Source organism: Macrotis lagotis, chromosome 4 (genome assembly GCF_037893015.1).
Source record: "Macrotis lagotis isolate mMagLag1 chromosome 4, bilby.v1.9.chrom.fasta, whole genome shotgun sequence".
Lineage (NCBI taxonomy): Eukaryota > Metazoa > Chordata > Mammalia > Peramelemorphia > Peramelidae > Macrotis > Macrotis lagotis.
The window spans coordinates 82,508,690-82,641,909 of NC_133661.1; the positions used below are offsets into that span (position 1 = coordinate 82,508,690).

Sequence of the window (133,220 nt, forward strand, 5' to 3'; positions counted from 1 at the left end):
TGGCCCAAGAGTCTCAGAGGTCTTGACTGACTGTAGGACAATTCCTACATATTAAAATTGTTCTAGAATCTCCAGGGTATGTGGGCCTCACCTGAGAGTGATTGTAAACTTCTGAAATGCTTTTTTTACTGACCTGATGTACTTGGCATGGGGTAAACTAGGTGTCAAAGTGATAAGAGTACTAGCCCTGGAATCAGGAAGACATCATTTTTAATTCCAAATTTGACCTCAGACACTTACTAGTGGTGTGACCTTGGACAAGTCACTTAACCCTATTTGCCTCTGATGACTCATCTATAAATTAAACTAGAGAAGAAATGACTCTGCCAAGAAAATTCCAAATGGGATCATGAAAAATCCTCCAAGACTAAAAATGATTCAACAATTTGGCATCCTTTGGATCAGATGAGCTGGAGCGGTTTATATATAATTACTTGTTTAAAATATTTTATATAAATTACTTTCCAAAATGGCCTCACTTGTATTAACCAGTATTACCTCCAAACAGACTGCTGAATGAGAGGTCTGTTTGCTGCCTCCTTCAGTTATCTTTTATACTCTACTCCTCATTTGTTTAGGCTCCAGGACAGAGTGCTTCAAGTGTGAAGGAACACTGTAGCTGGCAACTAATTAATCATGAGTCTGTTAGTGCTAATTCTGGACCCCATTCCATTATGAAATGAGACATTATCACTGCTGTTTTTAAAAAACCTAAAAATATTTTCCAAATGAAGAAACAAATACTGGCATTCCTAGATAGTAATTTTACTGATTCTAGTTATAAATTACCTAGACCTTAAAAAAAAACCCAACAAGACAAAAAATCTGGAGGCAGACATCTTTGAACTCCAGTTTCCTTATCTGTTAAAATGGTAAAAGGGGGTGGCTAAGTGGTGCAGTGGATAGAGCATTGACCCTGGAGTCAGGAGTACCTGAGTTCAAATCCAGCTCAGACACTTAATTATTATCTAGCTGTGTGGCCTTGGGCAAGCACTTAACCCCATTGCCTTGCAAAAATTAAAAAAAAAAAAAACCTAAAATGGTAAAAGGAAGGTACATTCAAGTTGGTGGTGTTGTAGGAAGGGATATAATCTAACATCTACCAAACTTACTTCATAGAAGTATATATAAAATTCTGATAGGGATATCCCCCCAAAGAAGTCATAGAAGTCTTTTTACCCCCAGCCCAGATAGATGTAGGGAAACAAAGAAATCCACAGATTCTGGGGACTGCCTGGCCAGGAGCTCAACATGCAGAGAGCATGCCAATATCTTGAACACTGAGTTGGAAGCAAGGTCAGGAAGCATTGGGTAAGGAAGAGATCCTAGGACATCTCTGAACTAGCATAGGGTTCAGGAGCAGGTGCCCCCAGCAGTTCTGTCACTCACTCCCCAGCTCCAAGTTACAGTTCCCAAAGAGGAGAGGGGCAGGTCCCAGAAACAAAACTGTTCTTGTGTGACTCAGGAGTCCAGGGGACCAATCAGAGACTCATTTCTAGCTTCCAGGTCACCTGTGACAGAATAATCAGGACCTACTAAAGGGCAGCTTGCAATCAATGACTTTGAACTGCAGAACCTCCTAGCAGGGCTAATCATGGTTGAGTCCTTTCATAGCCTTTGAAACTCAGTCACAAGTAAGTCACAAAGGCCACATCACTAGGAATCTTACCATTTGGAGGGGATTGAAAGTTTTTCAGGCCATTTCCCCTCTACACTCTACACAAGCCATGAAGGCAGCAGAAGGATATAAGAGATTAGAAGTTAAGATCAAACATTCCCCTCAAAAATTGTGTGGAGCCCAATACTGACAGAGGACTTAGAATAGAGGAGGATGGAAGACTGAACAAATAAAAAAAATAATCCCCCCATAAAGAGCTCTTCTGGCTCAAGACACAAATCCAAAGAGGGAATGATTTGCTGGTCTTTCTCTGAATGGGTGACTTAGGCTTTTTAAACTTGGAGATTCCTGGTTTAGTGGGGTAGGAGGCTGCTAATGGCCTGTAATGACTGGGAGAAGACCACCAGCATATACTTTTGTTTCTTTCCACCTAAAAGAATTCCCATTGAAATTTAAATTTTTTGTGAATAACAAAGAAGAAAAGAATCTGTCAGTCCTGGGAATAGAACCTGTAATCAACTGGTATTTTAAAGAGACCTTTCTCTGTCTCATTTTCTTACCTAACCTTGATCAGTGAATGGGTGTTGCCTCAGTCCAATTGCATCCTAGGAAAGACATTTAAAAAAAGCTAAGATCTCCCAGTGCATCTGGGCCATCTCCAGTAGTCCTGATCTATATCTCACCAGATGACTCTGAAGAGAAAGTAAGGCTGGTGACTTCACAACTTCACAAGCTCTCCCTCACTTGAATCCATATATCTCAGCATCACCCTCCCCCATGTCATGGCCCTCTTCGAGAAGCAAGGACAAATAGCAGCAGCTGCATTTTAAAGCACCTACTAAGCATTGGGTAGTGTAGCTAGGTGGTGAAGTGGATAGAGTACAGGCCTGGAATCATTAGGACTTATCATCCTGAATTCAAATTTGACCTCAGACACTTACTAGCTGTGATCCCTTGGGGAAGTCACTTAACCTTGTTTGCCTCAGTTTCCTCATCTATAAAATAAGTTGCTGAAGGAACTGAGGAACCACTTCAGTATATCTGCCAAGAAAACCTCAGATGGGATCCCAAAGAGTCAAACATGATTCAAAGTATTGAACAAAAGGGTAGTGGACTTTGGGGGTGGGGAGGGGAAAAGAATGAAAAGACCAGAAATGGAACAGCCCTTACCCTGGAGGAACTTACATTCTTTTGAGGGGTTTGAAGATAAGTAAACACAAATATATCTACAAAACAAACACAAAATAAAGGAAAGGTTGATCAGCACCTGAAGAATTTTAAAATGTCTGTCCAACAAGGTGCAAGGTAAACCGAGACTTGAAGGAACTAACATTCAAATAGACTGGCTATGAAGAAGGGAAGCATTTTAGGAATGGAGGAAAGTCTGGACAATAGGGGAAGATGCAATGTATGGGAAATAGCAAATAAGCTAGTTTAACTAAAACAGAACAAATGAGGGCGGATAATTAATGTATAACCAGCCTGGAAAGCTAGGTAGGTGCTAAATCACAAGGGTTTTAAATGTCAAATGGAGGGGTTTTATTTTGTATTAAAGGCAATAAGGAGCCACTGACACTTCTTGCATAATAGTAATTAGCTAACACTTTTATGGCTGAAGATAGATAAAGGACAGTATATGTGTAAGTTCACCAGATTCTTGACTCTTCCCCACAATGCTGTAAGATATGTGCTATTATTATCATTCCCATTTTGATAAAGAAGCTAAGACTGAGAGAGCTTTTGTAGTGTAACACAGCTAACCAGAACAAATCTGCTAAGTTGCAGGAATATGTGATATATGTTTACTCTGTAACAGGGACATGACTAGAAAATTTTATGTAGAAAAAATTTCATTGACTTTATTCCCCTTGGCAGAAATCTAAATTGTTTTGTTTGGTTGTTTTCAGTTATATCTGTTTCTTTGTGACCCATTTTGGGTTTTTCTTGGCCCTAGAGTGGTTCGTCATTTCCTTTTCCAACTCATATTACAGAAGAGAAAATTGAAGTGCACAGGGTTAAGTGACTTACCCAAGGTCACACAGCTAGTAAGTATGTGATATCAAATTTGAACTTAGGTCTTCCTGTCTCCTGGCTTGGCATTTCATACTTATGTAAACTATCATACCCCTTTATTTTCTCACTAAGCTTCATCACTGACTTTGCACACTTGGGCTTAAGTGCCTATAGGACTTGCACTAAGCTTTGGGGGAATAATTGCAACAGGCAAACTACAAAAATATTCCAGGAATGCATGGGGAGGTCTTTACTAAGGTAGGGTGAACAAGACTAGAAAACTGCTCTATAAACTTGCACATATCACACCTCTCATTTTTTTTTTCTCTACTGCCTATAGCCCTGTATGTCCGTGTTGTCAATGCAAAAGTAAAAACGAGGTTACTGATAAAATCAGGAATGTTTGAAGTCACAGGAGTTGAACACTCAGATATTGAGAATTGGCTGTATATAACTTTAAAGTGTGTGAAAGCACTTTAGACATGTTAAGTCTTTTTTTTTTTAGGTTTTTGCAAGGGACAATGGGGTTAAATGACTTGCCCAAGGCCACATAGCTAGGTAATTATTAAGTGTTTAGGTCAGATTTGAACTCAGGTCCTCCTGACTCCAGGGCCAGTGCTCCATCCACTGAGCTACCATAGCTGCCCCTATGTTAAGTCTTTTGATTCCCACAATAAGCCTAGGAGATGGATGCTATTATTATTCTCATTTTACAGATGAGGAAATGGAGAAATTGCTATGCAGCAATGCCTAGAGTCACATGATAAGTGTCTGGGGGCAGGATTTGAACTCAGTTATCCCAGATTTCCAGGTTCTACATTTTATTCATTGTGCCACCTAGAGTGTTGATGTAATTCCAGGGGAAGGTTGGTGCTGTGGATAGGGTGGACACTGGACACAGAGGTAGAGACAGAGATGTGGACCCAAACCTTAGCTCAAGTCTGGGCTCTAGCATTTCCTAGCTATATGACCCTAAGTGAGTCCACAGTCCTCTCTGAAGCTCAGGCAGCTTCTAAGACTTACCAGCTAAGTTGTAGAATAAATAGGAGTTCTAACATTGTTGGGTCACATATTAATATAATGCACAGTAACAAGGGGAAGGAGGTGAAGAGCGATGGGTGAAAAAGTGGAATAACCATTTATATAGCATCTCTCACATGCCAGGCATTATTAAATGTTTTATAAATATTTTTCTCATTTGATCTTCATAACAATCCTGAGAGGTAGGTGCTAATATTTCATCCTTTTACAGTTGAGGAAACTGAGGCACATAGCAGGTAAGTGACTTACCCAATATCACATAGCTAAGTAATTGTCTGAGATTGGATTTGAATCCTGGTCTTCCTGACTCCAGGACCAATAAACTGCATGTCCAATCTTCTTTACAACCCTAAGGTCTCCCTAGCAGAAGACTGGTTTAGATTTCTGAGCGATAAGATGAAGGACTGGATATTTTTTTCTAATTCCTATGAACTCTCAAATCTCTCCAAAGCAGAAATTATGTGCTGAAGATAAAGCAACTTCAGTTCTCAATGGTCTAAGATATCCCAGAATCCAAAGGTTTAAAAAAAACCCAAACCCAATGAATTGATATTCACTGACCTTGAGCCTACTCAATACCCCCTCCCCTCCTTTCCATGCTACCTGCTTAATTAACAGAACCAAAGACATAACACGGGTTTACAGCAAAACTCACTTCTGCACCCCAGTTCCTTTTCCCTTTTTCCAATACCTCAAAGGACCTTGGCTCCAAACTGTGGAAATTTGTCCTGGCTGTGATACACAGCCATAGGAGTAGAAACTTGTCCCCAGACTCAACTTTTAGCACTGGTCATGCAAAACTCTGACTTGTTTGTGCTGGGGGAAAAAGAAAGAAAGGAAGGAAGGAAGGAAGAAAGAAAGAAAGAAAGAAAGAAAAGAAAGAAAGAAAGAAAGAAAGAAGAAGAAAGAAAGAGAGAGAGAGGAAAGAAAGAAAAAGAAAGAAAGGAAAGAAAGAAAGAAAGAAAGAAAAGAAAAAGAAAGAAAGAAAGAAAGAAAGGAAGGAAGGAAGAAAGGAAGGAAGGAAGGAAGGAAGAGAGAAAGAGAGAGAGAGAAAGAAAAAAGAAATAAAAAGAGAGGAGGGAGGGAAAAAGGAAGGAGGGAAGGAAAGAAGGAAGGAAGGAAGGAAGGAAGGAAGGAAGGAAGGAAGGAAGGAAGGAAGGAAGGAAGGAAGGAAGGAAGGGAGGGAGGGAGGGAGGGAGGGAGGGAGGGAGGAAGGAAGGGAGGGAGGGAGGGAGGGAGGAGCAGAATAGGAAACTAGGACAAAACACTGTGTGAATTAAGAGATGCAACACTCCATCAAGACTGAGGTAAAGAGGTGGGTGCAGTTATGACCATCCCTAAATAACTTGGGGCAGAAATCTAAGTTAGAAGCAAGACTTTCTCAGTGTGGGAAGAAACTAAGAACTTTTGCAGTCTATAACCAAAGTTAACCACAATCAGAGTGAGGGAGTCAGAAAATGAGTAATAAGAAAAATAAGGGTGAAGGAGGGAGAAGAAGAAAACTCTAAGACTTTGAACATAAGCAGATAAACCAACAGGAAAAAAAGTTACAGAAGAAAATATGGCCTTCAGATCTAATAAATTAGTTCAAGCATCTATGAATAAATATTGTAAACAAAGAAAACATATCTACCATTTGATGAAACAGAGGTCCCTGTAAAATTTGAGAAAATAGAACCACAATACAATGCTTCTGAATGATTCAAATGAAAAAAATGAGAATAATGAGAGCAGGATTTATGTCTGCACAACAAAAATAATTAATATAAAAAACTAGAATCTGCCATGGCAAGTCTTCACCAAAGAAACAAAAGATTGAGAATGAAAATAAACAAAAGTGAAGGGCGCTCCTAGAAGTAAAGCAAAAAAATAACATTAAGGAAAATATGTTCATCATGCAAATTAAACATATTGATCTTGGATATGAATAGGTAGAGATAACCTAAGGATCATGTCTTCCAGAAAAACAATTAAATGTCATAATAAAAGAAATCATAGAAATGAACTACCCAGAACTTAGGAATATAAATATGAAATTCCAATTAACAACAACCCCTAAACAAGCAAATTCCAACTCAGAAACAAGTTTTTTAAAGCAATTGGGGAAGAAAGATCTTCAAATATAAAAAATAGACTTTCAAATAATTCAAGACTAATCCACTAGAAAACATAGGATGTAATATAGAAAAATGACTGCTTATTTTTCTTTTCTTAATGTTATTTTATTTTTTCCAATTATGTACAAAGATAGTTTTGTGTTTCACATTTTTCTGCTGTATTCTCTTACTCCCTCCCCCCCTCCATGGTTAGTGAATAATCTGATATAGATCTGATGTACCATCAGAATCAGAACTAAAGGGGGGGATTATTAGAAAGAAATTTTAAAAAGTATGCTTTGCTCTACATTCAGACTTTTTTTCTCTGCATGTTGATGGCATTTTCCATCACCTGTCTTTTAGAATTGTCTTTGATTATTGTGCTGCTGAAATGAACAAGTTCATCATAGTTGATCATCATCCCATGTTGCTGTTAGTGTGTATGTTCTTCTGCTCACATCACTCAGCAGTAGTTCATGCTAGTCTTTCTAGCTACGCTGAAGTTTGACCTCTTATGATTTCTTACAGGACAATAATACTCCATCACATTCATATATTATAATTTGTTCAGTTATTCCCCAATTGATAGACATTCCCTCAATCTCTAATTCTTTGCCACTACAAAAAGAACTGCTATAAATATTTTTGTACATGTGGGTCTTTTCCCTTTTTTATGATCTCTTTGGGATACAAACCCAGTAGTGTTATTACTGGATCAAAGGTATTGCTCTTTGGGCATAGTTGCAAATTGCCCTCCAGAATGACTGATCAATTAACAATTCCACCAGTTTTCCCACATCCTCTCAAACATTAATCATTTTTTCTTTTTTGTCATTTTAGCCATTCTGATATGTGTAAGGTGGTACCTCAGAGTTGTTTTATATTTCTCTAATCAATGATTTGGAGCATTTTTTTTCAAATGACTATAGATAGCTTTAATTTATTCATTTGAAAACTGACTGTTCAATGGGGTATGACTTGTATTTTTATAAATCTTATAAATTCAGTTTTCTATATATTTTAGAAATGAGTCCTTTATCAACAACACTAGTTGTAAAAATTGTTCACCAGTTTTCTGGTTTCCTTCTAATCTTGGTTGCATTGGTTTTACTTGTGCAAAACCTTTTTAGTTTAATGTAATCAAAATTACCCATTATGTTCTCTATCTCTTCTTTGGTCATAAACTCTTTTCACTTTCCATAGATCTGACTGATAAACTATTCCTTATTCTCTTGATTGGCTTATGCCATCACCTTTTAATTCTAAATCACCTGTGCCCATTTTGACTTTATCTTGGTATAGAGTGTGAGAACTAACAGCAACATGAGATCTTTTCATTGTGCCTCAATTTCTTTGGACTCCATAGACTTTCCAGCTCTAAGTGTACGGCTACAACAGATTTCTTGAATTGTCAACAGCCCAGGGTGGGGGAATCATCTCTTAATGACCCAATATTGTGGTAAATGAGTGTCTCCAAATTTACCTAGGCTGCCTCCTCAGATGACAGAAGGCTTTTCATCTCGGGAGAGTATGTGCTCCACTGTCATAGTTATCAAAGGCACCTTGGAGCACCTCCTGACCAAAATGAAACCAGGGGTATAATATGTATACATGTAATAAAGTTTCAGCTAAAACTGACTATAAACTTTGAAAATTATTTTATTTAACACAAGAAATATACATTTTGTAAACACATTTTGAACTTTGATAAGTCCAATAAGACAAGTTTATAGTCATAAAGGCAAGATAAACTTGAATAACATATCATAAAAAAAGTGAAACATAGTTTAAAAAATAGCCCAGGTTGAAAAAGGCTAATCACCATTAGCAAGATGTTTTTCCTGCTCCTGAAATTAATATGATAACAAGGGGCAGCTGCTTCAGTAGAAAAGGTAAATGAGTGATTCTGAAGAACATAAGGAGATCAGGTAATTGACTAGTGAAGCTAAAAATTTTACCTTCAATTAAATAATCAACAGCTCCATGCATCACCATAATCCTCTCGCTCCCTCTACCTACCTACTATCAAATCAGTAAGTGGCTGGCAGTTGTCTAAGGAAACCATTTCCTCTGTCCCTTTAAAACTAGCACTCAGCATCCATTTTTTAAACATTTATTCAATTAGTCCAGTATAATTTGCAAATAATGGCAAGTCTGTAGTAATGCAGATTCCGTAGGCAGCTAGGGAAAAATAAGACCTTCAGTCACTGTGTTAAATAAACACAATTTAGCCTCCTGTTGGGAAGATCCTCTTTCCCATCAGTTTGATTCTTCTCCCCTAATGAAAAACTTCAACAAATGTTTTAAAGCATTTAGTTTTCAGCTTTCCATTTGCCAGAGTGGATGAATGATAGAGTAATAATAATATTACCAATCTTAAAGTTATTAAATGTTTAGAGGTATTATGGGCAGATGCTGGCCTGAAAAGTCAGGATGATGGCTGTTCTGGCACTAATTAGACAAGTCTTTTAGCCTCTTTGAGACTCAGTTTCTTCAACCTTGTAAAATGGGGATGATAGCTGTGGTACTGACCTTGAATGTCATTATGAGGTTTACATGAGAGAAGATGCATATAAGATAACTTTAAAATGTTATGGTTCCATGTAAAGATCAGTTATTATTATTTCCTTAGCAGGGTTGTCTCTAACTTTACCTATGGATGAAGAATACCAATGCATTCAAGTCATGCAGATTTAAAAAAAAAAAAAAAACAGAAAGGGACTTGGGCTAGTTCATAGATTTTGCAGATAAGGAGCCTGAGATTTTGAGAAATGAAACATCATTTATAAGCTTACACAGCTAACTAGAGACAGAACTAAAATTAGTTCTCTGGTTTCCTGCCTCCTGATGTCTGCCACTCACTGTCCACTAAATGATGCTGCTTTCTGAGTCTTTGCTCCCTGGTGATCCTTGTCCCCAATGTGCCCTCCACATCTTGGTTAGTTGACAGCTTGCCCATCCTTTGGGGGAAGGAAACAAGTAAATCTTATTAAACATCTAATATTGGGGCAGCTAGGTGGCACAATGGATAGAGCACTGGCCTTGGAGTCTGGGGTACCTGAGTTCAAATCCGGCCTCAGACACTTAATAATGACCTGGCCTTGGGCAAGCCACTTAACCCCATTGTCTTGCAAAAACTAAAACAAAACAAAGCATCTAATATGGGCCAGACACTTTACAAATATTTTATTTGATATTTATGACAAGCCTGGAAGGAAGGTACTGTTATTATTCCTATTTTACAGTTGAGGAAACAGAGGCAGACAGAGTGTTTTGTCCAGGGTCAGACAGCTCAAAAATGTTTTTGGCTGGATTTGAACTTGGTCTTCTTAAATCCAGGTCCACTCTTTTTCTATCTACACCTAGCTAATTCAAGAATTGACTCAAATATTATACTCAAATGCCATACATTTCCTGATTGTTCCAGCTAGAAGTGATTTGTTCTTCATGTGATTCTTTTACCCCTTTATATAATTCTTAAAATTTCATTATATTGCACTGGGTATATCTTGGCATACATATCTTATCCCCTTTAGTAATTTTAAGGTCCTTTAGAAAAAGAACTATGGTTTACTTATATTTCTTTTGAAGCCCAGCTTAGAGCATTGTACCCAGGAGGCATTTAATATAAATATATGTTTAATCCTCCCTGTCTGGCAAGTAATGATCAGAGACTTTGAAGAGAGTCATCATAAGTGCACAGAAAAACATGACTTATATTTAAGCTGGGGGATGAATTTCTTCCTTGCTTTCTGAAAATTCTAATCATTTTAATTTTTATTCTTTGATATTTCATGTTTCCCAGAGATAGGATTTTTGCTGTCAATGCTTTTAAACAGCAGAAAAATCACTGTATTCTACATTTTTAATGTGTTTGGGCCAAGGACTGTATACCAAATACCACCAAGGAATGCTATCAGCGATGACTCACAACAAACTCATCCCCTGTTGGAACCAGAAGTTCCAGGGGAGATGGATGGAAGGGTGTACAAATTGGAAGGATACTTTCTTTTCTTTTCTTTTCTCACATTCCCAGTTTCTCATTCCCATTGTGAGCACCTGAAAGTTCCAGATTCTCTTTATTAATGAACCAAACAATGTCATCATTGTTTTTGGCTAATATTCCAGCGATGAGGAGAATCCAGTACTCACTGGACTCAACTTTTGATTCTAGTTGTGTCCTTTCAGCCTAGTTACCTACTAAACCTTAAAGAAGTTAATTCCCCTTCAGTATTTTTGTCTACCAAATAATGAGGCTGGACCAGATTGGGAGTATTTAAATTTAAACTTCAATCCAAGTGATCCCTGAGACCCTTTCAAGGGATCTGTAAAATCAAAACTTTTCATGACAATACTAAGATGTTTTGATTTTTGGTAAATATTATTGCTATTCAGTTGTTTTCAGATGTGTCCGATGCTTCATGACCCCATTTTGGGTTTTCTTGGCAAAGGTACTACAATGGCTTGCCAAATACAACTCACTTTACAGATGAGAAAACTGAGGCAGATGGGGAAAAGTGACTTGCCTAGGGTGATGTGACTTTCCCAGTTAGTAAATGTCAGAGACCAGATTTGAACTCAAGAAGAGTCTTCCTGGGGCGGCTAGGTGGCACAGTGAATAGAGCACCAGCTCTGGAGTCAGGAGTACCTGAGTTCAAATCTGGCCTCAGATACTTACTAATTACCTAGTTGTGCAGCCTTGGGCAAGCCACTTAACCCCAATTTGCCTTGCAAAAACCTTTAAAAAAAAAAAAAAAGAAGAAGTTTTCCTGTGTCTAGGTCTGGCACTCTATCCACTACACTTCCTAGATAACTAGTCACCTCTATTTGTTAGATATAGAAAAAATATTAATAGATTTAATTGACGGATATAATTATAGATAGAATATAAACAAAATGTAGGGAGAGGCCTTCATAATTTTTTAAAATGTAAAAAGTTTTCTAAGGTTAAAAAGTTTAAGAATTATTGTACTAAATCATCTCTAATTCATGAAATTCTAAGTCTATGGTATCTCACATTGTCCTCCAGGCAGGTTTTTGGATCTTGTTATTATTATTGTTTTAAAATATATTCTACAGACAAACCTTTTTTCCAGAACAGAAAAATTTTCCAATATTCATTTCCCTAATATATTTTACCCTATCAGTTCATCAGCTTCAAAGTCTAACAAAATGAGATGCTGTATGTTAACTGGGGGAGTGAGAAGGAAGGTCATTCAGATTAGGAATTTTATAGGTTGAAGGGATTTCTAGAGTAAGAATCATGTAGATCAGTCTTTGTTTGTTTTCTTGCAAGCCAATGGGATTAAGTGACTTGCCCAAGGTCACACTGCTAGATAATTATTAAGTGTCTAGGGTGGGATGTGAACTCAGGTCCTCCTACTCAACCTAACTGCTCCACAGATCAGTCTTTCAAGGGACAAGATTTGAGTTCAAGTCTTCCTGACCAAAGCCTCTTTCCCATCCTCCACACTATGATGTTTCTCACTGATATTTCATTTCACTTGTTTCCTAGTTACCTATTACCCTAGCAATGGAATTTTTTTTAAAAGGTTCAGTACTAAAGTCCCTTTATATTTATATTTCATTTCACTATTTCAAGGTTCTATGATTGAGTTTGGAGTATATTCCCTTTACTGGTACTTATTACAATCTCTGTGACCTAATAGTCTTCAATAGTTGCTGTGAACAGAACAAATTCATTACCCCTTAGCCGACAAGGTGATGTCCCTTTGTGAAATTAGTTTGTGCTATTGCTTGAGTGATGATGCATTCTGTTGCCAGGGTCATACCTGAAACTTTTCCTGCTTGTTAGGACCTTCTATTCAGCTGACATCAACTTCATAAGTCTTGATCAGGGCCCCAGAGAAGAGGTAAGAAATATATCTTTCATTGGAAAGGTGGAGAACTACAGGTTTGGAATGCTACATATCCTATCAGTGATCAAATGTAGTTGTAATGTTTTTACCAAATGTTTTATTGAAGTGTTTTTCCTTTGTTCCAAGAAGTTCCTCAAGAAGAGAGGAAAAAGGAGGGAGAATATCTGGAAATGGCTTTGATATAAAAACATTAAAAATGAATGTTTAAAAAACCCTTTCTGACACATACCAAACAAGTAAGTGCTCATCCAGCTTCTGCTTGAAGACCACTAATGAGGAGAGCCAACTATCTGCTGAGCCAAAAACCTTCTACTTTTAAAACACTGATCCTTTAGGTATCTTTTTCTGACATCAGATTAAATCTGCATTTCTGCAAATTCCACCCACTGCTTTTCATTCTGTGTTCTAGAATGAACCCCAATAGATATAATTCTTCTTGAACATGATAACCCTTGAAGATAACAACCATATCCCCACACCTACTCCTGGTTTTCTCTTCTTCAGGTCAAACACCCTCAGTTCTTTCAATTGATAGTCACAAGGCTCTTAATTATCCAGTTGAGCCTATTCAAAATGCTCTCCAACTTATCAAAAGTGAACATACTCACTATTTTGGATGTTTTCTGATCAAGGAAAAATTCAGTGGGATTATCACCTACACAGTTCTGAGCATTGCACTTATATTGATGCAAACTAATGTTATATTAAGGGTTTTTTGGATACCAAAAGAAAGTGATGATGAGGAACAACTGAAAGATTTGTGGTGGAAAGAAATAATATTTTTCTCATGTTCAAGAGGTGGAGGTTAGGGAAAGTCTTCTGGGAGAGAGATATCCTTGATGTCATATTAAAAATGTATTGTTCAGCATATTTTTAAAATCCATGGAAATAAATATGAATCTGTACCACATTGGAAAAATATGCATATCCTTTCATCTGACCTACCTATTTCTTTGTTAGATAAAAAGCATCTATCTGTAACAAAATATTCCTTGTAAAATTGTTTGTAACAGCAAAATCCTGAAAATAAATTAGATATCCCTCAGTTGGAGGATGGCAAAGGATGTATCATATTATATATGAACATAATGAAGTATTATTACATTTCCAAACATATGCAAAGTGATGCAAACAAAAGAAAACAAGACTAAAGGAATAATACATAAAAAAAAAAACAGCAACATAATAAAAGACAATAACAGCAACAAAGAATTAATGTTATACACTTGGTTAAGAAAGGTAGACAGGATCAGGGAAATAACATCTTAGGCACTGCTCTGTTCATAAAAATAGCATTGGTATTGGAGTTAATGAGGAAATAATGAAAATTCAAGAACTACAAAATTATTTAAAATATTGGTTTATTTCAACTGATTTTTTTAATATTCTTATTTGGGGGGGGGGGTGAGGCAATGGGATTAAGTGACTTACCCAAAGTCATACAGTTAGTAAGTATCAAGTGTCTGAGACTGGATTTGAATTTGGATCCTTCCTATTCCAGGACCAGTGTTCTATTCATTGTGCCACCTAGCTGCCACTCACTCCCTTATATTCTTATTCTTATGTTGAGAGGTAGCATCACCAGTGGATAAAACAGCTCCCTTTGAATCACAACGGACACTTTCTGGGTGAGCATTCAACTACAGATCACTTGGGTCTCAATAGCTCAGAAAACTTGTCTTTTAAATTTCAAGTAAGTTGCTAATCTGTATTTGTGGAGAGAATGTCCACCTCAGATTCCCTATACTAATGACATCACAGGTCCAGCACCACTCCCTTATGATATATAGCTATATATATAAATGTGAATTCAAATATGAATATTTGAATATCAATATTTGTGGAAAGAAGTAAAGATAAAATTTATATTAAAGGATTACAAAAATAATTAAAGCATGAATGGATTTTTAAAAATTGAAATATCTGAATTGCATGATTCCATGACTTCAAGAGACAAAATGTGATCTGAGGTGATGTATTAATATCTAAAATTAGTCATTTTCTATCCTTAAAACAAAAGTACAGAATAAAGAATGTTGTGGCAAAAAGAAAAAGAGAGTATGAGAAAGGAAAAGGACGAATAAGGGAAAAATGGAAGGCAAGAAGAAGGAAGGATGGAAGCAAGGAAGTAAAGAAGGAAAAAGAAGCAAGAAATTTCACTTAGAGAATAATTGAAAGGAGAGAGACAGAGAGAGAGAGAGACAGAGGCAGAGATAGCAACAGAGAAAGACAAGAGAGACAAAGACAGAATCAGAGACAGAAAGATACATAAAGAAATAGATCTATAGAAATACATCTTTTTTACTATATAAAGAAGTAAGGAGAAAAACTGAGGAAGAGAGGAGAAAGGGAAGAAAGAATGGTATTATGTAACCCTTAGATTTAAAATTTTTTTAAATGTTAAATAATGGCTAGCATTTATATAGAGCTTACTATGTAGCAGGCACTGTTCTAAGATGTTTCCAAATGACACTTGAGCGCCAAGCTGTCTGAGTTCTGAATAGAGCTCAGGTAAGGGTTTTAAACTTAACTGAGATCAGGGTTCTTAAAACTTTAGATTTCCTCTTGTCCCCTCTCACCCCACCCCCATCATTCTCTAACTCATTTCTGGGTTATAAATCTATGTGTGGAGATAGAGTGGTAAGAATTTGTGCAAGAAAAAATCACTGACAAATTGGAGCTTCTAGTCTTCGAATTGGCAAAAATTTTTCTTGTCTCCAGCCCACCCCACAAAGGAAAGAAAAGAAATAGATTCAAAGGAAAGTGCTAAGGTCATTTAGCAGTGGAAATATGTCTCTGTCAATGTCTGGAATTGAATTAAATTAAATTTTTGAAAGCACCTACAACCAGATTTGTTTCCAAACAAAATTTGTTTTGCTTTTGTGTAGACCTTTCAATTAGATTAGATTTCCCAATTCCCACCCAGTCTTCAGAGGTCTTTACAGACATTAAAACTCAATCATTTAAGAAAACAACTCAGTCAAAGGAACAAGCAGTAGTAATAGGGGCCTCATTTAAATAGTGCTTTTAAATTCATTAGGTCTTTGGTTCCTCATCTCCAACTTGCGCTTGGGAGCAGAACACGAAGTATGTAACTGGCCAATTTGACTGCTCTGGTAAATTCTTCTGTCATAAACTCATTCCTGGGCCTTTTTTCCCTGGTATCAGCTTTTCATAAGAAGTAGCAGCTTCTTGGACCCAAATCTGCTAAATGTTTTGAATTTGTTTTTCTTTGGACTGGGATCTTTGATCTCATTGATTTGGGGCAACCCCTTCCTTCAAAGTAGATCAAAGCCTGCCTATTATTTATTATCTTAAAGAACTGTCTATTTCACTAAGATATTAATAATCAATTAAGTGACATGTTCATGGTAGTGTGTGTTGGAGTCAGATTCTAAGACCAGAACTCTATGATATGCCATATTACCTCTTTGTGTGTGTGTGTTTGTGTGTGTGTGAGGGAGAGAGAGAGACAGAGAGACAGAGACAGAGAGAGGCAGAGGGACAGAGAGAGAGAGAGAGACAGACAGACAGACAGACAGACAGAGCCAGGACACAAAGAGATGACTATAGAAATTGATCTTTTTTACTTTATAAATGTTATATAAGATGTCTCTATAAATATCTTTTACATTTTCATATACATCTATGTCTTTAAGTTTGCAAACCCCTTCATACACATCATTTGAGCCTCTCAACAATACTATGAAGTTATTTTCACTCCCATTTTATAGAAGAGGAACTAGAAGAGGTTAAGTCACTTCCCAGGTCAGAGACAGGATTTGCTCCTCATTTTTTCTGACTTCATTGGAGCATTCTAAGAAAAGCAAGCCAACAATGTCTTTCCCAGATGGCTTCCTATTCAAAGTTCACATCATTAAAGTTGATTTATAATTTACATCCATTCAAGTTATATCTTTAGAAGTGGACACCTATATCCAATCATTTCCCAAATCTTGCAGAGTCTACCTTTACAGCTTCATTTATATCTGGTCCCATCTCTCCACTAAAACTCTCCAGGGGCTGCCAATTTCCTACAGAATAAAGGAAAAATTTCTCTGATATTTAAAATTCTTTTCAATATGACTTTAGGCTATCTTGCTAGGTTCGTTGAACATTATTCTCCTTCCCATATGCTAGGGTGCAGACAGACTTGCCATATTTGACTTTCCCTCTTCTGCTTCCTTGTCTTTTAACAGTTTGTCCTCCCCATGCCAGGAAATCATTATATGCTTACTTCTGACTCTTATAATTTCCAGCTTCCTTCAAAGTCACCAAAGTCCTCTTCCCAAACTTCTGTTTATTTCACACAAGACAGTATTAATCCCCCCCCCCTTTTTGTCTTTGCACAGGGTGTGTCACAAACACTAAATGCTTGTGGGCTGAATGAATGAATGAAGGGATACACTTAAAGTACTTCAGAAATGAACGCGTTATAAGAAAGGGGATGGGGAGGGAAAGCAAAAAGAAAAATCTTCGAATAGAAGGAGGGGAAGTTATGGCTTCACAACAACAAACTTGGAAGAAAACTTGGTCAAACATTTATAAGATTCCAAGCATTTTGACAACTATCAGTTCATTTTCCCCACTTTTCCATCCAATTTCATTCCAATTGGATCCATTGTATCTGTGCATTGTATTTGAAGTCTCACTGGTGGGAGATTTTGTAGGAAAGGTTCATTCTTGACATATTGACATATGACAGCTCAATTGAAAACTGCACCTGGCTGAAGGGTTCTTATCCCCAGGAAAGAGAAACAGCTTGATGTAGACTAGGAAAGAAAAGGATTGACCTTCGACCAAGATCTCTGTTCTATTTCTGACTTTGCAAATTCAAGCAAGTTAGCTCTCCTCCCTAAGACTCAGTGTCCCCATCTGCAAAATGAGGAACATTAGGCCTCTCTCATCTCAGGGGTCCTTCAGACTCTAAAGATTGCTGCCGAATCTGAGTTGCATTTCCTCAAATCTAAATCCATTTCCTTGAATACAACCTCCACTTTCACCAGATTAATTGAAATGAATATTCACAGCTGTGAAGTCAGGAAAGAGCCGGGTGGTGGGCTTCAAAGTGAATAGATCCTTTTGGACTCATTCTATAAATAACCTCATCTATCAGAAATGATTTCCTCTTTTTCCCACCAGAAATGGTACCTTATCACCTTCCCTAAGATGGAGAGATCATAAAAACTAAGCAAAAGAGGTCTTAGGCAATTATTCTTCATCAAAAATCCTCCCCACAGAGCTGGCAGTCCCTGAAAGTGAGGCTGTTTATAGAGTCAAAGTACATTGTGCACTGAAATCAATATCCTATTAAGTGAGCGAGGGCTTTGAATATCAAAGACTGATGGACTGGATCATTTGGGCTATAAGAACATGACCCAGAGGATTAATCACACACTGTCATGAAGAAATTGGGGCAATTCTCCCAATCATTAACGTGCTGCTTACAGAAATGTGCTCTGCTGTTTGTCTTTCTGCTAAATGATAACCGTTTTCAAGTTGGATCTCCTGATAAAAGAGTTAAAAACAAGACCAGAACTGTGTTGTAAAGGTCATACATGCTGATTCAACATTAAATAGCCAGGAGGCAAACAAATAAAAAATGCTTGGATTGTGGGCAGGAATCATACATTATTAATAATGCAGCAGAAATGTGGAGAAGGAAATGGATGATTGTCAGTATCTTCCCCACCCAAGTTGGGAAAACCCAACCAGTTCTGGGTCCTCCATTTATGTTTCACACAAAGGTTTATGGACCTGATGGAAAACTAAATGCGATGCCAGGAGTTTCCCCATGCCTGGTCTGAAGTTCCATATAATTTGTGTTCCAGAATTCAGTTCTATAGTAACCTTGAACTAGTGGCTATCCTTCAATTGACCTCCTTTTTCTCACTTCTAAAAATTGTCATAAAGATCATAAATGAATAAGGTCTCCTAGTACTAGAAAGGTAATAAGTACCAGGAAAGGGACTGTGACCTGTAAAGACCACGGGACTACTCTTATGCCACATCATACCCACTCCTTTCCCCCTGCCCTGCATTAAGACTCAGCAATCTTCAAACTCTCATCTGACTCAGAGTAGCCAACATTTATTAAATGTCTACCATATTCTAAAACCTAACTGGGCAGAGCACTGGTAATATAGAGACTAAATTAAAAATAGTCCCTGCCCTCAAGGAGCTTACATTTTACTTCTCTGTACATCTTGCCTGGTTTTGGATATGCTGAAATTGGGAAATGTCCTTGTGTGATAGAATAGGCTTCATTAAAACCCAGTTTTCACTCTGTTGAGTTTCTATTGACAATTGAAAGTCCCACAGCCTCTCTCTCTCTCTCTCTCTCTCTCTCTCTCTCTCTCTCTCTCTTCCCTCCCCAATTCTCATACTGAAGCTATTTGTGAACAATAAACATTAACCAGAGGTTATCTCCAGGAGCAACACAAACACACTGATTTCAGAATTGCTTTAATTCAGTAATCAGCCCACAAGCTTCTTGTTCCCTAAAATCACATACAGATTTTATTTTCAGCCTAAAACTAATTATGACCTTTGAAATCAGTGATACCACCCCCTCAACTTATCTGGGAGACAGGAGCTGGGTAAATATCCCTAGTGGTCCTGATGGGTTCTGATGGAGAGTCAGGGAGACGGTGAACTGGAGCATAATCAGGAAATTTGGAAGGACATTTGAAGCACCTTGGGGGGGGGGGGGGGGTGAGGGATCCTGGACTATTGGTTGAGAAATCTTAACTCTGCCATTAAGCATTGTATCAAATCAAATCATTACATTTCCCTAACCCTTTGTTTCCTAATCTCTCAAATGGAGTTGAACTCTAAAGTAATTTCCAGCCCTAAAAATTCTCTGTGCTGAACTTGATTCCTGTTTTAGGGTTTAAGACCTGACCCCCCCCTGAGGAAACCTAAAGAGATAAGATTGAATAATTCTGAGCAGATGCATCACCATAATCCAGGTTGCTCACTCTGGAGGCATCAGAACCATTTATCCCCAGTAAGAATCTCAGTAGACTCAAAGGGATTTTAATGTTCCCTCTCCTTGGTTCTCTTCAGTCTATGCTACCCTAACTCTAGTTTGCAGAGTCAGAGCTACATTTTAAGAGAAACAGACCCAGAGGATTTCAATGCTGAGATGCACCAGGAGACAGAAGGAAGGGAGAATTTCTCCCACCTCATCTCTTGCAGTGCACTCTCCCAGTCAGTGATTGAAGGGAATAAATTGGACTTTTCCTAACTTAGAATTAGGTTACTGCTCTTAGTCATGACACTGGTTCCTTTTTCACTAACTATCCATCAACACAGGCCTCCTCCTCTTAATCACTTTAAACCCTCATCAACATACTGAATTCAACTCAGATTCAACTGTGCTCAGATATCTCACCTTTTCCTCCCTTTCAATCTATATGTGCTTTTATCCATTCATCTTCTTCTTTTCATAATTGATCAACTACAAAACATAACTGCTCATTTTAACTGAAAGTTTTCATTACCAAGATCCTTATTTCTACCCCCCTGGGCTGGTATTCAAAGAACCCTATCTCACACCCAGACTCAGAGGAAAGAGTAAAGAATCATGCATTTCTTAATACTAGCATCTACTGTAAGTCAGACTTGTTTACAGGTGTCTATTTTGTTCGCAATATTTGTTTGTAGTCTCCTCAATTCAATTTTGAGCTATTTGAGGGCAGGGATCCTCACAACAACCCTGGGAGAAGATAAGATATTAAATCATTTTTACAGTTGAGGAAACTGAGGCAAAGGTTAAGCTATTTGTCCAGGGTCCCATAGCTGAGGTTAGATTTGAATTTAGGTCTTCCTAACTCCAGGCTGCATCCCCCCACCCACTGTGTAAATACTCCTGGCTGCTGAGTTTCTCAGGCTTTGTCCAGTGCCCAGAGGGGCAGAAGGGAAACTATGTAGTGGTCAGAAAAATAGCTGTGATGTGGACTGAATTCACAGAAGAAGAGCTTCCAGGAATGAGGGGTTGGCAGTCCTAGGCACTCTGACCTGATCAAACCAGAGTTGGAGGATTCTGCTTAGAGTGAGCACCATAAACTAGGGAGTTCCACTAGGCAGGACAACGAGGATGGTGAAGGAACTTTAGTTCTCATTATATGAAGACTAGTTGAAGAAACCAGACAAGTTTAGATTGGAGAAGGCAAGGATAGGAGGCATGAAGACTGACTTCAAGTATCTAAAGCATCTTTATGGGGAAGAGAGATTGGTTGTTCTGTTGGGACAATGGAAGTTACAAAGAGGCAGATTTCTTGACTTCAGGGAGAATTTCTTAACAATAACAAGTGTCTAAAAGTAGAATGTACTTCCCCTTAATTGGACTAGAGGTTAGATGACTTTTTTGCAGTGGAGTTCCTTTCAGGTTGGACTATATGGTGGCTAAGGTCTCTAGCAACTCTCATTTTGTGAACTGAGGCTACTGTCCCTCCTAAAGTTCCCTCTGTTTGTTCACCTACTCACACAGAAACCAGGTGAACTGGCCTGCCGGAGTTCATTTTTCTCTAACTAGATCTCAGGTAATTCGTCTGAGATACATGAAATGTAGAGATCACTAGTTAGAGAAATAATAGGGTTTATTCACTAGCTGGGTTCCCTCATCCTACTGAGGAAGAACTTGGGATCTAGAGAGGTGCAATGACTTGGCCAGGATTATTCAGCCAGTTCCTGGCTAACCTTTCTTCCTCAATAGTCTTTTCTTCTGTTTTACAGAAGCCTGTTTCCAAAAGCCTCTAAATGAAAATTGTGGTGGGGGAGGAAAGGGGGGGCACTGTTGACTCAACAGGTCAAGGTTGACCAGAGACCTGCCAAAGGCTCCTACTGCAAATCAATCAATACAACCTAGGTAGCTGCTGGGGAAAAGGGTGGGGGTGGGGGACACCTAAGGGCAGGCCTACTCACTTTCAGTTCTGTTCTTGCCTTTCTCTTTCTAAACATACTGGCCACTTACTAATCAGATAGTTCCCAGAACTGAAGCTCTCCTTTTCCCCCAGCCCACTTTCTCAATAATAGTTATTAGCCTTGCCCAAGTAAAGTCTCCCCCAATACTAATTAACATTGTCCTGGAAAGGTGTTAGGCTAAACCCATTCTCACATATTTACATAAAGTGACAGGAAGGATTGGGATTGGCCAAATACAAATAAAAAAAAATCCCCCCAACACTGGTAAAAATTCAATTCTTAGCCAGAAGCTCAGTTCAGCCTGGACAAATAGAGAATTCTGCAGATTTTGTAAGTAATGACAAAATGAAAACAGAACACTGTGGAAGCTTCCATTTGATTGATCATCAATGAATTTGTTTGTTTTAAAGACCCATTTCTCTCTTAAAAAAAAAGACACTGGCTTATCAGATTGTCGTGTTTTTGACAGACAAGTATGTACATGATATAAACAATGAACAATATAAAACCACAAAAAATTATCTACAATCTACATATATATATATATATATATAATTCAACCTGCTACTGGGAGTATATTTGAGATTAGTTTTGATAACTGATTGTGTCAGTTTCTCCTCAATGGCCTGTTAAGCTTTATCACAGTTTCTTGTCAAATAGTTACTGGAAGATAACAGTGCAGAAGGCAGTATCTTACCCAGAATATTTATTTTACTAACAAAAGAGCAGAATTAACAGGCAAATCTCTGAAATGATTCCAAGTTTAACCAGGTTTAAGACAGGTGCTTCGAGACTTTTAGATAAAAAATTTTTTAAATTCACTTTTTAAAAAGTGACATCCAGTTTCAGGACCTGGTCCACCTGGGAGATCTCACAAACAAGCAATCTCCCATGATGTTAAATAGATTATAGATCTGGAATAGGAAAAGCATCAATATAGAAAGTCTAATTAAATCTTTAAAGCTACTGGTAAGCCAGTTGTGACAATTTACTTGGGGAAGTATGCTTAATCTTTGCAAAATCAATTTTAGCATAACAACTTAAAATCAAAACTTATTTTCTTAGTAAAAAAAAATCAAAGTTAACATGGATATCTGTTAACTAGCCAAAGCACCAAATTGCTCAGTTTTCTGATAAGAAAGAAAGTGAATTCCCTTTGGTTCATTTTTTTTTCTCAGCTCTTCCATAGAGATCTTCCAATTAAAAGAAAATAAAAGATTATTCTCAAGTCCAGTCTCGCTCAAGTTTCAGTCATCCTGCCTGGTAATAACCTTTATCCCCCTCAATGTCCACTTCCTGATCAGAATCCTCTGAAATCTCCGAGTCCAGGTCTTCTTGGGAAGCAGGGGAGGGAGAACACTGTGAGCTATCCAGAGAAAGGTCTTTTGTCTGGTCGCTGGGTAAACAGTTATCTTGTCTCTGATCACAGTGATGATCTGGATTTTCCAATTCTTCTTTTTTGTTTTGAGGGTTCTCCTATATAAAAGGAATAAAAATTGGGGTAGGATATGGAGTGATGAAAACTGGACTCTTTGTAATTTTGACTTTAGAACTCCCATCTGGCCTTTAATACTACCAGACCTTGTTAAGTGTTCAGCAGTTTTTGGTTGCTTACTTAGGCAAATTGTCAAAAGCTTAAAGTCTCAATTTGGCGATGGAAAGGTTGTATTTAACACATTCATTTCTCCCTAATAACTCTTGTCCTCCTCGTGGCACTTTTTCTGTATCTACTCATCTATTTACATTTTTTCGTTCCCCTCCCAATAGAAAATAAAGTTCTCGAATGCTGAGACTGTTCTTCACCTGAGGGTGAATACATAGCTGCTTAATTAGTGTTTCTCGAAGGAATGAAAGAAGAAATGAATGAATTTGGAAGAAGAAATCATTCTGCTAACACCAAATCGAGATTAAACTCCCTCAAAGACAAAAGAAGCCAGGACTATACCTCCAAAGTGGATTTAGGCTAATTCAGTATACACACCTTCAGACCAATTCGGTGGTTTCAAGATTGTCTAAAGAAATTATTTCTTAACAGTTCAGAGCGCTGTGGGGTCCCCGTTTTGCATTCACTAGATATATTAAGATTTTCTAGACTTTAAAAAAATATACCAGATTTGTAAAAAAGAATCAAAGAACTTTCAAAATGATAAGAGAGAATCCAATTTACGATCTCTTCTACGGAGTGCAGTTTAAACTAGCCGGAGGATTAAGCAGAGAAGTAATGGACACCGGGAGAGGGAGAAGGAAAGAGAGACCAGCCTCGCAGTTCTGCTAGCAGTCTCAGAGAAAGGCCTTCCACATTACTCTAATGTGAATCAGTTATTAAAGTAAATAGTCTTGGGTACTTGAATCTGAGGAGAAAGTAATCCCTGTTTATTTAAAATCCAAAGAAGAAAAAAAACAAAACCCCTCCAGGGAGTGGGGAGGAGAACCAGTCCAACTCACTTAAGACACTTACTAATATAAGCAAAAAATCAAAACAAACCTAGAGTAAAAATTGGGATCAAGATTTTCCTCCACTTGAAACTCAATTTTAAGTGGATTCATTTTGCCATCATGGATGAAAGAAAAATAACTTTAGTATTTTATTATGAAAACTTTCCATTGTTTTCTAAGACGGGAGGCCCCGTAGACACAACAATGTAAACCGGAGAGCTGAGCAATTAATCAGGTAACTTTGATCGGTAGAGACTGCCACAAATCGAACCCCGGATTCTTAACTCCGGGAAAGCTCTAACCAACTTCGTCATCGAATTAGAGGGATAATTGCCTTTTAGCTCACTTCAACAATTCCGTTCCATTCAACAAACATTAATTAAGCACCAACTATAAGTCAAGCATGATCTGGGCTGGAGACACCAAGAGACCAACTCCAGTCCTCCGGCCCCACCCCTACCCCCCACCCCACTTTGGACCCGAACTTTATTTTCTCCGGTAAAAGCTTCGACTGCATTTGCAAACTGGGTAGGAAATGTTCTCGGATTTCAAAACCTCTTCTTCCTTTCTAGTCTGGCCTTATACCGGGGCTAAGGGGCAGAAGTTAAAAATAGTTGATATTTTCATTGTATGAGCAGTCGATCAAATAGACTCTAAGATGTTTGTTTCCTTCTATTTACCTACCAGTCCTGCCTGGTTTTATTATAATTGTGTCAATAGAAGAAACAATATTCTCCCCCCAAGATAACTGCTTAAGTCATTTACTGGCAATTACTTTATCTTTCCTGCGTTAATTAGATAAACAACATATGGGTTTATAAAACAATTAGCGTGGTCCTTTAATAGTCTGTGTGTGAAACCCCCGCCGTAATGGCCATCGGAACTGAGCGCATTAGGCGCTTTTAGCGTTAGTGCCGCCTGGCCGAGTCCTCCAGGATTCCCAAAAGACTATTTGCCTTTTTAATCAAGGTGAAGAGGCTAAATAGCCCCGGGGATGACTTTTGCATACAAGCTCGAATAGGGATCCCGTTAGAAGATAAGATCATTAAAAGAGTTATTGCTATAGTAACACGCGCCTCGTACCTGCTTTAGCCTTCTCCACTTGGCTCGCCGATTCTGAAACCAGGTTTTGACCTAGAGAGATGGAAAGAAAGGGAACCATGGCCACATGTTCGGGATGTAGACCTACGGGAAGGCCCTTTAAGGGGGTGGGGAGGGTATTTGGAAGGGGCAGCGGAAGGGTATTTGGCTTCCAGGGCACAGCTCGTGGCAGGTCTCACAAAAGCTGGCGCCAGCATTATTAGCTTCATTTTGCAGATGAAAAATGAAGCTTAGGAAATTTATTAGAGAGCTTCAGATAAGTTAAATGAATGAAAAGGTACAAGCTGGACCCAGGTGGTGTTTTTCTTTTTTTTCCCCTCTGCATCTGTCAATTATTTCATGGTTTATATGTAGGAAGTGAAGTTAACTAATTAATAAGTCACCTAAAGAAACGATTATTGCACAAAGAAAACGAAGCTTCAGTGACTTGTCGTTTAAGACAGTAAGAGTTAAAGTCATAGGTGGTCGGTCCCTCAGATCTTGCACTGTACTATAATGCCTCTCTAGTCACCTAAGGTATCTTGAAAGTATCAAAATAAAGATTCGGGGGAAATCGGGCCTAAGAATTTTAGATCAGGTGATCCAAGCATGGACCATCTCTTCTTGCTCCCTCTCCTTCCCCACTCAGACCCACTGCTCTCCCAGTTCCTTCTTTCCAGCTCAGAACTTAGCCCCAATTTCTTCTTCCCCACTCAGATCCACTGTTTTCCCAGATCCTTCCTCACTCCGAATTTTTTTCTCCAGCTTCCTCTTTTCCTCATTTAGAATTCCCCCCCCCGATTTCTTCTTCTTCCCCACGCAGAGCCACTGTTTTCCCCAATTCCCTCTTCTTCCCCATTTAGAACTGTTTTCCTAACAGTTCCAAGGAATCATGTTTCCCAGCTCACCTGCCTCTCACTGAGCTGCAGCATCTTAGCAAGACGCTTTCTCTCAGGTGGGGAAAGGTATTTCTGGGTCTCAAACTTCTTTTCCAATTCGATGGTTTGGTCATTGGAGAATCTTACTTGTCCTCCCTTTCTTTTGTGTAGTGGCCTCTGCATGAAAGGGCCCCAGAGAAGGGGTTTGCCTGTCGGTAGAGGAGGGGGGGGGAAAATGGAATCAGAGTGACCCAAAGCACCAAGACTCCAGGCATTCATATATTTAAATTGAAGTGGTGGATTCCGCAGTGGTCCATTTCTGCAGTAGTCATAGGTAACAAGTAATAACGACAACTCATCTATACAGTACTTTGATTTGAACCAAATGATTTCCTCTTGCCAATCTCATGAAGTACATCATTCATTTAACTAATATTATCATTATATTAAGGAAAAATCTAAGTTTCAGAAAATTAGAGCAACTTGCCTATTGTCACACCGTTAAGTGTGGAGAGAGAGAGATTGCAGTCTGAGTCTACTGGTTCCAGATCAGGACTCTTATAGGTGACAAGCAACATATATACAGACATTGTTCTCTTTATTAAAGCAAAATCTGGGGATTGAGTGACAAGTTATTAAGAACTTTAATTTACTCTCATTCTTGACTCTACACAAATATGATTAATCATGGTTCATATTTATGTAGCAATTCTACAGCCCTTATTTAATTTGAGTCTTGAAGTCAAAAAAAATTGGATTGGAGTCCTAACAATGTCACTCACTAATGTTACCAAATAACCTGGTTTCTCTTAAAATCCTGCCTAATATCCCATCTTCTGCAGGAAGTTTCCCCTACAGCTTTTAATTCTATTGTCCTCTTTCTTTTAATTATTTCCTATGGATCCTGCCTATTTTATTTACAATATTTGTTTGTAGTCTCCCCAATTCAGTTGTGAGCTATTTGAGGACAGGGACCATCTTTTGCTTCTTTTTGTTTCCTCGGGGATTAGCCTGACACACAGTAGGTTGTCAGTGAATGTTTATTGACTGCCTGGCAGTATAATCCTTGTTTGGCAATTTGGCAAAAAAAAAAAAAGCATTGCCTTTCTCTCCGCCTCAGTTTCCTCAGTTGTAAAGAGGGAATATGAGTCTTGTGTCACCTAGGTCCAACGATATTCGATGTTTTTAGGAACGCAATTATATACGTATGAGAGGTTATTCTTACTCCTCCCCAGGCCCACACCATCATTCATCTGCCAAAGACCCCCAGACTGAGGAAGAGTTCAAATCCACCGGTGGGCTTAAACCTCATAGCCCCCAAACCACAGAAGTGGATCCTTATACTCTTTCCCTATTAGCCTAACGAAAGTTTGCGGGGAGAAGAAAAAAAACTTTCCCCATCCCTGTCCCTCTGCGACTCAGATTTGACTCGGCCACGTTCGAGAGAACACCAAGAATTTTCAATCTTCTCTAAGTGTGATTCTTCTGGCTCCTCTGATTTCACACCAGGCTCTCTGAGGAGGCCAGTTAAAGCCACCCCTAGGGCTATGGCAACATTTCCGTCAATGTGTTTCCTGTTGGTCTATCTCGAAAAACCCCATGCTTCCTTCTGCTCTTTCACAGTCGTAACCCAAGGAAACTCACTGCATTCTCTGTACAAACGTCCTAGCCGAATGCCAGTCCCTGAGACCCGAGGAAGTCACTGTCAGCCAGGCTGGAAGCCCTCCGCCAGCTAAACTAACCTAAACTACTCCAGCTCCGAAGCTCTTCCCCTGGAGCCACAGAGATGGGGAAGGGGTGGTGAGAGGGAGCACTTTATGGATCCACTCCTTTCATCTTTCATTAACGGGGAAGGGCTTCACCATCACCGCTCACTCCGTGAGGGGAAAAATGAGTCTGTTTCCCCCTGCGACCTGATTCTGAGTTTGAACAAGGCATCCACGAAAATTATCCACCGAGATAAGTTTCCCCAGACTAGAGCCTCAGTGGTAATCACTGCCCAACAGCTGGCCTGCAAAGGGCACAGGCCAACAAGCAGGCCGAAGGGAATGGAGCGCGCTTGGGCGTGCAGGCTCCTGGGCGCCAGCCCCGCTCGGGTCCGGGGATTCCTGCGCTCTTTAGTCTGTCCGTCCCGTCGGTCTGCGCCTGAAACCTTTGAAAATCTAGCATTGTTTTTCGAGATTTTGCTTGCGTCAGCCTACAGACTGGTGCAAAACAGCCTCAAAAAAAAAAAATAGGAAGCAACTGGTTATTTTAGCTGCCATAAAGTCACATCCCACACAGAGGAAATGAACAATATCAGAAAAACGGATCCCGGCTATCAGAAGTCGAGTGTTTCCTGAATTTGTCTGTATTGAGGATGTCGATAAAATAATCAGCAGTGTGCACGACTCCCGGGGAAGGGGCTGCTCCATGCAGCCAGGAAAACACTTAACAGCTTCTGAAACCAGATTTACTCCTATCGAGAACTCAAGATTTCCTGTATGAACGGAAAGGGTCAGGCTCTTTTCGCTGCACAAACTTGTTGAACCAAGTCCAGCCTAGTAAGCCCCAGGCTGCCTGAGTCAATGGGCTCCACAGGGGGATCGGGGCTCCCCTGAACCCCCCTTCTTTCCGTGCACCCCCTTTCCGTTCTCCCTGAGCCCTCACAAACCGATCCCTCTCCCTCCCTAAATGCTCCTCCACCCCTCTCCCCAGGGAGAACAATTCTAGAGCGAATGTAAAGAAAGCACGCCGCGATGCCCAAATCCAGCGGCTCCCTCGAGGGGTCCCCTGTGGGCACCCGGTTGGCTCTGACCGCACACTGACACGCGGCTTTTTATCGTGGGGTCGGTGAGCGAGGTGCGGGAAAAGCAATCTGAGTCACGCGTGTGGTTCCAGTCCCGACTGAGGACTAGCAAGACAAGAGGGAGGGCAGTCGGCCCCCGGGCCAGCCCCAGCTCCCTTCCCGGGGCCGCGCACCCAGAGGGGGCCGAGGCCGGCGTTTTCTATGGCTTTTTCTACAACTTTCAATTGCTCGTTCCTGCCCGCCCACGCCCTCGCCAGGAGTCAGCGCCAACGCCCCAGCGCTGCCACCGGCGGGTGACACGCTCCCCCCACGCCGCCCCGGGCCGCCTTACCCAGGGGGTCGTGCCGGAGCAGGGGGTGCGGGTAGTCGTTCATGGTCCGGGGGAAGGGGTAGAGAGGGCCCGCGAAGGTGCCCGCCCCGTAGGTGGCGGCCAGCGCGGCCGGGTGGGAGAAGGCGGGGTGGATCGGCGTGGGCTCGTAGATGGGGGTCCGGTAGGAGGTCACGAGGCTGGTGAAGGAGGAGTTGGGGGAAGGCAGGGTAGGAGTCGGAGTTGGGGCGGGAGCGGCGGGCGGCAGCGGGGCCCCGGGCCCCCTCCCCAGGATGTCTTCGATGTAGAAGGGCGTCGGGTGCACGGGCTGCAGCAGCGGGGTGGGCGCGTACAGGGGGACCCCCACGGCCGCCCCGGGCCCCGGGTGCGGGTACTGCATGGCTGCGGCTCGGCCGGCTGGCAGCCCCTCTGTGCGCAGCCCTCCCGCCTCCCGGCGCTACATTTATCCGGGCTCCGCGCTCCCGGCGATAGGCTGGTCCGGCTTCGGGGTGGGGCCGCCTCGTCCCTGTCCCCTTCCTGCTGCAGGGCCCGGTGGCCAATGGGGCCGGGCCCCGAGAGCCGCCTCCCGCCCCTGCCCCTGGACCGCCCCCCCCCACTACGCCCTCCCGCGGCTCTCCGCCCCCCCCCCCCCGGGACCCGAGGGGCGCCCGGGGGCTCGGTCTCCCCCGCTCTTGGCCGCCAGGTGCCGGGCCGCGTCCTGCCTTCGTCGGGAGCCCAAGAAGAGGAGAGCCCAGGCTCTCCCGGGCCGCATCCCGAGCCCGTGCGGTGCCCGGAGGCCAGAGCCCGGCAGGGCGAGCGGTAAAGGGAGGGGCCGAGCAGGGGGTGGGGGGGCTCCCAGCCCCGCGGCTCGGGCGGAGCCAGGCACCTTGGGGCCCGGGGTGGTGGACCTCGACTCTTTCAGGGCCGGGACCTGAGCAGTCACCTCTGGAGCCTCGGGGCCGGAGGCAGGCGGGGAGTGGGGAGAAGATGCTTCCCAAACCACCCGGGCCCCTTGGGTCCACGCGAGGAGACCTCCGCCTGGAGGGCCACAAGGCACCCTCCCCGGCTGAAGCTTCCGCAGCCTGCACCCTCGGTGCTGGGCCCGGGGGCGGGCCAGGGCTTCGACCACCAGTCCAGGGCGGGCGGGAGTGGGGTGGAAGGAGGCAGGAAGAGCGGGCGGTTCAAGTGAGAGACGCCGAGACTGAACCACAAACGCCTTGAACGTCTTTCGGGTCCAAAGCGCCTGCTGTTACCCTGCCTTTGGGAGGCCAGTCTCGGGCCTCGGTGACTTCATCGCGTCTTCGGGGGGAAGCCGCCCTGGCCGGCTGAAAACACTCAGCTCTCCCGGAGGAGAGTTAGATTCTAAAATTTCCTGAAAAACATGCTTTTTAAAAAAGGTAAACTGTTATCTGGACGAGGCAGGGCGGTGTAATGTATGGCTAGAGAGCTAGACTGCGGACCTTCTGCTCCAGCCTCTGATTCGGAACTAACCGTGGGGCTCTGGCCAAGGTCCCACACTCGTTCAAACCCCAATTTCCTCATCCATAAAATGGGGATAATGGTAACACCCGATGCAACAGCAGCAACTCAGAGCGGCTGTGATCTAATTACACGGCAACACAAGCAAAGGATTCTCCGAACCGAAAGCGCCCTACAAATGTTAGCTATTGTTATTAATGATAACAACGATACCCCCCCCCCCGAAAAAAGGAAAACGCTCATAAGATTTAGAGTTGGAAAAGGACTTAAAGACCACCTAATCCAGCTAGTCCCTAACCCGTTGGGGTCTGGGGACGCCTTCGGACTCCTCAGAAGTCATAATGGAAGGAACTAGAAGTTAGAAGGAAATCAGAAGTTGGTGAAAACAAAGCTGTGATTCCCGCTCCTCCTCCCCCAAGTTCCTGGACTCTCTGAAATCTCTTCATCGATCCAAGACTCCAGGTCCAGGTTCTCCCTTCTTCATCTGCGCAAAAACGTGAGAGGAAGAGACTTCCCTAGAATAACAGAAATTCTGGCCTTCACATAATTTTAAACACGATCCAGTCCCACTCCCAGTAACTTAATCCAAGATCATACAACACCCATTTATTGGACCTGAGTCTGTAGACTTCAAATTCAGGGTTCTTTACCTCTCTTCAGCCTTCTTTGCAGAACCCACTTTCCAACCTTTTTTTTTTAAAATCCCACACAGTTCTCCGGAACTCGGTCCTCTCCCTTTCCAGATGTTTTTTATTGAAATCCCTTCCACGGAAATGCTTGGAAGGGGGGGGGCGGTTTGGAAAAAAAGACTCAGGGTCCCCCTCGCCTTTAGAACAAGGAGGCGCTTTCCTGACCAACGCCCCTCTACTGGGACTTGACAGGTCCTTGGCAGCATTCCCAGGAGGGCCCTGGTGGCTATTCATTGGCCTTGAGACAACGCTACCCCATTTATCCATCCTGGGCTGCTTGGATTCAAAACTCCCCCATCTGCAAAACTGACTCATTGAGTTTCCTTTACCTGTGGCAAGAAAAGACAGTGGGCCATCCTTCTGAGATCCTCACTCGAGGAATGGAGATAGGATACCCAACACATAAACATACATACATACATACATACATATATGTGTTCATGGCCAAGCGCTTTTTAAAATGATGAACCTAAAGTAGAAATACACCTTACACTGAAGAATGAAGGTTTTGGAAAGTAAGTGAATTAAACAAAAAATTCTGTTTATTTGTTCCTCTGATAGTTATATCAGATTTTAATTCCAACCCTGGAGAAAATCCCTTCCTCCCTTGAGTTTCTTTCTCTTTCTTTCTTTCTTTCTTTCTTTCTTTCTTTCTTTCTTTCTTTCCTTCCTTCCTTCCTTCCTTCCTTGGTTTTTGCAAGGCAATGGGGTTAAGTGACTTGCCCAAGGTCACACAAACTAAGTCATTATCAAGTATCTGATGTCGGATTTGAACTCAGGTCCTCCTGACTCCAGGGCTGGTTCTCTATCCACTATTTCAATGCTTAGTATGATTTTGCAGAGTTGCTTTTTTTTTAACATGAAAGGAAGGCTGAACACAGACTTTAATCTTACCTGTGCTACTTAAGAGTGGTTCTTTTGGGAGGGGGAATAGTGGTTGTTATTTATGTAGGACTTTAGGATTGTAGGATTGGTGGGATTAATAAACTGATTTATAAATATTTTCTCATTTATTCCTCAGCTGATTTGTGAGATAACTGTCACAGATGTCATCCCCATTTATAGATGAGACACACCATTTCAGGTCAGTCATTTCACCTCAGTTTCCTCATCTATTAAATAAAGTGTTTGGATCAAAAAATCTCTAAGATAGTTGCCAGATCTCAAACCTATGTAACTCACTTTACCAATACTTAATGACAGTGACATTATCTGTAAAATGGGGTGATGTTTTTGTTACCCACTCCTTCAGGGAATTTGGAGGGAAAGTATTTTGTAAACTGTGAAGCATTAGAAGACAGGCTGGAAGACTGGAACAAAGGTTAGAATCAGAAGAGATCTTAGGCTCAAATTCTGCCTCTCATTCCAGCTAGTTACATGACCACAGGTAAGTCCTCCATCCTCAATTTCCTCCTATGTGAAATGGGACAATATTAATGCCTGTAATCACACCCTACCAAGGTGTTTGTACAAAAGTTTTTTTCCCTCCTCTTCAAGATTCACCTAGATGACTCCTTTTTCCATTCTCTATTGATCCCCCAGCACCCCCCCAGTGGTGTCCTCTCAAATTTTTCATAAGACCTTTTGTCTAAATCTCTCTCTCTCTCTCTCTCTCTCTCTCTCTCTCTCTCTCTCTCCTGCCCCCCATCCCACCACTCTACCTAATATAATTTATGCCTCTATATATCACTTAGGTTAGGAACTAGTTGTCTTCTTTCATACTGGTATCTCTCTTGACTAGCCCAATATTGTATACATGGGAGGGACTTAATGGTTATTAAAATGAATTGTGGGCATTCTTCTGAGGATCTGAGGAAATAACATACTTCAAAAAATATTTCAAAGTACCCAAACCACACACATATGTGCATATGTATCTATGTTTATAAACACACATACACACAATAATATAAACATATGTGTATATATCATCCCTTATTAGCTTGTCTACAGTAACTTAATGACCACCCCCTTTGCTCCCCTACATAAGAATTGTGTAAACACTGTAGTCAATAAATTGTCCAATGAATAGAATTTATGATGTGAACCCACTCTTACTCTGCCCCCCCAACACATGCACACACACACACTTTTGACTCTAAAAGTTGTTGGAAATTGTTTGGAATGAAATAAGTATTCAGAAAATATATGGATTGAAACATTGGAGAAATAGAGGCCAACACAGAGGAGAGAAAATTTTTCTTGCCTTTTATTTAAGTAATTGATTCTAGTTTAAGTGAGAGGCTTAAGTGGCCCAGTTTTGGCATTCCAATACAACTGCATAATCTTGACAGGGACATTGAAACACTTAATACTCCTAAGTTATATAACACCACTTCTTTCAAATTCAATTGTTAGACCTGGGTCCACTTTGCTAAAGCTTGAACACTATTACACTCACATTCATGAATGTCACATTTATTGAACAACATAATTTTTTAATATCACTAGTGTAGGTTTTATAGTTTATTTTATTGTTTTAAAAGTCATTCGGGGCTTTAAAAAAAACTGGGTTTTTTTCAACAGGATCCTTATGATTTTTTTCACACAGTCAGAACTAATAAAAACAGAACTGTTGTGGCTATTTAATACAAAAGGTCTTGGAGTTTCAATATTTCTTCTCTGCTGGATACTAAAACCAATAAAAACTACATGAGATTTTAATTATATTCTGAATTAAACAAGACGCTTTTCCAAAATTTTGGCAGCATTTATTTTCATCACTCCTGTTGTGTAAAAGGCTAAGCTGTATAGTAAGGTAGTTCTTACCTATGATTTCTTCCACTGGGAATGAAGATAAATTTGGCAATTTGGTTTATTTCTGATGATGAAAAATGCATGCATGTGGGATTCAGATTAACAGTTGCCTGAAAATAATAATAGCCATAAAAATGGGGATAATCATGGCACCTACTTCCCAGAGTTGTTGGAGGATCAAATAAGATAATATTTGTAAAGTGTTTAGCACATAGATGTTTAATGAATGCCTATTTCATTCTGTTCCCGATGACTATGAAATTACATGTCCACTTCCTGTCCACTAACTTCATTATTTTATAACAGCTAGCTACCAGTAAACTTCAAAAGGAGAACTAAGGAGAGCTAAAAAGAGCTTTCCCCTTGGGATGTCTACAAATTGGATTGAAATAGTATTCTTCACTCTCTGCTTCTCCCAGATTCATTCCTTTTCCATGGATCCTTGGATTCATAGAATTATGAATTTAGAGGGATCACAGAGTCCAAAGATTTAGAGCTGGAAGGGATCTAAGGAGTGATCTCCAACCAGATAAAGAAGCTCCTAGGACTTAAGTTACTTGCCTAAGGTCACACAGTTTATAAGCAGATGATTCCAAATATGAAAACAAGTCTTCTGACTTCAAATTCAATCTTCTTTCCACAAGATTTTAAAAAATCAATTTCTTACATTATGCTTTCCAGTGCAATCCCCACCCCAACTCCCAGAAAGTCATCCTTTATAAAGAGAAAAAAAGAAAGGTAATTCAGTGAAATCCACCACATCAAAAAGATTGGACTTCTAGTGATCCAAAGCTATAGGCTTCCTACTTTTGCAGAGAAAGGGAGGTACCATCTCATATCTCTTCTTTGGAGCTAAACCCAGTCATTTTAACAGCAGAGTTTTTAGTTTCACTGCTGTACTGTTTTTCTTTCTCTCATTTACATGTCTGCCATCATTGTTCTTCAGATTTTGCTTAATTCAGTTTTCACTCATTCATAAATATTTTCCCATGCTTTTCTGAATTCATCTTTTTGAAAAATAATATTTTATTCCTTCTCCCAAGTACATGTGAAAAGTTTTAAATATTTTTTCAAGTTTTGAGTTTCTAGATTTTTCAAACTATTTCTCATACTACATTAATAATCCTATTCTATTCTATTCTATTCTATTCTATTCTATTCTATTCTATTCTATTCTATTCTATTCTATTCTATTCTATTCTATTTACAAAAACTTTACAAAAATTTGTTTTAGGTATTCCCCAACCAATAACCATCTACTTTATTTCCAGGTCTTTCTTTTTACAAATAGGACTGCTAAAAAGATCTTGAGTGTCCATGAGATTTTTCTTTCTTAATGGGGTCTATCCTTTAGACAAGTGGTGTCAAATTCAATCAAAAATGGGGGTCAGTAAACCATACAGAAGGATACCTGATAGTTGAGGATAGATTTGAAAATCGTGTATTAATATTATTTGAATTACATTTTGATTTGGTTTTGGTGGTATTTGACACTTTTGTTTTTGAGTATCTATCATGTTCTGAAGCAACCCTATATTATGTTTTCAAAGAGACCCAGAATGGGATCTTTTTAATCATTCAACAAGCAGATGAAGAGATATATTTTTTTAATCACAAGGATGCCAAAAATTTGGACAAAAATGAAAAAAAAATTCAGTTGATTACTCAGACTCTTGAAAGGATTGGAAAGAGGGATACAAGAATTTATTAAATACCTCCTCTTTTTCCAAGTTAGGCTGGGTTCTGTGCTGTGATGATACAAAATTATCTCATTTGAGCCTCATGACAGCCTTGGAAGGCAAGTGTTATTTCTTATTACCATTTTACAGTTGAGGGAATCAAAGCAGATAGAAATTTAGCAACTTGTTCAGAGTCACTCAGTCAGGAAGTGACTAAGGCACAGGTCTTTCTGACTTACTGGATAAGACTCTGGTTTGGGGAAAGATTGAAGACAAAAAGAAAAGAGAATGACAGGGGATGAGATGGATAGATAATTTCTTGTAAACTAAGAACATGAATCTGGACAGAGGAGAGTGTAGAGGATAGAAATGGTTAGCTATGGTCCTTGGGGTCATGAAGAGTCAGAGCTTCCTCAAGAACTTTCTCACCTCAGGCCCAGGGCTCTTATCTACTGCACCACTTAGCTGTCTCTAAGGGACTAAATCTATTCATTTTCATACTAATGTTTGTCCTTTTGTAGACAGAATCAGAACCTCTGACTATACCTTCTCAATTCTAGTTGGTCAAATAAGGCACTTGCTCTGGAGAAGAAGTAGGAAACAGAAACCAGACTATAAAGTAGAAATATAAAGAAATAGAAATATAATAGGAATAAATAGAAATAGAAAGTTTACATCAGGGCTGTTTGTGTGATTAAGGGAGCTGTCCTTCCAGGAAAAAAAATAGAATTCCAAGCTCTCATAGAAACAACTAGAACCATTTCCAACTAAGTTGGTTAGGCAATCACTCATCGGGGAAACTGCAAAGTTGCTGAGATCCTGCTCATTCTTCCAGGCCTGGTTTCTAGTTTGTTAACTGCTTTTGCTTAAAGTAACTTTCTAAAAGTATTTCTTAATCTAACTTTTAAACAACTTAAAAAAAATAATCCAGCCTGTGTGACATCTTTCTGCCTACCTGTAAAGTGAGAATACTAAATATCCTCAATTTTTCTGTTGATCAGTCATGTCCAACTCTTCATGACCTCATCTGGCATTTTCTTGGCAAAGACATTGGAAGGGTTGTTTAGGCAAGAACCAATCTTTTAAAATTTCTTTAATATTTCATTTGTTTTAGGGCAGCTAGGTGGCATAGTGAATAAAGCATTGGCCCTGGAGTCAGGAGTACCTGGGTTCAAATCCAGTCTAAGACACTTAATAATTACTTAGCTGTGTGGCCTTGGGCAAGCCACTTAACCCCATTTGCCTTGCAAAAACCTAAAAAAAATTTCATTTGTTTTCCAATTATATACAATAGTAGGTTCCACCTATCATTTTTTTTGTAAGGTTTTGAATTTTACACTCCCCCCACCAGAAGGCAGTCTGATAATCTTTACATTGTTTCCATTGATGGAAATTGAATGTGTTGAGAGAGAAATTATATTCATGAGGAGAAAATGAAATATTAGAGATAGCAAAATTATGTAGTACATAAGACACTTTTAAAAAAAAATTGAAGGTAATAGACTTTGGTCTTTCTTTAAACTCCACAATTCTTTCTCTGGATACAGATGGTATTCTCCATCACAGATAGAAACTGTCCCTGATTGTTGCACTGATAGAATGAGCAAGTCCATCAAGGTTGATCATCTCCTCCCTGTTGCTGTTAGGGTGTACAATACTCTCCTGATTCTGCTCCTCTCACCCAACCTCAGTTCATGCAAGTCTTTCCAGCTCCTCTGAAATCCCATCCCTCTTGATTTCTAATAGAACAATAGTATTCCATGACATACATATACCATAATTTGTTCAGCCATTCCCCAATTGATGGCCATCCACTCGACTTTGCTACCACAAACAGGGCTGCTATGAATATTTTTGTACAAGTGATGTTTTTACCCTTTTTCATTATCTCTTCAGGGTATAGATCCAGTGGTGGTATTGTTGGATCAAAGGGTATCACATTTTTATTGCCCTTTGGGCATAGTTCCAGATTAGAGAGGACCAATCTTTAAGGAGGAAAGAGTAGAGTATTAATCTTGCCATACTACTAATTTGAGAGGGCAAAAGACTGCCTGAAATTAGAATCGAACTCTAGAGAATATCCTCATTCTTTTTTTTGGAAGAAAAAACACTAGTCTTTATGATTGATTGAATACACTTGGTCACTAGTTTGAAAAACTGTTTGCTTCCACAGGTTTGGGTTTATTTTATACAGGTAAGATCCTATTGAAACTGATTCTAATTTATGTTCTGGGCACTGTGATAAGCATTGAGAGATGAAAGAAAACAGTCCCCTGCCCTCAAGGAGCTCCTTGTCTAAAGGTAATATGAATAACTCGAACAAACAAGAGATAAAACAAATTGGAGATAATCTCTTAGGGAAGGGGGATTAGGAAAGATTTCTTCTGGAAGGTGAGATTTAAGTTGAGACTTGTAGGAAGCCAGGAAAGGAAGCCCAGGAGGCAGAGGAGATGAGGAAGAATATTTCAGGTGGGGCAGGGGAGGGAAAGGGACAGTTGGTGGAAATGGCTTGAATTCATTAATCTTGTTCAAGGAGGCCAGAATCTCTATCGTTCAGTAATTGGAGGGGACTGGGGTATAAAAAGATTGGAAAGGTGGAAGGGAGTGAAGTTATAAATAGCTTTGAAAGTCAAACTGAGGGTGTTATATTAATCCTGGAAGTAAAAGGTAGCCACTGGAGTTTGTTGAATGGGGGGGGGGGAGTGGGGGGGGAACATTGTCTGATTTATGTTTTAGGAAGATTGATTAGACAAATGAGGGGAGGATAGAGTTGATTGGAGAAGAGATTTGAGACAAGCAGACTGCTACAATAGTTCAGGGGTGGAGTGATAAGAACCTGCACCAATGTTGGAGAGTGTCAGAAAAGGTAACAGCTAATATTTATATAGTACCCTTCATGTGCCAGGGTAGCTGAATGATGAAGTGGATAGAATGCCTGGTCTCGAGTCAGGAAGACTCATCTTTTGGAATTCAAACCTGGCCTCAGAGACTCACCAGCTGTGTGACTCTGGGCAAAGTCAGCTAACCTTGCTTGCCTCAGTTTCCTCATCTGTAAAATGAACTGGAGAAAATGGCAAACCACTTCAATATCTTTACCCAAAAAAATCTACAAGTGGGGTCATAAAGCATAGGAAATGACTGAAAACAATCAAACATGTGCTAAACAGTTTACAATTATTTTATTTGATCCTTACAACTATTCTGGAAGGTAAAGTGCTATGATTATTCCTATTTTACAGATGAGGGAATTGAAGCAAACAGAGGTTTAGGGACTTGCCTAGGGTTACACTGCTAGTTAATGTGTAAGAAAGGATTTGAACCAAGGTCTGTCTTCTGGACCCTAGACCCAGTGATCCAACCACTGAGTCACTTAGTCTTGTTAACTGTAGAATCAGTAGCACTTGACATTGATTGATATAGTGAGTTGTTGAAAATGACTCTTCTATTTATTAGCCTAATAAAACAAATTCTACAAGATGTCTGGTGTTTTATAACAGACTTTACTTATTAGGGCATTCCCAGGAATCTCATTTCAGATAAGAGCTAGAGATGAAATGAAACTGATATTCAGCTAGTGAATTAGCAAGTGTAAAGAACTGCTGTGTGTCCAGGAAGGAAAAGTAGAAGTACTTTTTAATCCAGAGGTGTTTTTGCCATCCCTTGATTCCTTTCTTTCTTTATTCCTTTTGTATCTTTTATTATATGCTTTGCTAAGATTTGTGAATATTTGAGGCAGGGAGGGATGAAGGGAACTGAGGGTTGAGATATTCTTTTTGCCATGACTGCAGAAAACTTTTTTTTTTTCTGAGAATAGCTTAGCTCTGCCCTCCTTTCACTGTCCCCTACTTCAAGGCATCGCCAACCCTGACACCAGCTGTAGGAAGTTGAGCAAGTCTCTTAACCCCTTGGGATTTCATTTCCTCTTCTGTAAAAGGAAGGAATCAGACCAGATGAATTTTTAAAAGGCCCATTTTGGACCTAAAACCTATGATCCTGCAATATTGTACTTATATTTGGTTTCTATTCCTCGAATCTCTCCCTTCTCCGATCTCTCTTTCACATAGCCATCAAAGTGATATTCTAAAGCATGGGGGTGATCATATGACTTCCCTGCACCCAAACTTGTGGTTCCCTATTGCATCTAAAACCAAATACAGACTCCTCAATTTGGCCTTCACAGCCCTACTCTAACCTGGTGGTTCTCAAAGTGTGGTCTAGAATCTCGAAAGATCTCCTGAGCCTCTCATGGGGGTTTAACAAGGTCAAAACAAATATTATTGTCATAATAAAATATACCTGTTTTCCGAATAAATATCCGAGTAAGGGCAGATTTTCTTCATATACTTCAATAAAAAAATTCCCCAAATCCCAATTAATATTTTTTCCCTTAAATTTAAGGCAATAGGGTTAAGTGACTTGCCCAAGATCATACAGCTAGGCAATTATTAAGTGTCTGAAGCTGGATTTAAACTCAGGTAATCCTGACTCCAGGGCTGGTACTCTATCCACTGTGCCTCCAAATCCCAACAAATCAATCAATAGGTTTACAGCAAATGCAGAAGCAAATATGGGGATATAGATATCTTCAATTAAACCAGATATTTAAGAGATATGTAAAAATATGAAAAGAGTATCACTTCTCCCTAAAATATTATTTTTCATAAAATGTTATTTATGGTAACATGAAATAGGTTTAGGTAGTTAAGTGTCAAAGTAGAGAGTCTGGAAGACCAGTTCAAATCCCAACCTCACATGTTTACTGGTTGTATGACTCTGGACAAGTCACTTTACCTTGTTTGCCTCAGTTTCATCTGTAAAATGTGCTGGAGAAAGAAATGGCAAACCACTCCATTATCTTTTTCTTTTCAGAGACTTTGATAGTCTTTATTTCACTCCATACAAAATACAAACAACATATAGTTCTTATATCAGTCCATAAACAAAGAAATTCTCCCACATTCTAGATTCATAAAACTATACAAGCTTTTGGCTTCATGGTATTTACCCTAAAGGTATGACTATTCCAGTATCCTTGCCAATAAAACCCCAAATGGGGGTCACAAAGAGATGGATGCACCTGATTAGTAGCATCTTTACATAAAGAGCTTTGCTGTTTGAAAAATTCTTTATTATTCCTTCAAACATTATTAAATGTCTGCTATTTGAAAGGCACTTTACTAGATAATGATAAAAGAGTTGAAGGTTTCCTGCCCCTCAGTGAGTGCATGATTTACATACTGTCTGAGATTTTTTAGAGCCAGCATTATTGTCCCCATTAGATAGATGAAGATACGGAATTTCAGAAAGATAAAAGTGTTTATATAAGGTTACAAAACTAAGATGGCACATCCAGGATTTTTACCTAAGTCTTCTGACTCCTAATTGTAAAAAGTAATAAATAGATCTAGAGAAAGGTACAAGGTTTTGTCTAAGACAAGGTTCCTGTCTCCTTCATACATCTTGCAATCTAGTAGGGGAGTAAGACACAAATACAATTAACTAGTGTACAATAGTACCTAATAAATATAGTACAGAGTTGCTAAAAGATTATGCAGGTCCATAGTGGGCTGTGGCATGCAGTTAATACCAACAAACTGGAAAACAATGTCTTCCTCCATGGAGGAAGTGACATTTGATGTTAGATTTTAAAAGATGGTAAGGAAATCAAAAAGTTAAGAGGTGGAGGGAGAATACTCTAAACAGAGAACAGCTTGAGCAAAAGTATGTAAATAGAAAAAAAAATTCAGGTCATACTCAGGATGCAGAGAATAGTTAAGTTTGGCTGAAGTATAAAATGATAGTAGAGATGGATAATATGAAAAAAAACTGGAAAGGTAGGGGTGATTAATCAATCACTAGACATCTATAAACACCTTCCATAGGCCAGGCTCCTGCTAAGAGTTGAGGCTACAAAAAAGAGGCAAAAAGCCCCTTCCCTCAAAGATTTCATAATCCAACAAGGGAGACAACATGCAAACTAATACCTACAAAAGTAAGCTATATATAGGATATAGAAAATAATTAACAGAGAAAAGGCAGTAGAATTAAGAGGGGCTGGGGGGAAGTTTCCTATAGATTCCATAATAAAGAAAGTGAGATTTTAGGTGGAACTTAAAAGAAGTCAGGGAATATTTGGAGCATAGAAGGGAGAAAATTCAAGACATGAGAGACAACCAGAGAAAATGACTGGAGCAGAATGGAGAGTCTTGTTCATGGAACAGAAAGGAGGTCAATGTCACTGCATCAGAGAATATATGTCCAGGAGTAGAAGGGGACTAGGTTATGAAAGTCTTTGAATGCCAAATAGAGCATTTTGTATTTGATCCTTGACTCAATAGAGTGATGTTAGAATATGAAGAGGTTTATATTCAAACAGGAGAGACACTGAGAATTGTTGTCCAGAGAGGTGGCATAACCAAATCATTACATGAATGAATAGATGTATGAAAAAATATATAATTAAGTGGCAGCTTCATGCAAATTGCTGTGTGAAATAGCAAGATAGTCCCTAATCTCATGGACCTCCCATGAACATAAGGGACCTAATTTGGAGATTGTAGCTGGAAGACAGATAGACCCATTAGATTGTGAGACACAGTGACAAGGTAGCTGGTAATATATATCCTATTTTACTTTCCTTGACAAAACTAGATCTGCTCTGAGTATTGGGTCATTTGATTGGGCAAAGGATTTTCTTTAGTAGTGAGAACTTTGCTTTTGGGAATTTAAGTAGCTATAGAATGGAAACCCACAGGATTTTCAAGGGTGAGGGAATAGTCATTGACCTCCAAGGTTTTGGACATAGAAATGGATGAATTGTAGTGTCAGATGTCTTGATCTTTCTAATATGTCCCACTGCCAAACCAATTAAATCCCTTAAATAATTTCTATAAATGATAAAAGGTGTTACTGAAGAAAATGTGTTATAGCTAGCAATGTATTCTTTTTTTTACATATCTGTTGTCTTTTCATTATAGAATACAAATGAGGTCATTGTTTTGTGGATTTTTTTATTAACTTTTTTTGCTTCATTACTTTTTTTTAAATTAATTTTTTTTAGGTTTTTTTGCAAGGCAAATGGGGTTAAGTGGCTTGCCCAAGGCCACACAGCTAGGTAATTATTAAGTATCTGAGGTTAGATTTGAACCCGGGTACTCCTGACTCCAAGGCCGGTGCTTTATCCGCTACACCACCTAGCTGCCCCTTAAATTAATTTTTAAAATTCTCAACTTGAAAAACACCTGCGAAGTTGACATTTCTATACACAAAGCAGATCCAAAAAAGAGGACTGCTCATTCAGTCATGAGTCCTGTATCACAGTTTATTGCTCCCTCTATTTTTTTTTAAGGTTTTTGCAAGGCAAATGGGGTTAAGTGGCTTGCCCAAGGCCACACAGCTAGGTAATTATTAAGTCTCTGAGACTGGATTTAAACCCAGGTACTCCTGACTCCAGGGCCAGTGCTCTATCCACTGCAATACCTAGCCGCCCCTCCCTCTAACTATTGTACAATGAATTCAATATGTAATTTTTTGATTAGTATTTTATTTTTCCCCAACACTAGAGATAGTTTTCAACATTTATTTTTGCAAAATTCTATCCTTCTTTTCCTTCCCTTCCTCCTCACCCAGATAAGAGGCAATCTGATAAAGGTTGAACATGCACAATTATGTTAAATTTATTTCCATATTAGTCATGTTGTGAAAGAAATATCAGAACAAAAGGGGAAAATCTAGAGAAAGAAAAAACCCCAAAAAATTTAAAAATGAAAACCATATGCTTTGATATGCATTAGGACTCCATAGTTTTTTCTCTGGATATGAATGACAGTTTTCATTATAAGTCTTGCAGAATAGTCTTTGATCCCTGTATTACTGAGCTAAGTCTATTTTAGGTGATCATCACAAGATTCAACATTTTATTTTCAAATTATCCTGTTTAGGGGGCAGCCAGGTGGCGAAAGTGAACAGAGCACTGACCCTGGAGTCAGGAGGACCCGAGTTCAAATCCAACCTCAGACACTTAATAATTGTCTAGCTGTGTGACCTTGGGCAAGTCACTTAACCCCACTGCCTTGCAAAAAAAACTAAAATAAAATTATCCTGTTTACCTGGTCTTATTGACTTTCTTCCTATTTTCTGCTATAACTTTAAAAGCTATTTCAATAACACTCTTTTTTTTTCAATTTTAGTAACATAAATAATCCAATTCTTCATGGCTACCCCCACTTTTTTTTTAAAAAAATATTTTACTTGAGTTTTACAATTTTTTCCCTAATCTTACTTCCTTTCCCCCCACCCCCCACAGAAGGCAATTTGCTACCTACTCTCCTTTTGAAAAAAAAAGTTTGATTATGTTATATGACTTTTAATGACTGACTTTGTTAAAAAGTGTGTCCCATTCTTCACATTGAAATGATGATCCCAATATGAGGGAGTGAGCAACATGCTTTTATCTGTGTTTCTGAGTTCTTATTTTTCTTTACAATATTGTTATTTTATAAATTATTCCTTAGTTTTTGATCAATTTATACTGCATTAGTTCATAGAAATCTTGCCAGGTTTGTCTGAAACTATTCCTTTTGTTAATTTTTTCAGCCCAATAATTGTCCATTATGTCTACCTATTCAGCTCATTCAGCCTTTTACCAGTAATAGACATTTTCCTCATTTCCAGTTTTCTGCCATTAAAAAAAGGATTCTATTAATATTTTTGTATAAATTGGTCCCTTTCCTTTAAAAATGTTTTTGGAGTTGTAAACTTAATGATATCTCTGATTCATAGTTTAGTGATTGTGGGCAGAGTTGCAAATTACTTTCCTGAATGGTTAGACCCATTCACAGTTCCCACTGAAACATTTGAACAAGAAAGTAACATGAGCAAATTTGTGTTTTTAAAAATATATATATATATATATTGGCAGCTATGTGGGGGGGAAGGATTGGAGACAAAAAAGACTGAAAGGAGGATTATTAATGCAATATTTCATGTTAGAGGTGATGAGATTCTCTGGGTAGTGGCCATGTGAATGTCTTGAAAGAAAGGCATTAATGGATGGGAAATTGTGAAGATAGTATTGACAAGACTAGAAAAATGATAGGCTGGCATTGAGAATCAGTGAAAGATCCAGGATAAGGATAATTAAGTGTATTTGAGTAACTGGAAAGCTAATGATGTCCTCAATAAAAATGGGGGAACTTAGGAGATAAGTAATTTAGGGAGAAAAATTCAGAGTCTCATTTTGGACAGAGTGAATTTAAGATATCTATCCAGGTAACCTTTCTTTTTGGTTGGATTGTTCGTTTTAAACTTTGCAGGATGGAAGGGGGGAATTAAAGTATAAATTCGAGAGTTCAGAGAAAGGGCACTGTATCCAGTGATTTTATTGGTATAGGGACCAATGAGCAGAGTCCCTCTTTTGAAGCAGGTCAGAACCTCTTCTGAAATTTAGTTGTCTTTAGAGTCACCATATTGAGAAGGTAAGTGAATTGTCCAAACAGTAGGTGTCAGAGACAGGTCTTAAAATCTGAGGCCAACCTCTCTGTCTAATTGGCCACATTATCAAAGTCCTTTAGGCAGGAGGGCAGCTGGAAAATGTTTAACAATCAGCTCCCTGGGGGGAATGTACACAACACACTTTTAAGTGTAATCTACATTAGCATCAATCACTGTAAGAACAGAAGGGAACAAATAAATCAAGTCTGAAGTCTGTTTGCTAATTCCCAAGGTGTAAATGATCCCTCTAAAAACTGTCCCAGAGCTGATTCCAGCACACTCTTGTCTTTTAGGGGGCCTTCACCAGTGTTCAGGCCAACAGTTTAAATGACTTGCCTCACAATAAAAATGCACATACCCTTTGATCCAGCAATACCACTACTGGGTCTATAACCTGAAGAGATCATGAGAAAGGGTAAAAATATCACTTGTACAAAAATATTCATAGCAGCTCTGTTTGTGGTGGCAAAGAATAAATTGAATGTTCATCATTTGGGGAATGGCTGAACAAACTGTGGTATATGCCATGGAACACTATTGTCCTATTAGAAACCAGGAGGGATGGGATTTCAGAGAAGCCTGGAAGGATTTGCATGAACTGATGCTGAGTGAAATGAGCAGAATCACAACATTGTACACCAAAACAGCAACTTGGGGTTGACGTCCAATCTTAATGGACTGGCTCATTTCATCAGTGCAACAATCAGGGACAATTTGGGGCTGTCTGCCATGAGAATACCAGCTGTATCCAGAGAAAGAACTGAGGAGTTTGAACAAAGACTAGGGACTTTAATTTAGGGAAAAAACCTGATATCTTATTGTCTGATCTTGCTCTTTTTTTTTTTTTAAAGATTTTTGCAAGGTAATGGGGTTAAGTGACTTGCCCAAGGCCTGTACACTACTAGGTAATTATTAAGTGTCTGTGGCCACATTTGAACTCAGGTACTCCTGACTCCAGGGCCAGCCACCCCTATCTTGCTATCTCTTTTACTTTGTTTCTTCCTTAAGGATATGATTTCTCTCTCATCACATTCGATTTGGATCAATGTATACCATGGAAACAATGTAAAGACTGGCAAATTGCCTTCTGTGGGGGGGTGGGGGAGGGAAGGAAGATTAGGAGAAAAATTGTAAAACTCAAAATAAAATAAAAAAAAAGAATTGTGGAGTTTGAATAAAGACCAAAGACAATAGTCTTACCTTTAATTTTATTTTATTATGTAATTTTGCTCTTATATTTTATTTTCTCTTATAGGATATGATTTCTCTCTCAACACATTCCAATTTAGAGCAGTGTATAGTATGGAAACAATGTAAAGACTAACAGACTGCCTTCTATAGGGGTTAGGGAAGGAAAGTGAGATTAAGGGAAAAATTACAAAATTCAAAAATAAATAAATGAATTTTTTTAATTTTAGTTTCTGCAAGACAATGGGGTAAGTGGCTTGCCCAAGGCCACACAGCTAAGTAATTATTAAGTGTCTGAAGCCAGATTTGAACTCAGGTATTCCTGACTGCAGAGCTGGTGCTCTATCCACTGCACCACTTAGCTGCCCCTAATAAATGGATTAAAAAAAAGACTTGCCCCAGCTAGTGTCCCAATTTGAAGTCAGGTCTTCCTGACTCACAGCTAGAGGCTCCCTCTACTGAACCATTGGGAGGAATCCCAAATTGGAGGCTATTAAAATAGCCCAAGGGAAATGATGATGTAAGGGTTGTGACTCTGTGAGTGAAAAATAGGGGGCTGATATGAGAGAAATTCTTAAAGTAGAATTAACAAGACTTGGAAACTGAGGCCTGTGATAGGCTAACTCCTTGGGACACACATAGTGGTTATCCCTTTGGCCCAAAGGGCAGAGATTTTTAATCACTTTTCCTGCTTTATTTCAAATTGCTTTCCAGAATGGTTAGACTAATTCATAGGTCCATCAATGGTATATTGAGTGTTAGCATACTCCAGCAATATTTCTAATTGTCTATTTCTTATTTTTGCCAATTTTGGGGTGAAGTAACATTTCAGCTGTTTTAACCATGGAACAGCAAGAAATCTAGAGGTGGGGAGATGGCCAAGAGACCCACCCCACAAGTCAGCTGATCTGTAAGAACATAGCTCCATCAAAGTATCAGTTTGTCAGATTACATGTACAGAAATCAAAATAGCTAAGAGATAAGCACCCTTTCCTGGGTGTTGAGCAACCTTCAGACCTTCTGTTAGTTAGTGGCTATGTAGAGTGTGTGCAAACATACAACTGTACAAAAATTCCTATAATTGACATATGTAGTAGGGAAGCCAAGGTTTGAGGGGGAAAAATATTTTATATATATATAACTTTTTTCTCTGACAAAATCTAGAACTTATTTGTTGATTATTATCAGATAATGTAAATTGTGCTTCCTGGTATTAACATTATCTTATTGGAATCACTAAGAAAGTTTATGAGAATTAGAATTATAACCATAATTTCATTGATCTAAGTTTATAACTATGTGTTTGTATTTAAATTGATAATATATGATAATTTAAACTCATTAGGGGCAAAATGGTGATTAGAGATTTATAAATTACTATTCAATAAAGATTTTATTTTAAAATAAAATCATAACTGGCTGGATTATGTTTTATGCTAAATAAAAAATAAAGTGACAATTTTGATCATAGCAAACTTATTTTATTCAATCTAAATTTGTAACATACAGGCATTAAACAAACATATATGCAAAATGATTAATTGGTTGGTCAAACTTAAATTCAATTTTTTCACTTTTTTGCTGAAACAATATACATATGAAGATAAAAATACAGCATAATTGGTTAAAAAAACCACAACTCCGGGTGTTCCTTTCCCTCTTCCCCCAAGCCCATTGAATTTAAAGTGTTGGAGTTATTTAATATATTAAGTTATTTAAATGTCTTTCTTCCCTCAAAGGGAATATATTAAGAAACAAGTAATTTGGTTTATGATTTTACTCCATCCTATTGACAAGTAATACTAAGAAGTAGGTTGATTTTGCTACTTATAACATTTACTTTGAACTGCTGAGGTAACATGCATAGTTATTCATACTTCAAGTTAATTCAACTTCTAAGACAGTGAAGTCTCAAGTGGGATATATCACCTACTACTGCAACTGTTAAACATAAGCTATTATCCTGAAACAGTTTATTTAGAAACTAAGACTATGTTGCAAGATTTAGTTTCTTTCAAGAGAAAGTTTTGAATGGTTTCAGTAAGTTAGAATGATTGATTTCCTTGATATATGGATATATCTTTTTCAAGTAGTCTTAATGGAGGAAAAGATACTTTTGGCTAACACTGGGTGGAAGTGCCTGGTTTCTTTGAAAATAATTTGGGGTTAGAAATTTAAAAGAGCAATAAAATGAGGATTGGGGCTAGAAATTACTAAATATTTGAGGGTAGAGCTTGAATCTAATAGAAGAAACCAATTCAGAAGTTAAAGAAAATTTGTTATATCATTTGTCCACTGCCTTACACAGAATTTAATAACCTATTTCTATATTTAGAATTTTTAATTGAATTTTCATTTAGAGTTTGACAATAAAAAATTTTGCTCAGTCTTATAAGTCAGCTGTGTTATTCAGAGAATTATTATTATCATTATTAGAACTAATGAGCATTTTAGCTAATATTTATATTTATCTTTGAGATATATTCTACTAACCAGGTTTTATGAAGTGAAAAACCACTAGTATGCTTTGCATCAAATAGAAAAAATAAAGGAGCATATTTCATGTTAGTGCCTTAATCAAAAGAAAATATGCATTTTTTTTCAGTGGTGGTAGTGGGAAATGTCCTAAAAACTATATGATACTACAAAGTGCCAAATCTTTTTCCATTTGCCTTAGAAGTTTATTTTGCATACTTAGCCCTAGACTCAGTGCCAGAAAGGAAATATCATAAGGAATATAAATTAATGTTGAACCTAATCTTATTAGATTTTTAAGTTCTATTAAATTAGCTCTGAGTTTATCAGTAGCTTATATTGATAATTTTTATTTCAGAGCACAAACTTTAATATTAGCTAGATTAAAAGATAAAGATGATTTCCTATGAGTTTTGTGGTTAATTAGATTGACTTTACCTTTGCCCATACTTTGTAGCATAGGTGAATGGTGCACATTTAACAAATAATAAGACTTTTTATTTTGCTAATAAGGTTAACTATAAACCTTTGAACTATGAACTACCTACTCCTTCCAGTCTTGTTCAGTTACTGAGCTGTCTCAAATTTTCAGGTGCTAGACATTAGGAAATTAAATTTGAGAAAAAAGAAATAAAGGATAAATTAGACATCAGTTATAATTGTAGGATTTAGAGGGAAAAAAAAAGATTGCTATTATCATCATGCCCCATACTATGCTGAAGAAAATCCCTATAATAGAGCCATACAACATTTATATTGTAGACTTGATTGTCCCACTTCATTTTTAAGGTTCATTCATCCAGTTGCCATTACCCAATGTTCTAAAACCTTCCAATGCAGTAGATATACTTAGGAGGTTTTTCAAGATCTGCTTTGCAGGTTCCAGATGGCCTGCTGGCGTTGCAAAGTCCTGATCTAAAAAAGTTCTTTTTTTTTTTTATGTTTTTGCAAGGCAAATAGGGTTAAGTGGCTTGTCCAAGGCCATACAGCTAGGTAATTATTAAGTATTTGAGACCGGATTTGAACCCAGGTACTCCTGACTCCAGGGCCGGTACTTTATCCACTGTGCCACCTAGCCGCCCCTAAAAAACAGTTCTTAAAATAAAATGAAACAAAAAATATTCATTAAGCAGCCATGTGAGAAAATGGAAATTTTGAAATTGTTCAGTCTTTATTTCTAATGCTAAATGCATTCTTTTTTTGTTGGAGGCAATGTTTCTTCCATATCGTGTAACCACAGTTTCTTGCTAACCTACAAACCTGCTGGTTTAAAAAAAAAAAAAAGGGAAGTGCTATTATTTGCCATTCTATATTACTAATGATGAGTCTTTGCTAGGAAAAAAATCACAGCCGATTTTAGTCCATCATATTGATGTTCCAGAGCTATTTTCAATCACTGTGTCAATGTTCAAAACCTACCTCATTCAAGAAGTCTTTCTTTAACCTCCCAAATGAATTTTTCTATTCCCATAGCCTGTATGGTTCTTATCACTTATTGGCAATTTACTTAAAAGCTTGATTTCATAAGATTTATTTCCATATGGATGTATCTTATTCTGACAACTAGATGATAATCTCCTCGAGAGCAATGTTCATGTTTTAAGCACTTACTGATACCTCTCAATAAAATACTTCTCTAGTTTCTCACTGTGGTATAAAGGAAACTATGGGTTCTTACACGCTGGTGGAACACTCTGGCAGACCCAATCAAGCTGGATAGGCCAGGGGCCTTGAGGAAGAAGGTTGGTCACCAAGTGTTCAGCTGCCATTCACAAAAACCGGCCACAAAAGGGGACAAGGGCTGAAGCCTGGGGCAGGGGAGAGGTTATTCACAAAAGTGAAATGATGACTCCTCCACATACACGAGAAGGACCATGTCTGGAGTTAGGAAGATAGAAAGAAGACAGACCTGCTCCCAGTGAGCTTGCTAATTCTACCACCATCCTACTCCATTTAAGAGACCTCTTCAGAGCCCACATAGCACCATAAGCACAGTGTAAGCAGTGGTCTGGTTTGTCATTAATCTCTTGTCCATAGCCATTGCCTGGCCAGGTATTATCTATGTTAGTGTTAGGTATCTGACTGTATCCTTAACCCTGGTGATCCTTTAGAGACCTGGAATCTTTTATATGGGACACAGACAATGCTGGTAAAACTAGAAAAGATGGACAAGGAACATGTGGCAAATATGAATGTCAAAGTCATACTGGAAGGCTGTAGAAATCACTCCATTCACTTTGGCAAAGACTAATGTCTTTATCTATTAGAGGCTGCCAGGGTACAAAGGCAGCCAAAATAACAATTAAAAAACCTTCCAATCTGAGGTTCTTTGGATCTAAGGTGAATTGGATTCATGTGAAAAAGATTTGGTCTTCAAATAGATTTGTTCTCATAGTACTTTGCTCAATATTGTACTGAATAAACTCCTAAAACCTATTTATTATTCAAGATCCTCCATAATCTAGCCTCAATGCATTCCTCATCCAAATCACTGAATGGGTGCTGCCACAGACAAACCAAGACCTGGGAGGGACCTTCACTTGAAAAGGTCAAGGCTTCCCACCTTTTCCCCAGTCCACCTCCAATCATTCTGATACTTATCTGACTACTGGACCCAGATGGCTCTGAAAGAGAAAATGAGGCTGATATCTTGACACAGCATGACCTCAGTCAAACATAAGTCATAGGCATGGCATGGCATCACCTCTCTGATGTCATGGTCCTTTTTGAGAACGAAGGATAAACAACATCTAAGATTAAACTTTTTATGGTTACTTTGTTATTAACTTTGTTATTAACACCACTATCACTGGATTATAAATTTATGAGGGTAGAGGCATGTCTGAAATGAACAGTGCATTCTCTGGCCAGTAACTAGCACAATTCTCTACATATGGTAGGCACTTAAAAATAAAATTTTCAACTGAATAAAGAAAAATTATAGTGTCAATGGGCAGCTTTGACTTTAATCAGTAGCCTCATAAAAATCACACTTGTTATGGAATGAGAAATGCAATTCAAAGGAATAAGGATGTGAATAGATTAGCACAAATTCACCATCAGCAATGGGGACCTTCCAAAGATGCTAAAAATAAGACATGATTTTGTGATTCAATTTTAGTATTGGGATGGGAACAAGTATATTTTTCTGAGAGACTCGTCAATTCCAAGTCAGTCTTCTTTCTTTTATGTAACAAATATCTGACCTGTGAATAACTTGACCAAACATTTCACTACAGAAGAAGCCTTAAAATTTGTGCCATTTAATATTCAGTTGATAACCTGGTTAGCAAAATATGAGAGGGCAAATGATTTGTAAACTGGGTTCATTCCCTATGGAAGTTTCCCCACAGAAATCTTCCAATTTATATGTGTATATGATTATTGTCCATCTATTATAGATACATACATGCACATAAAAAATATACAAATGTTAATAATTCATAGGTCACAAATGATGTGATCCTATACCATTTCCAATTGTGGGAAAAATAAGAGAACAGCTTTGGAAAACAGAAAAAGAGAAATATATCTTTCTTTCCCCTGACCCAAATATCTCAAGCTTATTCCTATCTATTCTCTTTTCCACCCTCCTATCTCGTGCTCTCTCGGAGGGTAATAAAGCAAGTGTTCTCTTCTGTTCCTGTGTTCAGAAGGCATAAGGACTTGGATAAGAACTATGATCTCATTGTTATAGGATACTCCCTTTACCAGTGTTAAGATATCACCTTCTCTAAAACTAACAGCCTTAGAGAGTTTCACTGAAAGATTAAGTGATTTTTTTTCAGGTAAACACTAAAATATATATATATCAAAGATAAGACTTGAACCCAGGTTTCACTGGCTCTAAGACAAGTTCTTTATCCACAACACTATCATTCCTGTTTTATAGGAAATATATAAAACAAATATATAGCTATAAAAGAAATTCTTCACAACACAGTGACATCCTTCAATGGGTACACTTTGATATCTATATTTCCTCTGACTGAATCATTTTCTCCTTTTTTACCCCTATAGTTAATTACCTCAGGCATACTCAATACAAAATGTTAGACATGTCCAAGAATCTCATACATAGAAAAAGGATATTATCTACTAATCTAATTAGACAATTCTATCAAGTGAGTCTTTAATATGGCAGGGGGAGAGAAGGGGCAGAGAATGATATAGACAATATTTACACATAAGAAAGTATATAAGAGTGCCCCCACAGGGGGCAGCCTAACTCTAGGAACAGTTTGCTGGGAATATTTTTCCAATATAAGGTCAAGCCTAGAAGAACAACGTAGTCTTGCATTTGTTTTGGATGTACAAAAATGTAATATAGGCTCTTAAGAAAATAACTACTTTAACTTTCTCATTTGTTGGGCTATCCCAGACAAAAAGTGGAAATACAATTTTATTTAATGCAAACCCCAAATAAGCACCAAATGAAATATTTGACAATATTACTATAAATGACCAAACCCACTGACTAAATAAAAACAAACCAAAAACCTCAAGATAGTCTATACTTGTCAAATTCCTAAATAATAACCAAGATCAGAGTTACAAGAGAGATTTATAAAAAGTTAATTATTTATCTGGGCTTTTAAAGGTAGTTTAGACTTAACAGCAGAATGTTCTAGAATTTCTTCCACTTTTGACTTCTCCACAACGTTTACAACTCTGTTTTCTTTATCCTTTCTGGAGGACTTTTTATGCTGTGGATATTAGGGAAAGAAAAAATTAAACACAAATGTAACAAACAGAGTTAGCATTTACATTTATAGTTCTAAAAAAAGGATTAATTTTTTCCATGAATGAATTTTATTTTATCAGGGTTCTCATCATTCTACAGATGTTTCTAAGAGGCTGCAAAAAAAAAAAAATCTTCAAACATTTATTGAAGGAAGTTGCAGCCCACCACCTTGCAAGTGAGCTGAGGCTTCCAAGTAAGGTAGGGAGTGACCAAGGCAGAGCCCTATCCTGTGCCTGCAAAAAGTGGAATGAAGTGGAGAAGGCAAATGCAGGCCTCTGGTAGATGCTCCTCCAGCCTTAGGATGGGAGAAAGGAGGATATTGACACTGATGAGGGAAGTACCAGCTACTCTGCTGAGGCGCTCAGCTACCACAACTGTCCAAAGCTTTTGTTTCTATCTCTTCTATTTCTTTCCAAACCAACTTGAACAAGAAGTCTAAACTTTCAAAAATTTTTAAGGGAGTTCTCATTCTCTTTATTATTTGTTTATGCTAGCATTTCTTATTTCTCTCTTCTCTAATCTGTTTTCCCTCAATTGCATATTTCATACAGTATCTCCTTTGGGTTTTATAATCTTTAAGTAGATATTATGTCCATTTTATAGATGAGAAAATGGAACCTCAGAGATATTAAGTGACTTTTTAGTCACAAAACTAATAAGTTAATATTTACTGAATTGAATAAAAATTTGAGAGGTGGGACTCTAACTCAGGTATCCCTGACTACCACCATCACCTATCATTATGCTATTTCCTTTCTAAATTAGGTTAAAGATCTACTCTTGTTTTCACCTCATTTTCCTAGACCTGTTACTTTCTGAATAGAAAATGGTGTTTAAGGCTACCAATCTGAGACAGAAACAAAGATAGATAACCTCTAATTTTTTTTACTGAATTAGGTTTTTAGCTTAATTTCATCAAATTCATGAGTTTTCTAAAAGGTTTTTGCTTTTTTTTTGGTTAATAATAATAATATAGATAAATATAGTTCAAAAAATACAGAAGAAAGGTTCCAATGTCCTGTATAGCCTCAGCTTCCTAAGTTTACCATGTTCTCAGAGCCAGGCAATAATGCTGGGCTCCCTGAATAGGTGAGTAGAGTTGGGAAAGGTAACTAACAGCAGTGACTAATGTAATATTCCAGTCTTTCTAGCTGGGGGCAGGTAAAAAACTCAGTGATCATTGGGAGTAACTGTTCTTCACTTTGAGCTATCTGATGGAGATTCTGCTTAGTGAAGGTGGAAGAAGGAATATACAATTCAGGAGGTAGAGTGTCAGAACTGAGGAGCAGGAAGTGTGACATAGTGGGTACAGATAAGAGCTGTCTTTTCTCCATCCCATAACCTCAAAATATAGTTTTAAAAAAGTTAACAACATAATTTTTATGGAAACCTATGACAAAGTTTTGTCCTTGCAAACAAGATTTTAAAATCTAGGTTACCTAATTATTTGGCACTATATTTCACCTGTTGGAAGCTTCCTCCACCAAATGCATCAGAGTATCATATAAGTAACCTCCAGTCCTTAGATAGTTATTAGGGCATGAAGTTAAATGACTTGCCCTGGTCTTCCTCCCAGACCAGCCCTCCAATCACTAATGCCCAGCAAAGGAATAGAAGAACCTGCTTAGGAGTCAGTAGTTTTGGCTTCAAAGCCTGGTCCTGCTATCTACCAATAGTATGATCTTAGACCAGTCAGGGGGGAAGATGACCACTAATGGTCACTGATTGTTCTTAACTCATGACCCTCAGTGAGTGACCTTAGGTCACTCAACAATATGAGATATTTCAGTTTCCTTCTCTGTAAAAAAAAAAAAAAAAGACAGTTTTGGACTCAATATTTAAGGTCCCTTATAAAATTCTTCTAAAAATTTTTTTTTAATTTTTTTTTTAGATTTTTGCAAAGCAATGGGATTAAGTGGCTTGCCCAAGGCTACACAGCTAGGTAATTATTAAATGTCTGAGGCTGGATTTGAACTCAGGTGCTCCTGATTCCAGGTCTGGTGCTCTATCCACTGCACCACCTAGCCGCCCTCCAAATTCTTTAAATTGAATAGCAATTACATTAGGTATTAGCAGATGCAAGAACAATTCTCTCAGAAGTGACATTATTACTTACCTGAAAAAAAGGAACACCCCCATTTATGGGATCATACACATCTGTGTCCACTGTTGGTTCATCACTTAAGATGTTTTCATTAGTAAGTTCCAGAACAGGTTTCTCTTCACAGGAGTCCTAAAAAATAAAGATGGACTCAATTGAACAAGCATTTATGAAGCAGTCATTACACATCTGTAGACACACTGTAAACATTCTTAAGCTTTATGTGAAGGGCAGACACAAAAGTGCTCTGATATCTAAGAATGTATAGAAAAATTTAAGTCAGGTACACAAAATAAATTTTAGGAGAGGAGGTTAAGGAGTCAAGGATGAAAGAAGGAAGGGTAGACTCACATGCTCATATAAAGGTGTGTATACAGTATGAAAATTAAAAAGGAGGACCATGATGAAGGAGTAACAAGAACTCTGAGATTCTGACACTTCATTTTACCTCACTTGGATCTTCCCCTGCTTTAGTAATTTCTGTTGTAAATAGCTCAGGTTGTTTTTCTCTTAACCGACTGATGAGTTGCTCCCGAGGTTCAGTTCTCAGCAATGTGGATGGGTAGGCATATGTTTTCCTCTGTGGGGTTGAACCTTTTGTGAACATTGCAAACAAATAAATGAATTGAAATACCACTATGCAGTACAAAGCTGTAAGTCTAGAGACCTTGGTTCTAGTCTTATATTTGCAATTCATTGTAACTTGTGCCCTTAAGGACCTAATTAACATCTAAAGGAAAAAACTGGTGAGATGGTTTTTAATGTCCTTCTTGGCTCTTATTACAGAATGACAGTGTGGCCATTATCTCAGTATCTGATACTGAGAGCTTCACATACACATTTGAGGTTTCCAATCCAATGAAGTAGTAATGAGAATGACTTTTAAACAAATAGACCAGAACTTATAGCCCAAATGAATATTGTTATTTGAAACAGTAAGTTGGGAAGTCAGGCATTTATTCTAATAATGGTGCTGCTGTTTGAACTATTTTTAGAACACTTAACACTGATGTCAGAACTAATTTACAACTCACATACAAAAAGTTTTTATTAATTGACTCAACTGGGGCATCTAGAGCACTGGCCCTGTAGTCATTAAAAACTGAATTCAAATCTGGCCTCAAACATTTGGCACTTCCTAACTGTGTGAGCCTGAACAAGTCCCTTAATCCCAATTGCCTCATTCCTCCCCAAAAAGACAAAACTCAATTTGACTATTAATCTTCTCATCATTATCTTTGGTTCTGTATTACTTTAAATCATTTACAAGAATTGTATATACCTTTAATACCCAAAAGTCTACCACAATGCAAAAGAACATGGCATCAATTCTGAAGGCAATTCCTGAAGTTAAAAAAAAAATCCCCTGCTTATATTTCATCCAGTCTTTTATTTTTCTTACCTTCACCACCTATTTTTCAGGTTCTCTTTGAAAAAAAAAAAATTAAAAACATTCCAAAAGAATCCGAAAACCTTCAATGGTTCTCAATGAACAAACTCAAGATTCTTATGAAATAGTCCTAGAGATCCTGGATCTGGGTCACTTCTCTTTTGACTATCCTTTTGACCTTGGGACTGTTACTTCCCCTCTTTGGCCTCAGTTTCAGGGGTTGCAGTAGATGAGGTTAGTAGTTCCTACCACCCTGATATCAGTAAGTCTCTGATCTTAGATTCTCTAGGCTCTGGCTCCTATTTGTCAACTTTATCACCTCCATCAGGTCCAATTTTCAATGTCCTCCAAATGACCCATTTCAGGCTCGTCTCCAAGCAGGTTTGCACATGTGATTTCTCCTCCCTTGGTTTCACCCTATCCACTTCAAGTCCCTCCTCCTAGAACATATTATGTAAAAGGGAAGGAACTTGGGATTTGGAGTCAAAGGACTTGTGCTCCAACAATAACTATGTTGCAGGGGGTCTGTGTGGTCTTGATGAAGTTTATTCCGTGAAATGAGAGGATGGGCTTAGATGCTTTTCAAACTCTCTTTCATTTCTGACATTCAGTAGTCTTATCTAGTTTTTAATAATTACTTCATTTCATACTGATGTTTTACCTCTCAGATGGCCCTTGGCCCTTATGTGCAACTCACCCTAGCTAACACTGCATTAAATGTAGTCCCATCATTCTCTATTTTCTCTCCACATTTGCCAGTCTTGTCTGCCCACCTGGGCTAGTGATGTCTTATACTTTACATTCTCATCATACCTAGCACAACATTAGTTATTCAGTAAACAAACAAGAAATTTAATTCAACATATACTTTTGAACTGAAATTTTTTTTTAGGTTTTTTTTTTTCACAAGGCAATGGGGTTAAGTGGCTTGCCCAAGGCCACACAGCTAGGTAATTATTAAGTGTCTGAGGCTGGATTTGAACTCAAATACTCCTGACTCCAGGGCCAGTGGTCTATCCACTGTGCCACCTAGCCACCCCCATCATATGCTTTTGTAACAAAACTTGGTTTCTGTCTTAAACTACCTGTTGGAATATCCAGTTTCAGGTCCTGCTGCAAGAAGCAATTAAGTTTATTCCAGCCAGTTTTTATGATATCATTAAGTTCTTTACTCTGTTCCACCAACTTTTCCTTGTCATTAGTTATCTCATCATGGAAGGAGGTCAGTTGACTGTCTTGTACTGCCTTTTCTCCTTTGACTTTTTCCATGATCTTTGATGTGGATACAATACAATCTTGCTTTACAACCTAAAGTGCACAGAAATGAAAATTTCCAAAATTAGATTCACCAGTTTTTTAAAATGGTACGTCTTTTGACAAGCTGAAATGATACAAACATTTTGATTTTCCTTTATGGGAATCCTGGAGAAATATCTTTATTTTGCAGAAGAAGAAATCAAGCCATAAAGAACTTCAGTGTTACACACAAGCAATTAAGTCAGGTCACAAGCCTGACTTCTTTGAATGGCCATCAAATCTATGGGATTAGACACTTGGCACAATATTGACATAAAAAGCTTGACTGCATATTGTAAAAGTAAAAATAGCATATATAAGCACGGTATTAGTGTTCTTTCTTAAGATGCTAATAAATAACAAAAAAAATTCAAAAGTAGGACCTGGATGACAAGGACTTCTTAATCACTAGATAAGAGGCTAATCAATCAAAGCATAAAATTAGGATCATTTACCATCATAGTTATGCATTAAAGGTGAGCTCAAAGGAAACAAACTACTTTAGAAAGAAATGTACTTTAAAGTAAATTCCTAGACAAAAATCATCTAATTTTCTGACCAATACTTTTCTTCTCAAAGTAGGTTCCTGTTAGAAATATTACCTTTATTAAGTTATCAAGTTCTTCTTTTCTTTTGTGTAAACCAGATAGCCACTGATCTGAAAAGCGGACAGTATTTGTATTCATATCATTATACCACTGTTGGCTTTCTTGTGACACTGTTTTAATGTTGCAACTGAGTTTCTCATAATGTTTGATAGACTCTTCAACCAACTCAGTACTTTGATGGTTAAAATATCTAAGTTCTTGTGCCAAATCATCAGAAACAGCAAGGAATTTTTTGTTGTGAGAAGTTGTACTGCTTACGATATCCTGGGAATGCCTGTGAGGAAAAAAAAGGCCATAACTACAATTATGAATCCTGATAAAATGAGAAATATGATTATTGCATAGTTCATAAATAAGCCTATTTCATTTGCAATGTTTTTACTGGCTGGGGAGGTGAGACTCATAACTTAAGTAGAGAGATGAATCCAAGAGGCTATGACTATTTCCACTTTTTGATATGCATCATCTTTTGAGTTCCTTTATCAGCAGATTATATCATTCCTGTTCCCCATTTTTTGTCCCATGGCTACAATTCTTTGTCCTCATTTCCAGGTTTGCCCAACTGTGAGTCACCTATGGAGACCTTTGGGTTTGCATACACCATCAACATGGCTTCATAATAACCGGAGTAGGTCAGATTTTCCTTTCAAGGCATAGACTACTTCGCCAATATTCCACTTCATCAAATTCTTATTGCAATTTTGACATTTGATCACTTTTTATCCCCATAGCTAAGAATGCTCCTCCAGTTTACTTCCTCTTATTTTTTATCCTGAACCCCTGTCCTAGGCAAAAACAGTTTACTCCAGATCTTTCCTACTTATCTCATCACTACCTGAAAAGCACTTTCTTGCCCTGGAACTCATTGTTCTATTATAAACAGAATTTTCCTTTATCTCCCAGTTCTTCAAACATACCTTTTACCTGGCTATCCACTAAAGGGACCAGAGCCCCTCAAAACTTTTAGCAGGTTCTTTCCCTTCTGACTACATACACTTTTTCAGGTCTCCTAAGTATATTAAAACAAAACAAAAGGAGCACCTAGGTGGCACAATGGATAGAGCACCAGCCCTGGAGTCAGGAGGACCTGAGTTCAAGCTGTGTGGCCTTGGGCAAGCCACTTAACCCCATTGCCTTGCAAAAACAAAACAACAAAACAAAACAATGTTCCTAATGTGTTTTGCCCATCCAAACTTCTTGAACAAGTAGTCTGTATTTGTTGCTTCCACTTTTTTCACCATCCACTCAATTCTTTGTAATCTGGCTTTCACTTTGACCATTCCATTGAAACAGTTCCCAAATTTAACCAAATAATTACAATAATTAACTTTTATAGAATTCATTCAAATTTGCAAAGCTCTTCACAGATATTAATAAGTTTTGCATCAATATGGTAAAGTAGTACTACAGATATTAGTATGCCCATTTTATAAAAAACCAAAATGCAAATCCAGTTGGCTTTTCTTAGCCCTTATCTTCCTTGACATCTGAAGAATGTGGCAATGCTAACCTTCCTTTGGCCAGATGGGTGGCACTAAAGATGGAGTTCCAAAGACTCTTCCAGAGTTCAAAATTGGTCTCAGATACTTAACTAGTTGTGTGACCCTGACAAATCACTTAATCCTATCTGCCTCAGTTTCCTTATTTATTAAAATGAGCTGAAGAAGGAAATGGCAAATTATCCCAGTATCTTTGCCAAGAAAACCCTAAATGAGATTACAAAGAGTAGGACACACACACACACACACACACACACACATATATATTAGGACATAATTGAAACAACTGAACAACAAATAACAACTTTCCTTGACAGTCTCTTCCACTGGAATACACATCACTGTCATGATTCTCCTGCAGCCTCTATCTGCTCCATCTTGATTTCCTCTTTCTTGGTGTTCTTCTCTGTCTACACCATTATTCCTAAGATAATCACCTCTACTGTGCAGGTTTTCCAAATCTTTATCTCCTGCCCTAATTTCCCTCCCAAATCTCAGATTTACATTTCCAGCTACCTACTGCATATTTCCAACTAGATGTTTCATTTACAAGTACAACAGGTCATGGAAACAATGTAAAGGCTGGCAAATTGCCTTCTGTGGGGGGGGGGAGAGGGAAGTAAGATTAGGGGAAAAATTATAAAACTCAAAAATAAATAAAATCTTTATAAAAAAACAAGTACAACAGGTCAAACTGAGACCCTCTTTTATCCCTAAAATCTGCTTTTTCTTTTTGAATCTGTTTTTTTCTGCCAATGGCAGCACTATTCCCCAGTTACCCATGCTTAGAACATTAACCATCTTTGACTTTTCCTTTTTCCTCATCCCAAACATTCCTCCAATCACCGTTCTGAAAAGTTTCTATCTCTACAATATTTCTTGCAAACTATTTTTGCTATCATGATTCAACTTCAAACCATCATTATCCTTCACCTGGACTACTGTGGTATAAGATTTCATTCTCTTATACTACAATCTGTTTAATATATACTAAAACCAGACTAATCATTTTAAAGCACAGATCTGATCAAACACACTTTTAATGTTTATCATAGATTATCAAATAAAATCTGAACTCTTCGGTTTGACATTCAAGTCCCTATACAATTTGGCCTAAACAAACCCAGTTTTATTAAATTATCCCAAACACTGAGCTTCTTAACATCCATACATTCTTGAATATCCACTGGCACTTAACATCCCACACTTTCTTACAAGCTACATCTTTGCCAATGTTGTTCCTTATACTTGTAATACTCCCTCTATTCCAATATCTGCCTATTGATAGAATCTTACCCATCTTTGAAAAGACCCAACTCAAATTCAGAACTTCTAAAAAGTCTTTTCTAAAGCTAAACTAGAAGAATCTCCTTTATCTTTAAAATGTTTCCCCATTATTACTGTCACTTCCAAATGATATCCCTCAAATCCTCTCATGAGACAAATACAGTCAAATGAACTAAATCAACATGATCATCCCTCATTTCATCTTGTTGTACTTTATACTAATTCTAATTTGTACTCTATTTGATTTTCTCTCTTAATAGACTACAGAATTTTTTCAGGGCAGGGATTATTATCTTTTAGAAGAATAAGACCTGGAGTCATGAGAGCCTGGGTTCAAACGCTTACTCTAGTACTTATGAGTCATGGTATCAGTTCACCTAATAATTGTAATACCAATCACATAGGGATGTAGTTGAGTGTCCAAAGAGAAAATGTATATAAAGGGTTTTGTAAATTTTAAAATGTTATATGTCAGTTTTGTGAGTGCTTTATTTTATACTATATATACATTCATGCTCAAATAATTTTGAATCAAAGGATCTAAGGAAAATACTGAAAAGTCCCATTTTACACATCATAACGGTTTATATAAAACTATTTGTAAAAAAATACAATATACCTGTCTATCAAACTGTTGAAGTAACATAATAAAACCAAACACTACTTAATAGTGGAAGGAATTAACTGTCTCTTAGAAGTCTTAGAAGTTATTCAATTTATAATTGTGAGACTAAAGTACCTCTCCCTAAGATATCTCACAAAAAGAGCCAACTAAAAATGTCAACTGTATTATTATAATAAAATAACATTAACTTTTTTTAATTTTTAGGTTTTTGCAAGGCAAATGGGGTTAAATGGCTTGCCCAAGGCCACAAAGCTAGGTAATTAATAAGTGTCTGAGATTGGATTTGAACCCAGGTACTCCTGACTCCAGGGCCAGTGCTTTATCCACTGCGCCACCTAGACGCCCCAATAGCATAACTTTTAGCACTGTAAAATTTTATAAAGGTATCATCTGACAAACTGAAAATAGAACAGTAATGATCATTACATAATCTAGAAAAGGGATAGCTAAAGGATAACAATTAATCATCATCTCCAAAATGATTTAGGATAAAAGGACAGAAATATTTTTAAGAGAAACTATAAAACACAAATAAGAAGATTCAAATAAATGGGCAAATGTCATTTGCTCATAGTGGGCTGAATTAATATAATAAAAATGACAATCCTACCTAAATTAAATTAATTATTCAGTGCCATGCCAATCAAGTTACCAAAAAAAAAACTTACTGAGCTAGAAAAAATAGAAACTAAACTCATCTAGAGGTACAAAAGATCAAGAATATTAAGGGAATTAGTGAAAAAGAAAAACAAAAGGGGTGACTACCAGATCTAAAATTATATTATGAAACAATCATCAAACCTGTTACTGGTTAAGAAATGGAATAGACTAGGTGCAAAAGAAACAGCAGCAAATGACTATAATAATCTACTATTTGATAAACCCAAAGATTCTAGCTTCTGGGATAAGAACTCACTATGATTTAAAAACTGCTGAGAAAACTGGAAGATAGTATCACAGAAATTAGGCAGAGTCCAACATCTCACATTCTATACCAAGATAGGGTTGAAATGGGTATAGAATGTAGACATAAAAATTATTATTATTATAAACCAATTAGGAAAACAAGGAATAGTTTATCTGTCAGATCTATGGAAAGGGGGGGGCAATTCATGACCAAAAGAGAGCTAGAGAACATTATAAATGAAAGATGGATATTCTGATTACATCAAATTGAAAAGTTTTTGAACAAATAAAACCAATGCAACCAAGATTAAAAGAAATGTATTAAGTTGGGAAACAATTTTTACAGCTAGTGTTTCTGATAAAGGACTCATTTCCAAGATATATAGAGAACTGAGTCAAATTTATAAGCATACAAGTCATTCCCCAATTGATAAATGAACCAGCAGTTCTCAGATAAAGAAATTAAAACTATCAATAGTCATATGAAAAATTACTCTCATTTTTTTGTAAATCATTATTGATTAGAGAAATGCAAATTGGCCAATATGACCAGAAAGAATAATGATCAATGGGATAATGATCAGTGTTGGAAATCTGGGACACTGGTGCACTGTTGGTGGAGTTATGAACCAATCCAACCTTTCTGGAGAGCAATTTAGAATTATGGCCAAAGGACAATAAAAATGTGTCTGCCATCTGACTCAACACCACCACTACTAGGTCTGAAGAGATCATGAAAAAGGATAAAAACCCAACATGTACAAAAATATTCATAGCAGCTCTGTCTGAAGTGGCAAAGAATTGGCAATTGAGGGGATACCCATCATTTGGAGAATGGCTGAACAAATTATATGTATGTGATGGAACACTATTCTTTTATAAGAAATCTTGAAGAACAGGATTCCAGAAAAGCCTGGAAAGACTTGCATGAATTAATGCCAATTGAAGAAAGCAGAACAACAAATGGAGTGATGATCAACCATGACAGGGTGACGATCAAGTATTCAGCAGTATGAAATTCAAAGACAAGTCTAAAAGACTTTTGATGGAAAATACCATCTAAATCCAGAGAAGGAACTGTGGAGTTTAAATGTAGACCAAAGCTTACTATCTTCAATTTTTAAAAGTTTTGTTATGTATCTGGGGTTTTTTCCCCTTTTTGATTAGATTCTTCTTTCACAGCATGATTAATATGGATATATATATTTAACATAGGTAAACACATAACCTTTATTAGATTACTTTCTGTAAGGGGAAAAGGGGGAAGGGAGTGAGGGAAAAAATGGGAAATTCAAAACCTTACCAAAAGATGATTGCTGAAACTATCTTTGCGTGTAGTTGAAAAAATAAATAAAATATTAAAAAAACCAAACAACTCCCTCAGCTCTGATTGAGTTTTTTAACTCAGATCAGAAATCTTTTCTTATATAACTTGATTCTCATGACAATAAATTCATCATAAAGAAAGTGATTCTTGAAATAAACATACAGGCATGCATATACATACATACATACATACATACATACATACACACACACACACAATCCCTTTATAAATCAACCCATCTATTACAGGATCTTATTTCTTTGTTTCCAGGATTTATAATTAACAGTAAGACTACACGACCTACAAATAGGGAACTCTGGTGTAAAGAGACTCAATCATACTCTCTGGCATTGCTGAATAAGTAGTTTCAATAAATTAAATTTGAAAATAAAATATATTTTAAGAAGTTAGGTCCTTCCTAACTCCAGGGCCAGTGGAGAAATAAGTTCAAATCCAACCTCTGATGCTTTACATTTACTAGCTGTGTGACCCCTGGGCAAGGTCACACTTAAATCCCTATTATTTCACCAAATATAAAATAAAATAAAAGCTATTTCTCATTTTAGATTGGTAGAGATGCTAAAGAAAATAATCCCTAGCCTTTCAAAGAGCAGTGATAAATGTCTGATGTCCATCATTTAAATGAATAACAATGTTGTGTGAACAGCACATGTATCCTAACACACCTAAGAATTTAATTTACTAAACCTATCCATCTGTCCTAAATTCTTTCTTTGCATCTAAGATCAAATGCAAACTCTTCTTTTGGCATTTAAGCCTGGGTTTCAGTCAGAAAGTGTATGATATTAAGGACTGTCTTACTTGCTTTTATTTATATTCCTAATACTTAGCATAGAGCCTGACACAAGTAAACTCAATAAACTCATCCAAATGATTAAAAATGAGAGCTAAGGAACTATGTTATCCTTTTATATTAACTCCTATCTTCTAAATTTCTAAACAAAATTATTTTCAGGGGCTTAAATTTATGTTGAATCTAATACATTGGCTTACAGATGTTACTAAAAAAAGTTATATGCAGAAAGGAAAAATATCTTACTGTTGTATTTTTTCTTGAATATTTCTGAGTGGATTCTTGATATTTCCACATGTTTCCTCCAAGGCACAGAATCTTTGTGCCCAAAGATTCATTAACTGGCAAAGTTCCTGTAGGTGAAAACCCCCCACCCCACAAATTATATGATTAAATAAATAGTTAACTTTTGTATTACTAATTAGATAGAATAATGGAAAAAAGCAATGATATTGATATTAAAAGGGGACAAGTAATCCAAAGACTAGGTGGGAAATCTAAGGCCCAAGGAGTTCAAGTGACTCATCTACAGTCCTCATGCAATCTTTGGGTGGTGGAGAAAGAACTTGAGTTAGGCTCTCCTGACTCTCAAAGGCAAGCAAGGAGTAGGAGGGCACAGGAGGAGCTACAAGTGCCAATGATAGAAGTCTTCTTATTCTAAAAGGTAAGGCTAAACCAGGTTAAGGCTAAATCAGGTTAATAGCATGAATGTTGCTCTCTTGTCATAATTTCTTCTCAGGATTAAAACAAAAGTAAGAATTGACACAATTTCTATAAATATTTTGAAACCTGCCCTATCCTGGGCCTCAAGTTGCACCTAAGGTTAATTTGCAAGGCAACTACACTGGAGAATAAAATTGTCCCAAGGTTCCTCAGTCAGATTTGGTTCATAGAGCAACATCCCCACCTGCTGGGATTTTTAGGCATTTATTTCTTAAAGACTAAGGTGGTATTACATGTACATCTACTTGGATAAATGGATCTTGATCAAGTGGTTCTTTCTCTACATTTATAGCACAAAGTGCTATGATAAAGGTATATATTGGTGGTTGGAAGAGTCATTGATTAAGCTGAAGTGCAGAAAAGTTGTGTCTACTCAAATTTTTTTTTTATCAACAATTTTATCTAAATATCAGAAGAACCCAAAAGCAATGTTTAGTTTACTGGTTAATTTAAAAATTCCCATATGATGCAATAAAAGAAGGGGCTAAGAAAAGTTAAGTTTGCTTTATAAGAGACTATTCAGATCACCCTAGGAAGACAAAACTGTAAGCAGGGTAAGGTATATGAAAATTGTTCTTTATTCAACTTTTTTTTTATTTTTTGGTCTTTTTGCAAGGTGATGGGGTTAAGTGACTTGCCCAAGGTCACACAATTAAGCAATTATTAAGTGTCTGAAAGCAGATGTGTACTCAGATTCTCCTGACTCCAGGGCCAATGCTCTATTTACTGCACCCCTATTCAACTTTTAAAGACAGATTTAGTTGACTAAAGAAAGGATCAGGAGAGATTGGATTTGGGCCCATCATAAAGATTTCAAGATAACACAAGATTACTCCCAGGGGAAGAAGCAGGTCTGACTCCAGGAGAAGGCTTTCTATTTAGTTAACTATTCTTACTAACTGGTACTAAGCTCAGTTCTCTATCTGCCAAGAAAATATAAATAATGTCAGTTCCTTCTACATTTCTAGAGCCCTGAGAAAAAGGTTCAGTTACCCCACATTAATTAAAATCCTAAGAAGAAAGACAAAGCAGAAAAAAATATCTTTCCTTTCATTACAGAGCTAGGGAACTAAAGGTATGAACTATTTCATATACTGACATATATGGTTGTAGTATAGCTTTGCTAAATTGCTTTCCCGCCTTAAAAAAACCTTTGTCACAAGGGATGCCTTGCTGATGAGGAAGGGTGGGAAAGACATTAAAAAACAATACAGAGTTAAACAAAAGTATTGATAAAAAGAAGATAATTAAAAGAAGAAAGTATCTAAAATTCCATTTTGGTTATACTTTACATTTTAATTTCCTTTTTACTAACTTACTACTAATCTTTCCTTTTTTGACCTTATCTTTTAGTTTGAGGTAAACAATATTTTCTTTTATTAGTAACACTGAGGGGATAGTATTTTGCATGTAGTAAACATGCTGACAGATTAACTTTAAGTAGGCTATTTCCAAAGTCTAGAGATTAAAGAATTTCTTTTTTATTCTTTTACAGACTAGGTCTCACTATCTCATCCAGGCTGAAAATATAGTGGTTTACTCACAAGCCTTATCCAGTGCTTTGACCTGTTTTATTTTCAATCTAAGCTGGTTTATTCTTTCTTAGGCAATTTGGGGACTCATGTCAGTGATTTGGGACTTGGTGAGAACATCAAATAAGCATGGAATTATACACACACACACATATATATGTATGTATGTATATGTATATAGCTCAGAACTCTTGGAGCTCATGAGATGTGCCAGGTTTGGCTTTCCCAGTGGCAGGGTTGACATGCCTGTGACATCATATCCAGCCACATTAGAATTTAAAAGGCATTAGTAATTTCCAAACTTTTAAAAATGCAAGTTTTAGGATGCTTATAATTCTTCCCACAATGGTGATCAAATTACCCTTGCCCTCATAAAACCAGCTGTTCATATGATACCTGTGATTGGGTTTGCTTCACTGTCTTCAGTTCATTCATTAAGGCTTCACAATGCTTCTGAGATTCAGCCAAGGACACATCAGTACTTTCTTGGAGTTCATGTAGATTTTTACAGAGTGTGTTGAGAAAATCATCCATTTCCCTTTTTTGATCTTCTATCTTTGAAGAAAAAGGATTTAGTTTCCTTCTCAATCTGAGGTTCACTTTCAAATATTAAAAACGAAACATTTGTTACCTTATCGGCTACTGTCAGAAGAATCTTGAATTTACAATTCATTTGACAGCTGAGTTCCAACAGAGACACCACCATAGGGGAAAGAGTCATTTCCAACGATTTATCAAGTTGAGTTTTATGCTCTTCCTAGGGTTATTAAAAAAAAAAAACCCACAGGCATTAATCTTTTTTTTTTTAGTTTTGCAAGACAATGGGGTTAAGTGGCTTGCCCAAGGTCACACAGCTAGGTAATTAAGTGTCTGAGGCTGGATTTGAACTCAGGTACTCCTGACTCCAGGGTTGGTGCTCTATCCACTGCACCACCTAGCCGCCCCCATTAATCTTCTTAATGCTCCTAACTAGGACCATTGAATTAAACTAGCTACGAAATTCTAGAAATAACTGGCTAAATATTCATTCACTGCATAAAAATGACTGTCATTGTCTCAATGATCCCTAAGGAGAAGCACAATCAATGTGGAACTAATACTCAGTAAAGTTCTAAGACATATCATCCAATTTTGTCTGTGCAACTTCAGTCCAGATTTTTTTTTTTAGTTTTTTTGCAAGGCAAAAGGGGTTAAGTGGCTTGCCCAAGGCCACACAGCTAGGTAATTATTAAGTGTCTGAGGCCTAATTTGAACTCAGGTCCTCCTGACTCCAGGGCCGGTGCTCTATCCACTGCGCCACCTAGTCGCCCCAGTCCAGAATTTTAGGGGCAGTTTTCTGGGAGTAAAAAGTGGTGGGATTACCTTGGGCTGATGTCCAACTCCCTGTGTGTACCTGGGGAATAAATGCAGTTCAACAGGATTTAAATGTGGACTAGGCTCATGATCCTGGGCTAGAAGTAAAGGACATAAAGATAAAACCACAAGGTCCCTGTCTTTGAGGAATTTGAATATGAATGCCTATGAGTAAATAAAGACAAATTAAATAAATAAAAAATTTTAAGGGGAAAGGTAATAACAGGGGAGGTGGGGGGCAGGAAACAATAGTTGGTAGTAACCAAAGGCCTTGCTATGGATTTCAACTTCTCAATGAAAGAAGCTTCAAGTGGGCAGAGGGAAGGAGGGATGCACATCCCAGACATGGGAAATCACTAGTACAAAGACAAGGGAAATGAAACATCTGGTATGGGCAAAAGAAATAGGCTCACAGCAAAAATAGACCAGAAGAGAGTAAGTATTTATTTAAACAGCTACTTGACACTAAGCTAAGTTCTTTACAAATATTATCTCATTTGATATACATAACCACCTTAGGAGGTTGTTTTATAGTCCCTGTGTTATAGTGGAAGAAACTGAAGTAGAGAGAGGTTCAGAGTCCTGTTCAGAGTCACACAGCTAAGTTTCTGATTACAGAACAGTGTTCCACCCACTATACTACCTGCTTCTAGATGAAGAGTAGAATGGGGGTAATATTAGAAATATTAAAAAGGTGGAGAAAGTCAGCATGAGAAAGGCTTTAAATGCCAAATACAGGAGTTTATCCAAGAGGTCAGATTCACATTTTTTAAAATATCACTTTGGCAACTGTGTGGAAAATACTTTGGAGCAGAAAAGGATTAGAAGCAATTTAGAGACTATTACAAAAAGCTAGGTGGGAGATGAAGAGGGCAGGAATGAGATTAGAAAGAGGAGATAAATAAGAGATGCTGTGCAAGTAGGAAAGGAAAGATGTGGCAACTGATTTCACATAAGAGCTACAAAGATGTGAGCTTTGTAACTGAAAAGGTGATGATGCCCTCAATAGGCATGGAGAAATTTGGAAGAGGAATGATTCTGGGGGGATATTATTTTGAATGACTACACATTTATAATCTAAAACAAATTGCTTGCTTTTTCAATGAGAGGGCTAGGGTGAGAGGAAAGGAAGGAATTTGGAACTCAAGGTTCTAAAAACCCATGTTAAAGATTGCTTTTGCATGTAACCAAGGAAAAATAAAATATTAAATAAATACATTTTTATAAAATTTTTTTAAAGCAAAAAAGGGACATATCCTGTGAGCAACAATTCCTTAAAAGAAATGAAGTAGCATTCACAATTAATAAAAGAGTAAGAAAAGCAGTACCAAGGTTATCTCAAAAATGACTAAATGATGTCTATTTAAATTCAAGGAAAACCATTCAACATGCAATAATACAAGATTATACTCCAACACTGATTTTGAAGAGGCCAAAGATGAAGACCTCTTCTAGAACCTTTTCAACATCTTTTAGAAATAACACCAAAAAACTATTATCACATTCATCATGGGGAATTGGAATGCTAAAACAGAAAATCAAAAGATAACTGAAATAGTAGACATGATTGGTTTCATAGTACAAAATGAAGCAAGGAAGAGACAATTAGAGGCTTGTCAAGATAATTCAACTGGTCACAGCAAACACTCTTTTTGCAACAACCAAAAAAGGAGATTCTACATATGAACCTTACCAGATAATCAATATAGAAATAAGATTTTATAATATGCTTTGTAGTTAGGTAAAGATAGAGAAGCTCTGTACAGTCAGTTAAAAAAGACCTGGAGCTGACTGAGTTTCTTATGGCACAATTAGGACTTGAATTGAAGGTAGGGGAAAACCATCAGACTGCATAGGTGTGGCCTAAATAACATCCCTTATGAAATGGAAGCAATTAATAGATTAAGAAACTTATTCTGATAGACAAACTACTTAAAGAGCTGTGAATAGTATTATATGGGAGGCAGCAACAAAAAAAAATACAAAGAAAAAGGAGCAAGAAAGTAAAATGTCCGTCTGATAAGGCTTTACCAATAGGTAAGGAAAGAAGAAAAGGAAAAGAAGAAAAAATATACCCAATTGAATGCACAATTCCAGAGAATAACAAAAAGAGATTAGAATTTCTTAAATGAGAAATGCAACGATAAAGAAGAAAACAATAGAATGGAAAAGATAAGAGATATCAAGAAAATTAGTGCTATCAAAAGAATGTTTCATGCAAAAATGGGCATAGTAAAAGATAAAAAGGGTAAGGGCTTAACAGAGGTAGAACAAGATTAAGAAGAGGTAGCAAGAATATAGGGAAGAACTATACAACAAAGGTCCTACTATCACTGATAATACAATAAAGTGGTTACTGATCTAGAATCAGATATTCTAGAGAATGAAATCAAGTGGGCCTTAGGAAACATGGTTAACAATAAGGCTAGTGGAAGTTATGGAATTCCAGTTGAACTATTTGAAATTTTAAAAATTGATGCTTTTAAATTGCTGCACTCAATATATATGTCAACAAATTTGTAAAACTCAACAGTGACCATTTGATTAGAAAAGATTATTTTATGCCCTAATTCCAAAGAAGAGCAAGGTCAAAGAATGTTCAAATTACTGAACAATTGCATTCATTTCACAGGCCAGGAAGGTTAGGTTTAAGATTCTGCAAGCTAGGCTTTAGCAATATGTAAACTGAGAATTGACAGAAGAGTAGACTTGTTTTCAAAGAAGCAGAGGATCTAGAGAGCAAGCTCAACTTTTGCTGCATTTTGTATGCAGGTCGGGAAACAACTCTTAGAACCAAACATGAAATAACTGTTTGATTTAAGATTGGAAAAGTAACATGACTAGACTGTATATTCTCACCCGTGACTTTCATATTTGCTATGTTTCTTTTTTTTTACGGTAACAAATTTTTTCATTTCACTTTTATTTGCACTCTAATGTCATATTTACTCTCGTGCCATAAGCTTTTGTTTCTTCAGTTTCCTCTGGGATATCTTTTTCTTTTGAGCAACTTCCTCTTCTGGTTTAGGAACAATTTGTTCCTTTTCAGTAAGTATCATTTCAATATGGAAAGGAGAACTCATGTATGGGTTGATTCAACCATGAGCCCTGTAAGTACGCCATCTCATTTTGGGAGCCTTGTTAACCTGGATATGCTCAATGACAAGAGATTCCACATCCAAACCCTTTAATTCAGTGTTGCTCTCTGCATTTTTAAGCATATGCAGCAAGAACTAGGCACTCTTTTTTTGGCCAACAACCCTGTGTGCAACCCCACTGCTTAGCCTGGGCACACCTGCCAACGCCACCATTATATCGATGGAATGGAACACATTGTTTCTTCAATGTGACATCTTTCAGATACTTGGTAGCTTTTCAGATGTGCATGCCCTTGATGGCTTGAGCTGTTTCACAGGTATTCTTAAAGTGGACCCAGAGATTTGAACCCCTTGACTTGTATGATTTTGTGGGGTTCTCTGGATCAAGAGAATACCTCACCATTTTAAATGATTACCTAGGACGGCTCAAGGGAAGAGCCATATTTGCTGTTTCTTGGGTAAGTCACTAAAATTTAACTAACTTCTATGGCTAATATCTTGTGAAATGCCAGTCTGGAAGATTCAAAAGTCAGAATTATGGTTGTTGGGAGAAATATCAACAATCTCAGATATGCAGATAATAGCCCTTTGATGTCAGAAAGTGAAAATAAAATTAAGAAGCCTCTTCATGAGGGTGAGAGGAGTGTGTTAAAAGTTGGCTTGAAGTTTACCATAAAAAAAACTCAGATCTTGGCAAGAGATCTGATCACTTTCTGACAAACAGGGAAAATAAATAGAAGCAGTGTAGATTTTCTATTCTTGGGTAGTGCAGATGGTGTCTTGCTGTCACAAAACTAAAAGATACTTGCTCCTTTTAAGTACAGCTATGGTAAATCTTTATGGTACTAAAAAAACAGAGACATCACCTTGCCAACAAAGGTCCATAAAATCAAAACTATGATTTTTCCAGGAGTAGTGTATGACTGAGAGTTGGACTATAAGGAAAGCTGAATATTACAAAATCACTGCTTTTGAATTATGGAGCTATGGAAAAGACTTGAGAGTTCGCTGAACAGTCAGGAGACCAAATTAGTCAATATATAAAGAAATTAACTTAGACAATTCATTGGAAGGGCAAACATGTTGAAAGTTTAAATACTTTGGTCACATAAATGAAAAGGCAGCACTCACTGAAAAAGACTCTGATGCTGGGAAAAACTGAAGGCAAAAGGAGAAGGGGATGGCATAGGATGAAGTGGATAGTGCCTTAAAAGCAATGAACATGAGGTTGAATAAACTTCAGGCTCATGGATTCACAAACAAGTCAAACATGCCTGACCATCAACAATACCCTACATATCCCATAGTAGCTAAACAATCATAAAATGTTTGAGCTGAAAGAGACATTTCAAGATTTAGTTCAATTTTTTCACTTTTATAGGTAAGAAAAATGTGACCCAGGAAATTTTAGTGACTTACCCAAGAAACATAACAAATATGAAAGTTATGGGTGAGTATTCATCTGCTTTTTCAGAATAATATGTGCAAAAATGGGGGAAGGAGTTATACAAAGACTGGAAAGGGACCTAACAAAATCTGATAAGAAACAAGACAATTCTGGAAACTTATGGGTCTGCAAAGTAGCTATACTTAGAAAAACAATGGAAAAAAACAACAAATTTTCCACAGAATCACTTGGCAAAATCTAGAAGACGATACTAATATCTCTTTTTAGCATGTTTTTTTTTTTGGGGGGGAAGTCCTGTCATACCAACATAAATTCATTCTATGGCAGTGATAGGTCTAGAAGTCATAGGGAAAAAGATAAAGTTGCTCTCTTTCCCATTACGTGGCTTATACTTAGTAGGTTATTTAATTTTAAAATGTTTGATAAACTTTAATGGAACTGAATTCAGCAAGGTTTTTGATTTTGTTTCACTCATTAATAAAACAGAAATCACTAAGTTAAGCAGAAGTACAATTGAAAGACTTTACTCAAAGAATCAACTGGTTCACATATATAACACTAACCCATAACAAGACATCTCTTATTATCGAAATTTTTTAAAAAATCAATCAAACACATTAATCACCAGACATTGTGATCTGAATGAAGGATGAATTCTGGAAATGACCTCGTACCAAGCAAGATAAACAGATGACTCACACACACACACTGGAAAACAGATCTATAACCAAAAAGTGTTTATCTATGTATACATGTGGGTATACATAAACATAAAACTGGGAAAGAATTACATGTATAAATACAGTTGAAAAATCAAAGTTGAAAGTTTAAATACTTTGGTCACATAAATGAAAAGATAGTACTCACCGAAAAAGTTGAAAAAGAGTTATATAGGGCAGCTAGATGGGGCAGTGGATAGAGCACTGACCCTGAAATCAGGAGGACCTGAGTTCAAATACGACTTCAGACACTTAATAATTACCAAGCTCTGTGATCTCGGGCAAGTCACTTAACCTCAATGCCTTGGAAAAAAAACTCCCCCCAAAACATAAAAAAAAAGAAAAAGTTACATGCACTTTAATGAAATTAATATTTCATACTTTAATAAGTATCCCATAGTATAGAGGGTAAGATTAAAAATTTTCCTACTTGTCTTGAATGCAAATTCTCCCCAATATTAGATATAGCTTCTAAACTGGCAGACAAGAAAAAAGAAGCTATTGGAATTAGAATACTTACTTAATAAGAACACAACGAGTTGCTTCCTCTAGTGCCAGAACTGCAGAAACATTATAATTGGCAATCTTTCTATAATACTATATCTTTTGAAGTAGTTGCCTCATATTCCTGCCAGGCTAGAGAAGGTCAATAATGAATGCTGGCTTCTGTCACAGAAGGGAGACCAACAATCCTAAATCCTGTGGCTCCAAAGGAGTTATTTTACACTGGACTCATCTGAATGCACTAGAGATATGATTACTTAGCCAATAACATATAGACCCTGAAAAGGATACCTAGCCCTCATTTCTAAAGCATTATTATTGATTTATCTTTAATTTTATAAATCATAGGAGAATATATGAATGTGTGTATAGCAGCTGGAGGACGGGGGAGTCAGGGAGTAAGAGGAAGTTGCTTCCACAAAAATTTGTCCATTTGATGTCAATTATTTGCTTTTTCAAAGAAAAACCAAAATCATGTATATCTGAACCACCATGCTAGTAATATCTTATTAATATTATAGTTTTATAATATATTTAGCATTGCAGTTCACATTTATAAAGTGCTTCAAAATTTGTCATGTCTTTTATCTACATTATTCTTTTTGATTGTTGTAATAATACAATCTCTAAGGGGCGGCTAGGTGGCGTAGTGGATAAAGCACCGGCCCTGGAGTACCTGGGTTCAAATCCAGTCTCAGACACTTAATAATTACCTAGCTGTGTAGCCTTGGGCAAGCCACTTAACCCCGTTTGCCTTGCAAAAAAAACAACAACAACAACAACAACAACAACAAAAACCTAATAATACAATTTCTACTTCAGTTGGAATGCTGACCATTAACACTGTTTTATGTCATCAGAGGACACGGTTTACCTACCACCAATTTCTGAAGAACAGTTTTACTTTCAGTTGTTATAGATTCTTCTTTTAATATCACATTTGACATTTGAGAAACATTGGTAGACACTTTTTCTAAAATTGAGGTAAGAGATCCAAGTGCAGTTGTTGTAATGCTGTCTAGTGCAGAGGAACTAGTGGATAAAAGATGATCTATGAAAAGAAAAAGTTATTTAAAATCAATATTCTCAAAGTTTAATCATCCAATTCTTCATTCTCTCAATCCCTCTGCATCACTAACAAAAATGTTTCCTCAATATTTAATGACCTTCATATTGCCAAATCCACTGCCCTTGTCTCAATCCTCACCCTTCTTGATCTGCATACTGTTAATATATTTACTACTGATCAAGCCTTCTTCTAGGACTCAAGATATTCTCTCCTTTCTTCTTTTCTTAGAGATCACACGTAGGTTTCTTTCTTCTAAACTGTCTAACTACTACTTTGCCTCCTTTCATGGCTACAGAATAGTCCCCTGAAGGTAAAGTATTTCTCAAGGTTCTCTTCTTGACCTCTTTTCTTCTCATTTCCTTTGCTCACTTGGCAATATCATTAATTCCCATTATTTCAACTATGAGTTCTGCACAGAAGACTTTGATATTAAATTTCCAGTGTGGACATCTTTCTTTAATTCTACCCTTGTGACTTCAAGTGCGTTTTTGGACATGTCTATTTCAGACTTGGCAGGTTCAAAATCAAAATTTTAAACTTCTCCCCAAAACCTATTCCTCCTTCTGACTTTATAAAGTCTCTCTAAGTGGCATCAGCATGTACTCAATCTCCTCTATGTTTGGAAGAAACTGTGGTATTAACTTAGATTCTTCTCTCTAGCTCATCTTCCACATCTAACCAATAACAAAAATCTAAATTATCTATTTTTCCACTACAGACCCTCATTCACACTCACTTATATTTCAAATTTCCCAATGGCTTTTTCTACTTATACCATCTGACCCTCCTCTTCACTATTAATATATTAATATTTCTCTATGTAGTCATCTGGTCTTATCAGTTCAAAATCCTTCAATGATATTCTGTAGCCTATTAAAAAATTAGGAAAAAAAATTCAAACTCTTTCAGTCTAGTATTCAAGGCCCAAATCAATCTAAAAATTCTCTGTTTTGGCTTTTCTTATACTAGTCATTTGTACGTAATCTATACTCTGACCAAACTGACTTACTCAGTTATACAATAATTAAGAGTTTGTTCAACTTATTGAATTGTTTCCCAATAATTTATTAGAATTTTCAGTATCAAATATGCATAACACTTAGTAAATGGACCATTGAATGGAATGCAAAAACAAGTCAATCACAGTGAAATGTACATTGCAACATTATAGTATTATTTAATTAGTTACTTAATCATAATTTTGCTCCTGGACTGGATTAGTAAATCTAGTCCATCCCACTTAGAAAAGCCCAGGAAAAAAAGTGATTTAATTATGGTCACAAAACTAGTACAATCTGGATTTCTACACTTCTAATCCAAAGCTTATTAATTGAGGTAATATGGTATTCACAAAATGTGTTGGGCTTGAAGGTTTGATGGTATGTTGGCTGTGGAAAAAGGAAGGATGGAGTTCCCTCTCCTGCAAACAGTTACTTACATATAATAAACTTAAATACCAACCCAAAAGAGTTGTGATGAAAATCAAAGAGGATCACCTAAGAAATGTGCTTTATAAGTCTTACAACAATATATAAACACTAGTTATTTTGTCCATATGGCCTAGACCTGTGATTTCTTGAGTCTGAGGTGCACATAATATGGAGTCTCCATCCTTATCAACAATTTACAGTGTGAGAGAGCTGGCTGCCTAGGGACTGAGAAGTCCCATAATTTGTTCATGGTCCCAGAGCTAGTTTAGGTTATAGACAGGACTCAATCAAATTGGCACTCTCTCTCAATCAATTGGTCATAAGAGAATCTGAACAGTCATGGTCATAATATGATATACTAATGGTAATGAATGATACTTTCTATACCCATGATTACAATGAAGACTGTTATCATCTCTATTAGAAGTTCTGCCTTACAAAGACTGATTAAATATTGTAACAAGGGGCAAAAGAATTTGAACCTGGTCCAGGCCAAAAAATCAACACATAATAAAATATATTTCATATACCCAAAGTCACATTGATAACATTTACTAACTTTGAGAACCACAAATAAGTTAAAAGCTAAACTAAATCAGGACAATAAAAAATTACTTGAATATTGAACTTGAGCTTACCAAATAAAGTACTGTACGAATCTAACATGGTTTTTTGTTTTTTGGTGCCATCCTTTAACAAAAATTCCATTTTACTAAATAAGCTATTAAGGTCTTTCCCAAATATCTCCTGAGCTTCAGCATTATGCTTATCAACTGCTTGTTTACGATCCAGTTTTGAATGTAGACCAAACACATCTTTTGTCGTCTCTTCAACAGTAGTAAGTAACTATTTTAAAAGAAAAAAGAAAATTAGTAAGATGGATATGACATAAGCATCATAAAATTAAGATAGTCAGAATTCAGAGTATGAAGGAGGCACTTAAGTGAAAAATTATGGTCAAAGATAGAAATGCTAACCAAGTGTGAAGTTGCACTCTTTCTCTTATCACAAAGAAATACATTTTTTTACATTATAGATTAGATTTCATATCTATTACCACTTCCAGTTAAATATTAAAAAGATGGTCCAGTACCAATGTCATTATAAAATTTATTCTCAAATTAATCATTCACTGAAGTGAGTCTGCATACTCCAGATTTTATTCTTAAATAATAAATTGATGCAATTATTCTTTTTTAATTAATTTTTTAATTTTACAATTTTCCCCCTAATCTCAATTCCCTTCCCCCCATCCCCCAAAGAAAGCAGTCTGTGAGTCTTTACATAGTTTCCATGCTATAGAATGATCTAAGTTGAATGTACTGAGAAAGCTATCATGTCCTTAAGGAAAAATAAGCATAAGAGATAGCAAAATTATGCAATAAGATAACTTTTTTTTTAAATTGAAAGTAATAGTCTTTGGTCTTCATGCAAACTCCACAATTCTTGGAAATCAAGTAAATGTCCTTCAATTGGGGAATGACTTAGCAAACTGTGGTATATGTATATCATGGAACACTATTGTTCTAGTAGAAACCAGAAGGGATGGGAATTCAGGGAAGCCTGGAGGGATTTGAATGAACTGATGCTGAGTGAGATGAGTAGAACCAGAAAAACACTGTACACCCTATCAGCAACATGGGGGTCATGTTCAACCTTGATGGACACGCTCATTTCATCAGTGCAACAATCAGGGACAATTTGGGACTGTCTGCAATGGAGAATACCATCTGCATCCAGATAAAGAACCGTGGAGTTTCAGAACTATTGTCTTTAATTTAGGAAAAAAACTGATATCTAATTGTCTGATCTCGTGATCTCTTATACTTTATGTTTCTTCCTTAAGGATATGATTTCTCTCTCATCACACTCAATTTGGATCAATGTACAACATGGAAGCAATGTAAAGACTGACAAACTGCTTTCTGGGTGGGGGGAGGGAAGCAAGACTGGGGGAAAAATTGTAAAACTCAAAATAAATAAAATCTTTAATCAAACTCCACAATTCTTTCTCTGGATACAGATGGTATTCGTCATTGCAGATACACCAAAGTTGTTGCTGATTGTTGCACTGATAGAATGAGAAAAGTCCATTAAGATTGATCAGCTTAGGGGCGGCTAGGTGGCACAGTGGATAAAGCACCGGTACCTGGGTTCAAATCCGGTCTCAGACACTTAATAATTACCTAGCTGTGTAAGCCACTTAACCCCATTTGCCTTGCAAAAAAAAAAACAAAAAAAAACTAAAAAAAAAAGATTGATCAGCTCCACGAACAATGCATCATTGTATAGAGAAAATACACATACTTTACTTATGCCTTCTCCCATTTAATAAAATATAAATTTAAAAAAATGTGTGTATGTGTATAGATATTTTTTATTTAAAAAAGGATTTGTATATACAAAAATATTTGCAGGATCTCTTTTTGAAATAGTAAAGAGCCAGAAACTAAGCAACTGCACAACTACTGGGGAACAGTTAAACAAATTAAATTGTATAATAATAATAATAATAATAATAATAATAATAATACAATATGAATACAATAAGAAAAAATGAAAGGAATTGTTTCAAAGTAATCTGGAAAGACTTTAAGAACTGATAGGAGTGAAGTGAGCAGAAATAAGGTAATAAAAACAGTAACAAAGACTTAAGAACTCTGATTAACAAAATAACCAATCAGATTCCAAAGACTCAATAATGAAACATGTTATACACCTCCTGAAAGAGTGATAGACTAAATAGGAAAAATGACTCTTACATTTTTGGATATGACCATTGAGTATGTTTTCCGAGATTCTGCATATTTGAGACAAGGCTTTGATGTTTTGTTTTTGTTTTCCAGTGGAGATGGGGAACCAAGGGGAAAAAACATGCCTAATTATTTTAATTTTTTTTTAAAAAAGTAAAATTCAGAAATAAGATTAAATGCAGATTCTTTAAAAAAAAAAATAAAATAAAAAACCCAAACCAAAAAAATTCTCACAAAGTAAAAATCTCAGAAATGTCATAGCTCAAATCCAAAGTTTACAGGTCAAAGAAAAAAAATATTACAAGTAGCCACAATATAAGAATTGAAGTATCAAAGAACAACAGAATCACATGGTCCTTGGCAATTTCTATTATAAACTTGAAAAGATTTTTGGAATACAGTATTCCAAAAGGCAAAAGGCACACAACCAAGAATAATTTAAACCTGCTAAGTTGAATATAATAATATAGGGGAAAAGAGGATTTTCAATCATTCTTAATAAAACAGAAACTTTGAAATACAATCACAAGAATCAAGGGAAACCTAGAAGGATAAATGAATTTCAACAAAAAGGGTGATATAAAATAACATTCTAATAAGGGGAAAAAGAAAGAAATGTCCTTGTAAACATGGTTTCAAAGGGCATTTAAGGAATTAAATAAGATTAACAGAGTTAGGAGTAGACTTCTGATGGTTTTAAAAATGAGAAGCAAAGGGAAGGTAAGAGAAATACTTAAGTATAGAAAAGAAGAAAAGAGAGATGAATATAACCATCTCTCATAACTGGAGTATGTGAGAAGAACATATAAATATGCAAGAAGTTAAAGGGGGAACAGGGATCAGATGAACCACACTCATTTCAAATGGACAAAGAGGGTACTGAAAACACCCCCCTCCCCAACCCCCTGTCTCCCAAGGGAAACATGAGAGGGGAAAGATAATTAATACCAGAAAGGGAAGAGTTATAAGTAAAATAATTTTAATTCAGAGAATAAATCCTCAAATGAGGATTAAGAGAAGAAAAAAAGTAAACCAGTGATGGTGGTCAGGGCAAGAGGAATAGAAAAGGAGTAGTGGAATGGAAACAAATACTCAGCTACAAAACACTGGTATTGATTACATATGTTCTCTTTTATCATCTTCTTTGTGAAAGGGAAGTTGAAGAGGAAAAAAATAACTGGGATAAAACACTTTCAATATGGTTTCCTTGACAAAGGTGTGATAGTCAAGAGATATAAGGAACTGATTCAAATATATAAAAACAAGCACTTTCCAATAACAATATGAACAGGTAGCTCTCAAAGGATGAAATCTAAGCTATTAGTATATATGAAAATTTTTATTATTAGGACAAAATTCCCAAATCATTACATATTAGACAAATTTAGTTCAAAGGAATTTTGAGGGGCAGCTAGATGGCGCAGTGGATAGAGGACCAGCCCCAGAGTCAGGTGTATCTGAGTTCAAATCCAGCCTCAGACACTTAATAATTACCTAGCTGTGTGGCCTTGGGCAACCCCACTGCCTTGCAAAAACCTAAAAACAAAGGAATTTTGAAATTTCACTTCACAATCAGATTATCAAAAAAAAAAAAATTAAGGGATGCTTATAAATTGGACAAGGCCTTGATAAATAATGGAGTATAAATAAAATATTACTTTGCTTTAAGAAATTATGATAACAAATTGGAGATTCCTGAAAAGACTTGTATGAATTCATGAAAAGTAAAATGAGCAGAATGGGAAGAATTTATTCAATAACAGTATCACTGAAATGAAAAGTCGAACAATTTTGAACTTTGATCAATCCAATGACCAACCATGACTCCAAAGAACCTATGATGAAGAATGTCGAACCACATATCCTGACAAACAGTAATTATTAGACTCAAGGCAGAAAAAGAGACATTTCTACTGGGACATAAATACTACATGGATTTATTTTGATTGACCTATGCTTCTTACACTTAGGTTTTGACTTAGATAAAGGAAGATTTAAAGTGGAAGAATGCAACAATGATGCAATAAAGAAACAAATTAAAAAGAGGGCCCTTAAAACTTAAAAAATACACAGAAACAGAAGCAAGTACAAAAAGAAATAAAAAACTGTGAGCCCCTTTAGAAGTAATGTACTGATTTAGAATGGAACAACCCCCCTTACTGCTTCTTGGATTTTGCTTTTATATAAAAATGCTGTTGATTTTTGTGAACTTTATAACCTACAATTTTGTTGAAGTTACAGTTTCAATTTTCTTTTATAATTCCTCAGGATTTTCTAAGAAAAGCATCATGTAATTAGCAAATCAGGATAGATTTTTATCTCTACTTTGCCTATATGTAAATCACTTTCTCTTGCCTTACTTGTTATTAACATTTCTAGAACTACATCAAATAATGGTAGGGGCTTTACCTCTATTTGTTGGGAAAGTTCCTACTACAATATATTTCCATTACAAATGATGTTTACTTTTGGTCTTAAGATACATTTTTTATGATATTAAAAAAATTTCCCCTTAATTTATACTTTGTAGGAATTTCAGTATAAATGAATAAATTACTATAATCTCTTTCACAGGCTTTCACCTAAAATTCTGAAATCAGTATTAATCAATATTTCCTTCTTTGCTTGATCTTTCCCTAGTTTAGGTATTATATCAATATTTGGTAGTGGACTTTTCTTTCTTGATTTCTGAGAATAATTTGTGTAGTATAGGTACTAATTATTCTTTTAACAATATGATTTGGGGGCAGCTAGGTGGCGCAGTGGATAGAGCACTGGCCCTGGAGTCAGGAGTACCTGGGTTCAAATCCAGTCTCAGACACTTAATGATGACCTAGCTGTGTGGCCTTGGGCAAGCCACTTAACCCCATTGCCTTGCAAAAAAATAAAAATAAAATAAAATAAAATTAGATCGTTTTGATGTATTGATTATTTCACTGATTTTTTTATTCTATTAAAAAATTTCTTTGTTTTATAATAAAGATAGCACTCTTGAAGGGAGATAAGAATAGAGATAGAGGGAAATCTAAGTAATAGTAAAAAGAAATGATTAAAATATTTTTATAAAAGAAAACAACAATTATATTGTCATATGCTTTAAAAAGTAGGATATATAGAAAAGAGATTCATGATATATACGGTGCTCCTCTTTCATAAAGACATGCTCTTTTTTGGTGTTAAATTCAAAATAATTTTTTTTTTTAGCTCTGAAAGTACTGGTAAAATTAGAGTATAGACAAATCTACAAAAGAGTTTTCTTAAATGTGACTGACTTCTTTGATCAACAGAGTAAACGGAATCTTAGGCTTTGGTGTATATGTAGAAGTTACATACATTTTTTTTTTACTTGGGTTATTTGAATAGGCAATGAAGTTGATTAACCAAAACTTTGTAACTTTATAAAAGAAAATGACTTGCCTGACTGGCAGTATCATGAAGTTTTTCTTCAGCGATTTCCAAAACCGATGTGACATATTCTTCTTCAACAAGTTGCAATTTGGTTTCTTGTAAATTTTTTTGAGTATTTTCAAGTTCCTTCTCCTTATAATGGAGTTCACATTTACATTGTTGAAGTTCATTTTTGTTATCCACAAACAAATCTGTGATCTAAAAGTGCCAACATTTTTTTTCATTAGAAAAATCTTTGGACAGCTAATTAGCTTTTATTTGTTATCAACTACACAATAAATCAAGTCAAAAATCGAGAATTATCTATATTCCCTAGCATTTAAAAAAAAAGCTATTTACCAGTTCACATTGCAATTAAATTTTAAAAATGTTAAACTATAAACTTATTTGACAGGTTAACTTGTTTTAAGGTAGTCATGATTTAGTTTTAAGGGGAACTCCCAGGTGAAGAAATTTCTTCTACTAATGCAGATTTACATTTTGGTAGCCTGAAAGGCTATCTAACTTGACCTGAGATTACATGGCCTGTTCAATCCAGTTTCCCTGACTGGGATGTACCTCTATAAATTTTGAACAGATAATACCATTATCAATAGCAGACATATTGGATTCCTGCCAAGTCTTTCCCCAATCCTATCATCCTCTAGGAAAAATACCAAAGTAAACGCACCATCTTTTATGTGGATTTTTTCTGACCATCTTGACTGCGTATGTCCTCTTTCCCAAACTACCCTATGTATATGTTTGAATTTATTAACTTGGTATTTATGCTGTACATATTTTTCTTTATTAATTACCATATAATGCTAACAATTTCCTTACAAGGAAATTATTTCTTTTATCCCTCAAAGTTCAGCAAAGGATAATATTAAATATTTGTTGATTGATGAAAAACACAGTATTAGAGACTTCATAATTTTTCCTCTCACAAAGGCAATAGCATGACTCTAAAATTCAAAATAATGAATTTTAAGAGCTACAATTTCATTAACTACCTTGAAAGTAAGAAAGGTTCCCCTTAATATTTTAGTTTTCCAATTATATATAAGTTTCTCCCCACCCCCCCACAGAAGGCAGTCTGATAATATTTACATTGTTTCCATGCTATACATTTAACAAAATTGAATGTGTTGAGAGGGAAATCATATCCTTGAGGAGAAAATAAAATATTAGAGATAGCAAAATTATGTAGCAATTTTAAATTGAAGGTAATAGATTTTGGTCTTTTTTTTTTTAACTCCACAGTTCTTTCTTTCTCTGGATACAGATGGTATTCTCCATCACTAGATAATAAATTCTTAAACAACTAGTAAAACATCTTCTTTTAAAGAAACTTCATTTGTGGGGTGGCTAGGTGGCGCAGTGAATAGAGCACTGGCCTTGGAGTCAGGAGTACCTGGGTTCAAATTCAACCTCAGACACTTAACAATTACTTAGCTGTGTGGCCTTGGGCAAGTCACTTAACCCTATTGCCTTGAAAAAAAAAGAAACTTCATTTGTAACACTATTAGTGAAAAATAATAAGCAGTAGTTACGTATTTTAAACTATACCTAGAAGGGAATGTAAAACAAATGAGTAAAGTCTGCTTTTATAGATTTAAGTAACTGAAAAAGTTATTCCAACCAAATAATAGTCAACAAATTGGCTCATAATCACTATGGGGTAACAGAAATAGCACTGGTCTAATCATTCTCTACTACACTAGATCTATTCCTGTTTTGATCTTCCTTTCATTGCATCCACTAGTACCAATATCTCCTCCTGTCTCACTAACATGGAAGTAAATGAAGGTTCCTCTGCTCTTCTCTCTATAAATTATCCAAAAGGATTGCACTTTCTTGGCTTCCATTATCACTTCTATTAATAATGTTTACACTTCCAGTTATGTTTTCCTCCAGTCCTAACTCCATATCTTTGAAGACATCACTTGGATGTCCTGATGTTTCTCTAAATTAAAAATGTATAATCAAACTCTTCCTCAAACAGAGTTCTTCTAGATTTCCCTTAGTTTTACTACTATTACAATCTTGGAAATTATTCATTTAACTCTTTCCCCACTCCCCGCATTCAATTTTCCATTATGTCTTAAATTCATGCTATGTTCTATTTCTATAGCAAACCCATGAGACTTGATTCCAGGTTTCTAGCTCAACACACCAACAAATACATAGGACTAGATTCTTTCTAAAGAAAAATCACTTAAGTTTGATAAATACTTTTGAACATTCTTCAGAATATTTCAAGAAAAAATGATTTTCACTTAAAATATATTATCTTCAAAAAGAAAAGATTATCATAATTTTCAAAGATCATTTTACAAATACTTCACAAGTATAGAAAATAATGAAGAGATCCCTTAGGGACAATATGGAGGATATTGAAGCAATCAAGAAATCCTCTGTGTAACAGAGGAAACAGAAGAATACACAAAATCAGTCCAAATTACCACAATGAAAAAATAGAAATATAGCATAACAACAAGTAATAACAACAACACAATATGGCATTTTTAAGATTTTTTTAAGTTTAAATATCTCTAATACTTGATTAAAAATTTTTCAAATTTCATTTTCCTTTTTTTCAATTTATTTTCTCATAAAACAATCATTTTGCAAATAGCTAACACTTAGATTTAGAATATTTTCCTTCAAAATGTTGGTTAACTTCTTTCTGGAAAAAATGGACATTGTTTTATATGAATTTATACTTACCCTACTAAGCTCCTCTTCCAAAATGCTAATTTTTTCAATATATTCTGCAATTTGCTCCTCTTGGAAAATTATTTTGCCATTCAGAGCCCTAAATAAAGTTCAAAATAAATATAATTTAAAAGTAGTGATCATGAGTGCTTAAAAATATATAAATGAAATTTATTCTGTATAATGTTCTTAGCAATATAAAGAGCTATAGAATCAAGGATCGATTTTAATAAAGTCGTTAATAAAGACTCCTTATGATACACATGTTAGTGGAGAATATACTCAAAATTTTTGTAACTTAGTAATTTATCATTAGTTCCTCCAACATCAGAGAGCACTGATACACATGAGGGTAATATCAGAAACCTAAAATGGTCATAACAATGCCATTACCAACATTAATTACTATATAGTTATATCTCTCTTTCCATTACTTATGAAGTTAATATCTGTAAACAGAATAATTACCCCATTTAGCTCCATTATAAAACTGAACATGCACTCCTTTTAAAAAACTTGAATTCTCCCCAAATGACAAATGGCCAAAGGATATGCAGAGGAAATTTACAGATGAGGAAATCAAAACAATCCATAGCCATATAAAAAATTGCTCTAAATCATCGTTATTAGAGAAATTCAAATTAAAGCATCTTTGAGGTAGCACCTCACACCTTTCAGATTGGCCAATATGACTAGAAAAAACAATGATCAATTTTGACCAATTTATAGCATGGAAACAATGTAACGACTATCAGACTGTCTTCTGGGGGGTGAGGGGAGGGAAGTGAAATTGGGGAAAAAAATTGTAAAAATTAAAAATTTTAATTTAAAAAATTTTTAAAAAGAAGTTTAATTCGCAGACAAAATAAAATCCATACTTACTACAGAGCAAATTATTATTCAGCTATACAACAAATTAATACTTAAATAATATAGACATAGCAAGGGAGGGGGGGAGGGAAAAATTGAAAACTCAAAACTTTGCAAAAAAAAAAAAAAGACTGATAAAAAACAACCATGGCATGTAGTTGGATAAACAAATAAATAAAATATTTAAATTAAAAAATACTGAAATTAAGTAAAATAATGTAACAAAGTTTAAAACCATATGCCAAGTAGCAAATTCTCAGGGGCTAAATATGTAAAGAGAAATCCTGAATAACATGCTGCCTGTGTTACCTGGTACTTGAAACTTTGTGGAACTTTGATATATTGTATTCCAAATTTATAAGCTCTAGTTTAAGAGCTATTTTTTTAAGGTGGTATCTCTGGTTAACCCAAAAGATCTATCTACTGGTGATTAAACATGTCACCTGATACAATCCCTTATTGTACAGATGAGAAAATTAATTCTTTTTATCACTTGTAAATTATTTATGGTAAGAATCAGATATTGGAATCTTTTCTATAACTGACAATTTTTGTCAATGTAAAAATTTATACTAGTTGGTTTAAACAAGATTCCATTTTATTTGTTTTTAGGTTGTTTGTTTTTGTTTTTTGCAAGGCAATGGGGTTAAGTGCTTGCCCAAGGCCACACAGCTAGGTAATTACTAAGTGTCTGAGGCCAGATTTGAACTCAGGTACTCCTGACTCCAGGGCCAGTGCTCTATCTACTGCGCCACCTAGCCGCCCCCAAGATTCCATTTTAAACGTCTTAAAAAACAAAACATTCAAGCTAGCAAAAAAAAAAGTCTTAAGAGCCCACACTTACATAAACTACACTTTTATAGTACATTTTCCAATAAATATAAAATTGAATGAGTTTATTTGTTGAGACTAGTTCTTCAATTCTGTCTTTAGAATACAAAATAATATTTTATAGGCCTTTATCATAGACTTAAAAAGTTCTCCAATAGCTCATTAATTTTCATTGTTTCAGAAATTTCTTCCAACTAAGCATACTGGAACACATTCAAGCTTGCCATTCTTGTGCAAGACTAGTCCGAAGCTCTGACCACATGTCTGCCACAGAGGCTACACATAGCAGGCAACATACCTCTCTCTTTTCCTCTGAAATGTTATTAGACACATACTCTGGCTATCAACCTGGTTCTCTTTTTTTTTTGCAAAGCAATGGGGTTAAGTGACTTGCCCAAGGTCACACAGCTAGGTAATTATTAAATGTCTGAGGCCAAATTTGTGTCTAAGGATTTGTGTCTAATTATTAAGTGTCTAAGGCTACATTTGAACTCAGGTCCTCCTGACTCCAGGGCCGGTGCCACTTAGCTGCCCTGTAACCTAGTTCTTAAACAAGTATGTTATAGAGAAGACCAAAGGACAAAAACTGATGGGAAAACTGAAAGATCTGGCAGAAACTGGGCACTGACCAAGTCTCACAATGTATGCTGAGATAAGGACAAAATAAGTATATAATATACACATAAAGCATGAAATGAAGTTACTTATCAGAATTATATTTAGAAGTATTCATGACTAAAAAGGACATGATCATAAGGGCTAAAAGGGTTAATTTTCCTACAAAAATTGCTAGGAAAACTAGCATGGGGGCGGCTAGGTGGCACAGGGGATAGAGTACAGGCCCTGGAGTCAGGCATATCTGAGTTCAAATCCGGCCTCAGACAATAATTGCCTAGTTGTGTGACCTTGGGCAAGTCACTTAACCCTGTTGTCTTAAATTACAAATAAAAAATATTAAAAAAAAAACTTCCTACCAACTCCTATCTTCTGCCCTCACCATTTGTCCAGTCAACCTTCTCTTCCTATCATATAATTTCTTGATGACTTGTGTTATTCCTGTTATTTTTTTATAGTTTCACTAGTAATATGATGTACTTTGTTCACACCCACCAGGTACTACTTACTCTCTAGCCCTCTGTATGATATTCATTTTTGTTCTCTGAAACAGCTATATTTTATACCTCAAAACAAATAGCAATAGTGGTAGAAAGTTAGACTTGGGGCAGCTTGGTGGCACAATGGATAGAGCACTAGCCCTGGAGTCAGGAGGTCCTGAGTTCAAATGTAGTCTTAGATAGTTAATAATTACTGTGTGATCTCAGGCAAGTCACAAATCAATTATGTTCATTGCCTTGCAAAAACCATAAAGAAAGAAAGAAAAATTAGCCTTAAAAGATGAATTTTCCTCCTAGGAGAAAAGAATCATTCACAAATATATTTATCAGCAGCTCTTTATATGGTGGCAAAAGAACTAGAAACCAAGATGAGTGCCCAGTAATTTGTACTGGTTAAATTATGGTTTATGAATGTAATGGAATATTATTATGCCATAAGAAATGATTCACTAGCTGTGTGGCCTTGGGCAAGCCACTTAACCCCATTGCCTAGCAAAAAAAAAAAATGATTCAAGAGATAATTTTAAAGAATAGGATAAAAGTGATACGGGAATGAAGTAAAAAAAATAAAAAAAATAAATCTAATAATCCCTTTACTAATAGTAAAAAAAAGGTTCAGCTAAGTTGATCTATAGTTTGTTAAATCTAAGTGCATTATAGTTCTGTTTCATCGATTTTGAAGTTTGAGGACTCACTTATAATTTTCATCAGAAATGTAGACTCCATTTTTCTCTCGGGCCGCAGCTAGATCTCGTTTCAATCGTTCTATCTCTTCTGTATACTCCTGTAATAAAAATGTTTTTAGGTTTCAATTTATTACCTATTTTAATTTTATGTTCAATTCAAAATGAACAGAATGAGTTACTACAAAGATGAGGTTTAAAAAAAAGTCATTATCAGGGCAGCTAAGTGGCACAGTGGATAGAGCACCAGCCCTGAAGTCAGGAGTACCCGAGTTCAAATCCAGCCTCAGACACTTAATAATTACCTAGCTGTGTGGCCTTGGGCAAGCCACTTAACCCCATTTGCCTTGCAAAAACTTAAAAAAAAAAGTCATTATCTACCACTGCTGTTCATTATTATCACACTATTCAACCAATAAAGCATGCAATCTCAAAAAAAAAGTAGAATTCAAAGAAAAAGAAGATCAAAAACAGCTTTTAAAACCTTCCATAGAACCATAGGAAATTAAATGTATGAGTGCTTTTAATTTTCTCAAAATATTTTTAGTTTTTCATCTTTTTACAGCATAATACAAAGTGAAACTCCTTCATTATTACAATATCTGAAATACTTTTTAATTGTAAATCTATAAACTTCCTTCGGATATTGTATTTGCTGATGACTTATACTGTGTGCAATAAGAGACCCAAACTTAGACTTCTCCATGGCAGATTAGAAAACAAGAGACCTGGAATTTCAAAATCTTATTATGGAAGCTTTGGTATTCAAACTCTCCAAGAAACCGATATTCTAGACTACAAATGTTCAATTTTAAAAATGCTATAAAAACCCTAATTAATTTACAAATTCTGGTCCACAAGATTCAAATGAGGCTTCAATAAATCCTAGATAAATTAGAAAATAAATATCAAACGATTTACTCCAATAGATAAGGATCTGTGTGTTCTGAGTATATTCATACACATTGGGAATAGGAGTAGGATGAGTTATGGCACAAGATGCTGATAGAGATGCTGGATTCATTTCACACTGCCTCCTCTCTGCATTAGAAAGAAATCAAGGAGGCTGAGGGATTCATAAGGCTGGGAGCTGCTTTCTCATAAGCCTAGTTGCTATCTTTGGGTAAAATGCCTATAGATAGATGCAAAGGAGAAAAAGACTTTTACTTTGGCCAGAATAATAGCCCTATAACTGTATAACTTGACCAGGTAAAGAACTGTTACTTCTACTTCATTTTGTACTCTATTTAAAATGAGAAGTAGCCTGGGAAGAGGTTCTAATTTAGGCATTAGAGAAGAACTGAGAAAAGGAACCTCTCTTTCTTCAAGGCAGAGGTGGAGAATCATGGAGATGGATGATGAAAGACACTGTCAGACATATTGTATGTGGGTCTGTTGGTACATTTTTTTCAATAGCTTCTTCCTTCTAATCCTCCCCCCCCTTCCTTTTAAAATCTTCATTATAAAGGTTTGCTAGATAGAGAAGAGAGAAGGATATAACTAAAGATGAATGTAAAGTAAAAAAATAAACCTATCAATAAAAATAAGATGAAGTTTTAAAGAAGTGATATAGAAAGGAATCTTTATGATAGCTGCAAAGCTTTTTTTTAAACTAAGTTGCAAAGTGAGCAAGTTTAAAGTATACATGAGAACAAATAAGATGGTAAATGTAAAAATACTTTGCTAACTCTAAAGTGCTATATATAAAGTATAAGGTCTTATTTAACAGAACCCTGATTACTGAAACAATTTGTCAAATTAACAAAACAGTCTTAGTATAAACTTAGGGAAATAAGTTGATTTAGCCTGAATTAGATACTGTAATGGAACTAAATAAATGGACTTTTATATGTTTGTTTTATATGATTTACATTAAGACCAGGAAATTGGTTATTATATCTAAAGAAATAATGTTAGACAAAAGTTTTCTTAATACAAAAGAAATAATGCTGAAGCTCTTTTAGAGAGAGCATTGAACTGGAAACTTAGGGTGTACCAACCAATTGTGAATGGTTGGATGAATTATGGTATGTGAATGAAGTGGAATACTACTGCCCCATAAGAAATAATGTAAGGCCTTAAAAAAAAAAAGAAAGAAAGAATGTAAGGGACAATGTCAGACTTTAAAGATGAAGTGAATAGAATAAGGAAAACAATTTATACAATAATACAATGTTATACAATAACAACAGGGTAAGGCAAGCTGTTTTCAAAGACTTAGAAATTCTGGTCAATGTGATGGCAAACCATGATTTCCAGAGAACTTAATGATATGGCATTATACTCTTCTGAGAGAGATAATATATTCAGGATGTGAAAAATGACAAATTGAACATGACTAATATAGAAGTTTGTTTTGTTTGGTTATGCAAATATGTTATAAGAATTTTTTTAATGGAGTTGTAGAGCAGAAAAGAGAGAAAATTACATTTATGTTCACTGAAAAAGATTTTTTAAAACAATAGTGACATGTTATTTAGAAAATAAACTTGTTTAGATTATTTAATGATGTCAACTTGGGGTTAAAGACAAATAGATTACAAATCAAAAAACTTAAGTAACAATTCAGTGTTTATTCTCAAATAACTTCTGAGAGCTGTCAACTAAAGATCAATATTTAGCTGAAAAACACAATTACCTTAATAAGAGCTCTTTTGGTGAGCTTCTGGTTAACTTCAGGCTTATTCATTATATTCTTTGCTCTGTGAGCATATTCCAAAGTACTCAATGTTTCCTGTTGTGCAAAGAACAAAAGAACAAATGAAATTCTAATTATTACTATTTTTATAGTATCATGCTTTACTCCCAATCACTGCCATAGCTTATATTCACACCTAATCTATAAAGAAACTTTTAACATATAACCAATTTCTAGAGCAGAAAGGGGAGAAAAGAGATGCAGAGTCCTACACTATAGCATTTGAATATTGTTTGTTCTTCTCTACTATAAATTCTCAAAACCCTGAGACTGATATGAATCTTTTTTTCTGAATATTTTATTTATTTACTTATTTTCCCAACTTTTTGCAATGGTAGTTTTCAGCAGTTATCTTCTTGCAAGAATTGGAGTTTTACATTTTTCTCACTCCTGCCTCCCCTCCCTCTCACAGAAAGCAATCTAATATAGGCTATACATGTATAATCATGATAAACATAGATTGATATTAATCATGTGAACTGATATAATCATTAATTCAAATAGTCTCAGAAAACAATGAACTCTAGTACTTTTATATGGCTCCCATAAAGGTTTGATGAGGAGCTTAAAAGGGTCAAATGACAAAGGGAAATCCATTGAAAAAAATCTATTATATCTAACATGAGCAAATTTCTTGTGAGTGAGGAAGACTCATCTTCCAGAGTTCAACCCCAGTCTCAGACATTTACCGTGTATGACTGAGCAAGTCACTTAACCCTGTTTGCCTCAATGAGCTGGAGAAGGAAATGACAAACCATGCCAATATCTCTGCCAAGAAAACCTCAAATAGAGTTATGAAAAGTCAGACATGACAAAAATCACTAAGCAATAGAACCTATTCTCAAACAGATTACCTTCTATAAGATCATTTAAAAAATCTTTACATTCTCCTATTTGTACACACATATATGCAAATACACACTTCCCAAATGATAGTGAGCAGTTAGTTTAGACTTAGGTAATACCCAATTTTCCTATAGGTAGGTGAAAATGAATGAACTAGTTATTTAGGGACAAAAATTGTAGCTATAATATTTTCAAAAGTCTTTCAAATATTAGGAAAACTGTTAGTTTAATTAACTATATCAATAATAAACCTATAAGAAATCACATAATTATATCAATAGATACTGAAAAAGCCTTTGACAAAATACAGCACCCATTCCTACTGAAAACACTATAGAGTGTAGGAATAAACGGATTGTTCCTTAGAATGATAAACAGTATCTAGCTGAAACCATCAATAAGGATTATATTCAATGGGGATAAGCTAGAAGCATTCCCAATAAGATCAGGGATGAAACAAGGAAGCCCCTTATCACCACTACTATTCAATATTATGTTAGAAATGTTAGCTTCAGCAACAAGAGAAGAAAAAGAAATTGAGGAAATTAGAATTGAGAAAGAAGAAACAAAACTCTCACACTTTGTAGATGACATGATGATATATCTAAAGAATCCTAAAAAATCATCTAAAAAAACTACTAGAAACAATTAGCAACTTTAGCAAAGTTGCAGAATATAAAATAAACCCTCATAAATCATCAGCATTTCTATATATTACTAGCAAGATATAGCAGCAAGAGCTAGAAAGAGAAATCCCATTCAAAGTAACCAGGCAATATAAAATACTTGGGAGTCTACCTGCCAAGGCAAATTCAAAAACTCTAGAAAACAACTACAAAACCCTTCTCACACAAATAAAATCAGATCTAAATAACTGGGCAAATATCAACTGCTCACAGATAGGCCAAGCTAATATAATAAAAATGACAATTCTACCTAAATTAAACTACTTATTTAGTGCCTGACCAATCAAAATTCCAAAAAATTATTTTAATGAGCTAGAAAAAAATTGTAAGTGAATTCAGATAGAGAAATAAAAAGTCGAGAATTTCCAGGGATTTAATAAAAAAAAAGTACAAAAGAAGGTGGTTTAGCCCTACCAGATCTAAAATTATATTATAAAGCATCAGTCATCAAAACTGTCTGGTATTTAACAAATAGAGTGGTGGGGTGGCTAGGTGACACAGTGGATAGAGCACTGACCCTGGAGTCAGGAGTAGCTGAGTTCAAATCTGGCCTCAGACACTTAATAGTGACCTAGCTGTATGGCTTTGGGCAGGCCACTTAACCCCATTGCCTTGCAAAAAAAAAAAAAAAAATAGAGTGGTGGATCAATGGAATAGACTAGGTACAAAAGAGATAGCAGGAAATGATTATAGTAATTTGCTGTTTGATAAACCCAAAGAGTCTAGCTTCTGAGATAAAAACTGTTGGAAAACTGGAAGCTAGTATGGCAGAAACTTGGATTAAGCTAACATCTCACCCCATACCAAGATAAAATCAAAATGAATACAGGATTTAGAACATAAAAGACAATATTATAAGGAAACTAAGAGATCAAGGAATAGTTTACCTGCCAGATCTATGGAAAAGGAAGCAGTTTATGACCAAGGAAGATATGGAGAACATCACTAAAAACAAACTAGATGATTTTGATTACATTAAATTAAAAAGCTTTTGCACAAACAAAACCATTGTAACCAAGATCAAAAGAAATGTAGTAAATTTTTACAACTAGTATTTCTGACAAAGAACTCATTTTTAAAATATATATAGAGAGAATTGAGTCAAATTTATAAAAAATAAAAAGCCATTCCCCAATTGACAAATGGTCAAAGGCTATGCAGAGGCAATTTACAGATGAGAAAATCAAAACAATCCATAATCATATGAAAAATTGCTCTAAATCATTACTTATTAGAGAAATGCAAATGAAAGCATCTCTGTGGTACCACCTCACACCTCTAAGACTGGCCAATATGTCCAGAAAAGACAATGATCAATATTGGAAGGGATGTGGGAAATCTGTGACACTAATGCATCATTGGTGGAGCTGTGAACTCATCCAACCTTTCTGGAGAGAAATTTGGAATTATGCCCAAAGGACAACAAAAATATGCATACCCTTTGACCCAGCAATACCACTACTGGGTCTATACCCTGACGAGATCATGAAAAAGGGTAAAAAAATCACTTGTACAAAAATATTCATAGCAGCTCTGTTTGTGGTAGCAAAGAATAGGAAACTGAGTGAATGTCCACCAACTGGGGAATGGTTGAACAAATTGTGGTATATTTATGTCAGGGAACACTATTGTTCTATTGGAAACCAGAAAGGACAGGAATTTAGAGAAGCCTGGAAAGACTTGCATGAACTGATGCTGAGTGAGATGAGCAGAACCAGAAAAACACTGTACACCCTAACAGCAACATGGAAGTGATGATCAATCTTGATTTCATCAGTACAACAATCAAGGACAATTTTAAGGTATCTGTGATGGAGAATACCAACTGTATCCAGAGAAAGAATTGTGGAGTTTAAATAAAGACCAAAGACTATATTACCTTTAATTTAAAAAAAAAAAATTAACTTATATATTTTCTAGGTTTGCTATCTCTTATATTTCATTTTTTCCTTAAGGGAATGATCTCTCTCTCAACACATTCAATTTTGATCAACATATAGCATGGAAATAATGTAACGACTATCAGATTACCTTCTGTGGAGAGTGATGGAAGGGAAGTAAGATTGGGGGAAAAACTACAAAATTCAAAGAACAATCAAAAAAAGAAAAAAGTCTTTCAAAGTATGACTTGTTACAAACCTCCAGATTTATGGATGCAGGGGAAATTGTGGCAATTATGGACGTTTTTGTACGACCCCCAAGAGAATCTTGTAGGATTCTAGTTAGTTTAGATTCTCGATATGGAATATGTGGTGCTCTTTCAACAAGGGCAGTAATAACCCTTCCCAGGGTTAAAAGAGATTGATTAATATTTCCAGCTTCCCGAGCTCTTCTGTCAACTGCCCCAGAACGACCAATATTTTCACTTCCTGCAAGATCAACCTGAAAAGGATTAAAAAAATCATATTGAATTCAACCAGATATAAATCAGGTTTGAACTCAAAGCTTTCAGATATCATATTAAAATTATTAGCTATGTGCTTAATATTTAACAATTAATATTTCATTACTAAATATGAGGCAATGAACAAAGTGATTAATTGGAAATTCAGAAAGTTATGGTGCTAGCATCCAGATACAAAGGGAGATACTTACCAAATTTAGCTTTCCAATTTTAACAAGTTCTTCTCCATCAACTGTAGTTTCTTTCATATGTATTGTAACAGAAAATACAGAGTGTGATCGGCTAAAAAAAAAATCAAACATCACGATAATATTAATTAAAATGTTTACAAGATAGGAAGGTAAATATGATTTGAATTATGAAGACATAAACCAAGACTATATGAACCATGGTAATTTAAATCTGAATGCTGTCAAAGAAATAGGAAAGCATTAATAAATTATAGATAATTTTCTAGCTGCTCTTAATTCCTAAAGTATACTTATAATGTTGCTTGTTAGTCTCCAACTTGAATACAAGTTCCTTCACAACTCTTGCTTATCAGAATTTCAATGGGCACTTGTAACTATTTAAATGTAACAGAATTGTACCAGAAAGGTAAAATGTTTAGGAATTCTTCAAGACTTGAGTCTCAGGGTTGGTTAGGTGGTGCAGTGGATAGAGCACCGGCCCTGGAGTCAGGAGTACCCAAGTTCAAATCTGGCCTCAGACACTTACTTAGCTGTGTGGCCTTGGGCAAGCCATTTAACCCCATTTGCCTTGTTAAAAAAAAAAAAAAAAAGACTTGAGTCTCTACCTGAGGCATCATAAATAGAAAGGATGTCCAGAACAATATATCTTTTAAGTTCATCAAATTTCATTTAGAAAGAAGCAATGATTTTGTTGCTAGCAGGAAAGTAGAACCAAGATTAACTAGCTCAACTCTATCCCTCCCTCCATTAGGTTAATTTACCTAACAATTCAATTTTGCACATTGGTTACATAGATCAGAAGCCTGAAGCACAAACAGGAGTTCAAGATTTAGTTTCAACCTCAGAACATTTGCTGAATGAGTTATGGAATAGGCCTGACTCCTAAAAATGGCTGAAAGATTTTACTAATGATAGTTGCAATTCAAATGAAGATCACAAGATGGCAGCACAGCTAGAATAGTGGACACAACCAGTTTGTGAAGAATAAGCATGGGACTTCCAATGACCTTCCAATACCAGATGAAATGAAGGTGGAGGGAGTTACCAGTGTCAGGGGAATGAGGAAAAATCTGAGAACATACTTTTTTATGATTTAAATAATGTGTTCATATTTTGCTTGACCATATTTCTTTAATACAGAAGGTTTCTATTGGGGTGATGAAATAGAAGATAATGAACGAGATGAAAACAAAAATAAGAAAAAAGGTCAGTAAAATATTAAAATTACACACAGAACAAGCAGCACAGAATGAGACACGAACATGACACTTTTGTTGCCACCCTGTTAAATATTTACATTTTTCAAAATAGACTATGTAATAGATGTTCTGTTTTATGTACAACCTTTGTATTCTAAAGCATTTATATTTATGGAGGATGGTTAATGATTTCTTTTATAGTTGATGAATCACAAGCTTAGAGCTTTGGCCATCAGCCCAGAGGTATGGCTAAAGCCAGAACAAGAAGTAACTCAAATACTTTCTGCCTCCTGGCTTCCCTGGTTTCTTTCCAGAGTCTGCCCCAAGCCTGCCTGCTGCCTCTCCCAGCTAGTGTCTTCCCTCTGAGACCATACATCTCCTAAAGACAGAGTAGCTAGAATGAGCTTCTTGCAACAGAGATTCTATTTGAACCTATCCACAGAGACACAGGGTTTACTAAAGTAAATGTTTAATAAACCCTTTCCTCTAAATTATGCTTAGTTCCTAATCCTTCTTAACAAAGGAATTCTTACCTAGAATAAGCATTCATTAAAGTTGCTGCTGTTGTCCTTTTTGCTGCCCCCCTCTCCAAAATTTGATAGACTTCATTCTTGTTGTGTACTGTAATTTCTTCCAATCCCTTGATGATTACACCTCTCTGAACAAACATGAAAAGCAAAGATCAAAAAAAGTAAATAAATTAATAAAAAAAAATCACAGAAGTATAGGAGGGATCTAAGGCTGAAAATAAAGTTACCTTGTTGCGAGGATCATCAAACATTTGTAGTCTTTCAGAAGCATCAGTAGATGGATTAAGTAGATCAAAGAGTTCTTCATTATAGATTTCTAGCAATGACACTTTTACTGAGAATTCTGTCCCATTGTCAGTAAGTTTCTCAAATATTTGATGGAGTGTACGTGGAATTATGCCAGCTAAGGGATCCTGAAATTAGAAGATTGGGTGAATTAGCCTAATGGTCAAATGTTGTAGAAGTTGAAGTAATAATGTTCAAATAGTGTTTTCAGATTCGCAAAGCACTTAAAGTTTTCCCACATTTCTCACAAATCTATGAAATAAGGACAAGTCCTTTCATGATTGGTTTACAAATGAAGAAATTGAGGGAAGAAAGATTAAAGGACCTAACTAATATTAAAGGTCAAAGCAGGACTCATCTTTCTGGCCCAATAAATAATGCTTTTTCTTATATACTATGCTTCTCAGGAAAGAATGTCAGAATATCACTTACAGAGAAACTATTTAAGGTATTTACAATTAATACTTTTCATTTCTCTAGGGTAGTCTAATATTGATTCATTAAACAGGTTATAAAGAGATCATCTAGTCAACACAACAAACATTTTATGTCCATAATGTACCATATGTTGTCCTGGGAGTTTGGGAGAGCAACCCAAAATCCAATGATTCCTGACTTCAAAGAGACTTAACTCCTTACACCTTTTCTTTTTCCCCTTCATTTATTTATTCATGTTTATCTATTTTCCAGTTACATGTAGATAATAGTTCTCAAGAATCATTCTTTTGCAAGCTTTTGAGTTAACATTTTTCCATCACCCTCCCTTCTCCCATGAGAGTAAAACACTGGACTTAGGCTGTACATGTACAATAACATTTAACATATTTATATATTAGTCAAGTTGTGAAAGAAGAACTAATAACTAAGGGAGAAAAAAACATGAAAGAAAAAAAACAAAAGAATTTTAAAAAATAGAACACAGTATACTTTGCTCTGCATTCAGAGTCCATAGTATTTTTTTTGGTTTTTTTTCTTGATATAAATAACATTTTCTATAATATGTCTCTCAGGATTGATTGTTGAAGAATTGCATTGATCATAGTTGATCATCTCACAATACTGCTATGTATAACATTCTCCAGGTCCTGCTTAATTCACTCAACATCAATTCATGCAAGTCCTTCTATGATTCTCTGAAATCTGACCACTCATGATTTCTTACAGAACTCCATAACATTCATGCACCATAGCTTGTAGCCTTTCTCCCCTTATACCTTTTCTTGAACCTATAGCTAATTACCACCTTCTCTACTCAAAACAGTTTTGTTGATAATTTCTGCAGTACCCTACTATCCGTTGTTCCCTACTATTGCACTGTGTCACCAGAGGTTTTGCTATACCTTCCACTTCCACCCCATTTTACAGTGTTGGAAGGAGATTTATTCTCATCCCAGTCCTCAGAAATATCCACCATTAACTTTTCTTCTCAACAGCTAACTATGCATATCTGCTTTACATTATCTAAAATAATTCCCTACTAGAATGCTGTGAATTATGGTTCTCATGAGTTTCTTAGACAAGAGATATCCATTCAAAAATGTGTAAGAGACTTTTATTTCTAGTCTTTTGTCCACTTGATACCTTATTTGTAACACTACAACAGATTCCTCCCTAGTCTGTGTGCAGCCTCATTTTCAGTCCAGAATATATTCTACTTACTTTTCTAAAATCATAACTTGCAACAATGTTATTCTTCATCTGGTTTTCATAATGTTGGAAGTACTCTACTTATTCAGCCTTATCTTACTATTTTGAAACACAACTCTGTACCATTCTGGGTACATTTTGACTCATCCCTATTTTTACACAATAGTATTGAGGTATCATAAGTATTACTCCCACTTTATAAGGAAACTAAATGGAGGCTTTCCTCCCTTTTTGAGTTGCCATTCCTTCATCAGAATGGTGACAGGTAGCTTTTTGTCCCCCTAAAAGAAAAATGTAATCCCAGTACTTAGAACAGTACCATGTATAAAGTAATACTTAATGAATACTTCTTTATTCAATAGAAAAGTCAGGAGACAAAACCAAGACCAAAAATCAAATCTTCTGACTCATGTCCAAATTTAGAGTTCTATTATATCCATAAACTTATTTGGTACTAAAACCACTTTGGTGATTTATTTCCATTTTTCAGTGTATTATTTTGTGCCACCAAAGTCATAATACTTTCTGTCCTGGCTGACTGAATAGATGAGACTAATTTAATTTGTCTTTCTTGTTAAACCTCTCAAGGTGAGAAAAAAGTATCTTCTCTAAACTTCATAGCTCCTTTAGGGTCTAACACCATGTTTAATAAATGCTTGTTACATTAAATCTATGCCAGCAAAGTGCACATTAAAGAACAATTTAAGACATGAAAAACAGGGGCAGAGCCAAGATGGTGACAAGAGCAGATCTTGTCTTAGGTGCTCTCATAAATCTTCAAAACTAAGGAACTTTAACTAAATTTTTGAGAGACAGAACCCACAGAGGGACCCAGGGAGGCAGTTCTCCTACTCAAGGTAACCTGGAAAAGATCAGAAAGGCTCTGTTCCCTGGGGTTGGCAGGGGCAGCCCGCCAGAGGGGTAGCTCATCAGAGTGAAAGAACTTCAGCCTCCTGGAGGCAGCCCCAGGGCGCTGGGAGCCCGTGGCTCACAGCAGCAGGGGAATTTCCTGAGCTATGGCCCGGGGAGCACCGCGCACAAATTGGGGAAACAGCAGGGGGACCTCAGCCAGAGCAAGCACATGAAGCCCAGCCCTCAGGGCACACAACAAGCAGCATGACCAGGGCAGCCCAGATCCAGGAAACAGAAGCAGGCTGAGCCCCCAGGGCATGAGCCCATTGAACCTAGGGAGGGGAGTGAAGAGAGATTGCAGAGCTCTGGCCCGGAACAGGACTCTAGGGTTCTGACCACATTTCAGATCCTGATAGCAGTCTAGGCGCCCCCCCCCCACAATAGAACAGCAGGGGACCTCTCTACCTCAGCCCCATGGCAGAGGGGGGCGCATATGGTCATTTACAGACCAGGAGGGAGGACAGAGCCTCTCACACTGAGATCCTTGTGGGAGTGTCCCAAAAGCTCAGGAAGCACCCCTAAAACAGGCTAAGCCTGGGAAAATGAGTAAACAGAGAAAAAAGAGGAACACCACTGAGAAATACATTATCTATGATCCCAAGAAGGATCAATATACTCAGTCTGAAGATGAGGAAACACAAGCTCCTGCATCTAAAGACTCCAAGAAAAACAGAAATTGGGATCAGGCTATGACAGAGCTCAAAAAAGACTCTGAAAATCAAATGAGACAGTTAGAAGAAAAACTGGGAAAAGAAATGAGAGAAATGCAGGAAAAACATGAAAATAAGTCAACAGCCTAATCAAGGAAATCCAAAAAAATGCTGAAGAAAATAGCATGCTAAAAACCAGCTTAGGTCAAATGGATAAAACAGTTCAAAAAGTTATTGAGGAGAAGAATGCTTTTAAAAGCAAAACTGGCCAGATGGAAAAAGATAAGAAAACTCTCTGAGGAAAACAAATCGTTCAGACAAAGAAGAGAACTCAGGGAGATTGACGAATTTACAAGAAATCAGGACTCATTACTTCAAAACCAAAAAAATGAAAAATTAGAAGAAAATGTGAAACATCTCATTGAAAAAACAACTGATATGGAAAACAGATTTAGGAAAGATAATTTAAAAAATATTGGAATACCTGAAAATCATGATCAGGGAAAGAGCCTTGACATCATTTTCAAAGAATTACTACAGGAAAATTGCCTTGATATCCTAGAAGCAGAGGGCAAAAATAGAAATGGAGAGAATCCACTGATCCCACCCCCCCAGAACGAGATCCCAAAAAACCAACCTCTAGGAATATTATAGCCAAGTTCCAGAACTCCCAAGTCAAAGAGAAAATATTACAAGCAGCCAGAAGGACACAATTCAAATATTGTGGAGCTACAGTCAGGATCACACAGGACTTAGCAGCAACTACATTAAAAGCTCATAGGGCTTGGAATATAATATACCAGAAAGCAAAAGAGCTTGGAATGCAGCCAAGAATGAACTACCCAGCAAGGCTGAATGTCCTCTTCCAGCAAAAAAGATGGACTTTCAATGAACCAGGGGAATTTCAAATGTTCCTGTTGGAATGGCCAGAGCTGAACAGAAGGTTTGATCTTCAAATACAAGACTCAGGTGAAGCATGGAGATTGGAGGAGAGGGGGAAAATATGAGGGACTTAATGATGATGAACTGCATGTATTCCTGCTTAGAAAAATGATACTGATAATACTCATATGAACCTTCTCAGTTAATAGAGCAGGTAGAGAGAGCTTTTATAGTTGAAGCACAGGAGAAAGCTGAATTTGGTGTAAAAATAGAGTCAATAGAAAAAAGGGAAATGTAATGGGAGAAAGAAAAAGGAGAAGGGAAATAGGCCAAGATATTTCATATAATAAGATTTTTTTTTTATTACAATGAGCTATTGCAATGATATGGAAGGGGGAAGACAAGGGGGAATGAGGGAATCTTTGCTCTCATCAGAGGTGGCTAGGAGAGGAAACAGCAAATATACTCAATATAGACATCTGGAGTAAGAAAGAGGGAGGGGACAGGGGTAAGGGGGGGATATGAGTGATGGAGGAGAGGATGGACCATGGTGGGGAGAGTGGTCAGATATAACACATTTTCTTTTCTACTTCTTGCAAGGGGCTGGGATTGGATGGGACCATAGGGCCAGGTGGATGCTGGGCCTAAGGGATGTTAGGGGGGCTCAGGGCCTCTTGGCCCCAGGACCAGGGATCTGTCTGCTGCGCCACTCAGCTACCCTACAGCAGTCAGAGTGAAAGGAGAGAGAAAATATAGTACATGGTAGTGGAGAAGTACGAAAGGAGGGAGTTGCGATCAGCAATGGCAATGGTGGAAAAATATGGAAGTAAGTTTTGTGATGGACTTATCATAAAGAATGTGATCCACCCACGACAGAGTTGTTGGTGTTGGAACATAGACTGAAGCACAATTTTTATTATTATTATTATTATAAGTTTGGGGGGGTACAGGGCAAATGGGGCTGGGTGGCCTGCCTGGGGCCACATAGCAGGGTGATCATTGGGTGTCTGAAGCCAGATTTGGACCTGGGTGTTCCTGGCTCAAGGGCCGATGCTCTGTCTGCCATCCAGTCACCCCTACTATTATTACTATTTTATTTTATTTTGGGTCTTTTTTTTTCCTTTTTTTTTTTTTTGGTTTTTGCGGGGCAGTGGGGTTGGGGTGGCTTGCATGTCACACAGCTGGGTGATTGTTGGGTGTATGGGGCCGGATATGGGCTCGGGTGCTCCTGGCTCCAGGGCTGGTGCTTTGTCCATTGCACCACCTGGCCATACCTACAATTATTACTATTTTTTTTATTTTCATTTTTTTCTCTTCCCTTTACTTTATCGCTCAAGCAAGTCTATATTTTTTGAAGGGAGGGGGTATTTTGTTTACTCTTAAACAAGAATGTTTTATTAATGTATTAAAAAACATCATTTGTACAAAATGAGAATAAATAAATATTAAATATTTCTAAAAAAAAGACATGAAATACACCTTCAGGAGGTTTATTCTTCTTCCAGAAGATCTCCCTTCTATGTTACATCATGTACTTGCCTTAAAATAACTCTTCTTTAAAAGAGAAAGTTGTCCTCTAACAACTCCCACCAAAAAATTCCCAACCTTTTAGGACTTTTGGAAATATAGAGCTTTTTATTTCTTTAGGCATAATTCTGTATGTCAGAATTTTGAGATTATCTTCAATCTACTCCATTTATTCAGCTTTTCTTTGTCCTCTCTCTAACACCCATCCACCTTTATGACCTACTCTTGTCAGCTCCCCCTCCACATCCCATTTGTTTGTTTTTTTAACTTGATAAGAAGCCTTAGGTTGAATTCTTTGCGGCCTCTATAAAAGCAAAATTCACATGAGCTGGACTTTAGAGTTTCAGCACTTCTAGACAGAACATCTTCCAATTTCTTGAAGCAAGGGATCAGATTTGACTCATCTTTTTACTCCTAAGGATACAGGATAGTACGGTTAATAAAACTGTACCACCTTGGAGTTAGGAGTAACTGAGTTCAAATCTGGCTTCAGACACATAATAATTATCTAGCTGTGTGGCCTTGGGCAAGCCACTTAACCCCACTGCCTTGCCAAAAAAAAAAAAAAGACTTATCACAAGAAAGGCAGAGAAAAGAAAGCAGAGTGAGAACATAGACAATATCTCTATGTAAAAATAATAAAGAACTTTAAACTCAGACAAGTGACAATGTTGATTTTTATAAAAGCACAAACATATATGTATGTAAAGTGAAAATACACATACACAAATATTTTTATTTTGGATTTTATCCTTCATTTTATTTGAAAACTGTAAAGACTTCAGCTTATAATATTTTAAAAGTCAAGTGCATCCTTTATTACATGTAAAATTTATTCTGGGTGAATTAAAATAATGGCCTAGAAATGGAGAAAGTTCACACAACGAAAAGGTCTTTCTATAGGAAATCACTCACTCAGAAAGATAAAAATGCCAATTTTAAAAAGCAGGCCAGCAAGTTCATGCCCAAAGGTAAGAAAAATGCATCTTCCCTTCTTTGCAGAAGAGTTTATGAGTTTAGAACAACACTGTTAAGTTTACCTCAACTATTCTTTTCTTATTTTTCCTTCTTTTTTCTTTTTATGAGTTGAATCAATAAGAAGGGAAAGGAATACATTCAGAAATTAAAAGTAATATATAAATGAAAATTTCCAATGAAATTTTTTTTTTAGATTTTTCAAGGCCACACGGCTAGGTAATTATTGAGTGTCTGAGACTGGACTTGAACCCAGGTACTCCTGACTCCAAGGCCGATGCTCTATCCACTGTGCCACCTAGCAGCCCCCTCCAATGAACATTTTAAAGTAAAAAATATAATCCATAAAATAAGTTGTGAAATACAAATAGTCTCCCACTTATTAATGAAATGTTTATTTGGAAACTAGAATGCATTTACCAACAGAAATAAGGAATGTTTCGGTGATGAGATCCTCAAGCCACTGCACAAAAGCTGGCTTATCATAACACTTGAAATAGTATGTTCTTTTTTTTTTGCAAGGCAAACAGGGTTAAGTGGCTTGCCCAAGGCCACACAGCTAGGTAATTATTAAGTGTCTAAAACCGGATTTGAACCCAGGTACTCCTGACTCCAAGGCCAGTGCTTTATCCACTGCTCCAACCTAAGTTGCCCCTTTTTGTTGTTGTTGGTTTTTTTTAGGTTAAAATAGTATGTTCTTAATATTTTTTGTTTTTGTTTTCGGCAAGGCAATGGGGGTAAGTGACTTGCTGAAGGTCACACAGCTAAGTAGCAGTTAAGTGTCTGAGGCCAAATTTGAACTCAGGTCCTCCTGACTCCAGGGCTGGTGCTCTATCCACTACACCACCTAGTTGCCCCTGTTCTTAATATATTAACTCATAAAAACATTTAAAATACACATAGAATGCTCTAATGAATGGTATAGATTGGCCTTGGAGAGAGTTAAGACCTGTGTTTCAGTATAGTCTATACCACTGGGACCCAGCATCTAGTAGGAGGAACAAATGGGAGATCCAAGATCCATTTCCTGATATTAAAACTAGGAGAGGTACAAAGAATAAAAATCTCAGTCCAAGGAGGGATTCAGGCTTCTTTCCCTTAATCCCAAAGATACCCCCATTCCAAAGAGCTGGAGTCCAATACAGTACAGGTGTTGAGGTGAGAAACAAACAGCATAAGGAGCAAATTTCCCATCAAGGATAAAATAATTGATAGGGAATTTAAGGAATTAAGAAATGACATATCAAAGGACATGAACAGGCAGTTTTCAGATGAAAAAATTAAAACTATCTATATTCATATTAAATTCTTTAAAACTCAATTAATTAGAGAAACAAAAATTAAAATAACTCAGGTATAGCCTTATACCTATCAGTATGGTTAATATGACAGAAAAAGGAAATAATATTTTTGTTTTCGTTTTTTTAGGATTTTTCAAGGCATTGGGGTTAAGTGATTTGCCCAAGGCCACACAGTTAGGTAATTATTAAGTGTCTGAGGCTGGATTTGAACTCAGGTACTCCTGACTCCAGGGCCAGTGCTCTATCCAGTGCACCACCCAGCCACCCCAAAAAGGAAATGATAAATGAAGGAGATGATGTGAGAAAACTGGGACATTAATGGTAGAGTTGTGAATTGTTCTATCCATTCTGGAGAGTAATTTGGGAGTATGTCCAAAGGGCTATAAAACTGAATACCCTTTGATCCAGCAATGCCACTACTAGGTCTGTATCCCAAAGAGATGATAAAAAAAAAAGGAGAAAAGATCCACACGCACAAGAATACTTAGAGCAGCTCTTTTTGTGGTGGCAAAGCACAGGAAACTGTGGGAAGGCCCATCAACTGAGGAATGGCTAAACAAGTTGTGTTATGTGAATATACTATGCTAAAAGAAATAATGAGCAGGCAGATTTCAGAAAAATCTGGAAAGACTTACATAAACTAATGCTGAGTGAAGTAAGCAGAACCAGGAGAACATTGTATACAATAACAGCAATATATAATAATCAAGCTCTTCTCAGAAATATGATTAAAGACAATTCCAAAAGACTTGTGTTGGAAAACTTAATCCACATTTAGAGAAAAAATTATGAAGTATGAATGCAGATCAAAGCATAGTATTTCACTTTTTAAAATGTATTTTCTTTCTCCTGGTTTTTCCCTTTAGTTTTGATTTTTCTTTCATAATATGACTAACATGGTAATATCTTCAACATGATTGTTCCAGTATAAATTTATCAGATTACTTGCTGTCTTGGGGAAGGGAGGGAGAGAAAATAATGTGAAAACTCAAAATCTTACAAAAAATGAATGTTGCAAACTATCTTTGCATGTAAATGAAAGAAAAAAATACAAAAAAAAAAAAAAAGAAGAAGAAAAGGCATGCCCCACCTTCCAGGTCACCAGAAAAGAGGGGATCTTATAGTCATGGATAATAATGTCAAAGACACTGGAAAAGTCTCTAACAAGCCAGAAACTGTGAGCATATATAATTCCTCTGGCTTTTTTCTTCAAATGTTCAAGAATCCAGTTCACTCTATTGGAATTAAGATTAAAGCACCTATGACAAGATCTTATCTTTGTGTTAAAGCCCTTAAAATTTAGTCAAATCTCAGCTGAACATTAAAGATGAACATTTTTTAAACTGTTAATAAGAATGAGAAGTACCTCTTCCCAGGTATATTCTTCATCAGGTGACCTTTCTCCTTCCATTGTAAAAGTCTTTCCAGTGCCAGTTTGGCCATATCTGTCAATATAAACATTAAGTATATTTAAATTATTTAAGTATGCATTTTAATTATTTTGTGAGATCCAAATAAATACTCTACTTACGCAAAAACAGTGCAATTGTATCCCATAATAACTTCATCTAAAATTGGACATACAACACTTCGGTAAACATCAATTTGCTTTGTGGATGCTCCAAAAACCTAGGAATAAATCCAGAAAACACAAAAAATCCTTTTTAATTGTATATCACATTATTAGTAGCAATCTCAAATAATAACAATACATTAGCAGTTTAATTATTCCAATGGCAAATCACTCTCATAGTTATGAATTTGGGAGTTCTATAAATTCTTCTAGATAATAAGATATCAATTACCTAAAAGTTAGATAGGATTAAGCAATAACTAACTATATCAAGAGTGAGAGTTGTTGTGAAAATTTTAATTACTCTAAGAAAAAGCATTACATAAAAATAAAAATAAATACCATATCGAAAGTGTAGGTTTTTCTTGTAGTCTTGTCAGTCATTCCTCCAGTACGTATACTGATTTCTTTTCTAAAAGTATCACAATCCACCACAGAATGGGCATTTGCTTTTCGCTCTGACACATTAAATGGCCTAAAAAGGAACAACAAATTAATTTATAAGCGTTAAATATCCATTACTTCTTTTTTAAGTAATTATGACAGTAAAATAAAAGTCAGTGTGTACATGCCAGTTTTAATTATTATCTTGTGGTCCAAGGTCAAAAAGCATTAAGCTAAGCTTATTAGAGGTTGGTTCCCTTTCTACCTACACCCAAACTCTCAAATCTCACAAATGCTTCAGGAAGCTTCTCTAAAACCACCTTTTACTATATTTCACCACCTTCTTTACAACCTCCACCTTTAAAACTTCCAGTTTCACCGATCTCCAAAATTCTATATTTGGCCATGTTTGGGTTTGAAAGATCCAAGTATCAGAATGGTTGATGAGAATTAGATAAGATTTCAGAGTTGGGACATTTTACAACAGACCAGGCAAGCAGACATCTAACCTTTACTTAAAAACTTCCCACAAAGAGAAACTAATCCTTTCCTCTTAAAACAGCTCCACTCACTTTTGGGCAGGTCAAAGTGTTAGATAATTTTTCCTTTCATTAAGACTACATTTGCCTCTATCATTTCCTGCCATTCCTGGGAGCCAAAGAGACCAAGTCTAACTCCTCTAGACTGTGACAGCTCTTCAACCAGGTGAAGATAATGATCACATTCCGCTAATTGTGGTAAGAAGATCTTCATCATCTTGACCACTCTTCTCTGAACACTCTCTCAAGGATAACTTTATGAAAATGTAAAGCCATTAGCTCAAAACAGGCCAAAAACTTTTGGGATACCCCATTTAAATTCATCCCAACAGGCAGGAGGATACTCTTATTGGGGGGGAGGGGGTTGCAAGGCAAATGGGGTTAAGTGGCTTGTCCAAGGCCACAGAGCTAGGTAACTTAATAGTTACCACTGGCCTCCTAGCTGCCCCACACTAATGCATTGTTGATGGAGCTGTGAACTCATTCAACCTTTCTGGAGAGCAATTTGAAATTATGCCCAAAGGGAAATAAAAATGTGCATACCCTTCAAGTTGATCATCACCCCTATGTTGCTGTTAGGGTGTACAATGTTCTTCTGGTTCTCATCATCTTGCTTAGCATCAGTTCATGAAAATCATTTAGGGCTTCCCTGAATTCCCATCCCTCCTGGTTTCTAATAGAACTATAGTGTTCCATCACATACATATATCACAGTTTATTAAGCCATTCCCCAATTGATGGACATTTTACTTGCTTTCCAATTCTTTGCCACCACAGGGCTGCTATAAATATTTTTGTACAAGTGATGTTTTTAACCTTTTTCATCATTTCTTCAGGGTATGGACCCAGTAATGGTATGGCTGGGTCAAAGGGTATGAATATTTTTGTTGCCCTTTGGACATAATCCTAAATTGCTCTCCAGAAAGGTTGGATGAGTTCACAGCTCCACCAACAATACATTAGTGTCCCAGATTTCCCACATCCCTCCAACATTGATCACTGTCTTTTCTGATCATATTGTCCAGTCTGAGAGGTGTGAGGTGGTACCTCAAAGATGCTTTCATTTGCATTTTTCTAATAAGTAATGATTCAGAACAATTTTTCATATGACTATGGATACTTTTGATTTCCTCATCTGTAAATTGCCTCTGCATATCCTTTGACCATGTCAGTTGGGGAATGGCTTGTTTTTTTAATAAATTTGACTCAATTCTCTCTATACATATTTTTTAAATGAGTCCTTTGTCAGAAATACTAGTAAAGTTTTACTACATTTCTTTTGATCTTGGTTACAATGGCTTTGTTTGTACAAAAGCTTTTTAATTTAATGTAATCAAAATCATCTAGTTTGTTTTTAGTGATGTTCTCCATCTCTTCCTTGGTCATAAACTGCTTTCCTTTTCATAGATCTGACAGGTAATCCTTGATCTTCTAGTTTGTTTATAATATTGTTTTTATGTCTAAATCCTGTATCCATTTGGATCTTATCTTGGTATAGGGTGTGAGATGTTAGTCTAATCTAAGTTTCTTCCATACTAAGTTCCAATTTTCCCAGCAGTTTTTATCAGAATAGAGTTTTTTTAGCCCAATAGCTGGACTCTGAGTTTATCAAACAGCAAATCTCTATAATTATTTCCTGCTATTGCACCTAGTCTATCCACTGGTCCACCACTCTATTAGCCGATACCAGACAGTTTTGATGACTGATGCTTTATAATATAATTTTAGATCTAGTAGGGTTAAGCCATGATAGAAAATTCTAAACATATCAAGAGAAAGAACTGATGAACTTGAATGCAGATCAAAGCATACGAATTTCATTTTATTTTTCTTTCAGTCTGTTTCTTCTTTTACAACATGACTAATATGGAAATGTTTTACATGACTGCACATTTAGAACCTACATCAAATTGCTTACCAACTTAGAGATGAGGGAGGTGAGAGAAGAAGATTAAAAACTGGAACTCAATTTTTTGAAAATGAATGTTAAAAATTGTCTTTACATGGAATTGGAAAAAAAATAAAATACTATCTTTCAAAATGCCCATTTACGGGGCGGCTAGGTGGTGCAGTGGATAAAGCACTGGCCCTGGAGTCAGGAGTACCTGGGTTCAAATCCGGTCTCAGACACTTAATAATTACCTAGCCATGTGGCCTTGGGCAAGCCACTTAACTCCGTTTGCCTTGCTAAAAAAAAAAAAAAAAAAAAAAAGCCCATTTCCTCATCTTCAAAAAAATCTTACTTGATCCACCCTGACTAAATTTCCTCCCATATCTCTCCTCCTCCTTTTTGTGGCTAAATTCCTTGGGAAGGCCATCTACAATAGGTGTCTCTACTTTCTTTCCTCTCACTCTTTTTTAAATTCTCTATAGTTTAGCTTCTTATCTCACAAAATTGCTTTTTTCAAAGTTGCAAAATCCAATGACTCTTTTTTTGAAAAAATTAAACTTTATTTTCAGTTCCAAATTTTTTCCCCTTCCCCCATGCAAAGGCATATAAACCCACTACAAATATGCATAATCATGCAAAACAAATTCTCACATTAGCCTTGTCAAAGAAGGAAAAGGAAAAATGACAGAAAGAAGGGAGGGAGGGAAGAAAACAATTCAATTTACATTGACTCCTTCCACTTTCTATTGGAGGTAGAGAACATGTTTCCTCATAAGTCTTTTGGAACACTGTATTTGAATCAATTACTAAGTAATTTAGAGTTTATTATTTTTACAATATTATTGTTATTGCTTAAATTATCCTCCTGGTTCTGTTTAATTCAGTTCATATTAATTAACCAAAGTCTTCCTAGGTTTTTCTGAGATCATTCCACTCTGCCCTTCTTACTATGTAATAGTATTCTATCACATTCATACACCATAACTTATTCAGCCATTCCCAGCTGATGCCCATCCCTCTCAATTTCCAATTCTTTGCTCCTACAAAAGAATGTGCTTCTTTACTGATCTCTTTGGGAGTACAGTAATGATATTGCTGGATCAATAACTTTTTGAAGTGTGATTCCAAATTATTTTCCAGAATGTTTCAACTAGTTCCCAGTTTCATCAACATGCATCAGTGTGCCTATTTTTCCACATTCCTTTCTCTATTTGTCATATTCCCATTTTTGTTATCTTGGCCAATATGATGAGCTGGCATGAGTTGGTATCTCAGGGTTGTTTTAATTTGTCTAATGGTCTTTCTTCAAACCTTATCCTTGGCCTCTCTTTAACATTTAACACTGTTCATCACCAGTCAGTCTCTTCTCTAGCTCTCTTCTCTCTAGGTTTACATGCTATTACACTATCTTGATTCTCCTCCTACTTGCCTCTGGTTCCTTCTCAATATTTTTTTCTTAGTCAGACTCTATAAAGGCAGGTGTCCCTCAGAGAGGTTCTTTCCTGAGTCCTCTTTTCTTCTACTCCAGAGCTGTCCAAAAATGCAGCCCCATAGTACAGTTATATGTGGCCTCTTCTGGGTTTACTAAATGTTTTAGTAAATAAAGCCAAGTTACTGCAGGGCTCTCACCAGAATGTCAAATCAAAATATATTGTCTATTGTTACAATTAAAAACTTTTAAAAGTAAGGTTAGAGAGCCCTGTTCTATTCTATTTATTTCATGATATTTATTTCATAGTTAGGGTCAGAAAAGTAGTAGTCAAATAATCACATATTTCAGTTTCCATGGTTTCATTACCATCTCTGATGTCTCAAAGATCTACTAATTCAGCCCTAACTTCTCTACTGAACTCTAAAATCGACTCCAACTGTCTTTTGGACATTTCAAACTAGATATCCAAGATATTGTAACCTCATTTTATCTAAAACTGAATTATCTTTACCATACTTTGTCTTTCCAAACTTTCCATTTATTGACAATGGCACTACTATCCTCTCAGTCATTCAAGGTAGCAATCTAGGTGTTATCCCAGACACCTTACTCTCTCACCCTACACCTACACCACCCCATATCCAGTCAATGGATAAGTCCTAATATTACCTCCAAAATATGTATTCTCTCTTCTAACCCTGCCATCACCAGCTGCTGGCAGCCCTCATCACCTCACTATTAGACTATTTATATTGATGCCTGATGGTTTCCCTGCCTCAAATCTTCCCCCACCAACTGTCAAAATGATTTTCCTAAAACATAGACCCTATTTAGTTAAATTCCATTGATTATCTCCAGAATCAAAAATAAAATCTTTTTTTTATTATTTTGGCATAAATCTTAAACTAGAAGACTCCTTCCTGTCCAGATTTTACTTTCTTCCCTATAATTTTTTTATCTAGTGACATAGAGACCTTCTTGCTCATACAAAAACACTTATCTCCTGATTTCAGACACTTTGACTGACAGTTCCACATGACTGGAACCATATCTCTGTTTCCTGACATCTCTGGTTTCCTACAAGTCTCAGCTAAAATCCCTAAAATCTTCTACAAGAAACTTTTTCCTGTGCCTTCCCTCTTCTCTGTCCAATTTATTTGCATCCCATCTTTCTCATGTGGCCTCCCCCCATTAGAATGAACTCATCAAGCAGTCTTTTGCTATTCTTTGTATCCCTAAGGTTTAGCATGTTCCTGGCACATAATAAATGGCTACTGTTTGATTGGTGTTTATTCTGTATTTATTCTACATCTGTGCTCCTGTGTCCCCACAACATAGTACAAAGACCCTGATCTATAGAATGCATTTGGGGAATGCTGACTGACAGATGAAGTACAAGCTATGTGTGAAAAGGGGATATAATACAAATTTTCTTCACATTTAAAATCTAAGTACCTAAAATTGTTTTTGACTTTGTTTCCAGAACACATAGTAAGTGTTTAACTAAAAATTTTAAAAGTTTAGTACTTACTGTGGAAGAACAGCCTAAAATACATCATAGAAACATATGACCAGAAAAAATAAAGATGGACAGGCCTAGCTTTCAGGCAACACCAAGGTCTGCCTTCATGTTTCATCTTGCCAGATATCAAGAAAACTCAAGGGAGCCTAAGGCCAACTTCATCAAAGCAGATTTAGGGAAGGACATAGACAAGAACTGGCTTGGGGACTTGTGCTAATAGGTTATCTTTTTTTTTTTTTTTGCAAGGCAATGGAGTTAAGTGATTTGCGCAAGGTCACACAGGTAGGTAATTATTAAGTGTCTGAAGCTACATTTGAACTCAAGTCCTCCAGGGCCAGTGCTCTACCCACTACCTAGCTGCCCCAATAGGTTATGATCTTCATGGAGAGTGGGGGGAACTGATCAAAGGGTCTAAGTTAACTACTCAGGGTAACTCAATCCAACAAGAACTGTGTGCCTCATGTGTCAATATCTACATACTCACAATGCACAAATACTTTTAAAGTACGAACAAAACACAAAGTCATATTTAAGCCACTCAAGAAAGAAATAAAGATTTCCAAAAAGAAATGAAGCAAAGGAGGAGAGTAAAATGTATGATTATTTGACTGCTACTTTTCTGACCCTAACCATTATATCATGTTACAAGCACTGTTTTTCTATTTGACAATCTTTAAAAGTGGATATTTTATTTTTGTACCAGTCATTTCTGGAAATATCATTTCCCCCCCTCCCCCATGCTTCTTTTCCCACAACCACCAAAATTGAATTTGGACTAAAGAAAATAAATAAGGAAAATCAGTGGTGTCTTTTGATGAAATAGGCAGAGATTATATCTCAATCATAATCTAAATCTGCAGAAGTGGGAGGGAGGAAGGAATCTTTATTTGTTGTCCAGAATGAACCATTATTGGCTTCTCAGTTTCTTCATACTGTGTTCTTTTATTGATATTTTCATTTACTTTGTCTTTATTCTTTATCACTTTGTATAATCTTACTATGCTTTTTTAAATTTATGTCTGTCAATTCTTACAATACAATATTATTCAATTACACTCATATACTAGTTGTCTATAAGACAGGTACTCACATTGTTTCTAGTTCTTTGCTTCCATTAAAGGTGTTGCTATGAATGTTCTAGTCTATATTAGACCTTTGTTTCAATCTTTGATTTCCTTAGAGGTGTCACCTTGGAGTGGGATCTCTGGGTCAATTAGGAGTCTTGATAGCATTTTAAAAGACTTTATTATAAGATTGCAACTGATTAAAACTATTTATGCTGGACTAATCCTGGGTTTTCCTCCTCCTCCCCATTTTTGTTTTGTAGGGTTTTTTGGTTTCTTGCTCAATGCATAAACAATTCCTCTATGGGAAATTTTTTGGCATAAATTTATCTTATGGCATAAAAAGTTATGGCATAAATTAAGACTTTAATGACTTCAATATACCAAATATCCATTGCTCAATCTTAAAGGGTTTGTGGTAGAAGAAAAAGAATTAACCAAAAAAAAGAAAACTGAAAAAAATATGTTTATAATTAACTAGCTCTCCAAGAGCTAGTTACTCTCCAAGAAGTATTTTCTTCTCCTGGTGATAGGGAAAGATGTAGGAATCTATTTTGACAGGTATACAATTTTTTTTTCAACTTGAAACAAACCTCTATTTTGGATGTCAATCTGCCTGGTCCAGAAAGGCTGGTCAATAACAACCAGAGGAAACACCTGGGGGCAAGACAAAAAAGTCTCCTCTTGGGAGTGGAAAGAGAGTGAAAGGCTAAGGGAGACCTCAGTCAGGACCAGGCACAGACCTGGGCCAAGGGTTCCAAGGCTGCCACCAGAGTTGATCCTACCCCTCTCCTAGGCATCTTTGAGGCCCAGAAGTCCCTACTGAACCACAGGCTCCAAGTCAAGCCTTGGAGAGCCCTCCCTACTTCCTCCCTCAGTACCCAGAGTTTCCCAATGTGCTGCAGGCTTCCCAGCTATATAATTTTTAAAAATTCATTGGCATCTGTGAAGACAGAAGGGAAACTTAAAAAATTAAACTACCAACCCATTGAATCAAACAAACTTTCAAGGCAATTAAGCTTCATTAAAATGGCATGATATAAAATAAATCCACAGATCACTATTTCTAAATAGTACTAACAAAGAAAGGGAGGAAATGAAATAAAATCTTCTCATGATAGCTACAAAATACATTTAAAAAATCTTGAAAGTTAACCATCCTAAGATATTAGGGACTTATGTAAATACTATTATAAAACATTACTTAATGGAAATAATTAAAGGGGTAGAGCAATACCAGGTATTAAAAACTATAACATTAAATAACAATCATAAAAATTCCTTAGTACAAATCAAACAATAGAAAAGTAGATGGGTGGAATAGACTGATTGGATAAGTAACATATTAATTTAGGGTTTGAACAATGAGCAATTTGACAGAATTTAGGTTTACTGCACCATATACCAGAAAAAACACAAGTAGATAAGAACTTGAATGTAAAAGATTGCATTATAAAAATGGAAAGAGAAATCTTTCAGGTCAATGTTTTTTAGGTGTGAGGGGGAAGAGTAAGAAGAGACCATAAAAGACAATTCTAATTATATAAAATTAAAAGGTATTTATACAAAAAGAAATTAGTTTGAGGAAAACAGATTTGCATGGAATATCTCCAATAAAAGCTAAATAGTCAAGGTAGAAAGGAAATGGGTAAAAATATGAGTCTGAAAGCCAAGTCTTAAAAGATGAGTAGTCTAAGGAGATGAACAAAATATTTTCTTTTCTTTTTTTTTTCTTAAAGTTCTTGCAAGGCAAGGGGTTTAAGTGGCTTGCCCAAGACCACACAGCTAGGTAATTATTAAGTATCTGAGGCCGGATTTGAACTCAGGTACTCCTAACTCCAAGGCCAGTGCTCTATCCACTGAGCCACCTAGCCACCCCCCCAACAAAGAATTTTCAAAAGGATAATGCAGCTAACACTCAATCTTATGATAAAATTCTCCAAATCACTAATATTTTAAAGATTTCACCTCATATCTAAATTGATGAAGATAAATGATTCACAAAGATGATAGACCAATGCTGTGGGGAGACTGATATGGAGCTATGAATTGTTCCATCTGTTATAGACAAAAAAATTTGAAATTATGTGGATGGAAGAGATGGTGCAATGATGAAATTGACAAGCCGTGGCAAAATGATTTTCCTAAAGCACAAGTCCAACCATAATCTACCTCCCACCTACCTTATTCCCCAAATATACTCTTGAATCCCCTGATAATGGACAAGGGGTTTTGAGAAGGTTAAGGGAAGGCTAAATGATTGGAGGAGGTAGTATTTGAACCATGTTTTTAAAGGATGAATTGGATCAAGGTGGAGCTGAATGGTAGAGTCAAGTCAATTCTCTATCAGTGAAATTTTTCCAAACCTACTTTTTATTCAAGCCCCCACACACCTTTCTTTCTCAATTTATTTCTCAACAGATGTAAACCTGAGGACCCTGTATAATACTTTACTGAGAAAAGAGATCATGCACTTTTAACTGTTCTACATCATTATACCTTGAAATCATGTTACTGTTTCTCTGCTCCACTATCTTCTGAAAAGGAGCCTAACCTCTCTTGATATCATTCCTTTCCTTATTCTTACATAGTTTGCTTCCAATAGCATCTCTTCATTATCTAACCTCCAATCTGGTTTTTTTGAGATTCCATTCCTTATATCTATAAACGTTCACTAGACTCACAGTCTCTCAAACACTTTTTGTTCTTGATTTTTCCCTCTTATGTAAATATGACTATTATTGAGAAAGAATTAGTTTCATAAGTAAAATGTGCAACTTCTTACATAATTCAAAAGGAGTAAGTTAGAATTTACATAGCTCCAGAAGCTTTACAAAAATTTTCATATTTGATCGTCACTGACCACCCTGGCTGTTATTATCCCTATTTTACAGCAAAGTAAACTGAGGCAAACAGAGGTTAAATGATCTGGCCACTTAACTAGTATCCAAAACTGGATTTGAACTCATCTTCCTGACTCTGCCACTCTAGCCGACATGGACCACCTACCCACCCCATAATTAAGTCAAAATATGTGCAATAAATGCTCTTTAATTTCCCTTTAAATAAAAAAAAAATTTACGCCCAAAGGGCAACAAAAATGTGCATACCCTTTGATCCAACAACACCACTACTGGGCCTATACCCTGAAGAGATGATGAAAAAGGGCAAAAACATCACTTATACAAAAATATTCATAGCACCCCTGTTTGTGGTGGCAAAGAATTGGAAATCAAGTAAATGTCCTTCAACTAGGGAATGGCTCAGCAAATTGTGGTGTATGTATGTTATGGAACACTATTGCTCTATTAGAAACCAGGAGGGATGGGAATTCAGGGAAGCCTGGAAGGATTTGCATGAACTGATGAAGAGTGAGATGAGCAGAACCAGAAAAACACTATACAACCTAATAGCAACATGAGGGTGATGATCAACCTAGATGGACTCCTCATTCCATCAGCACAACAATCAGGGATAATTTGGGGCAGTCTGCAATGGAGAATACCATCTATATCCAGAGAAAGAACTGAGGAGTTTGAACAAAGACCAAGGACTATCACCTTTAATTTAGGGGAAAAAAAGACTGATATCTTGTCTGATCTTGCTATCTCTTATACTTTATTTTTCATCTTTGAGGATATGATTTCTCTCTCATCACATTCAATTTGGATCAATGTGTGTATACCATGGAAACAATGTAAAGCCTGGTAAATTGCCAGAGAGAGGGGAAGTAAGATTAGAGGGAAAACTGTAAAACTCAAAATAAATAAAACCTTTAAAATAAATGAATGAATGAAAGAAATCTGTCCTACTATGTCATCCTGGCAAAGTAGGAGGAGCCCTGACTTTGGAGTCAAGAGATTGTGTTGAAATACTCAACTGATGTTTACTCCCAAGTGTGACCGGGTCATTTAACCTACCAGAGATGTAGTTTGTTTCCTAGATTTTAGTAAAATTAGTTCTTTTTCAGGCAATTAAGAGATCACTAGCCCAGGGACACAAAGCTTTTTTTTTTTTTTGGCAAAGAATGGCTTGCCATTTCCTTCTCCAAGTCCATTTTATAAATAAGGCTAAATGATCTGCCCGTGGTCAACAGAGATGGCAAATGCCACTCTAGGCTGGGAGTTTTACCCGCTTCACCAACCAGCTGTCCTTAAAATAATCATTAATCGGACAAACGTTTGATACTAATAGTAATAAAAGTAGATCCATCAACAAACGTCATTTATTAAGCATCTGCTACGTCCTGGGTTCTGGAACAAAAACTCCAAGTTCAGTCTCAAGAACAACCACCATCAACAAAAACCACCCAATCAGACACCACGAGGCCGCAGACGCGGGGTGGAGGGGGGTCCGCGCCAATCGGCGCCGCCACAAACACGCTCAGATGCGGGGCGGCCCTGCGCCCCCAGCCCGGGGGTCAAGTGCGGAGGTCAGCCCCCGCCCGTGCGCAGGCGCCGCCCGGCCGCAGCCCCACCCGAGCCCCGGGCCCGGCGCCCCTACCTGCATCTCACCACCACCTGGATGTTCTTCCCCTTCTCGTCCTTCTTCTTGCCCACGGAACTCGGCTGGAAGGCCATGGCGAGCCTCGCTGCGGAGACACCTACGGCGGGGCCAGAAGAAGCAGGGGCGGGTCGGCGGGGACAGCTCGCGGCCTCGGCCCCCTCCCCCCCGCGAGGCCGGGAGTCCCACCCGCCCGCGGCCCCGGCGGGGCGCTCACCTCCCCGGGGTCCCCCCCGGGCTCAGGGAAGCCTCTCGTTAACGCCGCTCCGGACCAGCGTCCCGCTCCCGGGGCCGAACAAACCGTTCACGCGCCACGATTTGAATCTCGGACGGGGGACGTCTCCGGACCAATCACAAGGGCCCCGGGCTCAAGGCGTCACGGGAAACTGATTTAAATTAAAGGGACCGACACCGACCGCGGCGGGCGGCCGGAAAGGCGAACGAGAGTAGGAGAGCAATTTTCTTTTTAAAGGAACGTAAGCCAAGTGCATCGTTACACTTTGCTGCGCTTACTGCGAAAGACTCCTAAAAGCGAAGAGAGACCAAACTGAGTCTGACTCCCGCCCAGACGCCGGTGTTCCGTCTTTTACTACAAGCCCCAGGCGTCAGTGCGGCAACTGGCAGGAAATGGAGTCATTCCTACAGATACCGTCCTGCCCTGCGCGCCGCCGTATTTCCGCCTGGCTTCGTCCGCTCTTCTGGACCTCGGGGCGGCTGGTTTCTCTATGTGCTGCCCCGAAGTGTGTGGTGTCGCGGCTTCTCTGGCAGCGGGGCAGGCGCTTGATTTCTGGCAGCCGCTCTTGACCTTCCTAATCGGAGTGTCTCTTCACCTTTCCCGACCGCGGTCCCTACAGCCACACGCACCCCTCCCCCCCGGCTTCCGGGACAGAGAAGCTCCGCACCCCGCGCCCTTTTTCTCAATCTTCATTAATGTAAAATCTCTCCGCATCCGGCCCATGGCTTCCTCCACTGACGGGTAATTGCAGGAGAAGCGTTGCGATCCTCCAAAAGCTCTGGATGTTCTCTAGCCACCCCCAGTTTCTTCTCTGAACTCCTGTCCTTCATCGCCAACTACCTTGTAGCTATTTCCCCCTAAATGTTCAATAGAAATTAACGGTTCAACAACTTTCCCGCAAAACTCATATTCCTCCCCCCCCAGGTTCCTTGTTTCTCATGTGGGAAAATAGGGTCCTATAGGGATCATTTCCCCCCACCCCACTCTCCCAGATTTGCAATATGAGTCATTCTGGACGATTCCTCCCTTCTGCCTTCTTCCCCAATGAGTTAACAGTGAGAATGCTCCAAGACCCTTGATGCCACTTCCAGACCCTCCTCCCTTCAGCCTTCTTCTCCAATGAGTTAACAGTCAAAATGCTTCAAAACCCTGGATGCCACATCTAATTAAAGCGTTTATTTATTTTGAGTTTTACAATTTCCTCCATCTTACTTCCTCCCCCCCCACCCCCACCCCCACAGAAAGCAATTTGTCAGTTTTTACATTGTTTCCATGGTATACAGTGATCCAAATTGAATGTGATGAGAGAGAAATCATATCCTTAAGGAGGAAACAAAGTATAAGAGATAAGATCAGACAATAAGATATCAGGTTTTTTTTTCTAAATTAAAGGGAATAGTCCTTGAACTTTGTTCAAACTCCACGGTTCTTCTCCATTGCAGACACCCTCAAATTGTCCCTGATTGTTGCACTGATGGAATGAGCTAGTCCATCAAGGTTGATCATCACTCCCATGTTGCCGTTAGGGTATACAGTGTTCTTCTGGTTTTGCTCATTTTGTTCAGCATCAGTTCATGCAAATCTCTCCAGGCTTCCCTGAATTCCCATCCCTCCTGGTTTCTAATAGAACGATAGTGTTCCATGCCATACATATACCAGTTTGCTAAGCCATTCCCCATTTAAAGGACATTTACTTGATTTCCAATTCTTTGCTACCACAAACAGGGGTGCTATGAATATTTTTGAACAGGTGATGTTTTTGCCCTTTTTCATCATTTCTTCAGGGTAGAGACCCAGTAGTGGTATTGCTGGATCAAAGGGTATGCACATTTTTGTTGCCCTTTGGGCATAGATCCAAATTTCTCTCCAGAAAGGTTGGATAAGTTCACAGCTCCACCAACAGATTTTCCACAACTCTTCCAAGAACGATCATTATCCTTTCTGGTCATATTGGCCAGTCTGAAAGGTGTGAGGCGGTACCTCAAAGAAGCTTTAATTTGCATTTCTCTAATAAGTAATGATTTAGACCAATTTTTCATATGACTATGGATTGCTTTGATCTCCTCATCTGTAAATTGCCTTTGGGTATCCTTTGACCATTTGTCAACTGGGGAATGGCTTTTTTAAAAATATAAATCAGTTCTCTGTATATTTTAGAAATAAGTCCTTTGTCTGAAACATTAGTTGTAAAGATTGTTTCCCAGTTTACTACATTTCTTTTTTTTAAGTTTTTTTGCAAGGCAAATGGGGTTAAGTGGCTTGCCCAAGGCTACACAGGTAGGTAATTATTAAGTCCAGTTAGCACCCCTACTGCATTTCTTTTGATCTTGGTTACAGTGGTTTTATCTGTGCAAAAGCTTTTTAATTTAATGTAATTGCAATCATCTAGTTTGTTTCTAGTGATGTTCTCCATCTTTTCCTTAGTCATAAACTGCTCCCCCTTCCATAGATCTGACAGGTAAACTAGTCCTTGATCTTCTAATTTGCTTACAGTTTTGTTTTTTATGTCTAAATCCTATATCCATTTGGGTCTTATCATAGCAAAGGGTGTGAGGTATTGATCTGATCTAAGTTTCTTCCATACTAACATCCAATTTTCCAAGCAGTTTTTATCAAAGAGAGAGTTTTTATCCCAATAGCTGAACTCTTTGGGTTTACCAAACAGCAGATTACAATAATCATTTCCTGCTATTGCACCTAGTGTATTCCACTGGTCCACCACTCTATTTCTTAGCCAATATCAGATAGTTTTGATCACTGATACTTTATAATTTTAGATCCGGTAGGGCTTAGCCCCCTTCTTTTGCACTTTTTTTCATTAAATCCCTGGAAATTCTTGACTTTTTATTTCTCCATATGAATTTACTTACAACTTTTTCTAACTCTAAAGTAATTTATGGGAATTTTGATTGGTAGGGCACTAAACAGGTAGTTTAGTTTTGGTAGAATTGTCATTTTTATTATATTAGCTCTACCTATCCATGAGCAGTTGATATTTGCCCAGTTATTTAAATCTGATTTAATTTGTGTGAGAAGTATTTTATAATTGTTTTCAAAAAGTTTCTGAATCTGCCTTGGCAAATAGACTCCCAGGTATTTTATATTGTCTGAGTTTACTTTGAATTGGATTTCTCTTTCTAGCTCTTCCTGATGTATCTTGCTAGTCATATATAGAAAAGTTGAGGATTTATGAGGATTTATTTTATATCCAGCAACTTTGCTAAAATTGCTAATTCTTTCCAGCAGTTTTTTGGATGAATTCTTGGGCTTCTCTAAGTATACTATCATCTCATCTGCAAAGAGTGAGAGTTTTGTCTCTTCCTTCCCAATTCTAATTCCTTCAATTTCTTTTTCTTCTCTAATTGCTGAAGCTAACATTTCCAATACGATATTGAATAGTAGTGGTGATAATGAGCATCCTTGTTTCACCCGATTTTACTGGGAATGCCTCTAGCCTCTCCCCATTGAATATAATGCTTGTTGATGGTTTCACTAGATACCACTTCCAGACCCTCCTCTCTTCTGCCTTCTTCCCCAATGAGTTACTAATCAGAATGCTCCAAGACCCTCAATACCACTTCTAGACCCTGTGCCTTCAACTGTCACTCAGCAACATTACTCCATTTGAGGTTGACTTTATCCAAGTTTTTCACCTGATTGAAATCCTGGTAACTGTTACTGATCTACTACACTTGCCCTAATTTTTCAGTGAGTCAGATACCTCTCTCACAGCTTACATTTCCATTCTAATCTCTGCCTTGATTCCAGGGAATTTCAATCAATATGTTGCAATAATACTTCACAAAAAATAAACTCTCAATATTTTAGTCTCCTCCCCTCCCCATGACCTATTCCTCCATTCCATCTCAATTAAACATAGAAATGGTCACACCCTTGATCTTGCTAATCACCCATTTTTTTATTTACATGATCAAGAATTCTGAAATCCCTATTTCTGATAGTAATTTTTTTCTCCTAAGCATCCCAATTTATGGTAACCCCTCTAGTCCAGGATTTACTCACCTCCCTTCCACCATATTTCCCCCTTACTGAATTCATTCAACTCTACATTATTCTCTTCTCTGGAATTCCCTTTCATAGAGCTATTCCTACTAAGCCCCAACTTTGCAATACCAACACTATCTTCCTCCTTTGCTCATGTTTATACTCTAGAATGAAATTGGAAGAAGTGATGCAACCAGAATGATTGAATTCACTACAAATTTATGTTAACTGATCTCAACTAGACTTTCATTGCAGCAAGACAATCTTTTTACTTTTAATTCTTTACCACCCTCTATAGCAGATATTCCAAACCTCCTCTCTTCAAGCCTACTACAGAATTCCCTTTCTCCCAACTCCTCAGCTGAGGACCTTACCCTATATATTACAAAGAAAAGAAAACACAAAGTCTTACAATATGACTATCTTCTATCCTCTTTATCTCATCTCCCCTTGTCATCCCTCATTCTTTCTCCCCTCTACTCCAGGTTGTATTTGAGAAGTAGTCCTTGCCAGGCTAATTTTTGATCTCATCAACCTCATCTTCTAGCAGATATCCCTTTCTATTATCTCCCCTTAATCATCAATAACTCCCTATCAGTTTCTTGGGGCAGCCAGGTGGTAAAGTAGATAGAGTATCCAGCCTGGAGACAAGAAGACCCAAGTTTAAATCTGATCTCAGAAACTCAGATTCTAGATGTGTGAACCTGGGCAAGTTATTTAACTGCCTCATTTCCCTCAAAATCTGTAAAATGAGCTGAAGAAAGAAATGGCAAAGCACTCCAGTATCTTTGCCAAGAAAACCCCATATGGGATCAAGAAGAATCAATTGAAACTGAACAATAACAAAAATTAGTTTCTTCCCTGCTGCCCACAGATATGCCTATATCTTCCTAAACCCCCCAAAAAGAAAACCCTCACTATAGTCCATTATCCCTGCTAGTTATGGTCCTGTCTCTTTCTTAGCCAAAATATTTGAAAACTCTGTCTACATTCATTACCTTCTTTTCTCATCCATTCTAAACACCACCAACTGGTTGTCATCATTCAGCTAAAACTGCTTTCTTCAGAGTGCTCTCCCCAAATCTGGTGACTTTTTCTCAGTACTTATCCTTTTTTACCTCCCTATGGCATTTTAGACAATTGACTACCTTCTCCTCCTGAATGTGTTCTCAGGTTTTCTCGATGTTTCATATTCAGACTCCAAACATTTTGACTGGCTGCCCTCCATGCCTGAAATGTTCTCCCTCTTCATTTCTGTATCTTGGCTTCCCTTGCTTCTTTCACTTCCAGTTAAAATCCAGTCTCCTAAAGCAAGCCTTTCCCAATTCCCCTTAATTCTAGTGCCTACCGCTCTGTTGATTATTTCCAATATAGCCTGAATATAGTGTATGATTATTTGCATGTTGTCACCTGCATTAACCCTTGAATTCTTTGAGAATTGGGAATTTAGGGGTAGCTGGGTGGAGCAGTGGATAGAGCCCCGGCCCTGGAGTCAGGAGTACCTGAGTTCAAATTTGGCCTCAAACACTTAATAATTACCTAGCTGTGTGGCCTTGGGTAAGGCACTTAACCCCATTTGCCTTGAAAAAACCTAAAAATAAAAGAGAGAATTGGGAATTTTTTTACTTAAAATATCCTTGTTGACTAATTTCTCTTGGTTCTCCTATTAATCTAACCATTCCTTCTCCATTTCCTTGACTGAATCTTCATTTATGTTATGGACCTTTTCATTCCTCTCTATATGCTTACTTAGTGACTTGGTGACTTGATGACTCCTATGGGTTCAATTAAAATTCCTATATAAATGACATCTCTATATACAGCTATAGTCTGTTTTCTGAGCTCAAATTCTACTTCACCAATACCTATTGAATATTGTGAACTGGTGTCTGAGAAATATGTCAAACTCAACATGCCTCAAACTGAAATTAGTTTTCCTCCCCAAACCATCTCTTTTAAAAATTTCCCTCATTCTGTTGAGGGCTCCACTATCTGAAAACTTAACCAAGAATCATAATCTCAGTATTATCTCTGACTCCACACTCTCACTCATCTGATATAAATAATAGTTGTCAGATAATATCATTTCTTTCTCTATAATGCTGAGATATATTTCTTTCCCCATATTCACTTAGATGCCACCCTAGGCCAATTCACCATTACTTTTTTTTCATTTCATGAAGCATTTTTATTTTTTTTTAATTTTACAATTCCCCCCCACCCCCCCTACAGAAGACAGGCTGATAGTCTTTAAATTGTCTCTATGCTATACATTGATCAATACTCATTACTTCTTTTTTTTTAAGTTTTTAATATTTTTTTAGGTTTTTTGCAAGGCAATGGGGTTAAGTGACTTGCTCAAGGTCACACAGCTAGGTAATTATTTTTTTTAGGTTTTTTTGCAAGGCAAACGGGGTTAAGTGGCTTGCCCAAGGCCACACAAATAGGTAATTATTAAGTGTCTGAAACCGGATTTGAACCCATGTACTCCTGATTCCAGGGCTGGTGCTTTATCCACTACGCCACCTAGCTGCCCCTACAGCTAGGTAATTATTAAGTGTTTGAGGCCAGATTTGAACTCAGGTACTCCTGACTCCAGGGATGGTGCTCTATCCACTGTGCCACCTAGAAGCCCCCTTCCTCATTACTTCTTGACTGGATAATTGCAATATTTGGAAAGTCAGTTGGAAGTGACTTGCCCAGGGTCACACAGTAAGTGTCAAGTGTCCGAGTATAAATTTGAACTCAGGTTCTCCTGACTCCAGGACTGGTGCACTATCCATTGCACCACTCTCATTCCTTCCCCTTCTCCATATCCAATTATTTGCTAGAGCCTGTTGATTCCACTTTGCAGAATTTCTCATATAGACTCCTTTTCTCTCTTTTAATACCACAATCACTCTGGCTTAGGCCTTTATCATTTCACCCCTGGAATAGCAGGTTGGTTGGTCTCCCAGCTTCCAGTTTCAGCCCATTCTGTCCATCTTCTTATGTCCAACTCTTAGTGATCTCATGGACCATACTGTTCATGGGATTATCTGGCAAAGATATTGCCATTTCCTCTTCCAAAATGATCTTCCTTAAGTCTTATTGTATCATATCAATAAACTTCAATGGCTCCCTCTTACCTCTAGAATGAATGAAATACAAAATTCTTTGCTTGACATTTAAAGTCCTAGAACCTGGCCCTTTCCTATCTTTCCAGTCCTTTTTATACCTTGTTCCCTTCCATTGACTCATTAATCCAGTGACACTAGTAGCCTTCTTACCATTCTTTGAAGAAGACAATCTTAAAACACCTAGCATTTTCACTGATAATTCCCCGTGCCTGGAATTCTCTCCCCCTTCATTTTCTCCTCCTAGATACCTTCAAGTCTTAGTAAAACTAAAATTTTGTCTTCTCCAAGAAGCCTTTCCTGATTCCACTTAATTTTTTTAGGGTTTTTTTTGCAAGGTAATGGGGTTAAGTGGCTTGCTCAAGGTCACACAGCTATACAATTAAGTATATGAGGTCAAATTTGAACCCAGGTCCTCCCGACTCCAGGGCCAGTGCTCTATCCACTGTACCACTTAGCTGCCCCGATTCCACTTCATTTTAGCGTGTTTTCACTTTGTCCTCTATATAATTCATTTGGATATAGTTGGGGGGCAGCTAGGTGGCAAAATAGATAGAGCACCAACCCGGGAGTCAGGACAACTTGAGTTCAAATTTGGCTTCAGACACTTAATAATTACCTAGCTGTGTGACTATGGGCAAGTCACTTAACCCCATTACCTTCTAAAAACTTTTAAAAAATAGAATATGGATATAGTTGTTTGTATGTTGTTTTCCTTGAGGGCATGGACTATTTTTACCTATCTTTGTGATACAATGGATAAAGCATTGAATCTAGAAACAGAAAGATTTTACTTTAAACCTGGCCTTAGACACTTACTGTGTGACACTGGGCAAGTCACTTAACACTTGTTTCAGTTTCCTCAACTGTAAAATGGAGATAACAATAGTACCTACCTCACAAGATTATGTGAGGATCAAATGAAAAAATAATTGTAAATCCCTTAGTATAACACCTGACAAATAGTAAATGTTTGTTCAGTTCTTCTTTCTCTTGTATCTCCAGCACTTGGGACAATAGCTAACACAAAGTAATGCTTTTTGACTTGTCTCAACTTGACTGATTATCTGTAAAATAGAATATTTGTATTTCCTCCCTTAAGGGAATTGTAATGAGATCACAGAGCTATATAAATGAATTCTTTATTCAACAAGCATTTGTTAATCACCTGCCATGTGCTGGCAGAGAGAAATAGAAAATAACAATTGACTTCATAATCCTTGCCCTGAAATATGTAATAGTCAACAGTAGCTGGAGAGGCAGTTAGGTAGGTAGGTAGGCAGGTAACAATGTGTTGGGTAGAGGATTGACCTGTATTTAGAAAGACATTCAATTCCTATCTGTGGAAGATATATCTGAGACTTGAGGCAAGTCAATTTAATCTTTCATTGTCATAGACAACTCTCTAAGAGTAAATCTCAGAACTGTTGCCAATCAGCATTACAGGAGGTAATTACATTATTGGAAACTCCCTACACTGATGAAATCATAGTTTCAAACAAAAAAAAAAGATATAACTATAATGCAGAACAGAATATGAGAACTTAAGGTGCTATGTAAGATCTGGGTATTTGTAAAAAGCTAATAACAAAGCAAAAATAAAAGTTTGGTACTTTAAGGATCTATGTTTTCATTAGTGTTTTCATTTCCTACACAGCCAGCATAGAACATCCTTTGAAGGCTCAGATCTACTTATGGGCATCCAAGGATAGGGTAGTCCTATTCTTTGTTCTCTTTATCCTGTTCTCTAACTTCTCTAAAGTCTCTTTTTACCTCCCTAAGTTTCAATTTCTCCCTAACCACTAGTTATTCCTTAATATTTGCAAACATACCTTAAATTTGGAACTTCTTGAGCAAAGGGATTGTTTTTGATTCTTTTAGTATCCCCCTGTGCTTAGCACAATTCCTAGTCCATATTAGATGCTTAACAAATATTTATTGACTTACTAAATGACCAACTAGATCTCCTCCATTTAAAAAAAAAACAGTAACACCCTTCCCTTGGAAGCAGGAAAATGGGAAAAATCTTTGTGACAAGTTTCTCTAATAAAGGTGTCATTTTCAAGGTGTAAAATGAAATGATTCAAATATATGAGAATGAATCATTCCCCAATTTACAAATGATCAGGGGACATGAAAAAGAATGCCAGCTTATCAATCACTATATGAAAAATCACTACTATTTAGAGAAATACAAATTAAAGTAATGGGATTCTAGCTTTCACCCATCAGTTTGGCAAAGTTGACCAAAAAAGGGAAAATGACAGGTAATGGAGGGGATACAGGTAAATGGGTACTTTGATTCATAGTTGTTCTAGCTATCAAGTTGTCTGGTCATTCTGACAAGCAATTTGGAACTATTTCCAAAAAGTTATTAAACTAGGTGTACACATGGACTAAGAAATACCCCTACCAGGTCTCTAAAGGCATAAAAGAAAGAGGAAAAGTACTCATATGTACACAAACAAAACAATTTTTTTGCTGTTAAAGAAATAAAATCTGAATACCCATAAATTGAAGAATGGCTGAAAAAGTTATTTTATCTGAAAGTGATAGAAGAGAAAATTTTTGAGTAAGAAAAATGAAGGAAATAGTTTCAGAGAGGCCTAGAAAAACTTGTATGAATCAATAGAGAATAATATGAACAGTACCAGAAGGATAATTTATACAATAACAATGGTATTGTAAAGATATAAAAAGTCTGAAAGACTTTGGAACTCTGATTATTCAACGACTAAGTTCATTTCCCCAATACTCATAATGTAATCTGCCATCTACCTCCTGAAAGATGATGGACTCAGCAGATTGATACTTATTTTGTTTTGTTTTAATTTGGACAATACTGGAATTTGTTTTACTTTATGTGTTTGTATGGGTTTTGTTTTTTCTTGATTTCCCAATGGTAGAAGGAGGATCTTTTTTTTAGAAAGAAAATTTAGAGACTAGGTGGCACAGTAGATAGAACATTGACTCTGGAATCAGGAGGATCAGAGTTCAAATACAGCCTTAGACACTTAATAATTACTTAGCTGTGTGACCTTGGGCAAGTAACTTAACCTTATTGCCATGCAAAATTAAAAAACAAAAACAAAATTAAAACCATTTCCTATAACCCTTAAGTTATTGCCCCTTTCACACCCAAACTCCTAGAGAAAGTTTTGGCTCAACAAGAGTTACTTTCTAGAAACAGCATTTCCTAATTCTCCTCCCCCAAATTTAGTGCTTCCTTCCCCCTCCCCAATTATTTTGTATTCATTTTGTATACATTTTGTGTTGGCTTGTCTGCATACTTGTTATTTTCTTATTGTAGACTCCTAGCTCCTGAATGACTATTTTTTTTGTCTTTGAGTCCTCTCATACTACCTGACCTTTATATAGTAGATACTTAAAACTAATACTCATTGAATAGGAATAGGATTATAGATCACAGTCTCTCAATATCTAAATGGAAGTCTTCCTGAATACTGTGACCAAAAGTAATTTATTATCCAATGGCCAACATTCTGATGATAAAAATCTCCAAATCAGCAAGGCTGGTCCTTGGACAATTGATAAGTCATTTATTGCTGGATCTATACTTAACTTTTCTGAAACTTTACTCACATGATTGGGCTTGATAGAACTTGCATATAGCATTGTTGCTTGCAGAACAATTTTAGTGAAGAATATGCAAGATAACAGCTTTCTCATTTCTTGAACACGCTAGCTGTCTTTAAAGTTACATATTAAATGTTCGATATATTGTTTTACTTACAGTTCTAGCTTGAGATCCTGTCCCAACTCTTGGTGCTGATAATGCTTTCTTAAGAGTAAATCTACCATTACAATGATAGGATTATTTCATTATTTCATTGTGGACTAGTTTTTTTTTTTACCAGACTTTAAGAACTAGAAAGCTTATTAAATGATTAAATACTTTCAGCCTCTTAAAACTTCCTTCTTCACCTGTTTACTTCTATAGTTAACCATAGAAGAGCAAGTTCTTCCAAATATGTTTCCTTTACTGCTGGAGTCATGTTAGGATATGTCATTTTGTGTCAATGGATACAGAATCAGCAAGTGGGATCAAACTAAGCAGAGACAGGCTGCTTAAATTATATTTTTAAGGGGTGGCTAGGTGGTGTAGTGGATAAAGCAAACTGGCCCTGGAGTCAGGAGTACCTGGGTTCAAATCCGGTCTCAGACACTTAATAATTACCTAGCTGTGTGGCCTTGGGCAAGCCACTTAACCCCGTTTGCCTTGCCAAAAAAAAAAAAAAAACCACCTTAAATTATATTTTTAAAAGAATGTGAACTTTGAGATACAGATCCCTATCCTTCCATTGTACCTTTGGAATTATTATTCTGTTTGTTACCAAGCTTTTTTCCTTTTTTTCCCCACACCTCTTTTTTCTCACATTCCTATTCAGGCAAAACCTAGCTCTTCCCTGTCTCTTCCTCAACCTCCCAACCCCACCCCAAACCACTATTTTTGGTTACCTTCTCCAATACTGCATGCACTTTAAAAAAAAGGCTCCCAACCTGAATCAGGAGGAGAAATAAGCTTATTCCTATTAAATATTACTTATTCCGCCCTTTCAAACATTCTCCAATAGTTGTCAGGCACCATGTCTCATTTGAAATCTACTCCATCAGCCTATACCATCCTGTCCAGATCCTGGCTACAGTTATTGTCCCTCAGTTTCTAAGGTTATACTCCTTTCTGTCTCAATGAGTTAAGTACTTGGTTCACAATCTTCCTCTTCACTCAACCCCTATCATTATGGGAAGTTATTCAATTAATCCATCAACACCCTTGGCCTCTTAGTTCATCAACTTCAACAACTATTGTGCCCTTCACAGAATCTTATCAACATATAGGAATGTACAGATCTTTGATGTCACCACTACCCATATTTGTTCCACAACCATGATCCAGGATTCTGGAATTCTTAATACAATATCTTACACATTCAACCTCCCTTTATGCCTTATTTCTAGATGTATTCTTCAATGTGTGACCTATATGTCACCTCCAAATGATGATGGAGAGTTCAAGTTGTTCCTGTGATGAATTCAATAATTGACTTGGGAATGCAGGCATAAAAGGAAAACATTAAGAAGTCATTACAACAACTCAAAATAAATAAAATCTTCCTAAAAAAAAGAAGTCATTACACACAAAGACAGAGAGATAGAAGATATTTTAAAGGCCATGTGGGTTTTAGGCACTGCAGATTAACCAAGTAGGTCAGTCACTGATTAATTTGTGTGCATAGGTCAGAAAAAGAGAGTCCAACACCCACTACAGTCTCCTTAAATATCCCCTCCCGGTACTTATCATCTAGCTTGACCCACCAGTAAAAGCATGGCCAAGGTCAAAGTAAAATGTCAACAGGAAAGATTTTAACAGTGCAAAGAAGATTCCAAGGACCAGTTCTATGTGTGTATATGTGTGCACATATATTCACACATATACATACACATAAATAAAAGATTACAGGATTTAAACATTTTAACAGTACAACAAAAATTACAAAATTTGTTCTAGTTACAACATTTCTCTGTGTCCATAATTCCCGGCATCACTATCTTCATTCAAATCTCTCAACCCAGATCTGATTTCTCCTTTTTTTTTGTATTTTGGGGGGGAGGGGTTAAAGGTTTTTGCAAGGCAAATGGGGTTAAATGGCTTGCCCAAGGTCACATAGGTAATTATTAAGTGTCTGAGGTCAGATTTGAGCTCAGGTACTCCTGACTCCAGGGCTGGTGCTCTATCCATTACGCCACCTAGCCTCCCCTTTCTCCTTTTTTTTTTTTTTTTGCAATCTTGGTCTGAATTCCTTAATCTGGCTTCACTTTACCTTTTTTTTTTCAATCTTGGTCTGAGTTCCTCATCATTCAATTCCTTGACCTCTTTCTTTTCATTGTTCATGCATGCATTAGGTTCTCTTCACTATACCCACTCTATTTATCCTCCCTACCACCCCCAAACAAAACTGGAGGAAGTTATATAATCTTCATATTTGTTTTCCCCCCGATGAATTGATTTTACATAATCTCAACTGGGTTCTCAGTGATGAAAAAACATCCTTTTGGTCTTCCTTAATTGGCTCTCTATTGCATACCTCAAAGTGGTTGCTTAAAACTCTTCTTCCTCACATGCTTTTATTCTAATTTACTTCCTTCTTCCCTCTTGAGATAAATGAAAGCTATTAATAATGAGCTTCTCCCTTTTTTTTTACCTACATCTCAAAACTTCTCTATAGAATCCTCATTTCTTTTGCTTCTGTTTTTGACAAAGAGGAAGACTATTTTTCTTCTTCCAAAGACCAACACCTAAGAACCTACGATTCAATTCCTCCCATCTTCTCTGTAAATTCATCCCTTTGGTCATTTCAGATTTCTCTAATTTTTAGTTCCTAAGTACTGGCTCTTTCTTTACTATCTACAAATATGCCCAGACCTCCACCATTCTTAAATAACCTTTAATTTGATCCAGTTATCCATTTCTTCAAGCTATTGTCATATCTTTCATAAACCAGTATATTGTTTTTACATTTTCCATTTTCACCCATCCTTTAAAAAAAATATTTCTGGGGGCACGGGCCCTTGGAGTCAGGAGGAA

The 133,220-nt window shown here is 36.9% G+C and overlaps 2 protein-coding genes across 2 annotated transcripts; both read right to left on the reverse strand.

The window, feature by feature from the left end:
* Positions 1–15,028: 15,028 nt before the first annotated feature.
* HHEX (hematopoietically expressed homeobox) lies at positions 15,029–29,464 on the reverse strand. Its single transcript, XM_074233359.1, has 4 exons — positions 29,089–29,464; positions 26,000–26,178; positions 25,095–25,145; positions 15,029–23,051 (listed from the first exon to the last, which is right to left on the reverse strand). The coding sequence occupies exons 1-4, from the start codon at positions 29,462–29,464 to the stop codon at positions 22,827–22,829; spliced, it is 831 nt and encodes a 276-aa protein (XP_074089460.1). The 3' UTR covers positions 15,029–22,826.
* Positions 29,465–47,823: 18,359 nt separating this feature from the next.
* KIF11 (kinesin family member 11) lies at positions 47,824–119,583 on the reverse strand. Its single transcript, XM_074233360.1, has 23 exons — positions 119,475–119,583; positions 119,258–119,357; positions 108,265–108,397; positions 107,881–107,978; positions 107,716–107,794; positions 98,398–98,583; positions 98,174–98,298; positions 96,442–96,532; positions 95,986–96,228; positions 92,255–92,350; positions 89,629–89,717; positions 86,130–86,217; positions 83,427–83,615; positions 77,895–78,102; positions 75,636–75,808; positions 68,307–68,432; positions 68,072–68,230; positions 65,667–65,773; positions 58,957–59,236; positions 58,144–58,366; positions 56,117–56,262; positions 55,684–55,800; positions 47,824–53,529 (listed from the first exon to the last, which is right to left on the reverse strand). Exons 2-23 carry the CDS (start codon positions 119,332–119,334, stop codon positions 53,398–53,400), a joined length of 3,165 nt encoding a protein of 1,054 aa, XP_074089461.1. The 5' UTR covers positions 119,335–119,357; positions 119,475–119,583; the 3' UTR covers positions 47,824–53,397.
* Between the last annotated feature and the right edge of the window lie 13,637 nt (positions 119,584–133,220).

Bases quoted from the DNA above. Each gene is read 5' to 3' on its own strand.
- HHEX (XM_074233359.1), bottom strand. From the start codon at position 29,464: ATGCAGTACCCGCACCCGGGGCCCGGGGCGGCCGTGGGGGTCCCCCTG. The intron at 26,179-29,088 runs GTAAGGCGGCCC...CTCTACCGACAG, and splicing joins GCTCCGGCACGACCCCCTGG to GCAAACCCCTTCTCTGGGGC. The intron at 25,146-25,999 runs GTGAGCTGGGAA...CCATCTCTCTAG, and splicing joins TGCAGCTCAGTGAGAGGCAG to GTCAAAACCTGGTTTCAGAA.
- KIF11 (XM_074233360.1), bottom strand. From the start codon at position 119,334: ATGGCCTTCCAGCCGAGTTCCGTGGGCAAGAAGAAGGACGAGAAGGGG. The intron at 78,103-83,426 runs GCAAGTCATTTT...CTTTTAAAATAG, and splicing joins TTCATGATACTGCCAGTCAG to TTACTTACTACTGTTGAAGA. The intron at 59,237-65,666 runs GTAAGATATTTT...TTTTCCTCACAG, and splicing joins ATTCAAGAAAAAATACAACA to GCATTCCCAGGATATCGTAA.